The sequence below is a fragment of the Giraffa tippelskirchi genome, chromosome 4 (assembly GCF_054371585.1).
Source record: "Giraffa tippelskirchi isolate mGirTip1 chromosome 4, T2T-mGirTip1v1.2.pri, whole genome shotgun sequence".
NCBI lineage: Eukaryota > Metazoa > Chordata > Mammalia > Artiodactyla > Giraffidae > Giraffa > Giraffa tippelskirchi.
In genome coordinates, this window is record NC_137278.1 from 57,208,519 (window position 1) to 57,351,732 (window position 143,214).

A 143,214-nucleotide genomic window follows, 5' to 3' on the forward strand; every position below is an offset into this window, starting at 1 on the left:
AAATGTCAGTAAAATCCTCTTAGTTTTTCTAAAGTTATGGAGCTCCTGTTAAAATTTTTCCTATCTAAAAGTAATTCCATTCTGCTGCTAATAATAAAAAAATTTTTTTTTGAAGTTTGATCATTTTTCTATCTCAAAGGAAGCATGCTTCAAGTTTTAAAGTTCTGATCTGTGTGTTTATAACCACAGGAAGTATTCCTTGGCAAAACACACCCATTGATGGAGGAATGCATAAAGAAGATGTGGTACATATATACAAAGGAATACTTCTCAGTTATAAAAAATAACACTACTTACAGCAACATGGATGGACCTAGAGATCGTTATACAGAGTGAAGTCAGACAGAGAAGGACAAATATCATATGATATCACTTATCTGTAGAGTCTGATAAAATGATACAAATGAACTTGTGTATAAAACAGACATAGGATCATGGATGTAGAAAATAACCTTATGGTTACCAGGCAAGGAAAAGGGGAGGGATAAATTGGGACATTGGGTTTGACACACTACTATATATAAAACAGAAAACTAATAGGAACCTACTGTGTAGCACAAGTAACTCTACACAATGTTTTGTAATGACCTATATGGGGAAAGAATCTAAAAACAGTGGAGAAATATATATATATAACTGATTCACTTCACTGTACACCTGAAGTTAACACAACATTGTACATAAATTATAGTCAAAAAAAAAAAAAAGATCACACAGCACACTAAGTTTCCTCTGATTTATTTTAACCCTAAATTGCAGTCGACTTTATGGTGTTGTTTTATCTGTTTTTCTTTAAACAATTATATAATGCATATCTGTTTCCTGAAGTCCTGATCATTATTCAAAGCTAGAAGCAGGGGAATTATACTGATCAGATAGGGAATATAGCTTATTTATTCAGTTTGTATGAAATTGATGCTGTATTTGTGTGTGTGTGTGTTTTTAAAGCTTAATCCTGTCTGTCCCTAAGAGATGGATTTCATGGGTTTCCAGCCAATCCTTTCTCGAATCTGAAGAGGTAATGGAGATGTACTTGGGAGTTTTGGTGAGAAATAGACAGAATGTGGATAAAATGAAGCACTGAAATCTGCAAGTCCATCAGCATTTATTTTGAAACTCCTTTTTTTTTTTAAAGATTTTTTTTTTTTGACCTGGACCATTTAAAAAAACCTCTTTATTGAATTTGTTACAATGTTGCTTCTGCTCTGGTTTATTGCCAGGAGGCATGTGGGACCTTAGCTCTTCAACCAGGGAGGACCAGGGATTGAACTCACACTCCCTGCATTGGAAGGCAAGTCTTAACCACCAGATGACCAGGGAAGTTCCTGAAATTCTGATAGTGAGTTCATCCAGTTCAGTTCAGTCGCTCAGTCGTGTCCAACTCTTTGTGACCCCATGAACCACAGCACGCCAGGCCTCCCTGTCCACCACCAACCCCCGGAGTTTACCCAAACCCATGTCCATTGAGTCAGTGATGCCATCCAACCATCTCATCCTCTGTCATCCCCTTCTCCTGCCCTCAATCCTTCCCAGCATCAGGGTCTTTTCAAATGAGTCAGCTCTTTGCATCAGGTGGCCAAAGTATCGGAGTTTCAGCTTCAACATCAGTCCTTCCAGTGAACACCCAGGACTGATCTCCTTTAGGATGGACTGGTTGGATCTCCTTGCAGTCCAAGGGACTCTCAAGAGTCTTCTCCAACACCACAGTTCAAAAGCATCAATTCTTCGGCGCTCAGCTTTCTTTATAGTCCAACTCTCACATTCATACACGACCACTGGAAAAACCATAGCTTGACTAGATGGACCTTTGTTGACAAAGTAATGTCTCTGCTTTTTAATATGCTGTCATAACTTCCTTCCAAGTAGTAGGTCATAACTTTCCTTCCAAGGAGTAAGCGTCTTTTAATTTCATGGCTGCAGTCACCATCTGCAGTGATTTTGGAGCCCCCCAAAATGAAGTCAGCCACTGTTCCCACAGTTTCCCCATCTATGTGCCACGAAGTGATGGGACAGGTCAGTTTTCATTTCAATCCCAAAGAAAGGCAATGCCAAAGAATGCTCAAACTACCGCACAATTGTACTCATCTCATACGGTAGTAAAGTAATGCTCAAAATTCTCCAAGCCAGGCTTCAGCACTACGTGAACCATGAACTTCCAGATGTTCAAGATGGTTTTAGAAAAGACAGAGGAACCAAGGATCAAATTGCCAACATTCGCTGGATCATCCAAAAAGCAAGAGAGTTCCAGAAAAACATCTATTTCTGCTTTATTGACTATGCCAAAGCCTTTGACTGTGTGGATTACAACAAACTGTGGAAAATTCTGAAAGAGATGGGAATACCAGACCACCTGACCTGCCTCTTGAGAAATCTGTATGCAGGTCAGGAAGCAACAGTTAGAACTGGACATGGAACAACAGGCTGGTTCCAAATAGGAAAAAGGCTGTATATTGTCACCCTGCTTATTTAACTTCTATGCAGAGTACATCATGAAAAATGCTGGGCTGGAGGAAGCACAAGCTGGAATCAAGATTGCTGGGAGAAATATCAATAATCTCAGATATGCAAATTACACCACCCTTATGGCAGAAAGTGAAGAAGAACTAAAGAGCCTCTTGATGAAAGTGAAAGAGGAGAGTGAAAAAGTTGGCTTAAAGTTCAACGTTCAGAAAACTAAGATCATGGCATCTGGTCCCATCACTTCATGGCAAATAGATGGGGAAACAGTGGAAACAGTGGCTGACTTTATTTTTCTGGACTCCAAAATCACTGCAGATGGTGACTGCAGCCATGAAATTAAAAGACACTTACTCCTTGGAAGGAAAGTTATGACCAACCTAGACAGCATATTAAAAAGCAGAGACATTGCTTTGTCAACAAAGGTCCATCTAGTCAAGGCATGGTTTTTCCAGCAGTCATGTATGGATGTGAGAGTTGGATGGTGAAGAAAGCTGAGCATCGAAGAATTGATGCTTTTGAACTGTGGTGTTGAAGAAGACTCTTGAGAGTCCCTTGGACTGCAAGGAGATCCAACCAGTCCGTCCTAAAGGAGATCAGTCCTGGGTGTTCACTGGAAGGACTGATGTTGAAGTTGAAACTCCAGTACTTTGGCCATCTGATGCAAAGAGCTGACTCATTTGAAAAGACCCTGATGCTGGGAAGGATTGAGGGCAGGAGGCGAAGGGGAAGACAGAGGATGAGATGGTTAGATGGCATCACCGACTCAATGGACATGAGTTTGCGTAGACTCCGGGAGTTGGTGATGGACAGGGAGGCCTGGTGTGCTGCGGTTCATGGGGTCGCAAAGAGTCGGACATGACTGAGGGACTGAACTGAACTGACGGGACTGGATGCCATGTACTTAGTTTTCTGAATGTTGAGCTTTAAGCCAACTTTTTCACTCTCCTCTTTCACTTTCATCAAGAGGCTCTTCAGTTCTTCTTCATTTTCTGCTATAAAGGTGGTATCATCTGCATATCTGAGGTTATTGATATAAAGGCCTCTTTGCTAACACTCACAGCCCTCTGTGCTCCTTGGCAAACTCATAAAGGTTTGGAGTTTCCATCCATCATTAAACATGTATTAAGTGTCTGCCTTGTCCTGGGTCCACGGGAAAAGGTGCTGGAGCCACGGAAGAGAATCTGACATGGTCCTGCCCTCAGGCTGTTTACATCTGAGCCAAGATGGATGACAGAATGCAAGGGCAATAAAGCTCATTATAGGGTGGAAGACCCACAGCACTAATGCTAGTTGTATAGCCAAAAGTCACTTGAGGGCAAATACTGACTTGCTCATTTCTGGCTTCCTGTGGAGCACTCTCCCATTTAGTAAGTCGGCAATAAATATTAATTAAATGTAACTGAATGACCAAAAATAGAACTGTTTATCCCACACAAACCAATTTACCCAACTTTTCTGTTTCTGATATGGGCACTTTTTCTTTGCCAATACCCACATTTAAACCCCTCGGTGACACTGTAAACCTGTTCTTTTCTGCCCCCACATCCAGTACTGTCCGTTCCTTTTGAGCTTCTCCTCTCAACTTTCCTAGACCTGTTCCCATCCAGTCATACCATCCCAGTTTGAGTTATTACCTTTCTAAGTGTTCTAAACTTCTATTTTTATTTTAAATTTTTAAAAAAGTGTTGTAAACTTCTGACATCTCAGCATTTTTTGGCACAGGCACCAAATGAGTTATTCCGCCACCACGATGATGCCCACACTTAATTCCTGCTGCTCTGGAGCTTAGAACCCTGAGGACAGAGCCCAAGCTGGGTCCTGCCAAGACCAAACTTGGGGAGAGGGAGGAAGAAGTCAAATTGCAACAAGGTTTCTCTTTGGAGCTCAGATGTCTGATGGCCAAGATCTTTGCCCTGCCTGTGATCACTGGAATCAGGCCAAGATATTTGCCCTGCCTGTGATCACTGGAGGAGGAGTTCCGTTGGCAAGTTTCATTCTGAACCTGATGAAACTCAAGAGATGATGCATCACCTAGAGGGGTGGCAAATGAGCTGGGAGCTCCCTAAGGCTGCAGGTTTGAGAGTTAATCCCTGAACATCAGACTGGAAATATACAAAAAAATGATCGAGCCTCTCTAAAAAGAAAGGTACATATTAATGAAAACAAACAGCCAAGGTTTGTTTTCGGTATATGACTGTTGGAGGTTGGGAGAACATACCAGATAAGGACAGACGTGGGCAGGTCAGAAAGGTAGTGATGTTAGATAAATGAACAGATAGATGACTGCATTTCAGGAAACAGCAGAAATGCCATGTGCACAGAAAACTGTGGGAGATAAAGACTGAAAAAGACATGTGAAACCTTGGTGAGTTTACAAAGACCCAGAGAAGGAAGAGGAGTTCAACTCTTGATTCAATGAAGGTTACAAAGCAGAGGAGTAGCAATGTTACAAAGCAAGGAGTAGCAACTGGGTCAATGTTGTTATGCCTATTTTGAGTAAACTAATTTAAAACTGGGCCAGACCATTTACTATAAACTCGGCTTTCCTTCTTAGGAAGACAAAGTTTTCACAAAACAACGGACTGAGAGAGCTTCTTTCTCAAGGATGTAGAACAGGTGGCTGTCTGACACCCTGACCTTGGGCTGATGGTGGCTCAGGGACCTGATCCCCTCCAGCCACTGACCATTGAGTGCTTCCTACTGCCTGGAAGTATGCCAGGGACTTCCAGAGAGGAGCTGGGCAAATATTATCTCCATGTTGGATAGATTTTAGATAGGTTAAGAAACCCTTGTTCCACAGTTGAAGAAGCAGACAGTCAAACACTCAACTGGGACTTCAAAGCTATACTGGCTCCAGGGACCCTCCTTGGGTACTTGTGTTGGGGAAGAGGCATTCATTCAGTGACATCACCTTGTCACCTGGGGTAAACTATGATTGCCTTAATATAATGAGAGGCCAGGAGCCTAAGGAAGACCCTCATTAACATGGATCCGGGCTATTCCACCAGAATATCAGAATCATTTGAATAGTAGGATTTCCTTTTGGGAAGCCACATGGGGGAGATTGATGACAGAGATCTGGATACATGTGTCTGTTTAAGGAACGCTGTGTCTTGCCCTTCCTCTTGGGTTTCAATCTTCCAAGTGTGTTTACAAGTAAGCATGTGGCCAGGCGGCCGGCTGGTCCCACCACCAGTGACAACTCCTGGGACCTACATTCCTGCAGTTCCATCCAGGATTTCGCCCCGTGGGCGAGTTCGAGCTGGACACAGAGGCAGGCACCAACACCGTGGTTTCCTCTTCTGCTTTGAAGAACTGCTTCCAACGATAATGAGGGAGTCAAAAAGTGTCTGGTTGGGAAAGTAAATAGATACGAGGCAAATAAATAAAAATGCCCAGAAGCAACTACACAGAGGAAGTGACATTTTTCTGTAAGTCACTTTTCTGATGCACCGCAGGCCTGCTCCGCCAAGGGTGCCGTGGGAAGGCTTCCGGGAGAGGGGTCGGTGGCCAAGCCCCAGGGCGTCCTGATAAGAAAATCAAACAAAAAGGGAATGGACAGACCACCCGCCGGTCCTTCGAGGCCGGATTGCTGCCGTTCTCGCCTCTCCCGTCTTCCTTTTCGCTCCCGGGCGCGCAGGGTCGGAGCCGGGCCTCCCCTCCCCTCGGCGCCCGGCACGGCACGGCCCGGCCCGGCCCCGTGCAGGGTCCTCCGGGCCGGGCGGCGCCCGCGTTCGAGCCTCGAGCCCGTCCCGGCACCGCCCGAGCCGGGCCGCCGTGCGCGCCCAGGTGGGTCCCGGGCGGCGGGCGCGCGGGCCTGGGCGGCCCCGGCGGCGTCACGGGGCGGAGCAGAGGAGGACGAGGAGGAGGAGGAAGGGCGCGCGGCGGGCGCAGCCGGGAGGGGCGGGGGCGCGGGGGCGCCGCGGCGGGAGCGAGGCCGGACCCGAGCGGGCCGGCGGGCGCGGGGCTCGGCGGCGGGGGTCGGCCGGGCCCGCGGGGTCCGCCCGGGCCGGAGTGTCGGCCGAGCGGCAGGAGGAGCGAGCGGCGCAGACAAAGAGCAGCGCCTGGGCGGGCGCAGGGCGGCCGCCGCCCGGCACCCGCGCCGCTGCTCCGGCCTCGGCGGGCGGCGCGCGAGGTAAGCGGGGGCCGGGGACTGGAGTCCGGGGGTCGGGGCCCGGGGGCTGGGGCCGGGGCGGAGGCCGCCAACTTGGGCGGCTCGCGGAGTTGCGGGGCAGCCGGGGCGGGGCGCGCCGGGGCCGGAGCCGGGGTTGGGGGCCGGGTCCCTTGCGCGGCCTGGCCTCGCGGCTGCCGGCACCTCCGGCTAGCCCCCCTCCCCAGGTCGGGCGGGCGGGCGGGGCAGGCCTGCGCGGTGGTCCCGGAGCAAGGACCGGGGAGGCCGGGCGCGCCGCCGGTAAGGACCGCGTGGATCGCCGGCCCCGCGCAAGCAGGACCGGGAGGCGAGCGCGGCCCGCACAACTTCTGGGATCGGGACGGTTGGCGACCCCGCGCGGAGCTGCTGTCACTTGGCGTCCGGGAGGCTTCCCGTGGCCCGGGGCTCTTCGTGCCGGGCTCCGCGTCCGGCCGGGGATCGCCGGCCCCGGAAACAAAGTTTCTCACGATCGCGCTGCCCTGGTAGCTTATTCTGGGCGATCGAACCACCCAGCGGTTCTGGAAGAATTCGGTGTGTGATTGTAGGCGTAGACGGTAACTCCCTCTTGAGCGCATTCGGCGTGGAGCGAGTGGGGGGCGTGATTGCAAAGCGCTTTCGTGTGTGGATCGTGGCGGTCGCCCTGAAAGGGCTGCGCGCTTGCCGGGGCTCCGGGCTCACTGGCAGCTCGTCCGCGTGGGGACAAAGCTGGAGCCGGCGCGGGGCCGCCTCTGGCACTCAGGCCAGGTCGGGTCCCCTGTGTTTGCCTTTGTTTATTTTGCCAACAGGTTTGGGGCTGAGCCTGGCAAGTTTGGGTCTGCGCAGGGGATGAGCAGGCCTCAGCGCTGGGCCCGCGCAGGCCCACTCTTGCCCTTGACCCCAAAGAAAGTGAACCCCCGAGAGCCTACGGGGTGTGGCCTGGGGGTGGGGAACCCAAATGTAGGGGAGTCCCCGCCTGGTCCCGGCCCGGCTTCCTCTTCGGCTTCGCCGAAGGGATTTGGCAGGAATGAGAGTAATTTGGGGCGTGTTTTGTCCCTCTGTATCAGGTATGGTTAGCAACAGGGCTTTTCAAGGCTAAAAGCGACTGAAAATGAAATCAATCTGGGTGCTTTGAGTTATCACAGCAGACCTAAACTTTGTTTCCAAACACTGCCCTTAATTCACTTACCCGGTGTCCCCAGATATTAATAAACGGGTAAATTAATAACAGGAATGGAGCCTGGACCAAGGTTTAGTAAATAGGAGGGCAGTCGTGAACAGGAGGAGATGAAGTGGGTTCAATTGGGAGACTGAGCTGTCCATGTAGGTTTTTAGATGGTCGGAACAGGGATTTCCCCAGACTTGGGTGTTAACCACGATTCTGAAGCAGTGACTGGGAGGGAAAATCCTATATTAATGTTTCTCCTCTCCAGGTTGATTAGATGTAGTATTGATTGAAGAAAGTGGCCAGATCTTAGTGGTCCTCTGGCTACAGCTAGCTGAGGCTGAAATTGGAAACTTAAAGCAGTGGTAAGCTGGTGATGACAAAGAGGCCTCATCTGGGCACCAAGCTTCTCAGCTGCTCCCTAGACAAGCTGCGGGATTGGTCCTGGAACATGGGATGAAGTTGGGTGATGAACTGCGGCCAGAGAACAGGCTGACCCAGCAACTTCTCTCCCCACTTAAGGTGGGGCCTGATTAAGGTGATTTCAAGTAGCTGTGCTCACTTGTCAGGCTTGGAGGTTTTCTTTATCACATGCCCTGCACCTCAGGTCTCTCCATCCCTCATCTCTTTGAAGCTGTGATGTTTCCCAGCCTCTGTTGTTTGCATTGGGCAATGACTGAGATTTTCCAGCAAATGCATCATGTACACGGTATTTGAGAAGTGCACTATTATCCATATTAAACATACCCAAAATCTTTCTTGTGTGTATACAAACTGAATAACTTTTTTTTTAGAATTTATTTTTCATTGCTCTGGGTCTTTGTTGCCACCCACTGCTTCCTCTTGTTGCGGAGCATGGGCTCTAGGCACACAGGCTTCAGTAGTTACTGTATGTGGGCTCAGTAGTTGCCGCTCCTGGGCTGTAGAGCACAGGCTCAGTAGTTGTGGCACGTGGGCTTAGTTGCTCCACGGCACGTAGAATCTTCCCGAACCAGGATCAAACTCGTGTCTCCAACATTGGCAGTCAGACTCTTCACCTCTGAGCCACCAGGGAAGCCCTGGATAACCTTTTACAATATCTTAAAGTCTTCTTGATTGTCTGGAATGACCAGACCCTCTTCCTTGGTCACTTCAGTTGCCCCAACTGGTCGAGGCTGTGTTACACAATTCTCCAGGATATGCATGCTTGTAACTACCCGGCATGGCCAATAGTGTGAGCCGAGGGCGAGGGCCACACATGTTTGTCCCACACGAAGAATGGAACTGAAGGCTGCTCCCTAGAACTGCATGGCAGGGCAGTGGACCATGTTTGGAAATCTAGTAAGCTAACTTTTCAAAAATGGACAGGAAACTCCCCACAGCTCAACCCCAAGGCTTACAAAATTAATTTTCCCATCCAGATGAGTGGCAAATGGGACTTCCAAGTGGTTTCTCTTTCCTCAAATGAGTAATGGAAACCCCATGTTTTCAGAGGCTCAAAGCGATACTGTGATGATATTGTTAAATGCTTGAGTTAAGGCAGCTTAGAAGGAGATCAGGACAGCTTTTTAACAGTTTTGAAAGTATGTAGCCAAAGTAAAAATAGTTTATTTCTTTAGGCCATTTTAGTGGCACTGTTTTGAAAATTAGACTGTTTTCTTCTCCTGCATTTCGCTTTGAATGGATCCCAAAGTATGTCAATTTCTGAAGGTGTAATCGACATTCGTCGGTTATAACTGCCTCCCTCTCCCTGCCCTAACAACACACACACAGACATTTGTCACAGTCAGCCCTGTGGATTCTTTGTGTTCTTTCCAGAAAATACTGATTGAGCTCCTGAATGTTGAATTCTGAGTTTGTCAGTCATTAAGGCTCTAGGTTCATAAGGTTTAGTTTCCAGTGCATCCAGGTCCAGACAATGGGAGGATTTGGTCTCGTGGCCTGTCTATTTGAGAAGTTCTCTGTCCAATGAATCATTTATAGTCCTGAACCTAAAACTAAAAAAAAGAGAAAAGGCAAGATGAAAAACAAACCCAACTGCATAACCCCCTGGTGGGATGACTGAATATTTAACTTTTCAATAGAGTGTCTGTGCATGTTAACCTGAACTGGAAACTCTGGGCAGAGCATTTATTATCCTGACCAGGGAAGCTGGTCATTTAGTGTCCTTTTACTTTTTTTTATACCGTTTGTTTTTAAATGTTTTTAAGAAAAGAAGCCTCAAGTGCACTCAGAAGGGAAATACTGCAGTTTCTCTTTTTGAGACAGTTTTGGAAAGTGGGATGTTTTCGTGGGTCGGTGGTTAATGTAGATCTGAAATGCCAAAGTCAGATAAAAATAATAGATGCTCATGTTCCAATGGTAGATTACAGTTTGCCAATTACTTTCCCATTCACCACCATATTTAGTACTAAAAGAACGTGGTGACCTGGGCTCTGGCCTTGATGTCAGTGTGAGGACCCTGGAGCCCAGGGACAGTGGCAGGGTGACAGAGCGCCCTGCTCAGGAGGAGGAGGTGACCCCATAAGGTGCTGGGTGAGGTGGTCCTGGGGAGGCTGTGGATCTGCCGGCAGGTCCCAGCAGGGCCAAGCGTGTGGCCCCTGCCTGGCTGCTGGTGGGACCAGGGTCAGTAGGTGACCTCATGTCCTGGTTTCAGTGTCTGAGCCTCGTCAGCCTGGATGGTCTCCGTGGGTTGAAGGGTACTTGTCCTGGTTTAGCATATGCACATCCACTCAGACTGTCCTCACAGATCCACAGACTGAGCGTCAAAAGAAAGCTGATTTCTTGCCGTTCTGGAGGCTGCAAAGTGGTCATCAAGGTGCAGGCAGACTAGGTTCTCAGTGAGGCTCTCTTCCAGGCTCCATTGGCTGCCTTCACTTTGTGACCTCAGGTGCCCTGTGTGTGTGTCTCTTCCTAGGAGGTCACTGGTCCTCTTGGGTTAGGGCCCCACCCTTCTGACCTTGTTGAACTTCAGTTGCTGCAGAGGTTCTGTCTCCAGATGAGTCACTTGGGTGGTGAGGGCTTCAACATTTGAGTACGGAGACAGTTCTGTCCATGACACCCTTCAAAACCAGGCTGATGATTTTAGGGCATCTCATGGCTTCTGTCTCCCAAGTGCTTGAAGACACCACTGGGCAGGAGGGGAGGGGTGACAGCTCAGTTTCCCTCACAGAGCCTCATACTGCTGTGGTAGGCGGGCACCGGGACCAGATGCTTCAGGTCTTGAGGAGAGAGGACAGCCCTGACCAATGCCCTTTGTGGACATTTCCCCTTAGCCCATGTTGGCTGAGCTGCAGCATGGTTTGGGGACCAGGATCAGCATCAAATAGGAGCTATATGCACGTGCTGAATTTTGTGTGGAGACGAAGGCATTTCCTGTGGATGGAACCCACAGCTGGGAGCATCACTGGGACTGCCCTGTGACTGTGGGTGCACTGGGAGCCAGGCAGGTGCAGGCGGGTTTGGTAATGTCCATCCCGATCACATGTGTGTTTCTGGCCTGGGCCAGCATGAGCTGTTCTAGGTGGTCACCTGTGTGACCACAACTGCAAACCTGTCCATTCATGACTCACTTGGTCATTCAAGTGAATCATGCGACTTTTCCTCGCTCATTTCCACCGGAAACTCTGAACATCTTGGCTGTGAGTACTATCTCCTGACCTTCCTGCCTTTGGGTTAATGTCCCCAGCATTGCCTCACTGTGTCATCCTGGATTCTCCCTCACCTCCCAGGTCCCACATCTTATCAGTTTTTCCTCCAAAGATCTCTTCCATCTGAACCTGAGGTACTTGCTCCTCTCTCACTGTGCTGGCAGACCCGTCTGTTACCACATTCGTCTGCTCACTGTGCTGGCAGACCCGTCTGTTACCACATTCGCCTGCTCACTGTGCCCTGGTACCCAAACCTGGCCGTGGTCCCAACACTGACTCTCCACTGCCCTCAGGTCAGTGTCGCCAGTGCTCAGCATGGGCCTGCACCATGGGCTCCTCCCTGCTCCCCCAGCCTCTACATACATCTCCCACCCCTGTACACACTGAGTGAAAGCCTGCTAGTTGTGATAACAGAATACCAGCGTTTATCGTCAGCTTATTTTTAAAGACTTGTGTACTTCAGGGCTGATTCATTGCTACCCTTGTAATAACAGCCTCGTGACACATAGCAGCTTTGTACCCCAAAACTGTGCTGGACCCTTAAGGAGGGAGGAGAAGCTGGTGCCAAAAATGCCATGTCTTTTTTAACATGGGGTATTTCCTGCAAACACGCCTTGAAGAAATCAATTGTTAAGAGCAGTGCTGTCCCCTTCAAATATACACACGTGAGTCACAGATGGGATTTTAAATGTCTGGTAGCCACATTAGACTCTCCAGGTGGCTCAGTGGGAAAGAACCCGCCTGCCAGTACAGGATCCCTGGGTTGGAAAGATCCCCTGGAGAAAGAAATGGCAACCCATTCCAGTATTCTTGCCTGGAAAATCCCATGGACAGAGGCACATGGCGGGCTACAGTCCACGGAATCACAAAGAGTGGGACATGAATGAGTGAATAAACAACAACAGCAGTAACACATTAAAGATGTAAGAAGAAACAAGCAAAATTAATTTTCACAATGTACTCTTTTACCCAGTAGAGCCACAGTACTCTTATTCCCAGTGTTCAACGTAAAACCCTCTTAATGAGATGATGTACATTCTTCTGTTCGTGTGCAGCCTGTGAAAGCCTGTGTGCATTCTTCATCCATGGCGTGCCTCTTCCCTCCCCACATTGGGGTGTTCATTGGCCCCTTGAGGCCGGTGACTCTGTGTGGGAGAGCACAGGTCTGTATACTTTCATGATTCAAGCTTCATTTAGTCTGTGTTTTCCTAAGTTGAGATAGCTAAGAAGACGTAGTGAGAGCAACCTGGAATCATAATCATGGTAATTATTATTCTTTAGCAGAAAGGTATAATCTCTGTCATGCTAAGGAAGACTGTAATATTCCATGTACTCACGCAAGTTTAGAATACTAGAACCTGATTTGCTTACCTATAATCAGAATGCTTGTATATTTTACAAACTTTTTAAAATGTATTTTGAATTCTAGAGGTTAAATTACCAATGTGAAATAACTGTTTTGGGGTGTTAGTTTTCAGTGTACTTCTGATATATGTCAAGTACTTAATTTCTAAGTACAGAATCTAAAGTCATAGTTTTTTAAAATATTTATTTATGTATTTATTTTTGGCTGTCCTGGGTTTTTGTTGCTTCTCCAGCTTTCTCTATCTTTGGTGCAAGGGTTTCTCATTGCGGCAGCTTCTCTTGTTGCAAAGCACAGGCTCTAGGGCTCTCGGACTTAGTAGCTGCAGCACATGGGCTCAGTAATTGCAGTTCCTGGGCTTTAGAGCACAGGCTCAGTAGTTGTGGCACATGGGCTTAGTTGTTCCAAGGCATGTGGGATCTTCCTGGGCCAGAGATTGAACCCATGTCTCCTGCACTGGCAGGTGGACTCTTCACCACTGAGCCATCAAGGACATCCTAAAATCATAGTACTTTAGGGACCATTGTCTTCTTCCCTAACACACACACATCACACACATTGTAGTGATGGTACTAACCATGTTACACACAATATTAGCTCATTCAGTGCTCACAGAAGTTGAATGTGGTTGCTTGCTGTGTTTCTCTTCAAAGATGAGAGTAGAGAGACCTAGCAGGTTAGGCTGCATCAGGTTCCAGAGCTGGTCAGCAGATCTGGAATTCAAACGCACCCTGTGTGACTGCTGAGGCTCTGTCTTTTATCCCCTAAGCCAGGCCACCATCTCTTCATTAAAAGAAAAGACACAAACAGAGCTGTAAACTTTTATGATGGTGTTGGATTGGAGAAACATAATGGAGAATCACAACAGTGGGTGGAGCTTGGGTGTCGCTCATTCTGGACCTCTTATCAGCCCTGGACTCTGGAAGGACATATGAGCAACCTCGGCTGCTCCAGTGGTCCTGGCGGGTGTACTCTGGAGGTGATGCAGTGGTGAGCATCCCCGGCCTTCCTAATCCTCCCCTAGCCTGCCTCCTGAGCACCACAGGCCAGGGAGCCCCAGACAGACCCAGCTCAGGGCTGGGTCTCAGCAATTCCGCTACCCCTCCACCCCGCCCCAGAATGCTTCCAACTCAGATGGCTGGACCCACCTCCCCCACCCCCCACCCCCCAGAGTGTCTTCAGGGGCACCTGAGAATTTGCTTTTCTCATGAGTTCTCAGGTGCTCTGGAGTTTTGGAAGACTGCTGTTCCAAGGTCTTGGTAGGAACCTTGACATTGACTGCCATCTTAGGCGAGGCTTGTAGTACCAGATCATCCTAAACTTCCCTTTCTGTTGTCGGAGGACCCTTGTGGCCCTCTGTGCTGGGCAGCCTCCCCTCGGGGCAGATGGAACTGAGGCATAACTGAGAGTCTGGTTCTTTGTGTGTTCGCAGGTCGGAAAGACCGTGGTCTCCAATGGGCTGTAAGGCAGGCAGGCGCTCTTAATTCACAGGCTTAGATTTGCAGTCCAGCTGCTGCTCCTGTGGCATGTTCCAGGAGGAGGAGCAGCAAAGATTTATTTACTTAAACAAACTTAATAATTCTCCCAGCTGTGGTGGGGGCGGCCAGCTGGGGAGGAACCTTCCAAGAGGGAGAGATGGGTGTGAGATGCTTAGTAAGGCGCCAGTGGCTGACTCCTTGGACAAGCCCTTCGCATCTGCATCCATCTTCCTTAAAGGATGTGCCTTAGTTTTGTAGCCTGTGAGTTTTGGCTGAGCATTTAAGGATGTCTGCAAGTCAACAGGTATTTTAATGATGTTACTTGTGAGCCTGGCTAAAGAAGAAAAGAACAGTTCTCCATCCCTCTTTCCAGCTGGGTTTGTTTTGTTGTTGTTGGACTTTTTTTTTTTTTTTTAAGAATTAATACAAGAGTTTAACAAGGTCACTGGGTACAGACTTAAGTTATACAAATCAATAGCCTACCAGTTATGTAACTAATTATAAAATATGAGAGATGAAAAGTATTCATTTTCATTAGAAACATGTTTCTAATAAAATATATATTATGCTTCATTAGGACACCAGCTGTATTCATTTTAAAGACAGTCCCTTTAAAAGCTCATGTCCCTGTTTTCAAATCTGTGTGTGTTGGGGGCGGGGACACGCCGGATTGGTGATGAAGAGCTCTCTTGTTGCTCTGAGTGACGGGAATCAGCTTGGAGACATGGGTGTTAAAAACCACAAGCTGCTTGAGTATTTTTAAGAGACCAAGAAATACCAAGGGATTCAGGGAGTTACTTTAGAAACAGTTTCTGGACATTGGATCTAGGTGAATAGTGAGTTTTCATCAAAATGCTTTTTTTTTAAGGAATGTATTTAGGAACAGAGTCTAGCAAGACAGATATAAAAAAAGACTTTTCCTTTCTTTTGATTCTTCTCTGTGTATTTCATGTTTGTTCATGTGTGACTTCCCCACCCTGACAGTGCGACTTAATTCACCTGACTTCCTTACCTGCACTCAGATAGTTTTTCTTTAGCAGTACAGTTACTGCCTTCCATGAACCAGCCTGGCTTGTATGTACAAGCTCTCCTCCCTTTATTAAGCCATCTCTGCTGCTTCATTTCCTTTCTTAAGAGTCTCCTTCATAGGTCTGTTTCATGTGGTTCAAGAGATAAGACTCAGAAGTGACTATAAAGAAATTATCCTCTTTAAAAAAAAAGTAGGGAAGGACAGCAGACCCTCTGCTGTTGTCATTGTCATGCTGAAGGGGGCCTGTGTGGAACTGAGGCTCTGTTGAGGATCCCAGGTGAGGGCTCTGGTGTTTAATTGTTGCTGCTTGAACTTGACTGTGCCTTACACCCCACAAGCTCAGGGCTGAGTAGGGGGAGGGGAGGGAAGGGTGCCCTGCTTTCTGGAGGAAGGAGATCCTCTTTTTCTTCACGTCTCAGATCAGAGAGGGTTGTTATTATCAAGGGCAGTAAATGTTTTCAACATAGCGCATCTTCCCATAGTGCAACATAGTGCAAATTCCCATCTGTGTTTGGATTTTCCTAGCTGTTAGGTTTGGATTGAGAAATAAATGATTCACTTTTGCAAATACAAAAAAAAAACAAACCACCTTTTCAAATGTTGATATTAAAAAAGAAACTTGAGACTTGAGCCACTACTCTTGGATATAAATTAGTGGTTCTCAGCTGGGGGTGGTTCTGCCCTTCTGGACAACTGGCAGTGTCTGGGGACATTTTCCAGTTGTCCAGACTGGAGAGTGGTCCTGGTGTCCGGTGGGTCAAGGCCAGGGATATTGGCCCATCTTGCAGTGCACATTACAGTGCCGACTTCAAAGGGTTAACTGCCCAAAGATGTCAATATTTCAGCAGCCTTATTTTAAGTGACTGCTGCTCCACTTGGCTTAAACCTTTCAGTTAATGGCCCATGCATTCTTTCATACAGTTGCCCTCTTGGAGATCATCCCCACCCTACCATCCCCGGAATTTTTATAAACATGAAAAATAATGCCTATTTAGAAAGCCGAAGGCAAAAGGAGAAGGGGGCGGCAGGAGAAGAGATGGATAGATAGCATCATTGACTCAATAGACATGAGTTTGAGCAAACGCTGGGAGATAATGAAGGACAGAGAAGCCTGGCGTGCTGCAGTTTATGAGGTCGCAAAGCATCAGACACGACTTAGCAATTGAACAACAACAGAAAGCTGAAAAGTATTTATGTATCTCTGCAGTTAAATATAAAAAGGAGAAACTTTAATTGACATATCATGGTTTATCTGTTAGTGGAAAAGTAGGGCATGCATTGTTTTTAAAATTTTCTACTTCCATTTGGACCATAGAAATATGAAATGCTGATTTTGTAGGACGCATTAGGAAATCTAGCTGAACTGTGGTGACAACACATTCTCCTTAGAATATCCACTAACAGGAAAGTAATGGAGTCCCTTATCAATTGCTTGTAGTAAGTAATTGATTTTCAGAGTTTGGTTTGGTGAAATACATCTATTTACTTAGGCTCAGCATCCTTACAATTGGTGATGGTCTATAGAAAAAAATTCTTTTGTTATTACTACAGTTTATTAGGTTCTAGGTTCAGCCTACTCTTTAAGCGAGTCACATCTGTTAGCTTTTGAATGCTTTATTTCCTTTTATGTAAGGTCTAAAATAAACTCTTCAGGGGAGAGAGAATGAAAATGTCACAAATTAGACGTTATCCAGGGAAAAGGAAGGGGAAAATGATAATTTGGCTGTTAGTTTCTGAGTCTCAGGGTCTGGCTCAGGGCAGAGCTGCTTGTTAGCTGCCTGGTCTGGACTGTGATGTTCTGTGTACGTTTTCTTTTTTTCCCTTATGAGCAGGTCCTGACTTGAGAAAGTCAGAGAAGCCTAGATATCCAGAGGGCAGCCAGTTAGAAGTTTTCTTGGCTTAATCTTGATCTGTCTTCTGTAAATCATTTCCTGTTGCCTTGCTCTTCTTTTTTGCTTGGTCGCCTCTTATCTGCTCTCTTCCTGTTCTGTTACCAGGATAAACACAGAATCAGCACTCAGAGCATTTTTGAACTTTTCTTGGTGGAGGTGGTTAAAAGTACAATTGGTCTTTTCTTTCCTTAACCTCCCATCCTTGAGGGCACCGAGAAAGACCTATGGGAGAGTCGTAGTAACTCTTTGGAAAGACCTCTTAGACAGTCATAGTAATAAGTCTTTGGACAAGCTTGGAAATTTTGCAGTGGTGTGCTGGCTGGCTGGGTAACATTGTGTGTATCTAATTGTTGTGTGTCATTGTATCATTCACTTCTGACACTGGTGGAGGGAGCAAGTGTTGTTACTTGGCCACTGTGGAGAGGGGAAGGTGAGGGTCGCAGGGCACAGGGATTGGCCACAGGAGTCCTGCTGTCAGGTGATGCCCCAGCTCTGGAACTACAGATGCAGGACTTTTGTAGGGCTTTGCATTTACAGTATTGAAATCCCCCTCCTTCCTCAAAATAAACCATTTGCCTGAATGCAATAACTGCTTGACTTTTAATTATAACAGTGTGTGCCAAGTCGCTTTAGTGGTATCCAACTCTATGGACTGTAGCCCACCAGGCTTCTCTGTCCTTGGGATTCTCCAGACAAGAATACTGGAGTGGGTTGCCATGGCCTCCTCCAGGGGATTTTCCCGACCCAGGGATCAAACCTGTGTCTCCTAGGTCTCCTGCTTTGGCAGGCACGTTCTTTACCACTAGCGCCACTGGGAAGCCCAATTATAACAGGGGCTGGATTAAAACAGCCTCATCCGGAACTTCATAAATAGCTGGTCTAAATGTGAACATGAAAGGTCTGGCTTCCTGTGAGCAGTAGAGGTATGCGTGCTCTTTTCCACTTGCTAGTAGTTTTTTGTTTTTTTTTTTAATTTATTTGGCTGCATCGGGTCTCAACTGTGGGACTCAGGATCTTTCGTTGTGGTGCACAGACCCTAGTTGTGGTGCTGCATGGGCTTAGGTACCCCTTGGCATGTGGGATCTTAGTTCCTCCACCAGGGATTGAACCCCTGTCCCCTCGAATACTCAAATACTTAACCACTGGACCATCAGGGAAGGGCCCCCCCCGCCCCCCCCCCCCCCCCCCCAGCTAGTTTGTCCAAGGTGCACAGCTCATTTCTAACTCCTTTCTACCTCTGTTTTGTGTTCTGGAAAGCAGAGGCTTAGTTCTGATTTGTGTGTGTGTGTGTGCCTCTGCATACCCTGTTTAGGAATTGCAACTGTGCAGTTCCTTTTTCAAGAAGGATCTTCAGAGCAGCCAACCTGCGTGGTAAACTGAAGATGGCTGTTCCCTTTTTGTGAATCTGGCTGGAGGACCGTGTGTGTTGAGGACAAAGCTTCCTTCTCCATCCTGAGCTGACTCAAACAGATCAGATTACCCCCTAGTTTGTTGTCACTAAGTTGTTGAGTGGCGGCTGTTAGGAGCTGTGGCAGGAGCTACAGAAACACACAGGGGGACCAGACAGACCTGTCCTCAGGGAGCCTGTCAGCCAGCCCGGGTAACTTTACACGTTCATGATTGACTCTCATCTCGGTTAACACGTGTCCAAGATGAGTGTCGTGCCTCTGTGTGGGGTTCTGTGGGAGGTGCAAGGAAGACCCATGCAAAATCCCCAGGCCAGTTAGAATTCATTTCAGATACCCCAGGGAGGGACTTCCCTGGTCGTCCAGTGGTTAAGGCTCCATGCTTCCACTGCAAGGATTGCGAGTTCAATCAACGGTGGGGGAACTAAGACCTCACATGTCTCAAAGTGCAGCAGAAAAATTTAAAAAAAAAAAAAAATTTTTGTTTTTAAATAAAAAATCAAATATTTCAGGGGGAGTGAGACAGCCCTGAGACCATAGTGTGTCTGCTGAGCAGGGATTGTTTCACTTGCCGGTGGTAAAGCTCTGTCTGTGGTTGCTGTAGCTGGTCAGCACCCCGTTCTCCACCGACCACCCCCTTCCATCCACTCTTCTCAGGATAGTGCTGCTATCCAGAGTCTGCATGAGGCCATACTGTTGGTTTACTTAGGATAAACAGATGGTTTTGGAGTCAACTAGTCCATAATTTGCAGATTATATAAACTCTGCTTACATGTGATTTATTTACTGAAGACTTATCTAAAAAAAAATAGCAAAACTACTTATTGCTGCTTTTAGTGGAATGCTAGGGTCAGGAAGCCCACTGATACTTCTAATTTCCTTTTTTAAGTTGATAATGTTGTAAATGCAGTATGCCATTACATTTTAACCTAGGAAAGATTTATTTAGTCACATAACTCCTTTGCCTGGATTAGTAATGAATACTGTAAGTCAGCCCGGATCAGGCATTTTGCAGGTTTGTTTTTTATCCTGATAGTCTGTTCAAAGTGTTTCTTTAGTTTGTTTCTTTTGAAATGTAAACTGTATTTTACTTCCTTATAGATGTTGTTTTTTTTAATCTTTTTCAAGTGCAGTGTTTCTATTTGTTGACCTCTGCTGCATCTAGTATCAGATTGTTGTGCCCTGTTGACAGTAAGGTTGTGGACCAGTTTCTGTGTGTCTGTTTAGCATCCGGAAATAATCGAATCCTTAGCATTCAAAACAATTCAAGTCATAATTAGTGATTTGTCCTTTTGTTTCACAGTGAACCCGTTTATAGTTCCTTTCATTTTTGATGAGGTGGATTAGTGTAAAATAGTTTTTGTGATATACTGTAATTAATTTGTGATACACTGTAATTAATGCTTAGTGTTTAAATAAATGTAATTTGAGAATAAAGAGAATTTAATTTGCAATACACATTTTATGTTGCAATTTTAAAAATTGATTGGAATATATTGATTCCTGGCTCTCAGAGACCTTAATAGGAGAGAATTTAATGCATGCCAAATAAGTTTTTTTGGGTCTTGTTCAAGGGAGCAAGATCTTTTGTTTATCAGTTCGTGTATTTATTATTTTACACTTCGTAGTACATTTATTGTTTTATTTATGGAAGTACACACCAGGTATTCTCTGAAGAGCAACAAGAGTTGTACAAAAATTCAACCATATAATTATTCTATTGTGTTAAGCTAATCAGTAAATGTGTTTATCTCCTTCTGTTGAGTACAATTTTTATTAACTTTTCCAAAGTACACTTTGTAATTGTTAAAAGGTATTCATGTTATGCTTTGCATATATGGATTTATATATAGTATGTATAGTTGTTGTTTAGTCACTCAGTCATGTCTGACTCTTTACAACTCCATGGACTGTAGCCCACCAGGCTCCTCTGTCCAGGGGATTTTCCAGACAAGAATACTGGAGTGGGATGCCATTTCCTTCTCCAATAATATGTACAGTACATATATATTTAAAAATAAACCTTTAATTTTAGAAAAGACTTGCTGCTAAGTTGCTTCAGTCGTGTCTGACTCTGCGCGACCCCATAGACGGCAGCCCACCAGGCTCCCCCGTCCCCGGGATTCTCCAGGCAAGCATACTGGAGTGGGTTGCCATTTCCTTCTCCAGTGCATGAAAGTGAAAAGTAAAAGTGAAGTCGCTCAGTCGTGTCCGACTCCTAGCGACCCCATGGACTGCAGCCTACCAGGCTCCTCCGTCCATGGGATTCTCCAGGCAAGAGTATTGGAGTGGGTTGCCATTGCCTTCTCCTAGAAAAGACTGAGATTTATACAAAAATTCCAAAGAGAGTACAGAGTTTCCACAATTACCATCCTGTCCCCACTGTAAATAGCATCTTCCATTACTCTGGTACATTGGTTATAACGCATGAACTGAGATTGGTACTTTGTTGTTAACCAAAATCCATACTTTTTTGGATTTTCTTAATTTTTCCTTAATGTTCTCTTGTGCCCCAGAATCCCATCCTGGAAACCACACTGCTTTTACTTGTGGTGTGTCCTGAGGCTCCCTTGGCTGTGACAGTTTCTAGGTTTTACTTGTTCTGATGGCCTTTCCAGTGTTGAGGAGGACCAGTCAGGTGTTTTGTGGAATCCTCCTCGGTTGGGGTCTGTCCAGTGTTTTTCTCATGATTGGACTGGGCTATGGGCTATTGCATCCTGTCAGGGTGCATGGTATCATCGAGGCTTATCCCCACTGATGCTGAACCCTGAGCTGAGGTTGTGTCTGCCAGGCTGTCTACTGTGGGTCCTCTGAGGGGTGACTGGGTACTCCCCTGCCTATATTGAAGTCTTGGGAAGGAAGCCTGATGTCCTCGGAGGGCCGGTGGAAGGAAGTGGGGTCACATCCATGAACCCTGCCCTGGACATGTCAGTCAGGACCAGAGAAGGGAGGTCCTTGGGGCCAGGTTCATCTGAAATGTTTTTTTTTTCCATGTTATTGTAATAGATATTTTCTTTTTTTATTATTAGAGGAAAATTGCTTTACAATGTTGTAGTGGTTTCTGCCATATGACAGTATGAACCAGCCATAATTAAACATATATCTCCTCCCTCTTGAGCACCCTCCCTTCCCCATCCCACCCCTCTAGGTCGCCACAGAGCACCAGGCTGGGCTCCCTGCACATGTGTAGGAGCAAGTGAGAGTGTGTGTGATAGAATGTCTGTGGACTTTGTCCAATCTGGGCAAATAAAAACCAGCAGATCTTCCTGGTTTCGGCACACGCCCTATCCTTGGTGCTCTGAGACGGACTCTTGGGTCCTTTGGCTCTATCCTGTGCTCACGTGGACCCCTGGTGGGATGGGGGCCTGAGATCATTCTTCCGAGGGAGGAAGTGCTCTGTGGTGATGGAGCTCCCGCCGAGATCTCAGCCCAGGGAAGATGTGCTCCCTCTGTAGACTCAGCCTCTTGGGTGGCCCCTACCACCTGCCCAGTTGCCCTGACACAGCTCCAAGTGTGCGTGCCACTAGGTGTGGGCCTGAGAGCTGGCTTGGGGAGGGCTGATCAGGGGAATAACCTTTCTCTTGGGTACAGAAAAGGTCAGGGTTAAAGGCAGCAGCCTATTTCACTTTCCTGTTTGCCTCTCCCCTGTCCCCTAGTGATGGTATGATTCTGGGGAGGGGTGGTGGAAGGCCCCTTGTGGGGACTCTACTTAGCATTTTGCCCTCCCTAAAGCTACTCTGATTAGAGAATCACTTACATTTATTCACATAAATATAACCTGTATTGGTGCATTTTGTTCATTAAAATTGACTGCAAATAAGAATCTACAGTGACCTTTTTGGGCGTTATTTTCTTTAAGCCCAGCCTCTGTGTTAAAGTATAATTTACAATTTCCATTTTGACCTGTGGGTTTCTGAAAAATTTTTAAACCCTTTTTCTGAGTTTTTGCTTTGACCGGCGTTGTTTCTGTGAGTGTCAGCGTCTGTGCACAGAAGAATCATGACCATGAGCGCTCCCACTTTGTTGGAAACATTTAAGGAACTGGCTGGTCTTGGTTTTTTTCCTGGCAAGTCTGCTGGAAGCATCCTTCCTGTGTAAGAGCAGGGGTGCACAAGGTGATCTCTTCTGCTTGGTGGAAGAAGCCTTGCCAGAGGAAGCAGGCAGCAGGCTGGTGGCAGAGCGTCAGCCCCAGGGGGCTGGTCCAGCTGCCTCTGCACATCCTGTTACAGCAGCACAGGGGCCTCTGCTCTGATGGCTCCCCCTGCAGACCCACCTGAGTCTGAAATCTAGGAATTTGTTGAATCTGACGGCCCCAGTTCATGACATCCTGTGACATTCTGAGTGGTTCTCCAAACTCGTTCTTAACCCAGGGGCCCTGCCCAGAGAGGATGGACTTCAGGAAGCCTATGACCTTGGGGTGAAAAACTCACATTTCTATCTTCATTGGCTATTAGCTGAAATTGTGTTTCCTTCCATTGGGATTGTACACAGCACAACCTCAGTTCACCGCCTTCTGAGAAAGAACTGGGGCTTTTCTATCACCCTGTGGTGGGTGCAGACAGGTTGGGATTCAGGCTGCTCTCATCGCCCTTTATTACACCTGCCAGAACCTCTGGGTCAGTGTATTAATAAAGGAGCTCATGTTGCTATAAGGGCTTCCCCAATGACTCATTGGTAAAGAATCTGCAATGCAGGAGATGCAGGTTCACTCCTGGGCTGGGAAGATCTCCTGGAGAAGGGAATGACAACCCACTCCAGTATTCTTGCCTGGAGAATCCCATGAACAGAGGAGCCTGGTGGGCTATGGTCCATGGGATTGCAAAGAGTCAGATGTGACTAAGCCCACACGTATGTGTTTCTATGTCTGCAGTTCTTTTAAATAATACTTCAGTAACTGTCTTTTAATACAGTTGCATAAAATGAAAACCATTTCAAAGCATCCTGAGCAGGAGGGCCTGAGCCTCCCCTCCTGATGTGGGACAGGATGTGTGGCAAGGGGAGGGGTCAGGCCTCATGGGTCTTGGGTGCTGTCCTGTCTGATGTTGAAACTGCTAGGACCCAGGCCTTGAGCCAGAGACAGTCCACACGGGCATCGCAGAATGTAATTTAATTTTACTGCCTCATGGAACTCCCTCTAGTCATGCAGTGCATATCTAGAATCTGCCTGCAATGCAGGAGATGCAAGTTCAGTCTCCCCACCAGTGCGTGTTATAAAATCCGTTGCCTATAAGAAAAATCCAAAAATAATTTTAAATTCAATAAAAAGCCTAATTGTTGCTTTTGTAAATTTATTTAAATTGTTATGGTGGGAAGGTATATATCAGTTTATTATCTAAAAAAGCTAAAGTAACTAGTGTTGTGAGATTTGTGTTGATTTACTATTCTAGTATTTGGTTTGGATTGTGGATTTGGGACTTAGGGATTTGTAGTAACTTCTGGTATCAGGAAAATGTCAGTGACTTTTAAAAATCTCTTGCATGAAAGAGTTGGACTTTCTGGTTCTCAGGGGTTACAGCAAAATGGTCCTTGGAGTTTTTGACCTCTTATTTAGAAGAAATATGTTATAAAATTAGAAATAGTTTGGGAAAAGTTTGGGCTTCCCAGACAGGAAAGAATCTGCCTGCAATGCAGGAGACCCGGGTTCAATCCTGGGTTGGGAAGATCCTCTGAAGAAGAGAATGACTACTTACTCCAGTATTCTTGCCTGAAGAATTCCATGGACAGAGAAGTGTGTAGGCTACAGCCCATCGAGTGTGCAATGAACACTTTAACTTTCATGTTACAAAATTAGAAATAGTTGGGGAAAAGAGTTGGAGCATGGAGCTGTAAATGCCAGCTGCTGGGTGGTGTGGAGGAACCTTCCTCAAGCCTGAACAAGGCAGTGACAACCGCTGATATTTACCTAACGTTCCATCTGCTGCATCTGATCTGATCTTCTCTGTGCCCCTGGAGGCTGCCTCATCCCTGTGTAAACAGGGAATTTATCCGAGCGCAGTCCTGGCAAACTCTCTGGAGCATTTTCCTTTGTGGGTGTGTTATACTTGAACGCGTGTGTGGTGACCCTTGGTGGTGACTGGCTGGGTGTCTTCACTGGGCAGGTGAGTGGGGGACAGACATCCGCATCCGTAATGCACCCTCAGGGCTTGGCGGGCTGTGGGCTGCCAGGACCGCATCCCCAAGGGCACCACTCTGCTGTGCCTCCAGCTCCTGGCTGCCCCCTTCCTGGGAGCTGGATGATCATGGTCAGTTGCTCTGGTCTCCCCAGGGGGATTTGTGACACTGACAGGTAACAATCTGAAAATGCAGGCTGAACACACACATGCTGAGTAAGACCTGACATTCGGAGACTTATCTTTTCTGGTACCGCTCTTTTTGTGGGATTTCTTTCATTAATCAAGGCAACGTACAACTCTTTTTTAAAGAGATTGTTTTCATTTATTTATTTGGCTGTGCCAGGTCTTAGTTGTGGCACATGGGCTCTTTAGTTGCAGTATATGGGATCTAGTTCCCTGACCAGGAATTGAACCCAGGCCCCCTGCATTTCTTGGGCTCCAAAATCACTGCAGGTGGTGACTGCAGCCATGAAATTAAAAGACACTTGCTCCTTGGAAGGAAAGCTATGGCAAACCTAGGTGGTGTATTAAAAATCAGACACATCACTTTGCTGACAAAGGTCCGTTTAGTCGTGTACGAATGTACAAATGTAAGAGTTGGACCATAAAGAAAGCTGAGTGCTGAAGAATTGATGGTTTCAAACTGTGGTGCTGGAGTAGACTCTTGGGAGTCCCTTGGACTGGAAGAAGATCAAACCAGTCAACCCTAAAGGAAATCAACCCTGAATATTCGTTGGAAGGACAGAAGCTGAAGCCCCAGTACTTGGGCCACCAGATGTGAAGAGCCGACTCATTGGAAAAGACCCTGTTGCTGGGAAAGACTGAAGGTAGGAGAATAGGGTGACAGAGGATGAGATGGTTGGATGATGGCATCATCTACACAATTGACATGAGTTTGAACAAACTTTGGGAGATAGTGAAGGACAGGGGAGTCTGGCGTGTGTCAGTCCATGGAGTCGCAAGGAACTGAACACGATGAACAACAGCAGCAAGTGTTAATGATCCTATTGGCTTTATTCATTGATTCATGTGTCAGGCAGCTTTCCATCAGCAGACAGAGAGAAGTCCTGGGGAGCTGGACAGAATGAAGGACTTTATGGGCAGAAGGGAGCAGAGACCAGGAGTTCAATTTGGACAGAGCGGGTTGGTTATTAAGGTCACTTTCCTGTGGGGGAGGGACAGCAGGAGTCTGCCAGGCAGGTGACCTCACCAGTGCTGGTCACATGATCCCTGATGGACTGAGTTCAGATTCTGTTTCTGGGAGAGTGGAAACTGTAGTAAGTCTCTGCTTGGTGATGTGGGGCTTACACTAGGTGATTCCACCTCAGGGCCATGGTCTTGTTTTTAACAGCATAGAGCAGGGGTTGGCAAACTCTGGCCCTGGTGCCAAACCCACTCCCCACCTGGTCTTGTGAGTGGTCATATTAGGACCTGGCCGGGCTTGGCCATTTACATGTGGTCTGTGGTTGTCTTCCTGATTCCAGACAGGGCTGAATCATTGCCTTAGAAACTAGCTCCCAAAGCCTGAGGTATTTATCTGGTCCTTTTCCAGAAAAAGTCCACCCACCCTGTGTACAGGGAGACGGGGAAGTGAGGTGAGAACGGAGGTCTTCCTCTGTCACTTTGCTGGTAGGAGCCCAGCACTTTTTCCTGTGATAAGAGACAGGGATGCTTGTCAGTGGGGGTTGGGAGGGTAGGGGGGTGGAGGGGTGGGGTGGTTGGGGTGAAACTGCCCCACAAGCCTGGGTGGTTCCAGCATATCACCCACAAATACTGGGTCCGTATCAGCTCCTCCTTCGTGTGTTACCCAGAGCCTCCCATCCTGGTAGCCACTTGCTTTCTACATGTGAAGATTGGAGATGCCCAGAGGATTCCAGGCCCTGAATTTTCAGAAATGAAGGCATTTAAAAATAGCGCCCCCCCCCCCCCCCAGAACTGAGCTGCAAACACGAGCTAAATACCTGTGCTCAGTCATGTCTGACTCTTTGTGACCCCATGGACTGTAGCCTACCAGGCTCCTCTGTCCATGGGATTTTCCAGGCAAGAATACTGGAGTGGGTTGCCATTTCCTCCTCCAGGGGATCTTCCCAACTCAGGAATGGAACTGCATTGGAAAGTGGGTTCTTTACCACTGTGCCACCTGGGAACTTTAAGTTTTTAGTAATCCCATTAAGAAAGCAGAAAGAGATTAATTTTTATAATGTATTAATTTAGCTAGCACGATATCATTTCGGCTTATAAAAATGACTAGTGGGATTGGTGATTTTTACATTTGTGTGTTGTGTGTGTATTTTTTGTCTCTCTTTCAGTCTTGTCTCTGGGACCTGGTGAGTCCCTAGAACAGGACACTGCAGACTGACTGCATCTTAGCGTTCAGTAGCCATGTGGCCAGAGGCTAGAGTATGGATGAGTCTCAGGTTTTCTGACACCAGCTATGTGTCCTGTAATTTAGTTGAATTCTGATACCAGCTAATAGAGGTTGGTGCTATCAGTTCAGTTCAGTTACTCAGTTGTGTCCGATTCTTTGCGATCCCATAAACTATAGCATGCCAGGCTTCCCTGTCCATCACCAACTCCTGGAGTTGCTCAAACTCATGTCCATCATGTTGGTGATGCCATCCAACCATCTCATCCTCTATCGTCCCCTTCTCCTCCTGCCTTCAATCTTTCCCACCATCAGGGTCTTTTCCAGTGAATCAGTTCTTCCCATCAGGTGGCCAGAGTATTGAAGCTTCAGCTTCAACATCAATCCTCCCAGTGAATATTCAGGACTGATTTCCTTTAGGATGGACTGGTTGGATTTCCTTGCAGTCCAAGGGACTCTCAAGAGTCTTCTCCAACACCACAGTTCAAAAACATCAATTCTTTGGCACTCAGCTTTCCTTATGGTCCATTTCTCACATCCATACAAAACTACTGGAAAAACCATAGCTTTGATAATACAGACCTTTGCTGGCAAAGCAATGTTTCTGCTCTTTAATATGCTGTCTAGGTTGGTCATAGCTTTTCTTCCAAGAAGCAAGCGTCTTTTAATTTCATGGCCGCACTCACCATCTGCAGTGATTTTGGAGCCCAAGAAAATAAAGTGTTGTCACTGTTTCCATTGTTTCCCCATCTATTTGCCATGAAGTAATGGAGATGGATGCCATGATCTTAGTTTTTGAATGTTGAGTTTTAAGCCAGCTTTTTCATTCTCCTTTTTCACTTTCATCAAGAGGCTCTTTCTTCTTTGCTTTGAGCCATAAGGGTGGTGGTCATCTGCATATCTGAGGCTATTGATATTTCTCCCGGCAATCTTGATTCCAGCTTGTGCTTCATCCAGCCTGGCATTTCTCATCATGTACTCTGCATATAAGTTAAATAAGCAGCGTGACACTATACAGCCTTGACGTACTCCTTTGCCAATTTGAAACCAGTCCACTGTTCCATGTCTCTTTTTCCATATTCAGTTCTAACTGTTGCTTCTTGACCTGCATGCAGATTTCTCAGGAGGCAGGTCAGGTGGTCTGGTATTCCCATCTCTTGAAGAATTTTCCACAGTTTGTGGTGATCCACACAGTCAAAGGCCTTAGTGTAGTCAATGAAGGAGAAGTAGATGTTTTTCTGGAATTTTCTTGCTTTTTCTATGATCCAGTGGATGTTGGCAATTTGGTCTCTGGTTATTCTGCCTTTTCTAAATCCAGCTTGAACATCTGGAAGTTCTTGGTTCATGTTCTGTTGAAAGCTAACTTGGAGAATTTTGAGCATTGCCTTGCTAGCGTGTGAGATGAGTGCAGCTGTGTGGTAGTTTGAACATTCTTTGACATTGCTTTTCTTTGGGATTGGAATGAAAATTGACCTTTTCCAGTCCTGTGGCCACTTCTAAATTTTCCAAATTTGCTGGCATATCGAGTGCAGCACTTTCACAGCATCATCTTTTAGGATTTGAAATCGTTCAACTGTAATTCCATCACCTCCACTAGCTTTGTTCGTAATGGTGCTTCCTAAGGCCTACTTGACCTCACACTCCAGGATGTATGCCTTAGGTGAGTGATTGCACCATCATGGTTGTCTGGGTCAGTAATCTTTTTTGTATAGTTCTGTGTATTTTTGCCACCTCTTCTTAATCTCTTCTGCTTCTGTTAGGTCCATACCGTTTCTGTCCTTTATTGTGCCCATCTTTGCATGAAATATTCCCTTGGTGTCTCTAATATTTTTGAAGAGATCACTAGTCTTTTCCATTCTATTGTTTTCCTCTATTTCTTTGCACTGATCGTTGAGGAAGGCTTTCTTCTCTCGTCTTGTTATTCTTTGGAACTCTGCATTCAGATGGGTATTTCTTTCCTTTTCTTCTTTGCCTTTAGCTTATCTTCTTTTCTCAGCTATTTGTAAGGCCTCCTCAGACAATCATTTTGCATTTCTTTATCTTGGGGATGGTTTTGATCTTGGCCTCTTGTACAAACCTCCTTCCATAATTCTTCAGGCACTCTATCAGATCTAATCCCTTGAATCTATTTGTCATTTCCACTGTATAATTGTAAGGGATTTGATTTAGGTCATTCCTGAATGATCTAGTGGTTTTCCCTACTTTCTTCAATTTATAGGTCGACCCTATAGATGAAGGGCTTAGTAGATGCCAGGTGTTGAGTCTGGACCCTCCTATGCTTCTGACCCATTGGCTATAATTTTGGGGTTCCTGTGACCCTCCTCTTTAGGTTTGAGAATTTACTATAATGATGCAGGATCAGGGAGGCCCTTTATTATCAATGGTTTATTGCAAAAATGCATCTCAGTAGCAGCCGGAGGGAAGAGGGGCACAGAGCCAGGTGTTGTGGTTCTTTCTGGTTGGGGGTGGGCAGCGATGGTGGGGCAGAGTGTAGGCACCCTCTCTGGGCACACAGCCCTCCCAGCACATCAGGGTGTTGGCCAACCGATGGGCATCTAAATCTGGTTCTGGAGTATTTGTAGCCCAGTCTCCAGCCCCCTCCTCACCCTGGTGTCCCACCTTCCAATCTCAAGGTTGGTTTTTCCTGGCCAGGCCCCATGCTCAACTGTGGGTGGTGGGAGCGGGCAGGTCTGGGCCACTTCATTAGAACCAGCTTGGGTGTGGCATAGGGGCTGGTTACCAGTAACCAGAGGCACCCCCATAACTGAGGACATGCCCACCTTCAGGGGCTCTGTGCCAGGACCAGGCCACGTGTGTGTTTGAGAGACGTGAGGATGCCCCGCACTGCTTCCCGTCCCTCCTCGCCAGGGCCGTGCCCCCTTGGAGAATACCCCTCCTCTTTGGAACAGCTGGCGTGGCTTATGTCACATTCCTCACCACCCTCTGAACTAACTGTGCCTCTCGCTCCCCCTGTTCTTGGTTCTCAGGAAGCAGACGCAAGAAAAAATATAGTAACATTTCTAGGGAAGCTCAGAGAGAAGTGCAGCGCAGGAGTTGTGACTCTGCTTCTAATAACTTGAAGAAGAATCATTAAACTGTGGAAGGGCTGTGGCTGCAGGTTTTCTGAGACACGGGAGGTATGGAGAAGCTGCCGCGCCATCCGCTGTGTGTGGAACACTGGGGTCGATTAGATCTCGGTCTGGGCAGCTCCCGTCCCAGGAGCCGGGCAGTCAGGCTCCTCCCTGGGTAGGAGGACCATGTGCACAGAGGCACTGCTAGGAAAACTGGTTTAGGAGGAAAAGCAGAGAAAAGCTGGGATTTTTATTCCTCACGTAGGCTTCGGTCTGTCTTCCTTGTGTGACGTGTCTGCATTCTTAATGTTTACTTTTAGCTCTTCCTTATGGTTTTTAAATCCAGGATTCGGGGAACAGTTCATAGCTTGGTCTCCCAGGAGGACCATGTCTCAGGCCTGTGGTCTTGCCTCTTGAGGCCTCTGTTGCCTGCACTGGAAAATGGGTTGTTGTGGAGACGAAAATGAGGCAAAATGAGTAAAAGCAGAAGTCCAGGAGCTGTGTGAGTTGAACACAATTGCTAAAGAAATTTCTAAGAATCAGCATTAAAAAAAATGTAATATTTTACATGTGACTTGGGTGAAATTCCTTAAGCCTTAAGGGCCTGATTAAAATTTCTGTTATTGGAGCTTGAGTTAGAAGTGGACCTAGTACTAAGCTCTAATGTTGAAGGTCTTTAAAGAATGGTATTTGTATCTGGCTTTTGTTTTTCTGAGAATTACAGCTACATCAGTGATCAAATACAGTGCTTTTTCCGTAGCTAAGAAGTACTGAAACTAACTGTAAAATGTATGTGTGTGATCAAAATCACATCTAAAATAATTTCCTTGTTGATAGAAGGCTACAGAATGTCTTATTATTTCCAAAGAGTCTGCTCCAGAAACAAGGGCCGCTGATTGGTAAAATGGGGAGGACCTGCTTTAGTGTTTGAATCGCCTGTCACATCACAGAGGGCTGCCTGCCTAGGATATAGATGTTGATATTTAGGAGTCTGAATTCATTAATTTACATTCAGACATCTTAATTTTAACAGGTCAAGAAAAATATGTTTGAAGAACATGCTAGTCTTTTATTTGTTCAGATATTCAAGAAAGTCATTTTGGGGAAGTAAGCTGTAGTACTTGTCACTCAATCATGTCTGACCCTTTGCCACCCCACAGCCCAGCAGGCTCCTTTGTCCATGGGCTTCTCCAGGCAAGAATACTGGAGTGCGTTGCCATTTGCTTCTCCAGGGGATCTTCCCAACCCAGGGATTGAACGTGCCTCCTGCATTGCAGGCTGATTCTTTACTGTCTGAAGCACCAGATGGTTGGATGGCAACACTGACTCATCGCACTTGAATTTCAGCAAACTCTGGGAGGTAGTGAAGGACAGGGAAGCCTGGCGTGCAGCAATCCATGGGGTCACAAAGAATCAGACATGACTTAGGGACTGGGCAACAACAGCAAAACTGTAGTGCCTTAAGTAGATTTTTAGATGGCTGATAATTTCGGTTTTCTGTGTTGACAGTCCTGCTGTTAATATCACTGTCTTTATCCTCCTCCACAGTTTTCGTTCTGACTCTATAGGAAGAAACACAAAACTGAGTTATATTTCGGGCAGATATTTTAAGAGCAGTTTCCCATTCTTTCTCATCACATGGCTTCGGTGATTTATTTTAAATGTTATTTTCTTGTGAAGCAAGGATAATTTTTTAAAAGCTAGTGTTTCTTAAATAGAGGCTGTCTTATCTGGAACAGCTATTACAAAATACCACAGATTAGGGGAGGAGAGGACGCTTAAGCAGCAGACCTTTTTTTCTCGCGCTTTTGGAAGGAGACTGCGAACCACAGTCAAGGGAACAGCTGATTTAACTCCTGGTGGGACCCACTTCCTGGTCTGTGAAAAGTGAAAGTGTTCATTGCTAAGTTCTGTTCGACTGTTTGCAACCCAATGGACTGTAGCCTGCCAGGCTCCTCTGTCCATGGGGATTCTCCCGGCAAGAACACTGGAGTGGGTTGCCATTTCCTCCTCTAGCGGATCTTCCCGACACAGTTCAGTTCAGTCGCTCAGTCATGTTGGACTCTTTGCAACCCCATGGACTGCAGCACACCAGTCTTCCCTGTCCATCACCCACTCCCCGAGCGTGCTCAAACTCACGTCCATCGAGTCGGTGATGCCATCCAATCATCTCATCCTCTGTCACCCCCTTCTCCTCCTGCCTTCAATCTTTCCCAGCATCAGGGTATTTTCAAATGAGTCAGTACTTTATATCAGGTGGCTAGAGTATTGGAGCTTCAGCATTAGTCCTCCCAGTGAATATTCAGGACTGATTTCCTTTAGGATTGACTGGTTGGATCTCCTTGTAGTCCAAGGGACTCTCAAGAGTCTTCTCCAACACCACAGTTCAAAAGCATCAGTTCTTCGGCACTCAGCTTTCTTTATGGCCCAGCTCTCACATCCATACATGACTATTGGAAAAACCATAGCTTTGACTATACGGACCTTTGCTGACAGAGTAGTATTTCTGCTTTTTAATAAGCTGTCTATGTTGTTCATAGCTTATTTTCCAAGGAGCAAGAGGCTTAATTTCATGGCTGCAATCACCATCTGAAGTGATTTTAGAGCCCAAAAAATAGTCTGTCACTGTTTCCATTGTTTCCCCATCTATTTGCCATGAAGCAGTGGGGCTGGTTGCCATGATCTTAGTTGTTAAATGTTGAGTTTTAAGCCAGCTTTTTCACTATCCTCTTTCACTTTCATCACGAGGCTCTTTATTTAGTTCTTCACTTTCTGCCATAAGGGTGGTGTCATCTGCATATTTGAGGTTATTGATATTATTGATATTTCTCCCGGCAATCTTGATTCCAGCTTGTGCTTCATCCAGCCCGGCATTTCACATCATGTACTCTGAATATAAGTTAAATAAGCAGGGTGACAATATAGCCTTGATGTACTCCTTTCCCAATTTGGAACCAGTCTATTGTTCCACATCTGGTTCTGACTGTTGCTTCTTGACCTGCGTACAGATTTATCAGGAGGCAGGCAAGGTGGTCTGGTATTTCCATCTCTTTCAGAATTTTCCACAGTTTGTTGTCATCCACACAGTCAAAGACTTTGGTGTAGTCAATAAAGCAGAAGTAGATATTTTTCTGGAATTTTCTTGTTTTTTCTATGATCCAGTGGATGTTGGCAACTTGAGCTTTGGTTCCTCTGCCTTTTCTAAATCCAGCTTGAACATCTGGAAGTCCTTGGTTCACTCTTGAAGCCTGGCTTGGAGAATTTTAACCGTTACCTTGCTAGCGTGTGAGATGAGTGCAATTGTGAGGTAGTTTGAGCATTCTTTGGCATTGCCTTTCTTTGGGATTGGAATGAAAACTAACCTTTTCCAGTCCTGTGGCCACTTCTGAGTTTTCCAAATTTGCTGGCATATTGAGTGCAGTACTTTCACAGCATCATCTTTTAGGATTTGAAATAGCTCAGCTGGAATTCCATCACCTCCACCAGCTGGGATCAAACCCACATCTCCTGCATTGCAGACAAATACTTTACTGTCTGAGCCACCAGGGTAGTCACTTTCTTCTTGCTGTGTCCTCCTGAGGTGGAGGGAGGGCTTTGGCCTTGTCCCCTTCCTCTGAGAACGTTTATCCCATCAGGGGCCTCCCCCTCATGACCTCCTCTAGACCTGGAGTCACCTCCACACGCCATCACCCTGGTGCTTAGGTCTTTGGTGTTTGCATTTTGGGGAGACACAAACATTCAGTCTTAACAAGAGCTACTGAGACTCGCTGTGACTTCATAACCCTTTCTAGAAAAAGCATGGGCCTTGGTTTAACAAAAGCCAGTCATGGCTCAGATGGTAAAGAATCTGCCTGCAATGTGAGAGACTCAGCTTCGATCCCTGGGTCAGGAAGATCCCCTGGAGAAGGAAATGGCCACCCCCTCCATTATTCTTGCCTGGCGAATTCCATGGACAGAGGAGCCTGGTGGGTGGCCACCCACTCCAGTATTCTTGTCTGGCGAATTCCATGGACAGAGGAGCCTGGTGGGCTACAGTCCATGAGGTCACAAAGAGTCAGACATGACTGAGTGACTAACACTTTACACACTTGGTTTAACACAGTTTCCCACTGCTCCTAATGTTACTTTCTTCCATCTCAAGTGAAAGCCCTGCTGTCAGAGACTCCCTTCTCCTGTGAGGCCCACCCACCCTCTCAACTCTGTGCCTCTCCTGCAGCTGTTGCCAGGGTTTCTGGCAGACTTGCTCCCTCCTGGGGCAGCTGGAGGGCCTAATTTTCCATCCCCTCCCTGCCACCCTCCAGACACCCGCTGCTGCGGAGGTGTCTAGGACTTCAACTTGAAGCCTTGGGGAGATCAAGCAGGTGCACCATCCCCCATCCCCTGTTTGAAGCCCTGCACACCTGCAGCAGGTGTCTCATGGGGAGATGTCCTGCTGGGAATGCTGCTGCTGTTGCTGCTAAGTCATGTCAGTTGTGTCCGACTCTGCCACCCCATAGACGGCAGCCCACCAGGCTCCTCTATCCCTGGGATTCTCCAGGCAAGAACACTGGAATGCGTTGCCATTTCCTTCTCCAATGCATGAAAGTGAAAAGTGAAATTGAAGTCGCTCAGTCGTGTCCGACTCTTAGTGACCCCATGGGCTGCAGCCTACCAGGCTCCTCCATCCATGGGATTTTCCAGGCAAGAGTACTGGAGTGGGTCGCCAGTGCCTTCTCCCTCTGGGAATGCTAATGGGGCTTATAGAGCAGCTTCTCCTCAGTCTGTTGGAGATGCTTGTCTTTTCTGGCCCTAAGTTGGAGAACCTTGAGTGAGACTGTTGATTTTAATGTTCTGAAGGCCCAACAAACACTCTACTTAGTCCCCAGAGAGAACCTTTGGTCTGTTGACACAAACACAACTGTGTCCCACCCATCTGTCCGTGGTCGGTGAGCATGACGCCTAGAAACAGGAGAGTGTCCTGCTCTCTCCCTTGAGTGTGGGCAGTGTCGTGGTTCTCAGTTGTATCCGTCATGCAGTCAGCCATCCATCCCAGACTTTCCATAGTCCCTTATCTCCAGGCGTGGACCACCCACCCCTGCTCAGGGCCAGCCTCATGTTTGGATGCCCGGCCACCCTGAGCCTGGATGTGTCGCTGGGGGCTCCACTTGAGGCCCTCCCTGCAGAGGACATGGCAGGAGGCGGCACAGCTGTGGGGCCTCTGAGTTCTGTTGTCTGAGTCCTCCTTTCTGGAGTCAGCTCCTCGTCCCCTCCCGTGGTCGCAGAGAGGTCATCTTGAGGGCGCAGCCTCCCTTCTCTGCACCTCCATCTCTGGGCCCCCAAACCCCTTGAAACAGGTTTCATTCTGGCATGTCCTTCTCCTGGGATGCACTCGGTCCTTGCATCCCCCACGTCTGGGGAACGGCCAGGGCCCATCCTGCCTCACTCACCCCACCCCTCCTTGGACTGCTGCCCCTCATTCTGGTGCTCTGCTCATGACCCCCCGTGATGTGTGTGCAGCCTGCAGAGCAGGCGTGTGCAGCCAGGTTCAGTGGAATGGTCTGTGCTCTGTCACACCTACAGCTTCCCCTGCCTCCCGTTCCTATAATAGCGCCCCAACCACAGCGTCTGGCTCAGCTCATGCAGGTATCATGAGATGCCACACATTGTGTGCTTATAAACACGGGCGTTTATACTTCTCACAGTCCTGGGGGCTGCACATCTGAGATCCCAGGGACAGCTGGTCAGCAAGGGCCTCACCCTGTGTCCACTTGGTGGCAGGTGCTGGCAACACTTGGGGCCTCCTTTTAAGGCACTAAACCCCTTCATGAGGCTCCATGCTCACCACCTGATTGCCTCCCAGAGCCCGCCCCCCCCCAAGTCCTGTCACCTTGAGGGTCAGGAGTTCCACACAGAAATTTGGGGGGCACATTAGGGTTCATGAATCATATACTGTGGCTTCTGAGCGTGTGGTTATCTTTGCCTTGAAAGATTTCGTGCTTCAGTCTCCTGTTTGACACGTATGTGAGCATCTGCTCTCTGCTGAGAGCTGTCCTGTAAGGGGAGGAGATGCTGTGCTCCCCAGGCCTGTGCCCGGCTCCTCTGAGAGTGAGTGGTGGTGTGGACTTTCTGGGTAGTTCGATGATCATTTGTTTAACTGGTTCAGTTTGTTTAGGAAAAAGAACCCTGATTTGTATCATAAGAAAAGTACCGGAGACCTGAAATGAACCCCATATCCAGGAACCCTAACTGACAGGTGTCTGTGTGAAGGAGGCTTCAGGTGTGGGGTCCTCCCCACAGCAGCCCTCCGTCTGCCCTGTGTGGTGATGTTCTGACCGACGCTCAATCTTTTCTGTTTGAGCAAAAATAAGGCTGAGGAATCAGAATCTGGTGGCCTGTCTGGTAGGATGTATTTAAAGTGAAAGTGAAGTTTCTCGGTCGTGTCCCACTGTTTGCGACCCCATGGACTGGGGCTTACTACGCTCCTCTGTCCGTGGGATTTTCCAGGCAAGGGTACTGGAGTAAGTTGCCATTTCCTTCTCCAGGGGATCTTCCCAACCCAGGGATTGAACCTGGGTTTCCCGCGTTGCAGGCAGATGCTTTACCCTCTGAGCCACCAGGGAATCCCTAGGATGTATTGAGTGCTTGCTAAATGCCGGGTACAAGCCAAGCACTTTACTTATTTGATCCTCTGTGTGTGTGTTTAGTTGCTCAGTTGTGTCCAACTCTTTGTGACCCCCATGGACAGCAGCCTGCCAGGCTCCTCTGTCCATGGAATTCTCCAAGCAGGAATACTGGAGTGGGTGGCCATTTCCTTCTCTGGGAGATCTTTCCGACCCAGGGATCGATCCCAAATCTCCAGCATTGCAGGTGGATTCTTTATGGCTGAGCCAGCCTGGAAACCCTATGATTGATACATAGTATAGCATCAGTAAAGCACCTTTTCTTTGGAATTTTGTGATTATCTAATGTAACATGGTTATTACAAAGTTTTATATGATGTGTAACTGAAAAAAGCACTTTCTAAAATTGCTACCAGATGAAACTGTTTAGAAATTAAGTAATGTTCCACTGTCCCAATACCCTGTGGTCTGATTTTGACTTAACTATATTTCATGAAAATACTAATCAGTGATGTTCAGGTACAGGGTAGGAGTGTGTATGTACCATCCTGCACTAAGTGATTTGCACTGTGTGTAGTGCAGGGGTAAACAGTTGATGAGAATTTGGTTGGTTTTTAGATTCCTAAGAGATATTTTTGAACTACAGAGTGTGGTTAAACCCCAGCAATCACTCAGCCCCAGTGCTCATCTTCTGGGGACCAGTCTTGTCCCATCTTTGCCACCTCCTGCCCCTCCCCACCGTCATGTTCCTATTACTTTATTGTAAAGTGGATTCCAGGCACATATCATTTCTTGATACATTTTTAACCAGACTGTACTTTTTAATTTCAAATTGATTTGTTTGAAATTAATTCTGTTTCCTTCCCCTTGTTTATTTTTCTCACATGTCAGGATGGTCCCTTTATATTATGTTCTTCATTGTCTCCTTTGGGTTTTAAACATTATTTATGGGTTTACGGCTTAATTTAAATAGCTTCTCTTGTAGACAGAGGAGCTGTCTATCTCAGGCTACCTTTCAACTGAAGAATAATCAGTTAATTATACCCTGTTGAAAATTAGTTCTTTTCTCTCTGTGACCCACATCCTGGTTGGCCTAACCAGAGCACCACCCCCTCCGCATATATGAGTTCATGTGCTGCACTGATTCACTGGGACTCTTCTAATGCGAATATTTTTTCTTTGTACGCTTGTCATGCTCATAATCTCCTCATCTGTGAATGAGGTGGGCTAGCTGGTTGTCAAAGTTCCCATTTGGTTTTGTGGTTACAACAACAAAAACCAGTCTGAGGCATGATTCCCCCCCCCCACCTACCACCGCCCCACGTTGCTTAGGGAGTTGATGACACCCACCCAGGACATAGTTTGAGGAGAGTGGGCCCACGGGGTTTTGCTTTGGCCTGTTTGGCACAGCACTGCGGGTGTCCCTGACCCTGGGGAAGGTGGGTGTGGGGGACGAGGCCACATGTGGCCCACCTCCCCTGGGAGTCCAGGGTCTGCACTGTTGTCTGCTGTCACCCGTAGCTCTCACTTCCCCTTCTTGTCCTGGGTGGGAGTGGGAGACGCCCTGCTTCTGTTCCAGCGATAAGGGCCACATCTCCAGGATTTTCTGTAACAAACTCCCTTCCTACTGTTTTCCCTTCTTTCTGTAAGCATTCCAAATATCTTGCAATTTCAGCGTCCTCTGGAAGCAGCCAGAGAAATTTTGGGGGCGGGTCAGGATCTTCTGTCCCTGGGCATTTGGCCGGTGGGCCATTCGTACGGCTGGGGCTGGGCCACCCAGCTGTGGTCGCCGCCGGGTGCTTCCTGCACCTCCTCTCCCCACCCACAGAGCGTGTGGGTGTCCTTGCTGTCCTCTGGCCCAGAGAGGGAACTTTGATACTTGGAACTTGACTAAGGAAGGGAACTTGTAAATTTTCTCCAGGTTTGGCCACTGAGTGACTGATGCAGTTTGGCTGCCTCCCTCCCATGGCCCCCTCCTGCAGGCCTCCTCTGCCGCCCAAGCTGGTTCTGGCACCCCTGTCCTGCAGGGCGACATCAGCTTTTCCTAGTTTCCAGGGATCTTAGCCAGCAGATCACAGGTGACAGGTGCCGAGTGACACACCTTCCTGGTCTCTTTCTGTTTCAACTCCACTGGGAGTCACCACTGCTGTCTCCCTTTTCCAGGTGACCTCTGCTCTACCCAGGCCATGGGGTTCTTCCTTGGGGGTTCTCCTAGGAAGTGGGAATCTCTTGGGTATTTTGGACGGGGGATGTGTATGAAATATGTAAAGGACCGCAGCAGCCATGGGGCAGGAAGAGTCACCCAGAGATGGAAACCAGAAGCTGCTGCTGTCCCTGGTCTGGGAGCAAGTCCAGGACCCCTGCCCTGGGTCACCAAGCAGGAAGCAGAGCTGTGGGCCACCCAGCCCCCATGCCCCCAGCCCCCACACCCCCAGCCCCGGAAGCAGCTGGGGCCTCCCTAAGTGGCAGCGGGGGTGGGGACGGCAAATGTGCCCTTCCTCTGGCCGTGTTGCATGAGGGCTGCTGTCCCACAGGACTAACCAGAATCCGGCTGGCAGGGACCTGGGGAACACAGCTTTCTGGTTTTCTGCCCTGGCAACACAGAATGTGGCCGATGCCTGTGTCCTGACGGCCAGCAGGCCACACATGGCTGGGGGGACACTCGAGGTGTGGGTGGAGCGAGTGGGTGGCAGCTGCTGTGTGTCTCCCCCATGGGGTCAGCAGAGATGGTGGAGGGTTCACTCATCCTCAGACCCTGCTCACCGGCTGGTGTGGCCTCGTGAGCCAAAGCAGGGCTGGCACAGCCGGCCTGGGCTGACAGATGACTACACGCTACTTCAGTGTGGCTGGGCTTGGGGAGCTGGTCCTGGGAGCTGGTGTGCATATTTCTCATCTGGGTGCCAAGTGTGAGGACTCGGGGGCCTGTGGTTCCCCTGGCTTGTCACATGATGGGTGGCGGAACAAGCTTGTCTTTGAAGCCCTGGTACAGACAGTTCACCAGCGGCAGACAGGAAACAGCTTCAGGTGCCCAGAGGATGCTGAGTCCCCGGTTCTCAGTGAAGGGAAGGGGTTGGGGTGAGGGGTCATGAGGGTCAAACCAGGGCAGGGGGCTTTCCTCATCCATCCACATCTGGGTCCCCTCTGACCTTAGGAGCTGGCTCATTTCAGGCCAGACTCTGTGAGGCTCCCAGCTCATGGGCACCTGTACCTCTATCTTCCCCAGCAAGCTCAGGGAGGTGACAGCCGCCTTCTCCAGCTCCCTGAGCAAGACAGGAAGTTGTCAGGGGGGCAGGTGTCTTGTGAAGGGATGTTGGCAGGGGTCCCGGTGCAGGGCAGGGCTTGTAGGGGCGAGGTAAGCCCCTGCCTTGGTCCCCCTCCCAGTGTGCATGGTGGGAAGTGGCCTCCGCTGGCCACGACGGGTGTGTGTCTGGCGTTGACCCTGCTCTGAAGCCCGCCTCTCAGGCAGGGCAGTCAGCAGATCATCCCCCTCAGGGTAGAGAGTGCAGTCGGACCGGATGGTTGCCCGGGTTGTAACCATGTGCAGGGGACGGGGAGAAGAGCAGCCCAGGGCAGGAGGCAGCGTGGGCTTGGGCAGCCTCCTGGTGGAGCCTGCATGCCCGGCTGGAGTCCTTGTACCCTGCTGCTGGATGGGAGGGAAGGATGCCCTTGTAACTGGTTGTGCACATAAACTGAGATAAAGATTATTTTTAAAAGCGCTTTACGAATATGCTCTAAGAATATAGCCTTCTAAATGTGGAAGTCTGGTTTTAGAATATTTGAATTGAGCAATTTTTGAGAATAATGTTATTAGGAACAGTTAGTGTTTATCAGAATACCTCCTGAAGAGACAAAAATGCCAGCATTCAGAACTTTTTCATCTTTTCTAGTGCTAAGCTGCTTCAGTCATGTCCGACTTTTTGTGACCATATGGACCATAGCCTGCCAGGCTCCTCTGTCCAAGGGATTCTCCAGGCAAGAAGGTTGCCATTTCCTTCTCCAGGGGTCTTCTCAACCCAGGGATTGAACCGTCCTTTCCTGCATTGGCAGCTGGATTCTCTACTGCTGAGCCACCAGAGAAGCCTGCTTTAGGATAGTTTTCTTCTAATCACTGTATCGCCCTTTGTCAGAGTGTGGCAGAGTCCCCTCTATACCTCCTACCAGGGGAGGGTGCAGCGTCACAGCCCAACTGGGTGTCCTGGACAGAGTTCCATCACAGAGTCCAGACACCTTGGAGGACACACTGCGAGCTGTCACCCAGCTCATAATGGAGGAGGTGGGGGTGGGGTGGGGGTGGGAGAGGGAGGGGAGAATCTTACCCCTATCCCAGGGGAGGGGGGATGCAGGAGAAAGAAGGTGGAGAACTCTGATTTATCTTACTAACCAGCTTTGATGGGCTTCCCTGCTGGCTCAGCAGTAGAGAACCCGCCTGCCAGTGCAGCAGACTTGGGTTCAATCCCTGGATTGAAAAGGTCCCCCGGAGAAGGAAATGGCCACCATTCTAGTATTCTTGCCTGGGAAATCCTATGGACAGAGGAGCCTGGAGGGCTGTAGTCCGTGGGGTCACAGAGTCGGACACGACTGAGGGAGCATGAGCATAAACCAGCTTTGGCTACAGATCTCTTGATGAGTACATGAAGTAAAACACACTCTCACACACACACATCCTGGGCAGAATGTTTATTTCAGGGAGCTCGTAAATCTGTATGATGGGGTTAATTTTCTTTGCTGTGGAAAATGAGGAACTGATGTGAGAAAAACAGCACATGAGGACTACCGTCCAGGGGACCGTGTGTGATCAGACCCCCCCTTGCCTCCTCATATCACACGTGTACCCACACACTTGGTGCTTGAGAACTCTCTGGGCTTTGTGTGTTTACTATCCTGAAATGATTTAATTCAGTTCTACTCTGACTTTCATAAACGACTCCTCCTTTTGTTTATTTACTTTTGCCTTTCCCATATGACATGACGTTATTTTAACCAAGCATGTTTTGAATGCACGAGAAATGAGGTGTACTTTTTTTTTTGAGGCATATGTTTTTTAATAGAAAAAATGTTCTGATTGCATGATTAATCAAGAAGAATGAGTTTTACTGTAGAATATTTGGTAAGTTTCAGAAGTGAAATTTTCAGTATTTAAACCTTTGCTTCTCAGCCTCTAGGATAAGTTGGGGCCTGATGTCATAAACATGTAGATATCCATCACTGTGGTTTTGTACTTTGGCTTCATATGTGTGAATTTATGTAAAGGATGGTGCACACATACACATGCATGCACACACACCCTTATTTTCATTTGGTCCCTGGCTTTAAATTCCTATGTCCATCCACATATCCTGCTTCCCCCATGCCCCTCAACCTGTCCAAATGGGATGGATAAAATGACCATATTTCTGTCTACATGGGGACCCCTTTGAGAGTGGAAGGGTGCTGAGCCTGCAGCCACAGAGCAGAGGTGGCTGAGGTCACCAGAGTCTTGAAAAGCTGGGCCTTTCCTTCCCATCATCCACACGGGGCCTTTGTCTCTTGCCAGCTGTGTCCTTGTGTCTTCTTGCTCCAGACCTTTCTCCCTCTCATCAGCCTCTTCACTGGGGTCGACCTTCTGATACATACACTTATTTCACTGTTCCATTTCTCTCCTGGAAGCCCTTGGGTGCCCAAGTCAAGGGGCTCCTTACACATCTGATTCTGCCTCATCGTCCACCGGGTAGCACCTGTATGGTGGGATTCCACAGTGGTCGTTCCCAGCCAGGAAGCGTCTGCCCACCCCTGACCTCTGCAGGTGCAGTTCCCAATGCCTTGCCCACCTCCACTGCTTCCTTGTGGGCCTAAAATGGCATCTCCCCTTCGAAGGCTCTGCATGACCCCCGGGCCTTCCTTCTCCAGTTAATACACGTCGTTTCCTAATGCCCCCACTCCGTCTCCTGGGAAGTGGGCACTGGTGTGCTGAGAGTCTGGTCCCTGACCTGGATCCTGGCCCTCCTCTTGGCACTGACTTTGGGCTGGTAAGGCTCTTAGTGCCTCAGTTTTCTCATCTGAGAAAGGGGGACAATAGTAGTAGTTAGTTCCTGGGATAGTTGTGAGGTTTATACAGAGCAGGGCGTCAGAGAGCCTGCTGCTCGGCAGGCAGTAACCCTGCAGTTGGTGCTGTTCGTGGCCAGCGGTGGCCGTGCCCTCTCTGCAGTGCTCGTCCTACATATGTGTGTTTCTCCAGCTGCTATCTGTGTGAGTGTAGGGACTCTGGGAGCATCATCAGGCTCGAAGGCTTTGCTGAGTCACTTTGTGAATGTGCGTGTATGTGTGTGTGTGTGTGTGTGTGTGTGTGTGTGTGTGTGTGTGTGTGTGTGTGTGTGTAGTTTCATCACTCAGTCATGTCTGTTTTGAGACACCATGGACTGTAGCCCACCAGGCTCCTCTGTCCGTGGGATTTCCCAGGCAAGAACACTGGAGTGGGTTGCCGTTTCCTTCTCCAGGGGATCTTTTCGACCCAGGAATCAAACCCTTATCTCCTGCACTGCCAGGCGGGTTCTTTACCACTGTGCCACCTGGGAAGCCCCATATATATACATACATGTATATTATTCCCTGTTTATTTCTTACTGCAAATACCTTGAGTTGAGATTGCACACGTGCAGCTATGGATGTGAGCATATCTGAGTGACCTGAAGACTTGAGACCACCTGATCCCTTGAGCGGAGGGAGGGTTTCTGATGAGACAGAGAGCTGCTCTCCCAGGTTGGACGTCTGTCCCCTTCTCCTTGTGTCCTATGTCCTGGAAGCTAGGGGCAGGAGTGGGAGGGGCAGGGAAGGATGACCACATGCTAGCCAGTGACACAACTGGCTTGTAAGGAAGAGCCTCATCCGATGTAGAGAGTGAGCTGTGAGCTGGGGACAGTCTGCTGTGGGGGTCTCACTTGATGGTCTCTTCCTCTGCCTCCCTCATCAACATTTCTTAAAAATTTGATTTAAAAAATTGGAGTATAGTTGGTTTACAGTGTTGGGTAGTTTCAGGTGTACAGCACAGGGATCCAGTGACACATCACTGGTTTGGGATAGTTTGAGTGGAAAGGTTGCCTTCCCGCACTGGTCGTAGACAGGCAGGCTGGACGCGCCTGGGTGCTTGTGCTGGGCCCTCCTGCTCGGCTCCCCAGGCACAGCCAGGAGGGGCCAGTCCCTCTGCCACCCGGGTTTCCGGTGCCACGTCTCCCACTCAGGTGATGGTTGGAAAGAAGGCTTCTTGAGGACTCAGGAAGAAAAAAGCAGTCTTTTCCTAACTATTGAACTTAATGCAAATCCTACTCGAAATCTTCCTTGGGAGTGCCTGCTGCATGTAACATGCCATGTTCCTGTCTGCCCACTCCTGAATTTGTTAGTAGGTAGTGTCTGCTTTCCATACTTCTCTTTCTTTTTACTTCCTTAGAATAGTTTGATTTTCACGGCCAATTTAGCTCAACTCATATGATGTCTAATGTTAAAACTTGGTAACTTCATAGCGTTGGAGGATCCTGCCCATTGAAATTGTCTGACTGCAGCTGTCCTGTCTATGGAGAAGCAGCAACCAGGGCTTGGGGTTGGTGGGGGTTGGGGGTGTACAAGTTATGCCTCTTTTCAGCACTAGTGGGCACAGAGTAGGTGTCCCCAGAGCTGACCTCAGGTCACCTGGGCTGACACAGCATCCCTGACGTTCCTGATTGGAAGGCTGTTTTCCGTGGGAGATGGTGCAGTAATGCTGACCGCTGTGCTGCATCCGTGGGTGGGGTATAAGCTGCCCCTTTATATCAAGGCATAACAAGCCCCACTTGCAACTGATCTGTGAGCACAGGCAGCGAGCTGCTCCAGGGCAGGCCCTGTGGTGGGTGCCTCTGATCCATGGATGGGAAGCTGCCTTCCTGAGTCTTCTTGGCCAGTGAGGGTCAGTGGAAGGCAGAACCCTGAGAGGTGGTTGTCACCCTTCTCGGATCTTCCCCAACGCACCCTAGGAAGGGTAAGCCTGGGTCTCGGTGGCTGCTGAACTTGGACCCAAAAGACAGCAGCAAGTCTTCACATTGGGCTCTCTTTGTTCTTTAAATTTTTTTATAATTTTTATTTATTTTTGGTTGCACTAGGTTTCCGTTGCTGGGCACTGGCTTTCTCTAGTTACAATGAGCGGGGACTACTTTCCAGCTGTGGTGTGCAGGCTTCTCATTGTGGTGGCTTCTCTTGTTGGGCGAGCACAGGCTCAGCAGTTGTGCATGGGCTTAGTCGCTCCATGGCACGTGGGATCTTCCAAGACCAGAAATCCAACACGTGTCTCCTGCACTGACTGGCATGTGGATTCTAATCCACTGCACCGCCAGGGAAGTCCTGGGCTCTCTTTCAACTATGTTCTTTGAACAAGCAGCATGGTGAGAGTGTGTCGAGAGCTGTTTAGAAGCCTCCAGGGTTCTCTGTCAGCTGCCTGAGCCTGGCTGCTGGCCCCCCAACCCTGGGAGCCTGTGCTTTGTCACTCACTGGAGGAGGCTTCCCTAAGTCCCTTCTTGCAGGTGGGTTTGTTGTGAACGAACAAGGGTGTCCCAGGTCCAGGGGCATGGATGGCATGGCATACAGCATCTCCAGCTCCTGGTCAGCCCTTGTTCCAGGGAGGCTGTGCTCAGAAATGCCCATGGTCACTTCAGGGATCCACCTGAAGTGATCCCGGGGACTCAGATCCTTTCTAAATTGAGTGCCTGAGTTTGTGTTTTATGGGAACATCTTGTTACTGTTTAATGAGTAGGCACGTGCGGGTACGTTTCTGTCTGCCACGGATGGAGGCAGAGGGAGATGGTAAAATAAGATCCGCATCATCCTGGGATGTCTCCTTCCCCATGGGCATCTCTTCTCCCACAGGTGGGTGGAGATGGCTCGGGCAGGAAGGGGAAGAACATGGCGTCCCCTTTGAGGCTGTTTGCTGAGGGTAGTTCAGGACTGCTGGGGCATGGGGTTTGCCTGAACCCTGATCACTTCTGAAGGATGCTTGATAATCCGTGAAGTGCTTTGTTTTCTGTCTGCTGTGTGTATAAGAAGATGCAGGTTAGTAACTGCTGGTCCTGGCAACGTTACTGTTTGGTCAGTGTTGATATCTGGTTTTTGTTGCGTACCCCCTGGAGGTGCTTTTCTGGACTCGCTCCTATTAAAGCTTTTATTTTGTGGCAGTGAATGATCAAACATTTCTTTTGGTGTTGCCTCAGAGCATTATAAATTCCAAAGAGCTTTGTTTTGTGGTCACTGAATTGAGTGGTTATTGCAGTACTTTTCTTTCCTTGGATATTTGAGATCGTTGTCTGGTCGTTGTCTGGTCCCAGGTGTTTTTAATTTCTTTGATCCATCTCTAAAAGAGAATGCTTCATGTTTTATCTATGGCTTTACAGCCATTTTTTTTTTTACACTATTTATTTATTTGGCTGCTTCCAGTCTTAGTTCTGTCACTTGGGATATTTCCTTGCAGCACAGACTTAGTTGCTCCGAGGCATGGGGGATCTTAGTTTCCCAACCAGGGATCAAACCCATGTCATCTGCATTGTAAAGCAGATTCTTAAACCACTGGACCACCAGGGAAGTCCCTTACAGCCATTTTCAGAGCCCTCAAGTTATTAAACTTGAAGAGAAAATCATTTGGTTCTTGATCGAATTTGGCTCCTTGGTGCCACTTAGTTGTCACTGGACTGGGGGGTGTCAGCCATTGAGACTGGAATTCCAAAATTTATTTATTTAAAATAAAATGTATTAAAATTTATTTTATTTAAAGTAAATATATAAAAGATTCCAGCTAAGCTATTTTAAATCCTAAAAGATGATGCTGTGAAAGTGCTGTACTCAATAGGCCAGCAGATTTGGAAAACTCAGCAGTGGCCACAGGACTGGAAAAGGTCAGTTTTCATTCCAATCTCAAAGAAAGGCAATGCCAAAGAATGTTCAAACTACCACACAACTGTACTCATCTCACATGCTAGCAAAGTAATACTCAAATATTCTCCAAGCCAGGCTTCAACGGTATGTGAACCAGGAACTTCCAGATGTTAAAACTGGACTTAGAAAAGCCAGAGGAACCAGAGATCAAGTTGCCAACATCAAATGGATCATAGAAAAAGCAAGAGAGTTGCAGAAAAACATCTGCCTCATTGACTACGCTAAAGCCTTTGATTGTGTGGATCACAACAAACTGTGGAAAATTCTGAAAGAGATGGGAATACCAGACCACCTGACCTGCCTCCTGAGAAATCTGTGTACATGTCAAGAAGCAACAGTTATAACCAGACATGGAACAATGGACTGCTTCCAAATTGGGAAAGGAGTATGTCAAGGCTGTATATTGTCACCCAGCTTATTTAACTTATATGCAGAGTACATCATGAGAAATGCTGGGCTGGATGAAGCACAAGCTGGAATCAAGATTGCCAGGAGAAATATCAATAACCTCAGATATGCAGATGGCACCACCCTAATAGCAGAAAGCGAAGAAGAACTAAAGTGTCTCTTGATGAAAGTGAAAGAGGAGAGTGGAAAAGCTGGCTTAAAACTTGCATTCAAAAAACTAAGATCATGGCAATCTGGTCCCATCACTTCATGGCAAATAGGTGGGGGAATAATGGAAACAGTGAGAGACTTTATTTTCTTGGGCTCCAATATCACTGAAGATGGTGACTGCAGCCATGATATTAAAAGACGCTTGCTCCTTGGAGGAAAAGCTGTGACAAACCCAGACAGCATATTGAAAAGCAGAGACATTACTTTGCTGACAAAGGTCCGTCTAGTCAAAGCTATGGTTTTTCCAGTAGTCCTCTATGTATGTGCGAGTTGGACCGTAAAGAAAGCTGAGTGCCAAAGAACTGATGCTTTGGAACTGTGGTGTTGGAGAAGACTCTTGAGAGTCCCTTGGACTGCAAGGAGATCAAGCCAGTCAATCCTAAAGGAAATTAGTCCTGAATATTCATTGGAAGGACTGAAGCTGAAGCTGCAATACTTTGGTCACCTGATGTGAAGTACTGACTTACTGGAGAAGACCCTGATGTTGGGAAAGATTGAAGGCAGAAGGAGAAGGGGGTGACAGAGGCTGAGATGGTTGGATGAAATCACTGGCTCAATGGACATGAGCTTGAGTAAGCTCCAGGAGTTGGTGATGGACAGGGAGGCCTGGTGTGTTGCAGTCCATGGGGTTGCAAAGAGTTGGACATGACTAAGCGACTGAACTGAACTGAAGGTTGTTTTGTTTTTTTTTAACGTGGACCAGTTTTAAAGTCTTTTTGAATTTGTTACAGTATCGTTTCTGTTTTATGTTTTTTGGCCATGAGACGTGTGGGATTTAGCTCCCCAACCCGGGATCAAGCCCATATGCCCTACGTTGGAAGGTGGAGTCTTAACCACTGGACTGCCAGGGAAGTCTCAAGGCTGGAGCCTTTCAGAAGGATGGCCACAGTCTGGTCTTGGAGGTATCCCTGAGTTCCCAGATGCTAACTGTATTATTTTCCTAGGACCTTGGAAACAAAGTAGCATACACTAGCTGTCTGACAACAAGGGAAACTGTGCTAGCACTCCCTCTGTGACCTGTTGGGCCATCGATCCCTCCTGGCCCCTTCCAGCTTCTGTTTCCCAGATGGTGGGCTTCCCTGATGAAAAAGTTTTTTCTCCTGAGATGTCCTGGGAGAAAGCAGTCATGGTGTGGTCATGGGGAGAGACATAGGGGGTGTAATTCTTATTATCCCAAAAGATGGAAGGGACTCAAGTCAAAAGGCATCTGGTAGAGAGTTGGGCTTTAGTTTTTCTCATGCTCTGCACAGACCCAAGTGGCTTTTCCTGCCCAGTGCAGGGGAGTGGTCAAAGTGGCCACAGCGCTGGTGATGTGGAAGCCACCGGAGCTTCTCTGACTGCAGGCCATTCCTGCCCCTCTCTGGACATGAGGTTCTCGGGGGTTCCTCTTGCTGAAGTACGTTTAGTGAAAGTTCATTAAACCTTGCAGAGCACCTGGCACCTGCCTGCTGCCCTGTGTGTGCTGTCTCCCTGGATTAACTTTTCTTCTTAACAGGGATGAAACTACCCTTAAAAGGATGAAACTACTGTTGCTCATCCTCATCTCTTGTCAAGTAAGAGCAGGAACATACTGTTTCACATTTCTATGTATTTAAATAGCTGCAGCATATATCACAGTTTGTGTAGCTTGTGTCAGACTCTTCTGTTGACCAATGCAGAACCTACTAACCTCCCCCAAAGTGTCTTCTCCTACGGCTTTCTTTTTTTTGTTGTCTTTCAATGTTCTTTTTTTTTTTTTAAGATATTTTTTGATGTGGGTCATTTTTTGAGTCTTTACTGAATTGTTACAATATTAATTCTGTTTTATTTTTGGGATTTTTTGGGCCCCGAGGCATGTGGGATCTTAGCTCCCCAACCAGGGATCGAACCCATACCCCTGCAAAAGAAGGCAAAGTCTTAACCACTGGACCACCAGGGAAGTTCGTCTTTCAATATTCTTTTCCCATAAAATGCATACTTTCCCCCCACTAGTTTCCCATTTCCTCTTCTTTATTCTAAAGTAGCTTACATCAGTCATAAACCATTGCCATTCAGTGCTCTGTGCTTTGAGACAAAAGCCATCTGTACTAATTCTGTGTGTGTTTGATGGAGGAGGACTGGGGGTGGGGGGTGGCATGGATCTCTTGGTTACTGGTTTGCGTTCTTAAAAGTGTGTTCAAGTTGCATTTCATCATTTCAGAATTTTCAATGGATAGAGACAAAATTCCCACTTAGTATACGATGAACGTGAGCTATTTAATGCATGTTCTCTGGCCATCTGCCCCTCCTCCAGACCTCCAGGCTCCTATGCTGGGCTGGTCCAAGGACTGAAATTGTCCCTCTTCATCAGCTGATTGACCGGGACCCCCCCCCCAAACCCTCTATGGGGTGATGACCAAGCCAAGGGTGCACTTGATCCCAGGTATTCAATAACTTCTTTCATTAAAAAAATTAACCTATTAATATTTCTTTCGATTCAGATAAGAGAGTTCTTTTCCACTGAAGAAGTTTCCCAGGGTCAGGCTGATAAAGATGATTCTCCTGCCAAAATTTGTTAATACCATCCTATTAATATGGCCAGTAGATAGGTCTGAGAAACAACGGGTAAAGCATTATTGCCCATCAGTCTCTTCTGAGGATCAGGCTCTGAGGTTCTTGAATTTGTCCCAATTTAACCAGAGAGCTTTTTAAGACAGAAAGCCACCCCCCCACTCCCACCCCACTTGGTTTCTGTCTCAGGAGTCCAGAGTGGCCCCAGTTATTTGCATTTCTAAGAAGCTCCCAGGTGATACTGCTGCTGCTGGTGGTGGTCAGGGCGTGGGTGGAGCCCCTAGATAAGGAGGACGAGCCAGCTTTGCACAGGTGGCTGTCGGCTCTGCCTTCTCCCTGCTCTGATGGGGGGAGTGTCTGTTCGGAGTCTAAATCATAACGTCCTCAGGCATCCCTTGAATGCACAGAAACAGAACTGGCTGGCCTTCAGACACCTCGGCATGTATTGCTTTTGCTGCGTGAAGTGTTATCTCCTGTTGGTGCAGTGGGAGGAGTTAAGAGTTGATTTGTGAGCTAAATACATGACACCCAGTTCTCCTTCCTTGGAGGCCACAGGAGGGTCTGCATGGATTGATAAAAGTAGCCATTAGGAAACTGTGCTCTGTCATGAAAACTGGTTGATCCTATGACAGTGACAGGCTCTCGTCTCCTCACTTCCTGCAGCTTGTATAATCACTTACCTCCTATTTTTAGTAGCACTGCTGACTCAAAATGGGAACCGATGCCAGGCTCTGCCTCTCAGTGCCCTGTCTGCAGGGGGCTGGGCTCTTAGGCGGGTGAGGCCAGGGCCTGGCGTGGGCGAGGTGGCCTGCTGGAAAGTGGATCCCTGGGCAGGGGGCCTGGGAGCCCCATCACTTACGCTGTCCCCTTATTGCTCCCCCCAACCTAGGCCACCACCCAGAGGAGCCCTCTGGGGCCCCTGTTTTAGGGTAAGGCTGCACGGAGTGTCTCACCATTGATAGGTGTCTCGCTGCCCCCCCAGCCTGTCTTTGCTCTTAGGGGACAGCTCAGCACCAGGTGGGCTGCAGGCGCCTTTGGCCTCTGTTCTGGGTGCAGCTGATGGAGGTGCAACCAGGTGGAGTTTGTCTTCAGCTGCTTGGCCCCTTTCTCTAAGTCCAGGTGGCTTGTGCTGCCAGCTGGTATGCAGACAGGGTGTGGGTGGAGGATTGGCCCTTCAGCTTTGGCCTCTTGAGTTGTGCCCCAGGAGGGGTCTAGCCAGCTAGCTCATGCCCGTGTGCCCACAGGGGTTCACAAAGAATCAGCTAGAACCCAATGATCCTGCTTTTGCATCAACACAGATATGAACCTGAGGATGGTTCTCTTGTCACTGGAGCTTGGCAGGAGGTGGAGGACTCTGCCTTGGTGCTGCCCCTCCAGCTCAGGACACCCTGGGGCTCTGGAAATATACTGGACCAAAGTGACCATAACTGGAACGCGCTTGATACCCTGTGAGCCACCCTGAAACCCTGTAGCCTGGGGCTCACCTGTCCTGCACCTACCTTTTCTCCTGGGTTAAAAGAAGGGCTTAGAGCAGAAGAGTTTTCATCCTTTCCTTTAGAATTTAAATCTAGTAATTTGTAAGAGTGATGGCTTAGTGGTAAAGAATTCACCTGTCAATGCACGGCATGCAAGAGACACTGGTTCTATCCTTGGGTCAGGAAGATCCTGGGAGGAAGAAATGGCAACCTACTCCAGTATTCTTGCCTGGGAAATCCCATGAACAGAGGAGCCTGGTGGGCTACAGTCCATGGGGTCACAAAGAGTCAGACACGACTGAGTGACTGAGCAGACACACACATGCACAATTTGTAAGAGAACGTTGATTTCATCTGGAGGAGCCTGGGGAAGTAATGTCAGTTACAGCCACACTGTAAGGAATTGGCCATTTTTCCTCTCCTCCCTGTAACCTCGTCTGCCTTCACATCCCGGAGTAGTAGCAAGCTATGTGGACTTCAGGATGCCTGTCCTGAGGGTCTGGCAGGAGCTGAGGGTGTGTGGGGTGTGGGCTTAGAGAATGCACTTTATCTTTCTCATGTCCTCACCAGCCAGCGCTTCCAGCAGTGGTATCTTGAGTCCCTGGGATGTCCTTACACTTCACTTGTACGATCATGTGTGTTGTTTATTGTATGTTTATATCGCTTTGTTTTATAAGGTGAACGTCTCCAGAGTAAGGAGTGTGTCTGATTGGTTCACTTAATGTTTGAGCTGATCACAGTGACGTCTATGAGGAAGGGCTTCATGTATGTTTTCATGTTTATAATTTTATGATTCAGAGAAATCAGTGTCTAGCATCCTTTCTGCAGCCTGTGACTGGGAAGAGCTTGCAGAGTGTGATTGGTGTGAACGTGACACAGCTGCTGTTAGTCATTGTTTTCATAGGACACTAAATGTTTTTAAAAAATTGTTTTTAATTGGAGGGTAATTGCTTTACAGTGTTGTGTTGGTTTCTGCCATACATCAACATGAATCAGCCATAGGTACACATATGTCCCCTCCTTCTTGAACCTCCTTCCCACTTCCTATCCCACCCCACCCCCTCTAGGTTGTCATAGAACACCAGATTGAGTTCCCTGTGTCACATAGCCAATCACCACTAGCTATCTAATTTACATATGATAGTGTATATGTTTCAGTGCTACTCCCTTAATTTGTCCACCCTCTCCTTCCCCTGGGCTTCCCTGGTGGCTCAGTGGTAAAGAATCTGTCTGCAATGCAGGAGATGGGGGTTTGATCCCTGGGTTGGGAAGATCCCTTGGAGAAGGGAATGGCAACCCACTCCAGTATTCTTGCCTACAGAATTCATAGACAGAATCCATAGACAGAAGAGCCTGGCGGGCTACAGTCCATGGGGTCACAAAGAGTCAGACACAACTGAGCGACTAACACATACACACTCCTTCCCTTACTGTGTCGACACATCTGTTCTCTGTCTGTGTCTCTGTTGCTGCTCTGCAGATGGGTTCATCTGTATCATTTTTCTAGATTCCACATACATGTGTTAACATATGATATTTGTTTTTCTCTTTTTGACTTACTTCACTCTGTATAACAGACTCAAGGTTCATGCACCTCACTAGAACTAACTCAAATTTATTCTTTTTATGGCTAAGTACTATTCCATTGTATATATGTACCACGACTTCTTTATCCATTCCTCTGTCGATGGACATCTATGTTGTTTCCATGTCCTGTTAACTAGATGTTTTAATATCTGTTGTATATTCAGCCTTTGAGTAAATTCTTAAGGCTGTTGAATGAACTAATTTCACTTTGGGCGGGGGTTCAACCTGTTAAAAAGACATTTTTTTTTGGAAGTGTGTTCAGCAGCAGACAGAAAGGCCTTAGTGTCTTAGCAGTTGACTGTAAACAGCAAGCTTCTGAGTGTGTGCAAGGCTCTGAGATTCCTCTGCAGCCTCCCCAGCCTCTTCCTCTACCCAGTGAGGCCTTGACATCTGGAGGGAGAGGAGGTTCCCCTCGTGGCCCCACCAGCAGCACGTTCTGTGTCCCTGAGCTTTGAGGGCCTTCGTGTATAGAGAGTGGCCTGGAAGTTTCTGAAGGCCCTTCAAGCTCCCGCATTTTCAGATTCTCTTCATTCTCTCATTGCAGCATGGGATTTCTTAGTTAATAGGATAATCAATTCAGTGTCGTTTTCTTAAGGTAGAATCAAAGAGGGAATCATGAATATGTCAGCTTCAGGAATCATCAGTTAATGGCTAGTCTCCTTTCATCTAAACTGCCACCCTCTCCAGCGACTTTTATTTAAAGCAGACCCCAGACACCCTTTCATCCGAAAATATAGCAAATATTCCACTAGCAAAAATTCCTTAATCATACCAAGTAGACAGTTGGTGTTCACATTTTCTAGCTATCTCAAATATTTTATTGAAAATTTGCTTGCTCAAACCAAGATCCAAATAAGGTCTATACATTATTCATTGTTGTTCAGTCACTAAGTTGTGTCCAACTCTTTGCAACCCCATGGACTGCAGCACACCAGGCCTCTTGTCCCTCACTATCTTCTGGAGTTTGCCGAAGTTCATGTCCATTGAATTGGTGATGCCATCCAGCCATCTTATCCTCTGCTGCCCTCTTCTTTTGCCTTCCATCTTTCCCAGCATCAGGTCTTTTCCAATGAGTCGGCTCTTCTTGTGGAGCTTCAGCTTCAGCGTCAGTCCTTCCAGTGAGTATTCAGAGTTGATTTCCTTTAGGATTGACTGGTCTGCTCTCCTTGCTGTCCAAAGGATTCTCAAGAGTCTTCTCCAGCACCACAATTAAAAAGCACCAATGCTTCGGCGTTCATGTCCATACATTACAGTGGAATTATTTATTGATTTGTCTGCCCTCTCATTTTTTTTTTTTTATTGTGGTTTGATTGGTTGGGGAAAATGGGTCTTTTGTCCCCACTTTGGGTTTCCTACCTGTGGTTTGGCATAGAGGCCCTGGTGAGTGTTCTCCTGTGCGCCCTTGTGTCCTGGAAGCTGCTGGCCACATGGAGAGCCGATTTTGGCAAGATGACTCTGTGATGTCCTGTGTGCTCCTTCTGGAGTGAAGCTGAATCCAGCCTCTGTACCCTGATACCGAGTTAAATCTTGGAGACAGAGTTTTGGGTGAAGTAGAAAAAAATAGCTTTATTGCTTTACCAGGCAAAGAGGGCCACAGCGGGCTAAAGTCCGCAAAACTGTGTGTCCTGCCCTGGAGCAGGTAGTGAGGAGTGTTGTAATCCTGGTTCAAAGAGGGCATGGTCAGCTCTGGACATTCTTCTGATTGGCGGGTGGTGAGGTAAGTGGGAGTCAGCATCGGCAGCCTTGTGGTTCCAACAGGTCTGGGATCTCCTTGCTTGTGGGCAGCACACAGTTAACCTCTCCCAGCTGGTGGGGGTTTCAGTGTCTGCAGAGCAGCTCTAAGGTATTGTTGTGTGTGTCCCTTGAGGGGAACCAGGACCTGCCCCAAGGCTACACTATTGTTTCTTGACTGCTCCTCCCTTGTCTCTGCATCCCCTCCCTTCCCTGATTAGCAACTGTTTGAGCCTGCCCATTGGAACTCAGGGAGACCTGGAGGCTGAATGAAGCCTATTTCCTGTAATCAAGAATCAAGAAACTGGAGGACACAGAAGGCTTTCCTACCCAGGAGTCCCGCAGGTCCTGCTGGGTATCAGGGGTCCATGGGAGAGGGCAGGTGTGGCTGTCTGGGCTCAATCCATGGTTCATCATTCCCATGGGATGCTGGCGCTCAGCCCAGACTCCCATGCATGCACACCAGCCCGTCTGGACAGCACAAAGCTGTGTCTAGGGGCCTGTTATGCAGGGAGGTTGGCCCTTTATTTGGCAGTGTTCACAAGTAGTGTTGCTTCCCCAGTATTGTCATGAGCGAGGTTTCTGTTTGGTTTTAGAGAAATCAGGAGCTGTGATTTCAGGAGCTGACCTCCTTGCTACTATGGGAACACCCAGCCGTGGCCAGTGCCCACTGCCCAGGGTTGGTGGGGGAGGAGTTGAGGGGCTCTAGACCCCTTCCACTAGTGCCTCCCCTCCTAGCTGGGCTCCCTTCAGCAGAAGATGGAATTTGGGTACCCTAGTCTAGGAGTCATGGATGCTCAGTGCTCCTGAATTGGGCATTTTATCTGGGCCTTTTCAGTGGCTAAAGGTGTAGACTTAAAAAATAGTCACAACCTAAAAGTTGAGAGTTATGTTTTATTTGGGGGGGAATTTTTAGGACTTCAGGAGACAGCACCTCAAGTGACCCCAACAGAACTGCTCCAAGGAGGTGGGCTAGGAGTCAGATTATATAGAAGTTTGCAACAAAGGCAGGTAGTCTGAACATCAAAACTATTTTTGTGAATTAAAGAAAACCAGGTATCTCATGTTAAGGAATTTAGTGCTTTTCTGTGTATGGGAGGGTGTAAGATTCTGGGCTCACTGAAATCTTTCCTTTCATATTCATCTCAGCTATCTGGGGCCAGCATCCTTCATTTTTCACAACCTGAGTTCTTCAGAGCTCCTCCTGGAGAGTGGCTGCAGTGTGGTAGCTGCTGGATAGCAGGTATTGTCCTCCTTCCTGGGCACCCTCCAGGCTCAGGAATTCGCATTTGAGGGGCTGGAATCGCTGGTGGCTGTGACATCCTGGTTTACTGATATGGCAGGAAGTACTTAAATTTCTCAAAGGTGGTTTCATTTACTTGTTTGTTTTGATTTTTTTAAAAACATAATCTATTGTAAATTCACACTATTTCTAATTCAAAATTAGAATTACAAGGTATTTTAGTTCTTTGATTTTATATTTATATCTCTTTTCTCTTAGGCTGAAAATTTTTGTCCCTGGGAACATGAACATAATTACCTATTCTCTTGATTATCCCACTTTATTTATACACAACCCATAGAAATGTTTAGAATAGCTCCACCAATATTTTTACCCACACTGTGAGTAGTGAAAACAGCTGAAGATGTTTTTGTCCTCAGAGCTTATCCCACTAGGAAACTGCAGCCAAATGACTGTGTTTCAGAGTCTTCCGGAACAATTCCCCTGTGTGTTCATGCCACCACTTCAGTATATAATTTGGTTAATTTGTTTCCATTTTGCTTTTGATTTTTAGAACTTAAAAAATTAATATCAGTTTATGATTATGTAAACCATTTTCATGGTTCCAGAGCCAAGAGAGGTGTCTGCAGAGGTGTCTGCAGAGAGGTCTGCTTTGTGTTTCTGTCTTCTCTTCTTCTTCCTTCCATCACTATTTTTAAAAGGGTTATTTTTCTTTCCCTCCTTTTATTTATAGCCTTGTAATGCGAAGTACATACATGTCTTCATAAGTTAGATATTTGTTTTTAAATTTTTATTGGTGTTTATTTGCTTTACAATGTTCTGTTAGTTTCTACTGTACAGCAAAGTGAATCAGCTGTAGGTATACGTATATCCCCTCTGTTTTGGATTTCCTTCCCATTGAGATCACCACAGAGCAGAGTTGATTGCTCTGTGCTCTATAGTAGGTTCTTATTAGTTATTTATTTTATACATAGTATCAATAGTGTTTATTTTTAATACTCAATGTCTTCTTAGATAAACAATAGCATAGTCTACACACTTACCCCAAACTAGAATTGGAAGATTGCTTTCTAATGATGAGGCAAGTTGTAGCTTAGTTAATCATGACCTTGAGTTAAACCGAGTATGCCTGTCGATTCAGTTATTTTGGACTGAGTAATTATAGCAACTAGGGCTTCCCAGGTGGCTCAGTGGTAAAGAATCTGCCTACCAACGCAGGAGACACTAGAGATGCAGGTTGGATCCCTGAGTGAGAAAGATCCCCTGGAGAATGAAATGGTAACCCCCTCCGGTGTTCTTGCCTGGAGAATCCAATGGACAGAGGAGCCTGGTGGGCTGCAGTACATGGGGCCACAAAAAGAGTTGGACACGACTAACCGATTGAGCATACACAATTACAGCAACTGCCACCTGAACATTCTAATCATATTCCAAAATATTAATAGTTAGAAAATACATGAATATTTCTGTCTTGTTTTTGCTGTTGAAAAAAAAAGGAAACTTGGTCTGTTTAATTTACATATATTCTAGTTCAGTGGGTCTCGGCCCAGTGATTTCATCCCCAGGGGACGTGTGGCAGCATCTCAGATGTCTGGGGATGTTTTTGATCATTGCAACTTCAGGCGGGGGGAGCCCTCAGCTCCTGCAGTGAATGGGGAGCCCCCCCAGCCAAGAAGTATCAGCCCTGTGTCTGCCTCTGGTCAGAGCCCTGCACAATGGAAGGGGCCTGGAGACCTTGGGTCCCCCCTTCCCTCCCTCCCTCTCTCTGTCCCTTGTCCCTCTACCCTTTCCTCCTTCCTTCCCCCTTCCCTCCCCTCTTCCTGCCTTGCTCTCTCTTCCTTTTCCTCCCCTTTCTCCCTTCTTTCCCAGTAAAAGTAGATTTTTGCATCTAGGGGTATAGGAAAACCGTTTACAAAGAAAAGCCAGAAGAACACCAACAACTGTGCTTTACTGCCTCGTGTACAGAGAGTCCAGCATAGGAAGCCCTGTTCCATTCAGTCTGGTGTAAATCCCGTGTGCGACTACATGCTTTGAGGGAAGCTGATTCTGCTTCAGGATGGGCCTCAGGAAGATGGGCTGGCTTGTTTGGTGCAGGCACATGGACCACCACCTGTAGGACAGTAGTGCTTGAAGTTGAGGTTGTGATGTGCTGACAGCACTGTGACTTCATGGTGGATCCTGACGTGCTGCCCGCTTAGAAAGATGACCATTGAGAGGCACATGTGGGTGTGGGCGGCAGTGGGCAGTTGGCAGTTCTGTGCCTCTTAGGACATTCTCTTGTCATTGACAACATTCCGCATTCCTCTGGGGGTTGCTTTCCCATCTCGGGACTTTCCATGCCAGTGTCCTATGAGATGCTCATTTTCAACTAACAAAGAGGGTGAGTGGTCCTATCTCTGTGCGGTTTAACGTGATGTGGATGGAGGGCTCACTCCTTTTCTCATATCTGAGACCATGAGGAGTATCAACAAGATGCCTGGTTTCCCCCAGTCATTACCAGAAGGGGTCACCTGGAGTGTGATCACAGGGCGTTGGAAGCAGGTCCCCCAGTCATTACCAGAAGGGGTCACCTGGAGTGTGATCACAGGGCGTTGGAAGCAGGTGTTAGAGGCAGTCGTGTCTGTTCCAGTGATGGGCTCACTGGCGTCGGATCTCAACATCCCTTCTGCTTGTGGTGATGGCGGAGGCAGGTGGGTGGCGCCCTTCCTCTAGTTTCTACATCACTGCTCTTCCCCGGGTGCCACCCACGCTCCAGCAGATCAGTTTACCCAGCTGCACAAGTCACTGGCCAGCATATATCTGTCATAAGAGAGCACAGTACATGTTGATTCTGTGGAAAGAAAAAGGTGTCTTTAGGAAAGTTAGACACTAAGGTGACAGCTCACAGGTTTTTAGCCCTTGGGAGCTGGGTTTATCCGATCATTTTGTTAAACGTTTGCCTGTGAACTTCAACTCTTGTGACTGCTTTGAGGGGACCCATGGGGGTGAGAGCACCCTGTGATGGTTATGGGGTGGTCCTGCAGAAATGGCCCAAGTCACCAAAATTCCTTTTGATTTTAACTTCATGGCCCAAAGACAATATTTATTGTCCTTTTTAGGCCCTTGACTGGAGTCTTATACCACCTCCCCTCCTTGTTCAGCATTTCCCCTGCCTCCCAAGCAGAGGTGGCACTGATTTACAAGCCTTGGACTCTGAGAACCTGAAGGGCTCACTTCTATTTCAGTGTTTATACTAGCTCTGGGGGAGGCCCTTAAATATTGACAGGGGTCTGAAGCCTTGGTTGATTTTTTTAATTTTTTTGGCACAGAAATAAATGGTTTGTGCTCTTTTTGAGTGGTGGATATTGAACTCGGGTTGTAGGACAGAGTGGTTTCCATGTCTTTCTAGAGAGGAGAAGCAGGCACCTCTAGCGGCAGGTGGCCTTCTGATGGGGACAGGTGGGAGGCAGTTCTTAACCATTCCTGGGTAGGTGTGGGCGGCTACGCTCCGGACAGCCAGCCTCTCGGGCTTCAGGATTGACAGGGGTGGTGATCCTGGCCTTGCAGGATTCCTGCCCAGTGGTGGGGGAGGCGTCTACTAGCAGTGAAGGAAGATGTCATGGATTCACCATCAGCCTCCTGTGATCAGATTTAGGGGCAAATGCCAAGCCTTTTGTAACTGTGATCAGTTAAAGCAAAGGGCCTTAAACTGCAGAATCCTGTCGGCATCTGCCTTCCCGTAGAAACAAGATGCTTCTGGGACTTCCCTGGTGTTGCAGTGGATAAGAATCTGCCTGCCAATGCAGGGGACTCCGGGAAGATCCCTGGTCTGGAAGGATCCCACATGCCGTGGAGCAACTAAGCCTGTACAACCACCGAGTGTGCCCTAGAGCCCATGCTCCACAACAAGAGAAGCCACCGCAATGAGAAGCCTGAGCACTGCCGTGAAGAGCAGCTCCCCCCACCAAAACGAAACAACGTGACGAAAAACAAACAGGATGCTCCTAGAAAAAGAAAACCAGTTCAGAAATCTGGCACTGAAAACCTTTCAGTGTTGTAGTGTGGACTCATTAGTTTATGATTTTATAACTGGCTAAGGGTTCTGGCATTAACTGCAGGTTTCCGAGTGGTTTCATCGCCTTCAGTCAGGGCTGACTGCAGGGTGACTAGTTGTGTTCATCTGATTCAGTTCATTTCCTGGGAGAACCAATTAGAACTCCATTTTCACTAATTTACTGTTGTAATCCATCTATTTCAGAGCCAGGATTAAATCATTGCCTACCTCCAGAAGATGTATGTTTGAACTTAAGTATCTGTGGGATTTGCATATTCTGTGAAAGACAAAGGGGTGAGAGCACGTTGTTAAATTTTGTTTTCTTCTGTTTTCTTCTATTTACTTTATTATGTGTTGGAAAATTTTACTACATGTATTTTTTTAGAAAGACAACTGAAACCTAACATCAAGGGAAAACTTCCTCCTGTCTCAGGCACCCACATGACCTCATTGGAGCAAGACCACTGCTTCTTGTGTGTACCTCCAATGTTCTGGAAATAGCTAACTCCCAGCTTAACTTCAGCTCCTCTGTCCATGGGATTTTCCAGGCACGAATACAGCAGTGGGTTGCCATTCCCTTCTCCAGGGGATCTTCTAGACCCAGGGATCAAACCAAGGTCTCCTGCATTGCAGGCAGATTCTTCACCATCTGAGCCACTAGGGATACCCAACTACCAGCTTTACTCAGGTCATTTCCCTTTCTTCTTGTTTTTTCCCTCCCTTGTTCTTCTTGGAATACAAAGACATCTCTCCTTTACTTACTTTTAAAAAATAAAGTCATTGAATTGTACACTTTAGTTGGTGAATTTTTGTGGTCTGTGAATTGCATTTCAATTTAATAAAAAGTAACCTTAGAGTCTGGGGACTGATTTGGAGAGAAGAGATGAAGAGTGGAATACTTTCATCTTTATGTCTTCAGAGGTGACTAGAGAGGTTCCCCAAAGATCTTTGCAGCTTGGGTTAAAAACATATTTTTATGGAGTATTTAGAAGGAGGAGCCTTTGGTGAGCCTGCCAAGGTTCCTGCTACATAGTGAAGTTCACTGGGGTGATGAATCTCAGCATGAGGAGGGTGAACAGCGGGTCGGTAATTGCAGGCAGCTTAACCAGGCAGCAAAATGGTAGTTAAGTTTCTTCATAGATAAATACATGTGTGGAATAGACTCTGAAATGTTCTTAGCTTACTTTTCTGAGTTGAGAATGTAAGTTTGAAGTCCTGTCTATTTAGAACCTAGAGACATCTGTGTTGTTTTACAAGTGGATAGTTTTCAGTGTGTGTTCACTCAGTCTTGTCTGACTCTTTGTGACCCCATTGACTGTAACCCACCAGGCTCCTCAGTCCATGGGATTCTCCAGGCAAGAATACTGGAGTGGGTTGCCATTCTCTTCTCCAGGGGATCTTCATGACCCAGGGATTGAACCTGTGTCTCTTGGTATCTAATGCATTGGCAGGCAGATTCTTTACCGTTGAGCCACCTGGGACTTCCCTGTCATTCAGTGTCTGGTGCTGTTTAATCAAGCTGTTCCTCTCTGACAGCATCTCAGCCATGTCCTTTCTGTCCATGTTGACATGTCCTGCCTGCATTCCCGGTGGAGCCGTGCCCGTCCCCTTGGGTGGAGGACCATTGTGGGGAGTGATCGCTGGGAGTACGGGTGTCCCCAGAGTGTGGGCTGTTAGTTTGATTCTCCCCGAGGAAGGTGTCAGGTGCGTCCTGCCCTTGGCCGTGGTCTGTACCACAGCATGGATGGTGGCCTGGAGACAGGTGTGTGGGGTTTGCAGGTGAGGAGTGGATGGGGGCGGGGGAGGGGGGTTGTCCAGGCCTGAAGCAGAATGAGAACTCTTGAGAACCTGCAGTGCTGGACTGCAGGTGGCGTGGAGGAGTGGACCAGGAGGGTCACCAGGGGCACGTGTCCTCTGCTTCCTCTCAGAAGGCACCTGCCAAGTGTAGTGTGAGGGGCCAGATGGGCTGTGCAGGTGTGAGGCTGCCTGTGGGGGACACAGTCTCAGCCAGTGTTCTCATGCCCAGAGCATCATCGGCATGTCCACTCTCTGCAGTAGACATCCCTGCTGAGGCCACATGTCATGTGTGGAGACGATGGAGGGTGACCCACAGGGGCCTGAGGTCCCCCCTTGGGCCCCTAGCATCCACTCCTCTGTCTCTCTGCTTTGTGGGGGTGAAGGCTATGTCTGTCTTGTCTGTTGTATGTTCAGCACCCCACATAGTGCTCAGAGGGCTTCAGAAATACTTGCAGAGTGATTTGTCTTGAAGTCTGTCCAGAAGAGAGAACTTTTAGGAAACTTGTCATTTTTTGACTTAGGAAGGATTTGCTTGCTGAAGAGGCCCTAAAGGACCTTGCAGCTCCTCTCACTGTTGGGAGGTTAGTCTCAGGAAGCAGAGATGAGACCTGCTTTCTAGTCCATCATAAACCACCTTTATGTAAAACTTATGTTCATATAAGACACTGCTCACTTGTCTCCTTTAGAGATTTTAAAATTCTGTGGCAGATACTAATGGGTACTTTGGATGGGACACATCTATTTTAGAAGTTATCTAGAAAAGTTGAACTGAATTTTTTTTAGGCGAGTTTTCTTGCAGCAGATAAAGCAACACTGCCATGTCACCTCACATCTGACCTCGGTCCCTCCCTGGACCGAATCCCCTAAGAAAGATGGCATCTGTGTTGTGCCTTATTTACATACAGCGCACAGAGCAGATATGTGTCACATTTCCATTGAATAAGTGTGACTTCCATTTATTTATATCAACTGGGTGACTGATACTCTCTCCAAGGAAACCCGGTGTCTGAGGCTAAATGTCAGTCTCTACATTGCTCAGCTGCTAAGATGTACACTGGGCTGTGCGTCCCCTGGAAGAGAGTCCTTGTGTCCTTTGTCACATGTGAAGGCGTGGCCGGCCTCACCACCTGGGTACCCCTTCTTTCAGACAGGCCTGGTGTTCAGATGCTGAGGGTTTGGAGATAAGTGTTCTTGACTCTGTCCTTCTCACTTTTTCTTCTTCCCTTTGCATCCCTTTGTTCTTACCTGGGGCTGATGTCATAACCAGCTGCAGGTGGTCTGATTCAGCGGGTCTCAGTGGGTTCTGTGTGCAATGAACAGGCAGTAGGGAAGGGGAACCCTTCTATTTCTGAAATGTGTGGTTAGAACCCTCCTATTTCAGCTCTTCCACGTCATCTGAAGATAATTTTTGTCTTCTTGTTCAGTCATTAGGTCATGTCTGACTTTTTGTGACCCCATATACTGTCGCACATCAGGCTTCCCTCTCTTCCACTCTTTCCCAGGGTTGGCTCAGATTCATGGCCCATTGAGTTGGTGATGCCATCCTGCCCTCAATCTTTCCCAGCATCAGGGTCTTTTCCAGTGAGTCAGCTCTTGGCATCAAGTGGCCAAAGTATTGGAGCTTCAAGATCAGTCCTTCTGTTGACTATTCAGGGTTGATTTCCTTTAGGATTGACTGGTTTGATCTCCTTGCAGTCCAAAGGACTCTCAAGAGTCTTCTCCAGCACCACAGATCAAAAGCATCAATTCTTTGGTGCTTAGCCTTCTTTATGATTCTCACGTCTGTACATGACTACTGGAAAAACCATAGCTTTGACTGTACTGACTTGTGTCAGCAAAGTGATGTCTCTGCTTTTTACTACACTGTCTTTTGCTGAACTGTAAATTTGAATAATGAATCACAAGGTACAGTGGAGCTTTAACTCATTCCCTAACTTTGTTCTATCTTTGTGTCCACGTTTTCACGGAGCAAGTTACATGCATGGAGACAGTGGTGAATTTCAGGATTTACTGATTTCAAAGCATCCTCCTTAAGGAGTAGGCCAGGGAAACGGTGAATTCTGAGAGGGCTTGAAATCATGTTCTGTGTGTTTCCTCTGCACAGAATGGCATCGTGGAGCTCAGTTCGTTGTTTCTCTGTGCATGTAAGTGAATGGATCTCAGCTTTTCTTTGATGTGTACAGTGGATGAGGGTTGTTGGAGGAAACCTGCCTGCACGAGGAAGTGGGTTTTCTTTTTTCCAGGTGGCTGTTGAAATGTGTTTCCTCTGTGCCCAGTTGAAAGGCCGGGGGCATGCAGATTTTCATGCTCTTGTTGAGTTTTAGCTCTGAAAGTGCTTACACAGCTAATCTGGCTTTTATGTTCATTTCCACTTGGAGCTCAGCGGGAGGCTCTTTGGAGATATTCGGACAGAAATGACTTAATTGGATTTCAGCCCAGACACACATTTGAATGGCTTTGTGGATGGCATTAATTGGGCCGTTGCCATGGGAAGTCATCTATACATTTTTGAGCTTGAGAGTTTAGAAGTCCTCTTTGATTCATTCAGTCTCTCTCATTGGCTTCTTGCTAATTTATTTGATCAATGACATACTCAAGAAAAATAAATTTATAGCAGTAAAATGAAGACATATGGTTCGTTAGCAGAACCATCATTCGGTTTTGGCATGGGTGCACTGATTTTTGTGTTGAAGGCTCCTTGTTGACACTCAAGAGCTGGATCAGGCTGTCTATAAGGAATTCAGGGTCTTTTGGTTTGAAATTCGGGAGAAGAGGATTCTAAACCCTGGAGCACTGAATAGTGCCATTGTTGTTCAGTTGCTAAGTCATGTCTGACTGCAACCCCATGCACTGCAGCATGCCAGGCTTTGCTATCTCCCGGAGTTTGCTCAAATTCATGTCCATTGAGTCAGTGACGCCATCCAGCAATCTCATCCTCTGCTGCCCCCTTCTCCTTTTGTCTTCAATATTTCCCAGAATCAGAGTCTTTTCCAATGAGTTGGCTCTTGGCTCTTCTCATCAGGTGACCAAAGTATTGGAGCTTCAGCGTCAGTCCTTCCAATGAATATCCAGGGTTGATTTCCTTTAGGTTTGACAGGTTTGATTTCCTTGCAGTCCAAGGGACTCTCAAGAGTCTTCTCCAGCACCACAGTTTGAAAACATCAATTTTTTGGTACGCAGCCTCCTTGTACAGCTTCATCTGTACATGACTACTGGAAAAACCGTAGCTTTGACTGTACAGACCTTTGAGGGCCAAGTCATGTCTCTGCTTTTTAATACACTGTCTAGGTTTGTCATAACTTTCTTCCCAAGGAGCAAGTGTCTTCATGGCTGCAGAGATTTTGGAGCCCAAGAAAGTAAAGTCTGTCATTGTTTCCACTTTATCCCCATCTATTTGCCATGAAGTAATGAGACTGGATGCCATGATCTTAGGTTTTTGCACCATTGTGACAGATTCTATAGAAATCACTGAGGAAGTGTAAGTTTATTAGATGATGGATGTCTGATAAGAGACATTCTGTCGAGAGCCTGCCATGTGGCTGAGCCATGTGGATGGCAGCATGTGGAGGTCCCTTCCTGGAGGCACTTGTGTTGCCTTTGAATGGGGGCAGTTTGGTTGTAAAAGAGCAATCACTGCAGGAATGGAGTTCGTTCCCGTAGAATGTTCCAGAAGAGGGGACATATGGGTTCATTCCTCCTGGACGATGAATTGGTTTTGGCTGGACAGTGGTTTTGGAAAACTGAGGTGTGAATCTCTTCCTGGATGGTGGAGTAAATAGACATAAAGGCACAAAAGTGGGAAAGTATCTGGCATTTGGGGAAAATATGGGTGAGTCATGTTGACCATTTTCAGAATATTCAAAAGCAGCTAAATATACTTTAAAAACACAATGATATTAAAATTCATATTCAATTGGCATGATCATGAGTTTGTTTTCTGAAAGTATTTTTTTTAACCATTAGCCACATACAGTTAGAAATGTCGTTTAGATCACCGGTGTGTCTAGTTATCTCAGATGAGAATTCAGTGTCTGTGTCTTCCTTCTTTCCTTTCTGTCTTTCCTTCTTCTGTCTTTTTCAACTAAAGAGGTTTTATTCAATAGTGCATTTTCGTGTTTAAGGTTTATCTTGGTCAGCATGCTTTTTATTTGTGGTGTAATGACCTGGACAACAATGAAATCCTGTGGACACTTTGTAAAGAATGCAGATGACCCTTTGCAAAATATTTTGTGTAAGTGGACTATCCAGTTACGACATTGAGATGTGTATATATACGCAGGTATGTGTATATAGGGTTGTATACACACACCTACATGTATGCTGATTCTGAAAACTGTGGTTTGGGTCTATGGAAATAGCTTCAGAGAAACACCTATGATGCCTTTTGGAGGATGTGGACTGTTGTATTAAGAGGCTAGCATCAAATATATACACAGAATCTTACAAAGCGTTAAACTGGTGTTACTAATGTCATTCCTATCTGCTAGAATTCTGAGGCAGCGACCATAAAATTTAAGTCCATATTAAGATTTGCCTTATGACTTCCTTGTCATGGTATTTTAGATAAATGTATTAACACAGTTTTGGTCCCACATCATCAATTTTGGGTAACTCTCACATCCACTCCCATGTGCTGAGCTCACGGCTACAGATTAGGGGCATCGAGACCTCGTCACAACTGAGGAACAGGACCAAGGTGGGAGGGACGTGTGGGGGCTGAGCAGGTCTGGGGCCCACGGCTCCTGCCACTTTTTTTGGTCACGGCGTGTGTGATTGACCCACTGCCGGCAGTTTTGTTCTCTTCTCAGTTCTAGAAGACTTGAAGGCAGATGTCTGCATTATTTCAGAATACAGAATCCTCAGAGCTTGGCATCTGACCAGTGACCCTGCTCCCCACACCTCCACAGCCTCTCCTTGAGGCTGTTTAGAGTTAGAAACTCATGCTCTTTCTGTGCCATTTTCAGTAATCAACTTCTGATCCTCACACAGATGCAGTCCACTGATAATCAGTATTATCATTTAAATTGATTCCAGCCTGTGGCAGAAAAATCTGGTGGTTTCCTTTTCAGGACAGTTTTATCTTGAGTAAAAGTCCAAATTCGGTGGGACTTTCTGAAATGTGGACCCCGCATCTGGCTGTCAGCACTGAGCACTGGCAGGGCCACTGTGCGTCTGACTCTTTGCAACCCAATAAACTGCAGCACTCCAGGCTCCTCCACTGTCTCTCAGAGTTGGCTCAAATTCATGTCCATTGAGTCAGTGATGCCATCCAACCATCTCATTCTCTGCTACTCCCTTCTCCTCCTGCTCTCAATCTTCCTCATGGAGGCTCTGGATGAAACCCCTTAGTTGGCTCAGATCCTGGGCATCCCCCTGGATGGTCACAGTGAGTGTCAGAGGACAAGATTTCCAGACCCAGGCCGTGGTGCTGATGAACTGGGAGGGAAGATAAATTCTCTGGCACTAGGCTTGCTGCTGGTGTGGTAGGTTCAGCTTTGGAGGCCTGCGTTCCTCACTCCTGGCCTGCTAAGGAGAATCTCTGCCTCTCTGAGAACATTAAGTCCTGTGGCAAAGTGAATATTAGTATCTATCCCAGGAGGTTATTGGGAGGATTAAATCACACACACATATACACACACCATGAGAGCGCCGTGCACACGGGGCAACTCAGACAGCAGGGGCCTTGGCTTGAGGTCTGACTCCAGGCACATTCACTTTTCAATGAAAATTTTAAAGCTACAACTTATGTCCAGAAGAAGCCCTGAAAATACTAATACAGAGGTGGTGTTTGCAGTCACAGCTGTGTTTAGCCGGTGGGTTTCTCCAGTAAGTGGCATGTGTCAGGCCCACAGTGAGAAATCGGAATCTTCGGTCAGGTCTTGAGTCCAGATAGCAAAGCATGTGTTTTCTGTAGAACCTGTCTTGCTTCTGAAAACACTCGTCAGAGAGAAGGCCGCCATCCTGGTGCGCGTCTAAGATCTCGTCCAGGTCTCAGATCCCCAGTGTGTCTGCCCAGCACCTTTTCCTTGCGTTAAATCATACATTAAAACAAAACAAAATCATGCAAGCCCTTAAAGTAATACCAGAGAATGCATAAGAGGAATTCCTTTTTTAATCAACATTTATGAACTTGCCTTATAACATTTTTATGAAAGCCCTCCCTGAATTATCCTTTTCTATTTGACTAAACTAGAACTCGACTCTTCTGTGGGGTGTTTAATAATGTTGTGAGTTATCATCATGGTTTGATGAATTAATAGATCTAGTCCAAGTGAATGGTCAGGACAGATCCCTTCTGGGTTCGAAGCATAATTTAAGATGCCTGTGAACCCCCTTGGAGTCCACAGCGCCTCAGGGTCCCCTCAAAGGACAGATCAGGACTGAAAATAGGTACCCAGGTGTGGGGGCCACGAGGCCACAGCCAAGTCCCACAGCCGGTAGGGAGGGAGCCGGGGGTCCCCTCTGTCGGCTCTTCCTCTGTAGTTTCAGGATGCTGTCTTCAGATTCCTGTAGCGATATTTTCTTTTTAAAAATTTTTATTGGAGTCTAGCTGATGTACAATGTAGTGTTAGTTTCCGTTGTACAGCAAAGTGACTCAGTCATACATACGACATATACATACAGTATAGCCTCTCTTTTTCAGATTCTTTTCCCATATATGTCATTAGAGTATTCAGTAGAGTTCCTTGTGCTATACAGTAGGTCCTTGTTAGCTGACTATTTTATATATAGTAGTATATATATAGAGAGAGAGTGTGTGTGTGTGTGAGTGTTCATCCTGACAAGGACGAAGCTGTGGGTCTGGCGGGGCCTTTCTCAGTGAATGGTCCACACAGGAGATGAAATCTCTATGTGATATCCATGCTCTGCAATTCTTCTCCCTAATTAAGTTCCCAGACGGGTTTTTTTAAATTTCCACTTGGCAGCTGCTCTTTTGTTTTCAGCAGGCTGGGAGGGCGTGGGCAGCGGTGTTGTGGGGAGGGGGCTGGAAGAGATCTGGGAGCTTGGGTCCCTCGGTTATCCCCAAAGGGGTTCCCACCTGCCCTCTGCCTCCACGTTGACCCAGGGTCTGGAAGATGGAGCAGGGCAAAGGAGTTTTTGTTTGGGTCGAGGTCAGTAAATATAAAGCACATTGTTTTCCTCGGGTCTATTAAAAATATTTGGAGAAGGAAATGGCAACCCACTCCAGTATTCTTGCCTGAGAAATCCCATGGACAGAGGAGTCTAGCAGGCTACAGTCCATGGGGTCACAAGGCGTTGGACACAACTGAGTGACTAAACAACAACAAGTAAAAGTATTGGTTTCAGGCAAGCAAATAATCAGTTATTTCTCAAGCAGTAACTTAAAATCCAACAAGCAAGCTGCCCTGATAAACGGTGTTTTCTGTCTCTTTTCAGATTTCCTGTGTTCCTTTTCTTCGAGCGACTTCCTGGATCGTCACTCTCTGCTGAGATTTGAGTTATATAGGAGAATTTGGAGAACTCCAGCAGCTTGGTGACTTCAGGTGCAGTCAGCTGAAGAACTCACCCTTTGAGGAGCTCTGCGTTGTGTGTTGCCTCTCGTAACTGGGTGCTGAAGGTGAGTGTGGCTTTCCGCCTGAGACAGGCAGGAGGAGTGACTGCTTTCGCCTTAGATGTTCATGTTGCACTGGGAGTATGCCTTATGTTAATGGAAATAAATGTAGCTCTGATTTGTTGAGCCTTGTAAAATGTAAGTTGCCAAGGGATGTGGTTCAGAAATTAGACTCACTGTTCCTGCTTTGGTGCATGGTGGCAGCAGGTAAGCTAGGAGGCAGGACTGTGGATGCCTCTAACCTGTGAGATGCCCGGTGCCTGAGCTCCTGGCTGGACAGGTAGTCTTGTGTCTGTAGGAGATGGGCCCTCTCTGTGTCTCGTGGGATGGGGGTCCAGGATACATAGGAGCTGTCTTCAGGGTGAGCTGCATCTCATGAGGCTTCATCCTAGCTTGGATGCTGGGAAGATAAGGTTGCATCAAAACATCAAATGGATAAGGATTCCGAGAGAGGGTTTATGTGTTCCTATGAGAAATCTCATGTGTTAAAATCGTACTTGTGACACAGCATGTGGCTTGAGATTCAGGGCTCCTGGAATAACAGGTACTGGACAAAAGAATGTCTCTACAATAGGCGTTTCTCAGCCCTAACATGATTTTGGACCATTTGATTTAGATGATACAAAATGCTAGTCTAGTTCCTCTGGGGTCCCGGCTCTGACTGGGCAATAAAATGCTTTATGAGAAGGTCCAGTTCACCTTCAGAGTGTTGCCTCCTAAGTGGAGGTTTGTCGTTGTTCATTCACTCAGTCGTGTCCAACTCTGTGCAACCCCGTGGATTGCAGCACACCAGGCTTCCCTGTCTTTCATCACCTCCTGGAATTTGCTTAAACTCATGTTCATTGAGTTCGTGATAGCATCCAGCCATCTCATCCTTTGTCACCCTCTTCTTCTTTTGCTTTCATCTTTCCCAGCATCAGAGTCTTTTCCAGTGAGTTGGCTTTTCTCATCAGGTGGCCAAAATGTTGGAGTTTAAGCTTCAGCATCAGTCCTTCCAGTAAATATTCGGAATTGATTTCCTTTAGGCTTGACTGGGCTTCCCTGGTGGCTGAGATCTGCCTGCAATGTGGGAGACCTAGGTTCAATCCCTGGGTTGGGAAGATCCCCTGGAAGAGGGCGTGGCAACCCATTCCAGTATTCTTCCCTGGAGAACCCCATGGACAGAGGAGTCCATGCGGTCGCAAAGAGTTGGACATAACTGAAGTGACTAAGCACAGCACAGGATTGACTGTTTTGATCTCCTTGCTATCCTAGGGGCTCTCAAGAGTCTTCTCCAGCACCGCAATTTGAAAGCATCAGTTCTGCAGTGCTCAGCTTTCTCTGTGGTCCAATGCTCACATCCATACATGACTACTGGGAAAACCATAGCTTCGATAATACAGACCTTTGTCAGCAAACTGATATCTCTGCTTTTTAACAGACTGTTTAGGTTTGTGGAGTAATAACACCCAATTTATGAGCTTTCCTTCCAAGTCTTATTTTGCTTCTGTTATTCACAAATTCCTTTATACTATTCTCTTTTAAAAAAATTTTTGTTTTACATTAGAGAGTATAGTTGATTTGCAATGTTATGTCTCAGGTGTACAGCAAAGTGATTCAGTCTTATATAAGTACACACATACACTTTTTCAAATTCTTTTCCTTTTTAGGTTATTACAGAATATTGAGTAAAATTCCCTGTGCTATACAGTAGGTCCTTGTTAATTATCTATTTTTATATTAAGTAGTGTATACATGTCAACCCCAAACTCCTAATTTATTTCTCCCCCCGGCCTCTCGTCTTTGGTAACCATAGATTTGGCTTTAAACTATTCTTGAACCTGTGACTTTGGACTACAAAGTCTCTTGGTTTGAGTGTTGTAGATTTCTTACTTTAATATAAATTAGAATTTTCTTTCATTTGGTCTAAAACTGCTACTATTTGTAAATCAGGTTTTTTTGCTTAACTCTCTTTTTGTTTTTGAACCACCTGGATTTCAGTTAGGTTCCCCTTTGATGTGTGGCCAGCAGAAGGGCATGGAGTCAATATGTCGTGTCTCTTAAAGTAAGATGGTGAATTCTGCTTTACTATTTCCTTGGAGCAAGCGACACTCTCCCACCTGTTTGGGGAAGAGGTGGGGCATCCATTGTGGTTTCCAGGTCAGGTCCTGATTTGGAATTGAGAACCTGGAGCTCATCTCAGCAGCTGATGCATGCCCTCCTCCTTTCTGTGTCCCCATAAGTGACCCCGAGACTCCCTTTTCCCTACTGGACTGGACATGAAACAACCAATGCCGTCCACTCACATAAGGTCTGGAAGAGAAACCTGAGAGTGGCTGTTCACTGCCCAGGGGGACATAAAGCCAGAGAGAGCCAGCAATGTCCCTGGGAGGTTTCCTTTACATAAAAAAAAAATCTTAGCTATGACCACTCAATTTTTTAAATAGTCATTGAAGGGAAACCTATTAAAACTTGTTCATTTATACGTATAGTCATGAATCAATCGGTTTGTTAGATTTCATGCGAATATAAGCTAGAAATTAGTGTAAATCCTTGAATCTGGTCAACAGAATTCATTAGTGATTCATCAGTAATGGAGTCTTAACATGACTTCTTTAGAAGCTCGGTCATGGGTGACATTAGCAGACTCTAGTGACTGTCAGGGTCCTCTTCCAGAAGGTCATAAGTCGGGGGGAAATCACCGCTTAATTGAGGAAGTGTTGATGTGTTCTGCATAAGTGCCCAGTGAGAGTCTGTTACCATCACGCAAACGAGGTGATGCCCAGTGGACAGTTACATGTAGATTATCATGCAAAGATACTTACAAAAATATTTCTATGCATGTAATTTTAAATAGACTTTTAAGTTTATGAGAGGCACAGCAAAACCCTGATTTTCTTATTAAGAATTGCTTTTCTGGTTTTGAAAACTGTCCAGTGGGAAAATCAGTAGATCTGTCCTTTCACGTAATAAATATTGACTGTGAGCAGAGCTGGATTCTAGGCTACTCTTCCTGCAGTGACTGTTTTAGCAGCTACAAAAATGGATGAAATACAGTTGTTCCAGACTCTCTTTCTCGTGGCCTTGTGGGATGGGGTGCGACCCTGACAGCTCTGGGGTTGGGATGACCGCTATGTCAGGTTCTTACAGCAAGTCTCGTGTGCCCGAGGGAGGGAAACTGAGTGAATTTTAAAGAAGTGGACTTGAAGCAGGGACATCATGGGTCTTAAGGCACAGGGCTGCTGCTGATTAGTTGCTAAGTCACGTTGGACTCTTTGCAACCCCATGGACTATAGCCTGCCAGACTCCTCTGTCCATGGGATTCTCCAGGCAAGAATATTGGAGTAGGTTGCCATTTCCTACTCCTGGGGGTCTTCTGACTTAGGGATCAAGCCCACTTGTATGGCAGGCAAGTTCTTTACCATTGAGCCACCTAGGAAGCCCATGGTAATCAGTCTGCACATCATTTAAGCAGTGACAGGTGGGGACTGGCATATGCTATTGGGTCAGTGGTCTTTGATGTGCCCACGGGAAAGGTTATGGCTTGGTCAGCCTGTCACTTGCCTAGTCCTGGAGAAAAAGAAAACAGTGCCAACCTGGTAAGGTGCTAAGTGAGAAGTCAGCCTCAGAAACATTTCCACATTACTGGGTACCCCAAGTTGGTGCCGTCTCAGCTAGCCTTCCCTGGGACTGGACCGAGGGGAGCAGTCTTGAGGAGGGATGTCAGCTGCATCTCTGGGTGACCTGAGGGGGCCCCTGAGTCCCCTGTATCCAGGGCCTATAGTCACTGTGCTGTATTCTTTTCTCCCCTGGACCACCCCTCCGATGTTGAAATTAAGGAGCCAGGTCCTGAGAACTCCTTGGCCTTGACTTTGCCTGATTTGAGGGGAGTGGAGATCACGGGAGGAGCGTGGAGACAAACCCCTTCCATTTCCACTGGAGTGAACTTAACAATGTAGAGTCTGCCCTTAATTATTCCCTGGATAACTCAGCATCGACAGTGACTCACTATTGTTGGAGGCTGGCTGGTATTTCCTGGAGACGGAGGATGTGAACAGTTCATATGTTGTGCTAAAGATTGTTTGAAAATCTACTTGAGGACTTTTTCAGGAGAGCAGTCTAATGGGTGGAAGGATGTGGGTGTTATGCAGGAAGACGGTGCATAGATGACAAGACGTATGGGTACAGAAAGATAATCCAGACTGGATTTCACACTGTGGCAGTTGCTGATGTGAATACCCAAGGTGTAAATGTTAGCATAGGCATCATTGTACTGACCTTTTCTGTTATCTTTTTAGTCTTTATTTCATTTATTTTTTCTCTGATTACTATCCTTCCTTCTACTAACTATGGGCTTCATTTGGTCTTCTTTTTCTGGTTCCTTGAGGTGTAAAGTTTTCTTTATTTGGATCTTGGTTTTTTTTAATGTGGATTTTTATCATTCTGAACTTCCCTGCTGGAACTACTTTTAATGCATCCCATTAGTTTTGGTCTATTGTGTTTCCATTTTAATTTGTGTCAAGATATTTTTTTATTGAAATAGAGTTGATTTACAATGTTATATTAGTTTCACATGTACAGCATAGTGATCAATGTTTTTTATGCATTGTGAAAGTGAAAGTGAAAGTCACTCAGTCGGTCCAACTCTTTGTGACCCCATGGACTATACAGTCCATGGAATTCCCCAGGCCAGAATACTGGAGTGGGTAGCCATTCGCTTCTCCAGGGGAATCTTCCCAACCTAGGGATCCAACCCAGGTCTCCCGCATTGCAGGAAGATTCTTTACCAGCTGAGCCACAAGGGAAGCCCAAGAATACTGGAGTGGGTAGCCTATCCTTCTCCAGTGGATCTTTCCAACCCAGGAATTGAACCAGGGTCCCCTGCATTGCAGATGGATTCTTTACCAACTGAGCTATCAGTGAAGCCCTTCATACATTGTACTCCATTTAAAATTATTACAAAATAATGGCTATATTTTCTTGTGCTATAGAGTACATCCTTGTTGCTTATTCATGGTAGTTTGTGTCTCTTAATGTCTCATGGTATTTTTTTATTTCTTGTTTGAACCATTGGTTGTTCAGTTCAGTTCATGCTATTTAATTTTCATATATTTATGAATTTTCCAATTTTCTTCTTATAACTGATTTCTAGTTTCACACTATTGTGATGAGAAGAGATGTAATTTCATTCTTAATTTTATTAATACGTGTTTCTGGCCTAACATATGATACTGTATATCCTGGAGAATGTTCCATGTGTGCTTCATAAAAATATGTATTCTGCTTGCCCCTATTGGATGAAATGCTTTGTCAATGTCAAGTCCATCTGGCCTAGTGTGTAGTTTAAGTACAAATTTTCTTATTGATTTTCTGTCTGCATGATCTATCCATTGTTGAAAGTGGTATATTGAAGTGCCCTACTATTACTATATTGTTGTCTATTTCTCTCTTTAAGTCTGCTAATATTTGCTTGAAATATTTGTTGTTGTTCAGTCACTAAGTCATGTCCAACTCTTTGTGACCCCATGGACTGTAGCACTCCAAGCTTCTCTGTCCCTTCACTATCTCCCAGAGTCTGCTCAAATTCATGTCCATTGAGTCAGTGATGCCATCTAACCATCTCATTCTCCATTGCCTCCTTCTCCTGTTGCCCTCAATCTTTCCCAGCATCAGAGTCTTTTGCAAAGAGTTGGCTCTTGGAATCAGGGGCTGAAGTATTGGAGCTTCAGCTTCAGCATCAGTCCTTTCAATGAATATTCAAGGTTGATTTCCTTTAGGACTGACTGGTTTGATCTCCTCGCAGTCCAAGGGACTCTCAAGAATCTTCTCCAGCACCACAATTTGAAAGCATCGGGGATTACTCAGTGTTTAGGGTTGGCTATAGCCTTTGATGTTCTAGTAGATGTAGTGGCTAGAGCTGCAATAATTGGTTTAAATAATTGCCCAGTAAGTACTGAATGTTGCTTAAAAAAAAATTATTGTAGTGTTGATTCTACCACAGTTAACCTGCTTGTGAATCAGAGGAGGCAGATGTAAAGTACCAGGCACTTACCAGGGGCTTGACTCAGGCTTGGCCCCTCCAGGACACTATCTGTGGCTGAAATATAGGTCTTATTACCTCCTGTTGCATAGGCAGAGACACTGAGCGAAGATGGTTCCCAGGGTCGCAGAGTGGAACTCACACAGCAGCATTCTGCCCTGCCCATGGTCCACTGCTTCCAAGCTGGTATTCCTTCTGCTTCCTGTCTCTGACATCCCACAGAAGTCACATGGTGGAGACTGGTATCGGATTGCCTTCCTTAAACCAGGGACCACTCACCCCTCTGAGAGATGAAACAACTTGGCCACAACCCAGTGCTCATAGGACAAAGTGGGCTGTGCACCCACATCTTTCTAACCCAAAGCCTTTCATTCTTGCTGGACAGTGAATTTTATTTATTTTCCCTCACAAAATCTCCAGCAACAAAGGTTGGTTTGGAAGCCAGTCCCTTTGGAATCTCAAGGAATGCATGAAGGAAGCCTTTGGAAGGGGTTGAGGGTGGGAGACAAGACCCGAATCCCCTAGAGGCTCCGTTTCTCCTGAAGACCCCAGGGCCAGCTCGGCAGTACTTGGCCCTGCACTTGTGTCCATCCCAGGTGTCGCTGGTGTTTGTGGCTCCCAGTTGACCATCTGACCTCTGAGAGAAGTCATTTGTGGAGGCAGAGGGACCTACTCTTCCTATGTGCGTGATCATCCCAGGTGTCCCCTGCGTTTCCCATAGCACCTGTGTCAAGAGCAAAGCCACAGAAAATCAAGATCGATCATTTCTTTGTGCAGCCATGAAATCATCCTTTTCTGCTGGTTGAGGTGACGGTCAAAGCTTAGGCAAGCAGTTCTCTTTTCTGTCACAGCCAACATGCCCCAGCAGTGTGACTTGCTCAAAGTCTGGACACAAATTGTTGTTGTTTAGTCACTAAATCATATCTGACTCTTTGCAACTCCATGGACTGCATCTTGCCAGGCTTCTCTGTCTTCTACCGTCTCCCAGAGTTTGCTCAAACTCACATCCATTGAGTCAGTGATGCCATCCAACCATCTCATCCTCTGCTGCCCGCTTCTCCTCCTCCCCTCCATCTTTCTCAGCATCAAGGTCTTTTCCAGTGAGTCAGCTCTTCACATCAAAGGTGGCCAAATTAAAAAGACAAAAAGCAAACCCTTACCCCTGCCACCCCCATTCTTTTCCTTAGGAAAGATTATAGAAATGAATTCACAGCTTTGCAGTCATGTCTTCACTACTCTCTGAATTGTACCTTATAGTTTGCAAATGAATTTTCATATAAATTCTAAGATCAGGTGATGTGGCTATCTCCCCCCATTTTATAAAAGGTGGAAAAGAGCCTGAAGAGTTCACTTACTTGCCAGGACAGCCCAGCAGATAGTGACCCCTGACTCAGGGCTGCATGGGGACTATGGGGGTGCTGACCACACACACGCTGTCTTGGTCTCAGCGTCCCTGGACCACATGTGTACAATTCTAAGAAACAGGCCACTCCAGCCACTTGGAGCTTTAAATAGAGTGCTGCTGCACTTGAGGTTCCAAAATTAGGAGAGGTGAAGAGTTTTTCTTGGCATCCTTCCTCCAGAAAAGCAAAACATATTCGTCCTGTGTCTGTGTGTGTTGCCGGGTAGGGGTATCAGCTTTTCAAAAGCAAACTAGACCTCGAATGGGTAAATCTTTTGAAGGTAATGGGTGTATTTATTACACCCATTGTTTGTGGGATCAAGGATGTATGCATATGTCCAAACTCATCCACCTATACACGTTTAATACATGTCACTTCTAAGGGTACGTCAGTAAAGCTGAGAAACGCTGAACTGCCATGGCAGGATGAGAATTCCTGTATGGACCCACTGCAACGTGTGCCAGTCTGGAGGTTTTTTTTTTTTATTTTCCTACACTTTTTCTGAAGTGTAGAAAACCGTGATGAGCAGCCTGGTGGTCCAGGAACACAGTTGGAGGGTCACTGGTGGCTCCGGGGATCCTACCTTCTCCTGTTGCTGGCCTGTCTCAGTGCAGAGAGTGGAAAAGCACCTTGAGTTTTAGGTTTCTGCTGATCAGAATCGACTTTGCTGTTGGCTGTTGGCTGTTTGGTTCCAAAATGTTGAGATGGTTATAAAATCATATTGAGTGGTATGGTATGAATCGATTGAGTAACTGGTATGAAAGGTATGAATAACAGGGTATGAATAATGGAGACCGTGAAAGATCAGTTTAAGGGGAGCGGTTTTTGGTGCTGTGTTAACAAGCAAGACAGTAGCAGAAGCAGTTTTGAATGGAGGCCAGTAGCCCTCAGTGGTTGTTGAGGGGGGTGACCATGTCTACCTGCTGGTTCCCAACTGGGGGCCAACCCTACATCTCACTGTGAAATGACATCTGCCTTCTGAGCCTCTCAGAGTCAACTTTGACTGACAGTCACATTGACACGTGAATTGATGGAGTTGGTGGAGGCTCTCTGGCCTGCCCTGGCTCTCCCACCTAACTGTGTGCAGACCCCCCCAGGCACAAGTGGGCAGGCCATGGTCAGGGGCAGCCCAGGGCAGCCCCCAGCTCACCAGGGGAAGTGGAATGCTTCATCCACAGGGGGCTGTTTCTGTAGAATGCTGCTTTCTTTCTGGCGCCCCCACCCCCATCCCCCCTGCCCCCAGGACTCGGGGAATGAGTGGGAAATGCAGGGAATCTGAGGACCACCCCCCTCCCTCCCCCAGTCAGCCTCCCTTTGGTTGGATGGATTGGGCATGAAGAGCCTGTGCTCTTAACCTGAGTTCTTACAGTAGATTTTGTGATGCCTACAGAGATAACAATTTGCCAACAAAGGTCTGGATAGTCAAAGCTAATGTTTTTTCCAGGGTTCATGTACAGATGTGAGGGTTGAGCCGTAGAGAAAGCTGAGTGCTGAATAACTGACACTTTTGAACTGTGGTTCTGGAGAAGACTCTTGAGAGTCCCTTGGTCAGCAAGGAGATCAAACCAATCAATCCTACAGGAAATCAACCCTGAATATTCATTGGAAGGACTGATGCTAAACTCCAATCCTTTGGTCAACTGACAGGAGGAGCTGATTCATTGGAAAAGACCCTGATGCTGGGAAAGATTGAATGCAAGAGGAGAAAGGGACAACAGAGGATGAGATGGTTGGATGGCATCACCGACTCAGTGGACATAAGTGACTAAAGTCATGTCTGACTCTTTGCGACCCCATGGACTTAATTACTAAACAACAAGCAACAAGCAACTCAGTGTCAAAAATACATATAACCCAAGAAAAACAGGGACCAAAGATCAAAGTGGATATTTGGCACCCACCCCCAGGTGTGGTGGGCTTCCCTGGTGGCTCAGACAGTAAAGAATCCATCTGCCAGTGCGAGAGACTCGGGTTCAATCCCTGGATCAGGAAGATCCCCTGGAGAAGGGAATGACTGCCCACTCCTGTTTTCTTGCCTGGAAAATGCTATGGACAGAGGAGCCTGGCTAGCTTCAGTCCATGGAGTTGCAAAGAGACAGACACGACAGAGCGACTGACACTTGCACTTTTTCAAAGCCCCTCTGACTGTCAGAAGCAGGGTTGCTCTGGACCGAGCGCAATTTCTGCGCTGCAGATGAGGCGTGGAGATTCCTCCTGGTACTGTGTCAGCATCCAGCTTTCCAGCCAACCCCACATCATCTTCCCAGGCAGAACTGCCTTCCTCCTGTCCTGGCACAATAGGAGGATCTCCACTGCCTCCCAGCCTCCCTGATGCTCACATCATCGACCTGGCCCATTTCTATCCATCTAGTGTTAAAAGGCATCCCCATGTGGTCTCAGATCATGGATGCAGTGAGCTTTTCTGAGTTGATTCATCATCTGTGCTGTCCTTCTGGACAATGAATGACTGTCTCCACTTGCTTTCAATTGAGTTGTTGTTCTGTTTCTTCTTGAATTGCAGGACTCTTTATATATTCTGGGAACCAGTCCTTTGTCATTATATGTACTGGTTTCTTTACAAGTATCCTATTTTTTAAATATTTTTTTGATGTGGACCATTTTTTGAAGTCTTTATTGAATTTGCTACAATATTGCTTCTGTTTTATGTTTTGGTTTTTTGGCCTCGAGGCATGTAGGATCTTAGTTCCCCAACCAGGGATCAAACCTGTACCCCCTGCATTGGAAAGTGAAATCTTAACCACTGGACCATCAAGGAAGTCCCAATTTCATCATATTTTTTCTATTTCTTTTTTATATTTTTTTAATTGGATAATTGCTTTACAACATTGTGTTGGTTTCTGCCACACATCAAAGTGAATCAGCCATAGGAATACATTTATCCCTCTTGAACCTCTGTGTGACCTCCCTCCCCATCCCACCCCTCTAGATTGTCTCAGAACACTGGATTGAGCTCCCTGTTTCACACAGCAAAATTCCCACTGGCTATCTGTTTTACATATGGTAGTGTATGTTTCAGTGCTACTCTTTCAGTTTGTCCCACACTATTCTTCCCCCACTGTGTCCACAGGTCTGTTCTCTATGTCTGTGTCTCCATTGCTGCCCTGTAAATAGGTTCATCAGTACCATCTTCTAGAGTCCATATATATATGGGTTAATATACGATAGTTTTTTTTATCTTTCTGACTTATTTTACTCTGTATAATAGGCTTTTGGTTCATCTACTTGACTAAAATTGACTCAAATGTGTTCCTTTTTATAGCTAATACTCCATTGTATATGTGTATACCACTACTTCTTTATCCATTCATCTGTTGATGGCCATCAGGTTGCTTCCTTGTCCTAGCTATTGTAAATAGTGCTTCAGTGAACATTGAGGTACTTGTGTCTTTTTCAATTATGGTTTCCTCAGGGTATGTGCCCAGTAGTAGGATTGCTGGGTCATATGGTAGTTTTATTCCTAGTTTTTTAGGGAATCTCCTCCAATCTACATCCATAGTGGCTGTATCAATTTGCATTCCCACCAACAGTGCAAGAGGGGTTCCCTTTTCTCCACACCCTCTCCAGCGTTTATTGTTCGCAGATTTTTTGATGATGGCCATTCTGACCGGAACAAAGTGATAACCTCATTGTAGTTTTGATTTGCTTTTCTCTAATAATGAATGATGTTGAGCATCTTTTCATGTGTTCATTTGCCATTTGTATGTCTTCTTTGGAGAAATGTCTGTTTAGATCATCTGCCTACTTTTTGATTGGGTTGTTTGTTTTTCTGGCATTGAGCTGCATGAGCTGCTTATATATTTTGGAGACTAATTCTTGGTCAGTTGTTTCATTTGCTATCATTTTCTCCCATTCTGAGGGTTGCCTTTTCGCCTTGTTTATAGTTTCTTTTGCTGTGCAAAAGCTTTTAAGTTCAATTAGGTCCCATTTGTTTATTTTTGTTATAGTTTTCATTACTCTAGGAGGTGGGTCATAGAGGATATTGCTGTGATTTATGTCAGAGAGTGTTCTATGTTTTCCTCTAAGAGTCTTATAGTTTCTGGTCTTACATTTAGGTCTTTAATCCATTTTGAGTTTATCTTTGTGTATGGTGTCAGGAAGTGTTCTAATTTCATTCTTTTACACATAGCTGTCCAGTTTTCCCAGCACCACTTATTGAAGAGGACATCTTTGCCCCTTGTACATTCTTGCCTCCTTTTTCAAAGAGAAGATGGTGTCCATAGGTGTGTGGGTTTATCCCTGGGCTTTCTGTCTTGTTCCGTTGGTCTATATTTCTGTTTTTGTGCCAGTACCATACTGTCTCGATGACTGTAACTTTGTAGTATAGTCTGAAGTCAGGAAGGGGGATTCCTCCAGCTCCGTTCTTCTTTCTCAAGATTGCTTTGGCTGTTAGGGGTCTTTTGTGTTTCCATACAAATTGCCAGTTTCATCATATTTTGATCTGGGAGGACTGGTAATTCCCATTAGAGAATTGAGATTTATTTGAACTAGAATAATCTTTTACTGTGCCAGCTACGCATACCACTATTTATACACTTTAATGCTTTCCTATAAAAGGGAGTCTTACATTCTTACAGCTCTGCTGGAATGATTATGTGTATGCTTTGTGTTGCTTCAGTGTTCAACATCCTGTTTTTAAATTTGAGGACTGATAAAGATAAACGCAAAGTTTTCAAATGCTATCATTTTATTGACAGGTATATCTCCAGGTCTGAGACAGTGCCTCCTCAGTAGTTTCATGAGCTTTGCTGAACTTTCATCTTTCCTTTTCTGTTGCTGCTCTCATCAGTTGTCAGAGAAAGCTGGAATTTTGCCCTTCATTATTGATCTGTATTTCATGAATATTTATGTATATTCTGTGTACTTTTCCCCTTTTACTCAAAGTAGCTGAATGACACAAAATTTTAAATTTTAATTGAAATTATTCCATGGCTTCCCTCATGAATGAAGAGCCCTTATTATGTAGAATAACAATGATGGTGTCAAAGGTGAGTGTGAAAGTATGTGTTAGTCATTCAGGTGTGTCTGACTCTCTGCGACCTCATGGACTGCAGTCCACCAGACTCCTCTCTCCATGGGATTTCCCAGGCAAGAATACTGAAGTGGGTTGCCATCCCCTTCTCCAGGGGATCTTCCCTACTCAGGAATCAGAGCTGGGTCTCCTGCATTGCAGGCAGATTCTTAACCACCAAGCCACCAGGGAAGCCCCTATCTAAGGTGAGATTGTTTTAAATAAAGTTCCTTAAGTGTGAATCCAGCTGCACATCAGGACTTGAGCACAGGAAGCAGCATCTCATTGTCTTGTGTCCGTGAGAGGTCTGGTGGTGGAGGCCACACGGCTGCTGGCAAAGAGCATCCATGCTGCTGTACACATGCTCGCTGGGTACAGGGGCTCAGGCCCTTCTAAGTGCTTGGTTTATGAGGAGACACAATCCTTGTCTGCGAGGAATCTTATTCAGCGAGAAAACACAATAAAAATATATGTGAGGTCCCAGTATGTGCCAGGGAGAGAGAAAGCAGAGCAGGGAAATGGGGGTGGGGGTGGTGGTGAGGAGTAGTTGTGGATGCAGCAGTTCTTTCAGATGAGCTGGGTGGAGACTTGGTTTCATCAGGGTGGGCTGTGAATTTGGGAACAGGGGAGAGTGGGCAGGAGAGGCATGAGGAGCAAGGAGTGTGAGCTTGGAGAAAGAGCTGGCCTCAGATTGTGTTCTCCTGTGATGGGAAGGGCGCGAGGCTTGAACGGAGGAGACACAGCCTACCTTCCATTTAGGAGCATCACAGGCTGCTGCCAGGGAGGCAGACTGCAAGGGTGGAGACTGACCAGCAGGGGGAAAAGACTGTGTGGTCAGGGCCCAGGTGGGGCTGGCTTGGAGCTGGGCAGTGGAGGATCCGATGGGGGTAAAATTTGAGAAGTATTTTGAAGGCGAACCGATGGGTTTGCTGATGAAATGAGTGGGGCGCGTGTATTCTGTGAGACGTGCCAAGATTTTTGCCTTGTGGGCACATGGATGTGCATCTTATGCTCATGGACTCAGAGGGGGCCTGGGGAGACGGAGGGGGTGGATTTTGTGGTCACTCTTTGATTAGTTTTCTTTTGCTGTGGTTTGGTGTAAATGGTGAAGAGTTCTATTTGGGTGAGTTTGGAGCACATTTGGAAGTGGGGGAGGAGTCACATCTGGGGGAGCACGTGGGGCATTCAGGTGGAGATGTCTCAGAAGTGGGGGAGGAGTCCACGTCTGGGGGAGCAGGGCTGGAGGCTGCACTTGGGAGCAGCTTGTTTAGAGACGGGGCAAAAGGATGGAGTCGAGGCCCCCAGACAGCCTAGGTCAGAAGCACAAGGAGGGGCCTGTAAAAGAGGAGGGGAGGAAGTGAAGCAGGGCTGGGTGCTCCAGGGAGCAGAGGGCGGCCCTTCAATGACTAATGAACAATGTCTGCTGTCAGCATGCAGGAAAGACAATCCAGGAGAGAGGAATGACCCAGCCAAGAGCAGGGGGAGTGACCACAGGACGGGTTCCTTCATGAAGAGCAGGGTGGGCCCTGTTCAGCACAGACGAGGCTTTCCTTCCCCAGGATCACTTGCATCACGTGAGGTTACCTGTTCACCTGTTCACTGTGTGGGAGAGCCCGTTATGTGCTGACAGCAGCTGCTGAGGCTGCAGCCGCCCAGCCTAATGGGAAGGTCAAGGAAAGGCATGATGATTCAAGGTTAATATGCACCTGCCTCATCACCCTTCTACAGAATGACTGATCTAGCCAGCCTCAGAGAAGACCAGGGTCATAAGCAGCTTTAAAATGTTGCCAGTCTCATTGTGGAATATAAACCTTACATGGATGGAATATGATTTATTGAATTCAATTCAAAACAGAGACAGAAGGATCAACAAAACAAGTGTAATATTTTACCTCTAGGATATTAACCTGTAATTTCAGAAAAATACCTGTGTGCACACATAGATATAGACATATCCAAATATAGAGCTATGAGCAGATAATTGGTTTAGAGAGCAACCGGTAAGAAAAGAGACTGACTACATGGGGGAAAAAAGTCGTCCTTACCTTGATTTTCAACATACATTCTGAATTAGTCCAATAAGGTAATCTACTTCAATATGGGTCTTAAGGCTTTTTCTTTATAAGAGCTCATGCCTTCAATGTGGTCAACCAATTATTATAGAAATTCACTCAAATGGAGGTTTTCAGTATGGCAACCCACTCCAGTATACTTTCCTGGAGAATCCCTTGGACAGAGGAGCCTGAAGGGCTGCAGTCCATGAGGTCGCAAAGTCAGACACGACTTAGCAACGATTAGCCTGGCCCCCAAAGATGTCCACATCCTCCTTGGAAACCTGTGAATATGTCAGGGTACGTGCGGAAACGCGGAGGAAAGGAGGTTACTGATCAGCTCATCTTGAGGGAATACCCTTGCAGGCCTTTGTGACCACAGAGGCCCTGTGAGCGGGAGAGGGGGCAGAAGAAAAAGAGAGGAGTCTGCCTGGACCAGGGCAGTGCCCAGAAGCTGGAAGATGTAAGGACCATTCTTCCGTGAACCCTCTGGAAGGGACATGGCCCTGCCCATACCTGGACTCAGCCCCAGTGAAACCCAGGTGAGACTTCTGCCCCACAGAACTGTAAGGGAATGAACTTGGGCTGTTTCAAGCCACTAAGTCTGTGCAAGTGCCTACAGCAGCCCACGGAAAAAGAATGCCACGAGTAACCATGCCAAGGTCAGTCCAAACAAAAATAACACTTTCATTGTTTTCTCTCATTTATCACATGGTTTTCCTCCCTTTGTTTATTTTGCAAATACTTTAAAATAGTACACTTGCTTTAAGGAGACCCACTCAGAGAAATGATGTCAGAAGCAACTTTAAAAGACCTTATAAATTCTTTATTAAAGTTTCAGGTTGTGTGGTAGATAAGACTTGCCAGATGCCAACTCATCTGACAGGAGTTGGCAGGAGCCTGTGATGTCCTGGGAGGAGCAGAAAGGCCAGTTGGTGGCTTTCTGCAAGCGTATCACTAACTACAGCTGCTAGACTTCAACTTCAAGTAGGACATGATATGGAATCTCATGCTATTCCAGCTCTCAGCAAGTTAATTAAGCCATGACGAGAGTCAAGGTATTACCGCTTCCCTAAGGCATAAAAATACACTACGTGTAAAAGAGAAAATAAACAACAGAACGGGCTTGGCACGCCTTCCTCCTTGGGGAGGGGCACACGGTCAAAGATTGTTGTTTTTAGTTGCTAAGTTGTGTCCAACTCTGCGACCCCATGCACTGTAGCCTGACATGGACAAAATCCTCTGTCCATGGGCTTCTCCAGGCAAGAATAGTGGAGTAGGTTGCTATTTCCTCCTCCAAGGGATCTTCCTGACCCAGGGATCGGAACCTATGTCTCCTGCATTGACAGGTGAATTCTTTACTGCCAAGTCACCAGGGAAGCCCAGCTGTAGGAGGAGCTGCTAGCATCCCCCTGGTTCCCATGGGGCTGTTTCCTAACTGTGAGCTTATCCCAGGTCTGCAGTCACCCTGTGAACCAGAGACGGTGAATCTACAGAGACACTGAATAAATGATGAAACTGGGGCTTAGAGATGTAAGATAACCTGTCCACATCCACAGGCTGGAAAGTGCCTGAGCCAGGATTCAAACCCACGAGAAGGGTCTCATCCCAAAGCCTGAGCATCCCCCACTGTCCTCTCTTATATGCTAGAGTACTGGGCAGGAGGTTTTGGCAGCCTGGCCCCGGACACTAACCATCAGTGCTATAGCATGCACAGTGCTTTCATGCTGACTGTGATTCCTTTTCTGAGTCTGTGTGTGGGCAGGGGGCTCAGAGCTGTTTTCACAAACTCCTGGAAGAGGTGTTCTTGCCCCACACGACAGAAGGGCAGCTGGGCTGAGGTGCACAGCCGACTACAACCCAGGCCTGTATGACATGAAACCTCGCCCCTTAATCACGACATCACTGGGCTGCTTCCAGGGGTCTGGGTACCTCCTGAAGCGAGGCAGGTACTGCTGTCCCGTCCTACAGGATGAGAGGAAGGCCAGGGGGATGCACAGAAGGCCCAGCTAAGCATTGACCCCAGATTATTGTTTTTTATGTTTGTTTTTATTTGCTTGGCTGCACTGGGTCTTAGTTGTGGGGTCTTTAATCTTCATTGTGGCAGGTGGGGTCTTTAGTTGCAGCATGTGAATTCAGGGTTGCTGCATATGGGATCTAGCTCCCCATCCAGGGATCCAACACAGACTCCCTGCACAGTGGGCAAGAAATCTTAGCCACTGGACCACCTGGGAAATCCCGAACCCCAGACTGTTTATTCAGGTTTTCTGTTTGCAGTTATGACCGAGTGGTTCAGCTTGGCCCCTGAGACCCCTTTGGGAGTGTCCGTGAGCATTTTGGGGTGTTGGTTGTTCTGAGAATTATGTAACCCAGCCCTAAAGCAGCAAGCCGCAGTTAACAGGCTCCTTTTTAGAGAGTCCCAGAATAGGATTGATATTATTTTAGGAGTTAGTGACAACTGCCGGGCCAAGAAAGTTTTATAACTATTCCAGTCTGTTTGGGATTTTTTTTTTTTTTTTAATCTTCTTCTACCCAAGACTTGAAAAAGCAGCTTAGCATGTTAGATTTTCTGAGTTTCTTTAATTCAGTATAAAATAGAGTTTTTCTTGCTAATCTCTATCACTAACTCTTAAAATTGTATGACTGGTTGCATGACATGAAACATGATCTGGCTGCAAAATATTAACTTTGTGGCTCTTTTTTCTGTTGGTTGTAGGTGGGTGAACACTAGCATAGTGAATGAAGGCAAAAATTTGATTTTCTTGACCTGCCCAAGCTGGAGGGGTAAATGTACACTATGCTTTGTATCTGACCTCGCTAAGTCCTAGACCACATCAGAGTCCCATTTCTGACTTAAAATTTCTGTAGTCAATTAGAAGGTACTTCCTCAGACTTTCTTCTGTTACGGCTTTTCCGTATTAGGAATTTAAGTCAATTTGTACATCTGGTTTATATTGGGGAATAATCTTAATTCAGCGCCAGCCTCTTCTTCCTACACAGTTCATCCTACACTCATAGCAGACTTCTCATCACTGGAAGGACTGGCTCCTCCTGGCCTCCTAGAGCAGTTTTCTAGGACCTCGGGTGGAACTCCCACTCTCGCCCCCCTACCCTTACCAACAGCTCCCTCCAGGATGGCCGTCCAGCCAGCGGCCTCTACAGCCCGAATGGCCAAGAGAAGGCAGAGTAGGGTCTGTGGGCTGGGTGCTGGTGGGAGGGGTGGGTAGACCTGTGCACTGACTGTGGTTGGTTGTTGATGGGGGCTGTGGTTATTGTTGTGGTTGTTGATGGGGGAGTGTGGTCATTGGGGTGAGGTGGTTGTTGATGGCGAGCTGTGATTGCTAGGGTGAGGTGGTTGTTGATGGTGGGCTATGATCACTCACCCAAGAAGTGAGCACAGGAGCACAACCCTGGGCTCAAGTCCTGGCTCTGTTGTTCAGCAAGTCACTGATCTCTGATCTTCTCTCTCCTTAAAGTTCCCACTTCCCCAAGAGGGGGGTGTTTGGAGATTGAGTGAGCACCCTGTGCACGCCAATGTCCTCCCCTAGACTGGGCACTCACTTCCAACAGTCCCTGCTCTGGACCCAGGAGGAGCACCTTCGAGGAGGGCTGTCGGAGTCACCTGAGGCCTGTGATACGCTAGGGATGTTCAGCCCCTGCTCCTAGGGGGTCCCAGGTGACCGATGGGGGTGGAGCCAGGCACAGCATGTTCTAGGCTCCTCTCCCTGTGATTATCAACCTGCACTGAAACCTACCAAGCCAGCCAGAGCCTAATTTACCAGCTTTTTCAGGCAGTTAAATTGTGCAGAAAATTTATAGATTGCTTTGATTGGTCTTAAGTGATGTGCTGTTCTTGTTAAAATCTCTCGTTAAAACAACTGTAATTAAGACACAAACCTGGAATCCCAATAAAATACTCTGAACCCCATTCCTTTTACTGCTCGGGCCCCTCCCCTCATGACTGAAAAAAGAGAAATGACCTCCATGACTTTCAAAAATCAAACCTGACAGTGAGTTCAGTACATATGGAGACACCCATGGACTTGAGATTTTCTGAAAGTAGATAACAGTATTGCCTACAGTTTAGAAATGAGCTTTGTGTAAACTGTCTTCCTGGATATTATGTACATTATACATAAGGTTTATTAATCATCTCCTCCTTCCCCAAAGGTTTGTTATCTGTAAGTTTGGAAGTTAATTCATGAAGGAGGAGAACATGTATTATTTATAAGTGTCTTTGGCATCTAGCAGCAGAGAGTGTCATGTTATTTAAAAATGGGATTCATTCTTCTGTGGAGTCAGTGCGCTAGGTCCCCTCTGTCATCCTGAAGTCGCCCCTGTAAATAATGAGAACTGTTCCTGTCAGAAAAGGAGAGGGTTTGAGTCAAGAGTCTTTCCATTATTCATGTCTTCCTGGTTATAGTCATTTAAAGGACTAAGTGTTGAATTTTTCTGTTGCAAACATACTGGCCCATCTTCTACCTGAGAAGTTATGAAATAGCTCATAACTATAGTCATTGTTGAGCTTCCCCAGTGGCTGAGTGGTAAAGAATCTGCCTGCCAATGCAGGAGATGTGGGTTTGATCCTTGGGTTGGGAAGATCCCCTGGAGGAGGAAATGGCAACCCACTCCAGTATTCTTGCCTGGAGAATTACATGGAAAGAGGAGCCTGGTGGGTTCATGGGGGTCACAAAGAGTTGGATATGACTGAAGAACTAAATATAATAAATATATACAATAAATAAAGTAAATACAATAGTTATTGTATTCATTCAGATATATTTTTACTATTTGTTAGTTCCAGAACTGACTTACTGAGGTATGTAATATACTGAATTCTTTGTTGTTTTAATAAACTTCTAATTTTGGAGTAATTTTGTATTATGGTTCACTCTTGGTATTGCACATTTTGTGGTTCTTGACATGTGTCGTGACATGTGTCCACTATTGCTAGATTGTGCAGAATTGTCGGACTGCTCTAAAAATCCCTGTGTTCCACTCAGTCATCTCTCCCTCTGTCTCTGATCTTTGCAATGTCTCCATATTTTGCCATTTCCGGAATGGTATGTTCTTGGAATTATTGAAGAAAACTTGACGCTTCTTAAAGCATGGTTTAGCTGATTTTACTCAGGGAAGTACTTTGAGGGACTTTTGCCATAGTAGGGAGAGACTGGGCTCACATCCACTTACAGGAGGGAAGGGGGGGAGCTTGTAGTCCAGGAGTGAGGGGGTGGGGAGCAGATGAGAGGAAGCATCAGAGGTAAGGGGGCATTCTGGCTGCATTGACCTCACAGGATGCCTCCTGAGAACAGGCGTCATCTCAGTAAGGGTCCAGCAACTCAGCAGGATTCTTGCTAGAATGCAGAGAGAGACACGGAAGTACACAAGTTGATGTCTAGTCTGCGCAGAGGAGTCTGACTCAAGTTTGGTCAAGGAGAGAGTCTTTGTGAGAATCATAAAGTAGGCAGCCTTCTCAGATGGGCTTCTTCCACATAGTCTTATGCATCTGAAGTTCCTCCATGTCTTTTCATGGCTTCACAGCTCATTTCTTTTTATCACTGAGTAATATTTCACTGGGGCTTCCCTGGTGGCTCAGTTGTAAAGAAACTGCCTGCCAGTGCAAGAGACACAGGTTGAATCCTTGGATTGGGAAGATCCCTTGAAGAAGGAAATAGCAACCCATTCCAGTATTCTTGTCTGGGAAAATCTCATGGACAGAGTAGCCTGGCAGGTCTCAGAGAGTCAGACACAACTCAGGGACTAAACAACAACAACAATAATATTCCATTATTTGGATGGACCACAGTTGATTTACCCATCACCTACTGATGGACAGCTAGATGGCTCCCAAATCTTGGCAGTTGTGCATGAAGCCACTATAAACATCTGTGTTTCAGGTTCCAAGAATGATTTTATATTTATGGAAAAGCTGCAAAGATAATGCAAAGCATTCCAAATATCCCTCACTCAGTTTTCCTAAGTGCTAACATCTTACCTGACCAGGGACATTTGTCAAAAGTAAGACTTGGCTAGTGGAAAACTGTTGACTAACTTCACTTTGTTGCTGTTGTTATTTAGTCACTCAGTCATGTCCGACTCTTTGTGACCCTATGGACTGTAGCCCACCAGGCTCCTCTGTCCATAGAATTTCCCAGGCGAGAATACTGGAGTGGTTTGCCATTTCCTCCTCCAGGGGATCTTTTCAACCCAGGGATCGAACCCATATCTCTTGCATTGGCAGGCAGATTTTTTACCTCTGAGCCACCAGGAAAGCCCCAGACTTCACTTGGATTTCACTAGTTTTCATATTTGAGGATTCAGTCCAGGATACCACACTTCAGTTTGGGTGTGTCACAGTCATTAAATATGTTCAGAAAATTCAGCTCATCTTGAGAAAATGGATGTAACGATGTCAGCCGTGAATCTGGTGTTACTTAACCAATGAACTAGAGATCTCTTCAAGAAAATTAGAGATACCAAGGGAACATTTCATGCAAAGATGGGCTAAATAAAGGACAGAAATGGTAGGGACCTAACTGAAGCAGAAGATATTAAGAAAAGGTGGCAAGAATACACAGAAGAAATGTACAAAAAAGATCTTCACGACCCAGATAATCACGATGGTGTGATTACTCACCTAGAGCCAGACATCCTGGAATGTGAAGTCAAGTGGGCCTTAGAAAGCATCACTACGAACAAAGCTAGTGGAGGTGATGGAATTCCAGTTGAGCTATTTCAAATCCTGAAAGATGATGCTGTGAAAGTGCTGCACTCGATATGCCAGCAAATTTGGAAAACTCAGCAGTGGCCACAGGACTGGAAAAGGTCAGTTTTCATTCTAATCCCAAAGAAAGGCAATGCCGAAGAATGCTCAAACTACTGCACAATTGCACTCATCTCACGTGCTAGTAAAGTAATGCTTAAAATTCTCCAAGCCAGGCTTCAGTAATACGTGAACCGTGAACTTCCAGATGTTCAAGCTGGTTTTAGAAAAGTCAGAGGAACCAGAGATCAAATTGCCAACATCTGCTGGATCATCGAAAAAGCAAGAGAGTTCCAGAAAAACATCTATTTCTGCTTTATTGACTATGCCAAAGCCTTTGACTGTGTGGATCACAATAAACTGTGGAAAATTCTGAATGAGATGGGAATACCAGACCACCTGACCTGCCTCTTGAGAAACCTGTATGCAGGTCAGGAAGCAACAGTTAGAACTGGACATGAAACAACAGACTGGTTCCAAATAGGAAAAGGAGTACGTCAAGGCTGTATATTGTCACCCTGCTTATTTAACTTCTATGCAGAGTACATCATGAAAAATCCTGGGCTGGAGGAAGCACAAGCTGGAATCAAGATTGCCGGGAGAAATATCAATAACCTCAGATATGCAGATGACACCACCCTTAAGGCAGAAAGTGAAGAAGAACTAAAGAGCCTCTTGATGAAAGTGAAAGATGAGAGTGAAAAAGTTGGCTTAAAGCTCAACATTCAGAAAACTAAGATCATGGCATCTGGTCCCATCACTTCATGGCAAATAGATGGGGAAACAGTGGAAACAGTGGCTGACTTTATTTTTCTGGGCTCCAAAATCACTGCAGATGGTGACTGCAGCCATGAAATTAAAAGACGCTTACTCCTTGCAAGGAAGGGTATGGCCAACCTAGACAGTATATTGAAAAGCAGAGACATTACCTTGTCAACAAAGGTCTGTCTAGTCAAGGCTATGGTTTTTCCAGTGGTCATGTATGGATGTGAGAGTTGGACGGTGAAGAAAGCTGAGCATTGAAGAATTGATGCTTTTGAACTGTGATGTTGGAGAAGACTCTTGAGAGTCCCTTGGACTGCAAGGAGATCCAACCAGTCCATCCTAAAGGAAATCAGTCCTGAATATTCATTGAAAGGACTGAGGCTAAGGCTGAAACTGCAATACTTTGGCCACCTGATGTGAAGAGCTGACTCATTTGAAAAGACCCTGATGGTGGGAAAGATTGAGGGTAGGAGGCGAAGGGGATGACAGAGGATGAGATGGTTAGATGGCATCACCAACTCAATGGACATGGGTTTGGGTGGACTTCGGGAGTTAGTGATGGACAGGGAAGCCTGGTGTGCTGCGGTTCGTGGGGTTGCAAAGAGTCGGACATGACTGAGCAACTGAACTGAACTGAATCAATGAACAGAGGATAAGATGGTTGGATGGCATCACCGACTCAATGGACATGAGTTTGAATAAACTCCGGGAGTTGGCGATGAACTGGGGGGCATGGCGTGCTGCAGTCCATGGGGTCACAAAGAGTCAGACACGACTGAGCGACTGAACATATTTAATTATGATACGGTTATTTTATGTAGAAGGTTTTGGAAAGTTTTTGTGGTTGTTTTAGGCAAAGCATACAGAGTTCCCACTGTGCAAAATTAAGATTTGCTTGATAAGGTCACCATTTGTAAACAAAATACTAAAGCTTGTTGAAGGAAGGGCATCTTAAGGTTTTTTCAAGACCCCAGAGACAGCCAGTTGCCGACTTGTTTTTTAAACCTTTTATTTTGTATTGGAGTATAGCTGCTTAACAGTGTTGTGATAGTTTCAGGTGAACAGCAAAGGGATTCAGCCATACATATACATGTATCCATTCTCCCCCAAACTCCCCTCATCCAGGCTGCCACGTGATACTGAGCAGAGTTCCCAGTGCTCTACAGTAAGTGCTTGTTGGTTATCCATTTTAAATATAGCAGTGTGTACATGTCCATCCTACGCTCCCTAACTATATCCCTTCCCCCAGCCTTCCCCCTGGCCACCATAAGTTTGTTCTCTAAGTCTGAGTCTGTTTCTGTTTTGTAAGTAAGATTCATTTGTATCATGCCCTTTTAGATTCCACATATAAGGGATGTCATACAATATTTCCCCTTCTCTGTCTGACTTCCCTCACTCAGTATGATAATCTCTAGGTCCATCCCTGTTGCTGCAAATGGCATCACTTCATTCTTTTTGATGGTTGCCAAGTTGTAATAAAAGCTGTCAGGGCGTAGTTTTCCAAGTGGATGCAGTGGTGTTTGGCCAGGGCTCTAATGACTCTCTTCAAATGTTTTGCTGGCAGAAGGACTTCATGAAAGATGACAGAGGAGGTCATCGTCATAGCCAAGTGGGACTACACGGCCCAGCAGGATCAGGAGCTGGACATCAAGAAGAACGAGCGCCTGTGGCTACTGGACGACTCCAAGACGTGGTGGCGGGTGCGCAACGCAGCCAACCGGACAGGCTATGTGCCGTCCAACTATGTGGAGAGGAAAAACAGCCTGAAGAAAGGCTCCCTGGTGAAGAACATCAAGGACACGCTCGGTGAGTGATGGGCGTGGCGGGACCCTGGGCTGGACCCCAGCCCTTCCCATCCCGGAGGGTGGGCACTCTCAGGGCCGGGGGGGTGGGAGGGGTTGTCATTTTCATTTGTGTTTGAGGAAAAAAGGCATCTTTCTACTTGTCTTTTTTAAAAGTCTCTGGACTTTGAGAGATGCAGTGCAGAAATAGCCTGTTTGTCATTTCCTCGAGATGTTCAAGTTTGGAGGTTTGTGTAAGCTGACCCTTCTGTGTGTTTTGAACCTCCACCTCCCCACTCTGCACATCTCAGTCTCCTGGCATCAATGTTCTGGAGGGGCCTGAGATGGGAATTAGCCCCTCCAGGCATGTCCACAGCTCCACCCGGGTCATTCCATCCAGTCTTTGCCTGGGTCATTCCATCCAGGCTTTTCTCCCACAAAATCCTGTGCATGGGACCTTTGCGAGTAGAAGAGGAGATGGTGAAAAGCACCTGGAACCTGGTGAATTGTTTCCCCCTGTTGAATTGGCGGCATTTCATGCCACATTTGCGCACGGTGGCAGCTAAGGTGGGGACTCGGAGAAGGCCGTATGATGCCAAGGCTTCTGGGGTGACTCACAGGGGGCCAGCTGGGCACCTGGCTTTCTTCCCATGCGTCTGTCCCCTTCCCTGGTGTCTGGACATGAGAGAGGCCACCTGGGTCCACTGGAGTTGATGGTGTCTGGTCTCACCTTTGTGTGGACATCAGGCTTCCTTGCAGTAGTCATGGCTGCAGAGGGAGTAAGAGTTACTTCCTGAAGGTCAGGTTCATGGTGTCTCCTTCCAAGAGCACCATACAGTAGCCCCTGAGACCACTGGCTGTCACGGGAGAGTTTGCTCTTGAAATAGGTCAGTGTTATCACCCACGTTACATATCTTGAAGTTTTCCTTTTTATTTCTAACCTGAGAATTAGTTTCATTTGAGGGAGGGGAACAGGTAGGGAAACTGAAAGGAAAATTAAGCTCTGAGTGTGATGAGTGTTGCAAAGTATTCATCTTTCATTTTCTGCAATCTTGAAGAGTCCACTGACTTTCTTTGAAACCATACGAAGCCTTCACCTGCTGGGGAGTAATTTTGTGTCATGGGTTAGGTTATTTCTGTGACTCTGAAAGAGAAATGAGACACTGGCCTGCATATGGATCACATCAGCTACTGTAGACTCTGCCTGATGGAGAATTCACGCTTTTCATGAGCAATCTGATTCTTTTCCATGAAAGTGACACCTGTTTGTCTTTTTTTTCCAAGTTTGTCACTTGAAAGAAACACCGTTGTCCAGTGCTTATAATTCTGCATTAACTGTGATCTAGAATTTCAGAAAGCATGACTAGGTAAATACTTTAGGAGTGCCCTGAACTTAGTTTTATTTCTTCTTTTCCTTTCATCCACTCAAGTCCCTTTATTTTGGAGATGCTCAACATTGTTGATTTGTTTTGTCTTCTTTCTTATCCTTTTTTAAAAATATATTCTCAAGATTCTGGTAAAGAATGATGTATAGTCACTAAGTCATGTTTGACTCTTTGTGACCCCATGGACTGTAGCCTGCTGGGCTCCTCTGTCCATGGGATTTTTCAGGCAAGAATACTGGAGTGGGTTGCCTTTTTCTCCTCCAGGGAATCTTCCTGACCCAGGGATCAAATTTGCATCTCCTGCACTCGCAGGTAGATTCTTTACCGCTGAGCCATCGAGGAAGTCCAATAAAGAATGAAACACCCAGAAATGGGATGGATTGCTGGGGAGCGAAATAAGGTGAAGGTAGCCCTCCAAGTTACCCACAAATCCCCTTAAACAGCTTGTCCTTCCTCCCTTCAGCTTTCAGAACGAGAAGACAGCTGAGCTGTGAAGCACATCTATGCTCGGGTTCAATTTTCCACAAGCCGTGGTCAGTCTCTGGGACTCCCAGGGCTCAGGGGTCATCACTCAGCCAGCTTGTCCTCATGTGGAGTGCCAGGCTTTCTCCTCCGCCCCGACAGATGGCCACGCAGCTCTGCAGGCTCACGTCTCCTTCCACGGAGCCAGCCAGTTCCATTTTGGGAGAACACAGATTGCTAGAAAGCTCTTCCTTAAATAGAATGAACATTCGCTCCTCTGAAACTCTCTGTGTCGCTCTCCTTGGCACTTGAGAGCTATGCTGGGGAACCCTGCTCCTTTTCTGGGGACTGACCACCCTTCTCCACCCTTCCTCCCCCGTCAGGCCTTGGAAACGTTTGCGCCAACCGTTATTTACTGTAAAAACACCAACAAAGTTATGTTCTGAACATCCGTATCTATCCACAGCAGTTAATATTTATAGTCTAAGCAGTGGTTCTCAACCTTTTTGGCACCAGGGACTGTTTTCGTGGAAGACAGTTTTTCCACAGACTGGAGGGGAGAGGGTGGTTCTAGGATGATTCAAACATGTTACATTTATTGTGCACTTTATTTCTATCATTCTTACATCATCTCCACCTCAGATCATTAGGCGTTAGATCCCAGAGGTTGAGGACCTGCTCTAAAGGCTCATGGGGGTCAGTATTCCCATCGCCAGGGAGAAACGCCCCCCTTCGTGGTTGGTCTTTTTTGCTTTGATGTGTTTATTGTGCTCACCCAAAGCCTTGCTTTTCTTGGACAAAGAGACCTTGTTGTCTTGGCTTGAGTCCTCCATCAACCCCTCAAGCAGTGTCACTGAAAAGGGAGGTGCCCGACAAGAGGTCACCGTGGTGGAGTGACTTATCTCTCTATCATCAGACCTGACCTGGCATCAATGTCGAGAAGGAAGGTGCGAAGACTTTCCCCATCCTCTCCTGCCTCTCGCTGGTCTTTGGAGTAAGCCTTCTGAGGCTTCCTGTTTAAATCGCTGTGACCTGTGTGCTGTCGGAATTCCAGCATGATCCTGGATGGATTACGGAGCCAGTGGATTTTCTCTCCACCATGCGTCAGAAATAGTGAAAACAGGATCAGAAACCACACCACAGGTGTCAGCCTTCTAATAGCTACTCGTGACATCATCCATGTTTGTGATTCTACTGCTATGGTTAAAGCCAGATTAAGATTTCCCCGGCAGACACCTGGCTTGGGACAAAATAGCACAGACTTCCCAGCAAAGTCCTTGTGTACCACATGCGTGTTGACATCTTTAGTTGCAGACAACTGTGATCCACAGAGCCTCTCTTGCTTTTTTACATTCCCGCACTGTGTTGAGGTTGGTCGCCAATTTAATTCAATCACTTTGCATCCTTTGTCAGACAGAAAGCAGTGCATGTAGGCATGCTCAGTCGTGTCCGAGTCTTTGTGACCCCATGGACTGTAGCCCGCCAGGCTCCTCTGTCCATGGCATTTTCCAAGCAAGAGTACTAGGTTGCCATACGCCCCTTCAGGGGATCTTCCTGACCCAAGGATCAAACCTGAGTCTCTTCTATCTCGTTCATTGGCAGGCAGACTCTTTACCATTAGTGCCACTTGAGAAGCCTCTAGACAAAAAGCAGTGCTTTCCCCCCGAAGAGCTCTCTGTTAGGAAACAAGTAACATTCTTTCTTTTCTTTTAATAATTTATAATTAAGTAAAACAACATGAGCACTTCTTTGCATACAGGCAGTGCATTGATGCATGCATGCAACCATAGATCTCTCATATTCAGCTCATGATCATGAACAGTCAAAGAGAACTTTTCCACTGATAACAAGGAGCCGTCCTTATGAATTGCTCCTCCTGGCAGAGTGCAGGCAGTGTTTTGAAGGCTCAGCACATCCCTGGGCTCCGATCTGGCCTTGGTATTTCCATGACCTGACTCATAAAACCATGCAAGTGAGGTATTGTCAAGCCATGTGCTAAATCTTCTGAGCTGGGGAGGTATTTTATCGAAGAGCCATCTTTGTTGCTACTTCTCAACAGCAGCTGGAACCTGCTGCAGCCCCAGAGGTTAGCTGTCTTCTCAGTGGTCACCTTGGGCCCGGTACTGACCAGGCTGCCTAGAGAACCACGGGTCCATTATAACCTGTTAGTAAACACCAGTGGAGGGTTGGCTCCAAGGCCCACATGTCCACTGCCGACCGCCTCCCATGGTATCTGGAGCCAGCACTGGACTGCTACCAGGGCTGTTCCTTAGCCTTGGCCTCTATGTGACCTGACCTGAGGCCAGTTAGTCACCTGCCAGTGGTTAGCACCAAGACTCCACCTCTCCAGACCCGGGAGCACTCCAGACCCGGGAGCAGAGAGAAGCTGCTGAAGGACCAGTGCTCACTCACTGAAGTACACCTCGTGCTGTCTGGGTTGAGGCTTGTGGTTGGGGAGGGGCTGGTCCTGGGAGTGAAATTCCCCAGCTTCCTCAAAGCGTATCCATGTGGGGTTGACTGAGCGACTTATTTCTGCAAGAAGAGGCACAGACGGGACTTTAACTACAACTTGGGATTTTTTTTTTTAACTTTTTTTAATTTTATATTGGAGTATAACAGATTAACAATGTTGTGGTAGTTTCAGGTGAACAGCAATGGGACTCAGCCGTATATATATATACATGTATCCATTCTCCTCCTAACTCCCCTCCCATCCAGGCTGCCACATAACATTGAGTAGAGTTCCCTGTGCTGTATGTAGGTAAACTGGGTTGATTGTGTTTTTTAAACCAACTCGACTATCAGGATTTAACTGGGTAGGCATTTGTCAGGACATTATGGCAAAGATAAGCTGCTAGGGTGTTAAAGGGAATTCTAGTGGTACGAGGTTCTCTATTTTAGAGATGAAAAACCAGGGTCTTATTCGTAAAGCTTGAGTGGTGTGTGAGTGTGACAACAAACATGTGTCAGTGTTAATGCCCTGGTTTTGATGGCAGGGTTGTGTTGAGAAGGAGGCTGTCTTTGTGTGTGGAAATGCACACCAGGTACTGAGGTAATGACAGGACACCGGCAGCTTGCTCTCAAGAGAGCTCAGGGAAACAGACATCCTTTGTGCTGTTCCTACAACTTTACCAAACATTAAACCAAATGGGCAGATGTCAAGTGGCCTAGATTCGATTCCTGGGCCCAGAAGATCCCCTGGAGAAGGAAATGGCAACTCACTCCAGTATTCTTGCCTGGAAAATCCCATGGACAGAGGAGCCTGGGAGGCTACAGTCCATGGGGGTCGCAAGAGTCAGACGTGACTTAGCAACTAAACCACCACCACCATTCAGAGATCAGAGGATCACCGAGCACCTGCTGAGATTGGACCTGAAAACGAGGCTGTCACTGGGCGTGAACCTGCCGACTGAGTCTTCCCAGAACGTCCCAGGGCCATGGCTCAGAACTTTCTGTAATCATCCAGCAGTCTTTTCTGGGTCCATGGCAGGCAGGGGAGGGAATCTTGCTTCTTGCTGAACCAGTCCAGGCTGCTTCAGCCAGTTCAATAAGCACGTTTTTGTTACAACAGAGACGGAAGAGAAAGATGGTCAGAAAGCACCTTGGGGCCCCACCTCTGTGATGCTGTGGCCTTGGGGTGCCCTTTCAGGCCCCACAGGTCTGTGGGTCTCTGCTGTGATCACAAGCATCCTCGGCGGGTCTGAGCAAGGCAGGCGGCAGGCGATCTGTCCAGATGAGCCCAGGGCGAGGAATGCCACGGTCCGTGATTGTCTCAGGCTGAGCTGGAGTTGTCCCTCCCTCTCTCTGTCCCTTGGAAGTCCCTCTAAGCTCCTAGGTTCCTGCTGAGTCACCTCTGGGAACAATAGCCAAAGGCTTTGAGATGGGTATAGACGTGCTGTGGGACCAGCCCTGTGTCCTTGGCTGTGTGCGCGTCAGGAGTGGAGCCCGGCGGGATGGAAGAAAGGGTAGTGCTCAGCCCCTGGGTCTCAAGTGTGGGTGGACTGGAGGAGCAATCCTGGCCTGGATGCGTGGGGCTCGTTGGAACAGTGGTGCTGTCCCCTGTGGGCCATTGGAAACGACTGGACAGTGCCCCTCAGCTCCTCTTTTATCCTTCTGGGAGCATTGGTGCATCCAATCACTCCTGGCCCCACCTGCAAGGCTGTGTTGGTTTTCTCCCACCCATGCTGTCCCCTGGGATTGTAGGGGACTAGCTGCTTTGTGAGCATCATTTACTCTTGGCCCCCAGTGACTCACTTATCAATAACTCGGCCGGGTTCCTTTAATGTTGAAGGAAGCAGGAGCTATTAATGAAAATGATTAAGGGGCCAAATGTCCCAGGAGTACGCCTCCTTCTCTTCTGTAAATTGATTTCCATTTTGGCGGCAGTCTCATTGGCAGCAAGCACATTCTCTTGTCTTTGCCATTCACAGGCTTTTGGTATGACACAATTTCTGCACTCAGGTAGCCCTCAGAATTGTCATCTCTTTGAAACGCCTGTCTTTTATCAAACTGTTCATTGAAGGAAGGCATACTTATTTTAAAAATTTTTGGAAAAAAGGATAAAACAGAAATCACCTGTGATCTTATCACCCAGAAATAATGACTGTTAGCATTTGCATCTGTTTGCTCAGTACACACATAGAATCAAAATAAGATTGCGGAGGGGACTTCCTGCTGGAGTCAGTACTGGCTGTCACCAGGCAGTTGGTGCTCAAGTATCTGCCCTTTCTGCCGAAGCCTGATTTCAACACATGCTGAAAAGGAGGTTTACTGTATGAGTTTGGTCCATGCCTCCTTGGTTGGTCAATGGTCAGATGCTCAGTGTTTTTGTATTTTCTATAAACAACCTAAGAGGAGAAGCTGATTCTTTACATTTGTCTTATAAGTAGTTTGGTTTTCTAGGTTGAATGTCCATAAAGGATAAGAAAATTACTGATAGTCTTTCTACATGTCACTTAAACATAACTTCCTAAATGAAGTCACCATCTAAGGAACCAGTACAAAAAAGTACTTTTTTTTTTCATTTCAAAAAAGTACAAAACCAAACCACTCCCCTGATGCTAAAGCTCCACTACTTTGGCCACCTGATGCAAAGAGCTGACTCATTGGAAAAGACCCTGATGCTGGGAAAGATTGAAGGCAAAAGGAGAAGAGGGTGACAGAGGATGAAATGGTTGGGTGGCATCACAGACTCAATGCACATGAGTTTGAGCAAGCTCTGGGAGATAGTGAAGGACAGGGGAGCCTGGCATACTGCAGTTTATAGGGTCACAAAGAGTCAGACATGACTGAGGGACTGAACAACAACAAATCACCCCCTAAGTTTGTATGTAGCGCATGCAAAGAATATTGAGAGATCTCAGTTTGATTTTAAACATCCAGCTTCTCCAATTATCATCTCTTTACCATGTTATAGCAAGGACTCTGGGTTTTCAGAGCCATTTTTAACACTTGGGGTTTACCTCTTCAGTCTCTGCTGTATAATCTATACAGTTGTGCGGACCTGAATTACATATAATGTGCCATAATTTAGAACTCTCTAGATTTCTGTCTCACAAGATCCTTCACAGTACAGACAACCTGCCAAATTCAGTGCCCACAGACAGTGGAGACGTCTACAGAAACTGTGGTGCCAGCACCCAAAATAAACTTGGTCTTGTTTCCATATATCATGAGCGTCCAAGTATTTAGAACAAAAAATGTAAAACAACTCACAACAGATCAGTGGGTGGATAATTAGAGAGAAAATAGAGACAGATTGTTCAGGAGAATGCTAATGGGAGAAAAGCCAGGAGGGGCCATGGGAAGGAGGAGGGGCTGCCCCCTCGAGAAGCCGGGGAGAAGCAGGTGTGCGGCGACACGGTGGTTGTGAAGCCAGGTGCATCATCCCCTGGCCCCTTGTGCCCCAAGGAAGGACGAGGACAGCAGGTAAGGTATTTCCCAGTTTCTTTCCCAGCAACTGGCACCTAAGTTGCTTCTTATTAAAATAATCATTTTTCTAAAGAACACCCTTTCTTGACTCAAGTTACTCAAGTGGGAGCCTTCAGTTTTAGAAGAAACGTGGACTAAAAATGCTGAGAGTTTAAGTAAAGCCTTCTTTCCGTGTTTCTAACTGTGCTTCCCCATATGGCCTGGCTCATTTTTAGACCCTATGCATATGTCGCAAACGTTCCTTTTCCCAATTACACATTCACGCCTGTCCCTGGGGGCCAGTGTGGGTGCAGGGGACATTGTTCAGCGTGGGTGCCATGGAGCTGACTGCAGAGCCCCTTAGGCTGCTGGCCAAGCAGGCCCCTTCTCTTTGCCCTGTGCCCACCACTGCACTAGGTACGGGAGGGCAGGTGGGCATCTGGAAGGCTCCTGATGACCTGAGCTGGCCAGGGTCTGATTGTAGAGCATCGGTGATTTGGGGCAGGCTGGATGTTCCTTTGCTCCTCACCAAGCACTTGTTCTTGTCATCTTTGTCTCCAAGTCATTCCCTGATCTCTCCAGATTGCTATCACTTTCTCTCAACTCTCAGCTTCCTTTCTCTGCTTCTGAACTCATGGATTCTGTGAGCATCTGGATTGTCCCAGTGGTTCTCACAGCTGGGAAGCCTCTGGAGGTCAGGTCTTGGGGAGTGTTCAGGCTGGGGCTGTGCCTGCGTTTCCTCCTAGAAGCTGTCCTGGGGTGACTGTTCGCAGGGAACCTTCGTCGATTTTGTATTTTTTATTTTTCAGGAGCAAAACAGAAGCAAAACAGTTGAGTGTCTGACTTGGGAAATTTAAAAGTGGGCATTTATAGTAGAGCGTGAATTGGTGGTGAAGTGGTCGGGGTGTCCTTCTGCACTGATGTGAGGTAATGGTCCTGTCATATTAGCCCACGTGCTCAGCTAAACTCTAGTGACAAGAGTTGGCTGTAGGAGCCAGGTGGACCACTTACAGTTCTTCTGTGGTTGTTTCTTGTAGCCTAGTGTGTACAGTTGAGTTTGAAAAGTGAGGTTCATTTGACAGCTTGGTGTCTCTGTAGAGTCCTGGCAAGACGCTGGAGATGACCTGGCCCAGAGGTCTTCTGTGACAATCAGGCAGGTTGACATACTTGTCCAGGGTAACAGAGTGCTTTGCGGCACAGCTGGGAGCAGCCCCAGGCCACGGTGGGCGGCCGGAATTGGGGCCTAGAGCCCAGCCCCTTAGGACCCCTCTTGGAGCCTGCATGTGCCTCGTCAGCAGCGTGTGCCTCATCCAGAGCGGCATGTGGTCCCAGAGCCTTGGGAGATGAGGCGTCTCTTTTACTCCCTCCCTGAAGGCCTGCTTTGCACTGAGGAGCATCTTCTGGGACCCTTCAGAGGGGCCCTTGTGTCTCAGCTGCTCCCAACCCAGCAGGCAGGACTGGTCAGCTGTGCACCCCCCACCCACCCAGCCCCACAGGAGCATTTTAGGGAAAAAACAGACACATGCACGTCTCTGGAGAAAGCACCATCTGTTGTTTTCTCCACTGGACCTTTGTCCTCACCCAGAAAGGAAAACAACGTATGGACTGATAATAGCAGTAAACACCATGACCACAGTTGTACAGCTCCTGCTGTGCGCTGGACACTGCACTCGTCCTTTCCTCAGGCTTCGGACCCTCGTGACTGCCCCACCCACCCCCCCAGAGCCACTGACATCCTCATGTTACGGATGCAGAAACCCAGTAGATAGGGTGCAGAACTGCCAGGCCACAAGCCAGTGGGGCAGGAGCCAAAGCTTGGAGCCTGGTCAGAACTGGGGTTCAGTTGTCTGCCAGCCATTCACCCCACAAATGTGTTGACCCTGTGTGCACTTTGTTCTTCATTATTTATTGTATTTCATTTTACTGAGCGGCGTGGGCTCAAAAAGTTGCTCTTGTGAGCTTCTGCCAGTGATAGACGCTAAGTGATGCTTTAGAAGGTCATGGTGAATGCTTTCCACCTCCCAATCACAGCCCTGCTCCTCCAGGCACATCACATTCAGAGATGCTTGTGCTGATGGATCCGATATATGTGTTGAGAGGTACTAAATATGTATTTTTAATTATAATTTATAATGAAAACCTTTCAAAAATTCTTTTCCCTGGCATCTGTGCTACCATTTGACTTTCACATTTGGTAGAAAATCCTATGCTTCTGAACCAGTTTTTTTTTTTTTCAGGCTTACACATTTAGTTATGTTATTTGCCTGCCTGCTTATGGGGGAATGGGCTCTCTTAGGAGCAGGAATGGAAGTTCTGCTTCTGGACTCGTGGACCCATGTGATGGTGTGCTTTGCCCCGACACGTCTCCCTCTGCGCCAGCTCCTGGCACGTCTGCCCAGGGGGACCGTCTGGGCACACGGATGGTGACTCGCTCCTTTGTCCCGTCAGCCCGACCCAGGCCATGTGGGTTTGCCACAGGGATGGAAGGTCCCATCCATCCGACAGCCATCCATTTCTCCTTCCTCCCTCCAGTCCTGGACAACACCTCCCTGAACTTGGGGCTCCGTATGGCATATTATAGCATGTTTCATTGCAGGATAAGGAGTGAGCCTAAGGTGCACGTGCCTAGGAATAAAAAAAAGTAAAACCTCCTGGGTTTACTGCAGTTTGGGGGAGTGGGGGCACAGAAAGGTGGGTCAGGAAATGGTGCTTTCAGGTTCTGGGGACATAGCCCGGCTAGACTAGGGCCTCCCGCCCTGGCCGTGGAGTTGCTGGCTTACAGATGTGTGGTGCCTGGACAGGGGAGGATCTTGAGGCATGTTGACAGGTCAGCAGCGCGTACTTGGGGGTGGGGGGCAGGGGTGGGTATCAGGCTGCTCCTAATTAACCTGAGCCCTCCTGGCAGCCCAGGTGTGTATCCCTGGAGAGATCAGTCTGGAGAGAGCAGGACTGATGAGGCAGACGAACTTGTGATGGAGAGATAAAAAGTGGAGCTTGTTAACCAGGCAAACGTTAGTTGAATGCCTGCCTTGAGCCAGGCCCCGGGCCCCAGGGAGATGAGTGCAGCAAACGGAGAGGGCGCTGGGCAGGTGAATGTGTGCTCCACAGGCCTGGGGGCCCCAGTCACCCATGAGGAGGACCTCACAGTGCTTCGGGTGTTGTTGATGGGCCTAGTGCTGAGCACATCCAGGGATCAATCCCCGTTTTCCTCTGGAGGGAAGGCACCTAGGAAGTGAGTGACGGTGGTGCTGAGCTGAGTACGTGTCTGGGGCAGAGAATGCCAGCCTGGGCGGGGTCCACTCTGGAAGCCAGTGCCCAGCTCCCCATGGTCCAGGCCATCATGACACCTCCTTTTATCTTCTGATCTCCCTACCCGGCAGGGGAGTAGAAGCAAAGGGAATTCTCAGGACCAAGCTGTCTTTTTGCTGTTTAGTCCCTCAGTCATGTCTGACTCTGTGCGACTCCATGGACTATAGCCTGCTAGGCTCCTCTGTCCGTGGGATTTCCCAGGCAAGAATACTGGGTCGGTTGCCATTTCCTCCTCCAGGGGATCTTCCCAACCCAGGGATCTAACCCTGAGTCTCTTGCATTGGCAGGTGGGTTCTCTACCACTGAGCCACTGGGGAAGCCCAAACTGTCTTTACTGCAGGAAATTAAGGGAGAAAGAAGTACAAGCTGTCCATAGAAGTGCATTAGTGTCCTTTTGGGGAAAAAACAAAGATCTGCCAGTGGCCACATTTTCCCTACTGTGGAAGCTCCCATGCTGATGTGGCTCGGAGGCATGGTGGGCAAGCGGCTACCTCTCAGGAAATCCCAAGAAGCACAGCTAGCGCTGCAGTCCAGGGGCACGTCTCCAACTCTGGGGCAATCGTGCCTTCCTCCCTAGGCTCGCTTCTACAAGGTTTCAGAATTCTGTGCATTTTAAGCAGGTTAAATCATTTTTACCCTAGGGCTTTTCAAGCTGTATTCCTCATGTGCAGGAAGTGATGTTTCAGGTGACAGCTTGGCCCTGACTCACATATGTAACTGAAGCGGTGGTTTCTGTTTGATGCACTCTGACATCTTCTGTTTTGTTTCCTTTTAAAAAGAAGACAGTGCATACATTACAGGCTGCTCAGACCCCCTTGAACTGATTTTCTGATCCACTTGTGGGTTTGCCACCAGAATATGAAAAATTCTGCCTTAAATTTACTGTATGCGCTGTTTTTCCTAAATCACTCATCACTATTTGTGCGAAATCTGTACAGTTTTGAAAGAAAAGAAGGGAAGGAAGGAGAAGGGTACAGGTTTCTCCCCAGTGTTGCTGCTCTGTTGCCACCCTGGGAGGGTGCCGAGTGTCCCCAGAGTGGAGGACAGGTGGTGGCCGGCAGAGCAGGGCAGGCTTGAGGGGCCTAAGAGCTGGGGAGGGTCTTCAAGGTCATTTGGTCCAATTTCCCGCCCACAACACAGAAGATACCTCTGTCCTGATGCAGAAGATATTTCTGTCCCCATGCCTTTTTGTTTGCTTTGTTTTCCTCCTAGTGGCATATGGCTGCTCTCAGCATTTTCAGACTTCACACTGTTTTATCCTCTTGGTTTGCTGGTGCTCTGGCTTTTTTTTTTTTTTTTAGAGGAAAGCAGAGATCAGATATGGTAATTCCCAGTTTTTAGGCATTTGGCCAATGTTACCTCTGTTGGTGACTGGCTGGTGACCAGCCAGGGGGCCAAGTCCCTTGGCTGGGACCCTGCGTGGAGCCCTTACAGGCTGTCCTCCCCCCCCACCCCCCAAGCCTGGTCCCTACGCTGAGCGTTGCCGTTTCTCCACAGGCCTCGGAAGGACCCGCCGGAAGACGAGCGCGCGCGATGCATCCCCCACGCCCAGCACGGACGCGGAGTTCCCCGCCAACGGGGGAGGCGCCGACCGCATCTACGACCTCAGCATCCCCGCCGTGGTCAAGTTCGCGTATGCAGCGGAGCGCGAGGACGAGCTGTCGCTGGTGAAGGGCTCTCGCGTCACCGTCATGGAGAAGTGCAGCGACGGCTGGTGGCGGGGCAGCTACAACGGCCAGGTGGGCTGGTTCCCGTCCAACTACGTGCTGGAGGAGCTGGACGAGGCAGCCGGCGACGCGCCCGGGGGCTCGAGCCTGCGGCCCGGCGCCACGCTCAGCAACGGGCAGGGCGCGCGAGCGCTGCAGGTGGTGCAGACACTGTACCCTTTCAGCTCGGTCACCGAGGAGGAGCTCAACTTCGACAAGGGCGAGACCATGGAGGTGATCGAGAAGCCCGAGAACGACCCCGAGTGGTGGCGCTGCCGCAACGCTCGTGGCCAGGTCGGCCTGGTGCCCAAGAACTACGTGGTGGTGCTGAGCGAGGGCCCGGCCCCGCACGCTGGCTCCGGACCCGCGGGGCCTGCTCGAGCCGGCCGGTTCGCAGGCCGCGAGTGGTACTACGGGAACGTGACTCGCCATCAGGCCGAGTGCGCACTCAATGCGCGGGGTGTTCAGGGCGACTTCCTTGTGCGCGACAGCGAGTCCTCGGTGAGTGCAAGATGGGGTGGGTGGGCAGAGGGGTGTACGTGTGTATGTGTCTGGGTGTGCACATATGTGGGCATCTCTGTGTGTGTACCAGGCGTACAGGGTGACTTCCTCGTGCCTAACAGCAAGTCCTCAGTGAGTACAGGGTTGGGTGGTTAGAGGCGTGTGCATGTGTGTGTGCATCTCTGTATGTGTGTACCAGGTGTGCAGGGCGACTTTCTCATCAAGACAGAGTCATTGATGAATGTGGGGCAGGGTGGGTGAAGGGGTGTGTACACGTGTCTGGGTGTGCACAGGTGTGCCTCTTGGTGTGTGTGCATGTGTGCACCGGGCATGCAGGGCAACTTCCTTGTCAGGGCAGAGAGTGCTCAGTGAGTGTGGGGTGGGGGTGGAGAGGTGTGCGTGTATGTGCACGTGCGTGTGCACATCTGGGTGTGCATGTGTATGCACATCTTAGGTGTGTACACATGTGTGGGTATGCACTGGCCGTGCAGGACGGCTTCCTCCTCAGGACGGAGAACCCTTGGTGGGTGCGTGGCGCACAGGAAGGAAGCAGAGAGCATGAAAGTGTGTGGAGGTGTGCCACTCCCTTCTCAAGTGTGTGAATGGCCTCAGACAGCAGGGGTATGTGGGGCTCATGTTAAGCAAGATGAACACAGATGCTCTAGGCAGCCTGTGTCCTGAGGCCCCAGCCCCACCTTATGCTGACATCCACTTGGACTGCCCAGTCTCGGCTGTACCTCTGTTCCGCAAGGTGCGTTCTTGTAGGTGAGATGGCAGGTACAGAGTGTCTCAGCTTCTGGAGATGTTGCTGCCTCTTGAGTGAGGTCCTGCAGACCTAAACGTCATTTTCTTCCCCTGGTTTCCCTGTGTTGATGACCCAACCTTGTTTCCTCTCTGGGTCTGAGATGCATCAGATGTTCTCAGCAAGGCGGACGCCCTGTTTCTGACACAATCTTTTGTTGGTTGATGTGTTTTTCTTTTTAAAGTGTGTAATCCTCAGTACATCTCTGCCACAGGCACCACTGAGTTTATCTCTGAAAAGCTTTTAAAGCACTCAGGAACAGAACTGAAAAGGAAAAGGACAATTGTTAAAAGAGGGGTATGTGTGTACAAGTTGAGTCAGCGGTATGAGGCCTCTCGACTTGGAGCATACCTGTTTCCAGCACAGATTTGGGGTCTGTGTTTCAGGTGTGTGGCCAAGTCTGTCTGGGAGAACTGGGCCGTCATTCCAGGTACCTTTTTGTGTTTTCATTGTGGAGGTACTAAGCTGGTTTTGTCAGTCCTTGCAAATACACCTACCAGAGTGAAGCAAAAGTTTTGAGGATGGAGTCCAGTGTGAGTTTTGAGGATAGAGTCCAAAGTGATTATTTTCTATTGGTTCCTGTAGACTTCAGTTTAATTGTTTAAATGCAACCTGTAAGACTAGTCAGCCCATGCTATGTACTGTAACTGTCCCCTGAAAAGGTTGATACTACGATTACTAAGTGCACAGTCAAGATTCCCATTGACTGATCTAGAGGGAGTTCAAGCCCACGGAAGTGGTTTCTCTTCAGACAGAGAGGGGTAGCTGTGATGGGGGTGGAAACCAGCCCCCGAGTGGTGGCAGCAGCTCGTGGTGGCAAGCACACAGGACCTAGACAGTAGCTGCATCTGAAATCTGGGCAGTGAGCTTTTCTCATCCAGAGTTAATAGTTTCTGGCAGGACATCACATTAAGTTGTTCTCACATGAGGTCCACTCTGTGCACAGATCAGGAGGTTTCAGAGAATCGGTTCCAGAGCGCTTGCAACCCCCTCCTGAGCAGAAACTCAAAGAAAGCACCAGAAACCCTGTCACAGTAGGAGGTGATCGAGGGACAAGGATGATTCAGAGTCAAGGAGTCTCTTCCTGATTTAGGAACATTGGGTTTGAAGAGGTAAAAGCAGCCCCCCAGAGTGGAGACAGTACCCCCAGGTTCTTCTCTAGGAGGCCGGGGAAGCAGAAAGTCTTTAGCAGGAGGCAGAGAGTATCACTGACTTAGAGAAAACCTGTGACTTGTCCATGAGACAAGCACATACAGGCTGTGGTCACTGTCAGACCTTGGGACCAGGTCCTTTTAGAGGTAGAGGAGGGTACTTTTCTTATCTGCACTCCAACCCCAGGACTTGAAGAAGCAGCAATGTTACATTTGTCTTGGGTTATGAGAGGAGAAAGCCTTTTCTAAGTAACTAAAGTATTGCTTGTTTATTTGAACCGTTTTTTGGGGAGGGGAGCCTTTGCACATTTTGTTCCTTCTGTTTTAATTTAGAAAACTGAGCTATGACAGCTCATCGTGTGCTGGGCCACTGGCTCCCGGGGTAGGGAAGAGGCCCTCTGGGACTTGCTTAGCTCTGCCCCTGCCATGGCCCCAGCTCGGCCTGAAGGCTGCCATGTGGCCCAAGGGTGTGCAGGGCTGCTTGTCTGGCTGGAACCTGCTGTTACCCATGGTGCTGTCTGCTGTGTGTGCGCCTGTCTCGTGCCAAAGAGATGCTCAGGGACTCTCAGGCGTGCTGCTGCTCTTCTCCTGATGGCAGGGCGAGCCGGCTGCGCTGTCTTCATGCTGGTAACCAGGTCTTTGCCCACCTGTCATCTGCAGCTGTGAGGAGCCGTTCAGATGGACAAGTCCATCGCTTATCCGTTTCCTGCCTCCACTGCCTCTGCTTCCTGCCAGCACCTTCCCGTTTTCTTTCTGCTCGTCTGTTATCTTTTTCCTCTTCACTCTGGCATCTCTAAGGTGAGAGCCTACCGTTCAAAGCTGCATGAGCCCGGAGCTCCACCCTGACCCGGCTCCAGGGTCCCGTTTCTGCAGGACCCACAGGCATCCCCGTTCAGTTTCCTTTTCCTTCCTCTAGGTCTCTGTGCTCAGGGCTCACCTTTGGTCACTGTAGGACCTGTGATTCCTCAGTAAGCATAGCCGCTTTTTTAGAGTGCCTCTTCAAGATGCGTTTCATTTTTTTAAATATCCCGAGCGATTTCAGTATAAATGAGCAAGATTCTTGCTTGATACTTTACATTTAAAAATATTCTGTATTTTTCTATATTGAAAAGTAAAAAGATCTGAGTTCTGGGAAATCTGTGCTTGGGTGGGGGTGGGGGTGGACATATTTCAGAACAATAAGCAAAGCATTGGCATATCCTACGATATCCGAAGTCAGTGATGTGTGGGTATTTCAGAGGCATGTGTTAGACATGGTTTATCAGCCAGTGAATGAACCAGATGACCCTGCTTCGGCCCTTTTCTATCTTGCATCTCAATATCGAGTTTTCTCTCTCCCCCTCTCTTCCTCTTATCCCTTGCCTCTTAATTGTCATTTACCTTTAGCAGCTAAAGATGAAACAGTGTCAGTTCTTCGTATTTAATCATTATATTCCATCCATATCTCATTAAATCTAGAAAATTCAAAATTCCTACCTGCCTTCTCATCTAATGCTCGTCGTAAATCCTTATGTATTTGTTCAGACTTATTCTGTGGATAAGGCTAGGAAACTGTATCACAGTGAAGAATAACCAGTAACTAAATTTCTGTGTACTCTGTAAGCTGTCAGTGTTTTATTTTTTCAATTGCTGTAGAAAGTGTCAGCTTACACTAGGTTGAGGTCTGCAAAGCATCAGCCGGTGGTGTAGGAAGCCATTTTTCTCTGTAAGATGTTAAAGATCCCAGAGAGATCATCTGTTTCCCCATATTTTGTGTCCCTCTGTTTTTGTGTCATTTATTACAAAGGGCTTTGGATGGAGTTTTATCTCTGCTGTATTATGTGTAGAAGAAGGTGAAGAGTGCTGAATCCCCTTTTTTGGAGGGAGATGCTGTAGAAAGTGGAACAGAGAGCTGCTTGTTACCTGAAACCTGATTTGTGGGGAGAGCAGAAGGAGGCGGTGCAGGCTGTGTCACTGGGTGCCCTGGGGGAATCCCAGTCACGCAGCCGAGGGCGCCTCAGTGGCTCCTCCTGGTCCATGGAGGAGACCTCCCATTGCCCTCTCCTGAATGCTGCCCAGACTCTGCTCTCTCCTCCTGTGGACCTTCGCACACATCTGGAAAACAGTAAAGTAAAGCTGCCCCCATCCCCCCAACACCCCCCCTCCCTGCCCAGTCTAGGCACACATGCTGTTCACACCTCACTCCTCCTCCTTTCCATCTGGGAAGCCTACATGAGCTGTGTTCCTGGGTCCCACGACGGGGCCTGTGCTCACAGGTGTGACCGCCTTCATACGTGGCTGTGCTGCCCCCACGGCAGCCAGGTCGGCACTGGAGTGCATGGTGTGTCATCCTGTCGGCCATTGAATCCCAGCACTGCGTGAGACCCTAGAAAATATTCTCCACATTCACTGATGATGCAGTTGTCCAGCATGTGTGTGTAGATTCACAGTGACCGGGAGCCAGCAGCAGCCAGAGGAGGTGCCAGCATGCCCAGCCCTTCCTCTGTGCCTATTGATCCCTGGGCTTGTGAACTCAGGTCAGACTTTGTGGCCTCTGGCTCAGGATTGCTGACAGCAGGGGTCCAGACAACCTCCCTTCAGGCTGCAGGTGTAACATGGAGAGAGATGAGTGTCCAGTAAATCAGTGGGAACTGAAAAACAGCTCTTTCAAACTAGAGTACAAGTGTGAGTGTGTGCATGCTCAGTTGCTCAGTCCTGTTCAACTCTGCAACCTCATGGACTGTAGCCCACCAGGCTTCTCTGGTGAAACTTCCCAGGCAAGAATGCTGGAGTGAGTTGCTGTTTCCTCCTCCAGGGGATCTTCCCAACCCAGGGATTGAACCTGCATCTCATCTCCTGCGTTGGCACGCTGATTCTTTACCACTGAGCCACCTGAAAACTCTGTCAAATAATTCATCTGTAACAGTATTCAGAAACATTTTCATAAAAACCCCAGATCATTAGCTCTCTTGATGTAAATGTTTATTGATATACTTGCTGTTGTTGTTCAGTCACTCAGTTGTGTCTGACCCTTTGTGACCCCATGGACTGCAGCATGCCAGGCTTCCCTATCCTTTACCATCTCCCGGAGCATGCTCAAACTCATGTCTGTTGAGTTGATGATGCCATCCAACCATCTCATCCTCTGTCACCTTCCTCTTCTCCTGCTCTCAGTCTTTCCCAGCATCAGGGTCTTTTCCAATGAGTCAGCTCTTTACTTCAGGGTCCCAAAGTATTAGAGCTTCAGCATCAGTCCTTCTAATGAATATTCAGGGTTGGTTTCCTTTAAGATGGACTGGTTGGATCTCCTTGTAGTCCAAGAGATTCTCAAGAGTCTTCTCCAGCACCACTGTTCGAAAGCATCAATTCTTTGATGCTCGGCCTTCTTTATGGTTATTCTGCTCTCATGTAAATTCACAAGTACCTGTTAGAAATGTTTCCCCCAAGAATTAAAAGCTGTAGTGGAAATTTTTAAAAAACTGTATCTTGGGACTTCCCTCGTACTCTAGTGTCTAAAACTCCAAGCTCACAATGTGGGGGACCCAGGTTCAATCCCTGGTCAGGGGACTAGATCCTGCATACTGCAACTAAGACCCAGAGCAGCAAAATCAATCAATCAATACTGAAAAAAAAAAAAAAAATAAGAAATGGGTCTAATAAATTTTAATATATGAGAAAGGTGTGTAGAGCTGGCACATGTATCAATAGCACCAGTGTAAACCTTTCCGTCTTCCTACTCCATTTCTTGTTAGCCGTAACTGCAGAAGGACTGTGAACAGGCTTGTCTTCTAGGCTGAAGGGCTCCGTTTTCATTTACAAAAGAGAGGTAATTCAGGCTTTGCTCCCAGTAATCTGCTGATCACTGCAGTCAGTTAGCAAGGAGAAAAGATCATAGAAATTGCTAGAGTTTCTTTGAACTGTATCCCTTGTTTTTAACAGGACACAGGCACAGGCAGACCCAGAGCGAGGGGTGGGGGCCCCGCAGTCTCAGTAGGCACACTCCAGCCCTCCCAGCGAATGTTTTCTGCCTTGATTGTGGTTTCTCGGGGGTTTCCCTGGTGGCTCAGATGGTAAAGAGTCTGCCTGCAGTGTGAGAGACGTGGGTTCAATCCCTGGGTTGGGAAGATCCCCTGGAGAAGGAAATGGCAACCCACTCCAGTATTCTTACCTGGAAAATCCCATGGACTGAGGAACCTGGCAGGCTACAGTCCACGGGGTCGCAAAGAATCGGACATGACTTCACTTTTCTGTGGTTTCTCAGCCAGTGAAGGGGAAACACCTTGTCCGATGAGATGAGCTGAGGAGCCCAGATGGAGGGAGGAAGGTTTGCATCTGCTTTGCTCAACTCTCGGTAAACATTTCTTTCTTGGAGGCCAGCAAGTCCACCTCTTCTCTCCACTGCCAGAGGTCTTTACTGCCTGTCCTTTGAAAACAGTTCCTTCTCAACTTGCAGGAGAAATTCTGCAAGAAGTGTTTACATTTTGGTCTCAAGATGCGGGCGAGGAAAGTACTTGCCCGCCGGACATGTCCGATGTCTAAGGCATCTCACTGACCTCTAGGGGCCTGTGACTGCAAGTCAGTCCCACCCCAGATGCTGGGCTCATGGGTTTCAGTCCTCTTCTCAGTGCAGTTGAGCCAGCAGACACCCGTCAAGTTTCTGTGACATGCTTAGCTTCAGAGTGTCGCTGAGTCTTCCTACCCAGCGCCCACGGCCAGTGCAGACCTGTGTGGCTCCATCCTTCACACAACTTCCCCAAGGCTTTGGGGAAAGACGAGCCTGTAAGGACCAAGACTGGTGGCGCCAACTTCTTGGGGATCTGCTCCCCCCACCCCTCACCTCTGAAGCAGCCCCTTTTCTTGTTAGATCCAGGAGGCTGACTTCTTGAGAAGGGAAGAGAATCCTGGCTGTGCCACCCAGGGGGTCCCCTGCAGGGAGTATCTAGAGCAAGGTCTGACCCCTCAGGACAGAGTCAGACAGGCTTCCCCAGCCTGGGGGTGGGCTTTGTCATGGAGCCACCTCCTCCAAGGTGCATCTTAGCACATGAATCACATTCCTGTCTTGTTCTCATGGCCCTGAACACTTGAAAGCACTGTGGGTGGTTCACTCAGACCTCATCTCAAACTGCATCTGAAGCCCCTGGACGGCCCTGCCCCGGAGCTGCTCATTCAGGGGGTCTGTGGTGGGGCCTGAGAATTTGCTTTTTCTGACAAGTGCCCTGGTGATGCTGCTGAACTTGGGAGCACAAATTGAGACACCCTGTCCCAGTTCATCCTCAGGCTTCCTTTAGAACTTGGTGACACGTAACAGTGCATTTTAGCACATAGATCAGAAGCACAGAGATGCTGGAATGAGAGTTTCCGAAGGTTCGGCACCCCCTGCTTGGTGTAAACTTAATTCCTCCCGTGTCCTTAACTTCAAGGTTTCTGCTCAGGAGCCCACAAAATTAAAAATTACTGTCTCTGCTACAGCGACCAGTTTTACTGCCGTAATGCATATGTACAGGAGACACATCAGGAGGCTAAATTAAGGCACTTAAATTAAAAGCAAATTCAGAAAGTCATCTGCTGATTGTGGGGCATAAGTAAAATTGAGTCTGTCACGTAGTGACGCCATCTCACGCACTCCCTCCGTACGATGCCGCTTTGTCTATGAACTGATTAAAGAGTCTCTAAAACTAGCTCAGCGCCCGGCTGGTCCTAAACGTAAAACTGAAGTCGCTATCTATCTTTATCAGAAAGTACGGGCTTTTGGCACAGAACGTATATGCTTCTAAAAATGAACAGATCTTGAAACTACACATTGCTTCTTGAAAACCGGAAGCCCCAAGAGAGAGCTGAGTGGTCCCTAACATGTATGTACTGCTGGACACAGGGCATGGTGACTGCTTGAGTCTTCACCCACCAGAACTGACCACCACGTGACAGGGGCCAAGGGGCTGATGCTCAGGCCATCCTGTGCAGAGCACCTGTCAGGCGGTACCTGTTTACTTTGTTCTGTTTTCAGAACCATACACAGCATCCAGCTTGGGTGGGAATACTGATAACACTGAGGCCAGCTCACATTCATCTTGATCAGTCTTGTGTAAATGTGAAAATAGCAGTGATTTGAGAATTGTGCAGTTGATTACTTTAAATGTCCTTCTCAGCCGTTTAGACTATTTTAACTTTTTGGATTAAAGTATGGCCAATTAATGAGGCTTTCCCGGTGGCTCAGCGGTAAAGAATCTGCCTGCCAATTCAGGAGATTCAGGAGACTCAGGTTCGATCCCTGGGTCAAGAAGACCCCCTGGAGGAGGATATGGCAACCCATTTCAGTATTCTTGCCTGGAAAATCCCATGGACAGAGGAGGCTGGCAGGCTACAGTCCCTGGGGTCACAAAGAGTCCGACACGACTTAGCAACTAAACAACAGTGGCCAATTAACAATGTTGTGATAGTTTCAGGTGCATGGCAGAGGGACTCAGCCATACATATATGTGTATCCATGTATCCATTTTCCTCCAAACTCCCCTCCCTTCCAGACTGCCACATAACACTGAGCAGAGTTTCTTGTTTTATACAGTATGTCCTTGTTGGTTATCTGTTTTAACTATAGTGATGGCTGGTTGATCCGATGAATCATTCATGATGACTCATTTCTTTCTTGGGGGAAGGGGCATAAGAGATCAAGTTGGGGAAATAATTTTCAAGTTTTGTATCCCCCTCTCCACCCTCTGTAGGCCCCTAATCCTCTAATGGCTGTTATTCTGGAAATAACACACAACCCAAAGCCTGATTGAATCTAGATCTTCCCATCTCTCCCTGAAATTTTATCCCCCCAGTGTTTCCTGGGCTTCCCCCAAGGCATTGGGCCCTGGGTTTAGTATAGAGATAAGATGAGGTTTTCCCCTCAGAGATTTATTTGGTCTGTTTTGGGCAAAGGGACACACAATTACTAACTAACTAGCTGAATATGTCTATCTCTGTGATACTTTTTTAAAACTTATTTATTTTAATTGGAGGATAATTACTTTACAATACTGTGATGCTGACAGTTGTGACTGTCGGGGGCCAGCAGCCCACCCCAGATCTGAGTTCTCCCAGACCCCCCTTTCCCTGAGTTGTCATTGGTTTATATGGAGTTGTCTCATTTTGCAAGATCTGTTCACTTTTGATCAAACATTTGCAGAGTTAGTGTAAAAACCAATGATGGGATGCTTGTTGGTTTTGTCCTGGTGGGACATGTGAGCAGGGACTGGGTTGGTGGGTTGTCACCAGCAGTGAGTTCCTGGTTTGGGGAGGGGTGGAAGTCTGGGCTCAGAATTCACTTTAGACCTAGATCATACAGCTCCCACCATCTGTAGGGCTCTGTGTGGACACAGCCGTGGATTAGACGCAGCCCTGACCAGCAGATGTGTCAGAATGTCTTCTACTAGTCAAATAGCCAAGGAGGTGTTTCAGTGATAAAGAATCCATGTGCCACTGCAGGAGATGTGGATTTGATCCCTGGGTTGGGACGATTCCCTAGAGAAGGAAATGACAACCCACTCCAGTGTTCTTGCCTGGAGAATCCCATGGACGGAGGAGCCTGGTGGGCTGTAGTCCATGGGGTCGCAAAGAGTCAGACACAACTGAGCAACAATAACAACAAAGCCAAGGAGAGTGGAGGTTATCCAGTCTGGGGATGTGGAGGCATCTCCACGTGGCCATTCTGCACTCTGAGACCCTCAGGAATGGTTGAGCAGGGAGAGGGACAAAGGGTGACTCAGAAACGGCAAGAACAGGAGTGACAGTGAGACGGGGGCAGGGTGGGACATCCTTCCATCTCACTGATTGGGTCTGTGTCACCCATCATGTTCCAATCTCGTTCCTTACTTGTAGCTATCCACCTTTCCTAGCACTGCTTATTGAAGGGACCATCTTTTTTCTGTTGTATATTCTTGCCTCCTTTGTCACAGATTAATTGACCCTGAGAGTGTGGATTTATTTCTGGGCTCTCTATTCTGTTCCATTGACTTTTTTTTTTATCAAAGATTATAATTGTGCAATATACAGAAGTATAGAACAAAATACAATTATTGGAGGATAACTACCCTACAATATTGTGTTGTCCTCTGCCACACATCAACATGAATCACCCACAGGTATACATATGTCCCCTCCCTTCTGAAGCCTTGTCCTGTTTCTCTCCACATCCCACCCCCCTAGGTTGTCACAGAGCACTGGGTTGAGCTCCCTGTGTCATACAGGAAATTCCCCCTGGCTACCGTACACATACGGTAATGTGTATGTTTCTGTGCTATTCTCTCAGTTCGTCCCACTCTCTCCTTCCCACACTGTGCCCAAAGGTCTGTTCTCTGTCTGTGTCTCTACTGCTGCCCTGCAAATAGGTTCATGAGTACCATCTTCCTAGATTCCATACACATGTGCTAATACACAATGTTTGTCTTTCTCTTTCTAACTTACTTCGCTTTGTATAATAGGCTCTAGGTTCATCCACCTCATTAGGACTCATTCGCATGCATTCTTTTTGTTATAGCTGAGTAACATTCCAATTGCATATATATATACTACAGTTTCTGTATTCATTCATCTGTCTGTTCCATTGACCTTGGTGTCTATATTTGGGCCAGCACCATACTGTTGGCTGAGCTCCTAATAGTGGTAGAAGCCAGAGGAAGTGTATTTCTAGCTGCTGCCTGTGTACAGACCACTTTCTACAAATCCCAGAACTAGCTAGGGAAATTAAAAATGGGCATTGGTTAGCATCGGTGCTGTACATTTCAGAACAAGTCTCCAGTTTTCAAGTAGCAAAAGTACATTTTGCACCAAAAGTACTAAGTACAGTGTCACTTTTCTTCGATCCAGAACACAACCATCTCACCAGCCTCCAGGTGGTTCTAAAGATCAGGAGGTGGCTGCCCTGGGTGCGGACCGGAGCCCAGGCCCGGTGCACGGAGCCCAGTGGTAACCCTTGTGTATTCTCTTTCCCCCACAGCCCAGTGACTTCTCCGTGTCTCTCAAAGCATCAGGGAAGAACAAGCATTTCAAGGTTCAGCTGGTGGACAACGTCTACTGCATTGGGCAGCGGCGCTTCCACACCATGGACGAGCTGGTGGAGCACTACAAGAAGGCCCCCATCTTCACCAGCGAGCACGGGGAGAAGCTCTACCTCGTCCGGGCACTGCAGTGATGCCCCAGGAAGGCGCCCTGGCCGGGCTTTCCTGCAGGCCCCGTTCTTTCCACCTGGTCCCCTCTTTGTCCAGGTCGGTTATTTGCCACCCGCCCCACCCTTTGCCATCCGGGCCCTCCCGGCTGGTTTTCGTGATGGGAGGTGGACAGAGCGAGTCGGTTCACTTTATTCCTCCTCCGTGGGAGACAGCCTTAGTCCATTCACACCGCTCGCGCCAGCAGACCCCCTTACAGACCTTGGGCGCCGTGTGGATGCACCAGAGCTGCCCTTATGTCCATGAGCCACAGAGCAGGCGGCACCTGCCTGGGGACCCCCAGTCCTGACCCCAGCAGCCCTCCATCCATGTCGTTTGCGCTCCCATGGCTCCCAGGCTCTCCGGGGACAACCCCGGGTGCTCTTAGCAATACTGGAACCATCGAGCAAGACGGGAGGGAAGATGCTGTCCAGTGCCTTTGGGGCTGCGCTTGCAATAAAGAGAAGAGGTCCTGGAATGCTAGTTTGCAGAAGAGGGGCCAGAGACTGGGGGAGACGGTGGTTTCGGAAATTTCCCCCCGACGTGCCATCAGCAGAGTGCTCTTCCCTCTTGCCCTTCGGCTCGTTTCAATCTCACAGTGATGTATTTAATTCTCAAAGTCATATGTACCTGTAGCCATTTGTTGACACTAATGCAGATGATTAAGGAAAACAGGTGATCTTTGGGGAGGGGAGCGACCCACACTTCACACACACACACACACACACACACACACACACGCACACGCACACACACAAAATATATATATATATATATAGTATTTGCTTTACAGGGAAATTTTTCAGGGTTTACAAAAGGATATGTGATTGGTAGTAAGAGACACAGAATGTTTATGAAGAAATTGCATTTTCTTTTCTCTTTACATCCGAACTCCTTTATAGTTCCAATATACAGTCTTGAGATGGCACATTCCTACAGTTGAGGAAGGGGTCTTGAGGCCTCCTAAACTGCATACTCAGTTTTTTGGATATTGTAATAAAAAAGTATTATGACGAGACCCCGTGTGTGTTCATCTTTTGCCTAGCATGGACTGAGCAATGGGGAAGGAGTTCCTATAAGCTTGAGCACTCAGTGCCCCCAGGGGAGTGTTTTGAGGGAGGACTTCTAACAAACTTATTACTTGTGTGTCTTCTTTTTCTACCACCGCATTTTTGTATCTTGAAATAGTAAGTTTTAATTAGCATGACTCCAAGAGAAAGAAGAATCTCAAATTTGGTCTTAAAATTACTCTTTGGAAATTATAGACGTCACCAGACTGTTATCAGCTAGCCTTCTCCCCTCTAGCTTTCCTCTGCCCTCTCCTGCCTGCCTTTCGTGTACTGGGGAAGCCGTTGTCCAGCCCCTCTGAGCGCTGGGCACTGGGAATACAGAGCCAGAGAGCACTGGCTTGCAGCAGACATGTGCTCATCTCTCCCTCTGTGCTGGACTCAGCATCCTCATCCCAGCTCCTTGAGGTGGTCCTGCGATCATACCCATCACACAGATGGAGAAGATGATTGCACGAGGGTGTGGCTGCTGCCTCCTGGAGCAGGTGGCAAGCCCAGGGTCTGGCTTCAGGACCACACACCGCCCGCCCCCCCCCACGCCAGCCTTGGGAGGCACCTCTCTGCGAGTTCATTGTATCTTTAGTTGTTGCCTTTGTTATACGTTTGATGATGAATTAGAAATTTGGTGTCTGGTACCTGAAACTGATGGGGCTTAGGTGACTCAGTGATAAAGAATCTGCCTGCCAATGCAGGAGATGTGGGTTCAATCCCTGGGTCAGGAAGATCCCTTCGAGAAGTAAGTGGCAACCCACTCCAGTATTCTTGCCTGGGAAATCCCACGGACAGAGCCTGGTGGGCTGCAGTCCATGGGGTCTCAAAAGAGTCAGACCGACTTAGGACCGAAACAAGAATCTGAGGTTGGGGGCACCCAGTTACATAAGAATGGGCCTCTAGGTGAGTGAGGCAGACCATCACCTTAGACAAAACAGGTAGATCCTGGGCCTTGTCATGGAAATCCCACTTCCTCCCAACTCTCAAGTTCCACCTTGACCTCATGCAGGAGTCCCCCTATACTGAGAGTGCCTGGACACCAAAATACTGATACACACAGCCATTTAGGAAGAAATAATTAAAGGACACACTACAAACACATGTTTTAGCTTAAGGAACCTCTTTAAGGCTTATGGTTGTAACTGACAATTATTTTTAATCTCAGACGACTGAGATGGGGGTCTCTAGCTCCCTGGGGTCGATCAGGATTGGCATCTATGAGGTTCCATGATGGGGGGTTTGGGGTGTCCAGCAGGGTCCCCGTATGGTGTGAAGTGCAGATCACCAGCAGTCTGTCCAGGTACACTTGTGCTGTCACCTTTCTGTACACCCAGAGGTTCCCTGGACAAGTCTTGCACAGACATTGGAGGACAGTAACACTTGGTGGTTTGTGGTCTGTGTGACTCTGCTCATATGTTTGCATTGAGTGCCTACATTTTCCAAGAAGAGCCTGTGACCTACAGTCTAGAGCCACCAGGCTCCCCACATGTGGCTTCTGCAGAATGTCACAGACTCATGTTTCTTGGGCTCTCAAGCAGTCCGTCTGCTCTCCCAAAGTGCCTCTCAAAGGAAACTCTTAACTGGACAAGTCTTGCAGTTCCCTTCCTTGATATCTCCTGAAGATCTGACGTTTCCAAAGCATCTGCGGTGCCGTACCGCTGTGTCTTTGGTTTCCATGTGCTGACTGGTTCATGATCTGATCTTTCACCATTCCTACCACCCAGCACCAGAATGCCAAAATAGTATGACCGAAATTCAGATGGAGAGTGTAACAAAGTTGGAAAATTTTCTTTTAAAATTCTACTTTTCAATAAATACGGGTCTGGTTACAGCCAACTGTTCTCTAGAATCCAGTGTTTTTCATCAGCAAGTATGTGACTCGTGTATTTAGTATTTCTGCTCTAACACCTGGCCCGGGTGCCATCTGCTGTCCTGGGAAGGGCCAGGCCATCCTTACTGGCCCCGTGACTTAAAGCACATTATCCAGCCATTCTTAGTGTCAGCTCACGAGTCAGGAGGGCTGCTTTCACCTCTGTAGTTCATGGGGTTGTGCGGGGTTGACTGGTTTGGCGCTCGGGATGGGATCGTCCCATGTGCTCAGGACCATGGGAGAGGCCAGTCGGGCCTCCTTGTGTCGAGTGGTCCACGTGACATCGTCCTTGTCCTCATCCCCGTCGGCTTCCTCAGGAGTCCCATCCAGAGCCCTGGCTCCAGGAGGCCCTCTGGAGCATAGTCCTCACTCCGTGGTCTCGGAGCCAGCCCACCCCGGCTTAGAACTCAGCCTCCTCCAGTGTTCAAGGAGGTTCCAGCTGATTCTGCATTCTGGAGCCACCACCCCTCCTGCCCAGGAGCCATGCTTGACCCTGATCTTACCCTGTGTCCTCACCTTGGCTGACTGGCGAGCCCACACCCCTGGAAGTCACCCTCTCCTGAGCAGAGACTCCTTTGTTCTCTCTGTGTTATGTGGGATGAAGCCCCCACCCTTCTCAGCCTGAGCTGATACCACCATAGCCATCAAGGGTCAGGCAAAAGTTGAAACCAACGTCCTGAAGACTTCTACTGAGTCTCAGCTCCTGTCACTGTGACAAAATACTGCAGCAGAATGGCTTAGAAATGTCGGATTTATTCCTGACAGTTCTGGAGGCTGGAGGTCTGAGATCGCCAGGTCTCGTGGTCGGGCTGTGGCCAGGGCCTGCCCATTTGCAGACATCCACCCTGAACCCTCCAATGGCAGAGAGAGCCGGCTTTTCCCAGGCTGTTCTGACAAGGGTGCTTGTGAGGGCTCCACCCTCCTGACACCGTCACATGGGGGTAGATGTTAACTTGAAAGTGGAAAGTGTTAGTTGCTCACTCATGTCTGAATCTTGGCGACCCCATGGAGTGTAGCCCCCAGAGGCTCCTCTGTCCATGGAATTCTCCAGGCAAGAATACAGGAGTGGGTTGCCATCTCCTTCTCCAGGATCTTCCTGACCTGGGATCAAACCTGGGTCTCCCACATTGCAGGCAGATTCTTTACCATCTGAGCCACCATAAAAGGGGAGGGAGTGATGCGCCCTCTCCCAGCAGACAGTACCCCTGGCCAGATATAGTGACTCAGACCTGGAGGGTGACAGCTCCAGCCAGGAGAACAGGTTCCTCAAGGGCTCAGGTTCTAGCCTAGAGGGCAGGGGTTCCCGGACCTTCCCGGGGTGGGGGGGGGGTGCCTTGCAGGGCAGGTACTGTCCTGACCCCCGACCCTGTGTGCACACCTGCTGCCTTACAGCCTGCCCTTTCTGTGGGTCGTCTAGAGAGAAACATCTGATCATCAGGACTAGAATGGGCTTTTTCTTTTAACTGTGTATATTTATTTACACATTTATATGTATTGTAGAATATTGAATAATACTGGTAAAAATAGCAAACAACACTAAATATTAGTACAACTAAGTTTTTCTTTTTGTGTAATTAAAAAATAGAAGTTCCGATATGCTTTTCCTACACACACCCTGGGATGGATGCCTAACCCCAACCCCACAAAGTAAATGGACAGATCAGTTCAGTGAGGACAGTTGACACAAGTCATGGCCCATGATTAGGCCAGTGAACTCGAGAATGAGCTTAAGAAAAAAAAAATCCTCTTTGCCTGCACCTCCACTTGCATTCCTCCAGTTCAGCTCTGAGCTTCACAAGTGAACTGGAGAGTCTGTGTTCCTTCCTTGGGGGATCCTGTGACTTGACCGTAAGTCACGGCTGAAGAGGGATGAGCCCCACAGTTATAAAAACTCACCGTGACAGCATCTTAAAATGCATGGCCTCCTTGGCCAGGGATGGGCATTTGAAAAGCCTGATGGGCTATAGTCCATGGAATCGCAAAGAGTCAGATACAACTGAGTGACTAAGCAATGTCACCTCAGCTTGGGGACTGGGCTGTACAATCGAAGTTGGGAACCAGAGTACCAGAGCCTTGTACTTGAGCTCCCATTGATGGTTGAGGACCTGGGGCTTTCCAAGAACAGGTCAGGACCTGTGGAAGCCTCAAGGCCAAGGAAGCAGTGGTCCTCTGTCCCTGCTCTTCAAACCCTGCGACCTTCGTGTCCACACTGGATGTAAGCCTGAGCCTGACCCAGATCATTCCAGCGGTGTGATCTTTGCCGAGTCCTGAAATCTTTGCACCTTCACGGCCTCAGATGCACACGTGCAGAGCTGCTGTCAGTCATTTAGGGACGATCTTATAACTGATAAACATCGTTCATGTAGAGACGGTGAGCTGCTTTGCACAATAATGTAAAATGCTTAGAACATTTGTATAACCTGCTAAATGGTCCTAATGAAAGAGGACATTGGTGGCTCAGTGGTAAAAATTGGACACGACTGAGTGACTGAGCACAACCCAGCCCTACCTCCATCTGCTCCCATCCTCCTCCTCCTCACTTGAATCACTTGCTCCTGCCTTTCTCAGGCAGTACGCGCGCCCCCCCCACTCCAGCCCGTACCACCTCTTTCTCCCCTACCCTTGGTACATGATGCTCTGCTCCCTGTTGCCCCTGTGCTCTGCTGCACTAAGTGGGAACTGCTAGCCTCTCTGACTTCCCTAATTCCTTCCCTCAACCGCCCATCCTTCCTGGACATCGGCTTCCATGTCCTCACTTCACTCCTGGGTCCATCCACTCCCTCCTCCCCGTGGAGCCGTGGCCATCCAGACTCGAGATCCAGGTGTGCTCCCACTGCCCTCGACTCTCTGCTCCTCAGCATCTCCTGATCCAAACTGCATTCTCACAATTCCACACACAGCCTGTACTTGGCACTCTGCCTCCCTCTGTGACCATTTTTTGTAACTCGAGTGACTCTGCCCATCAGATGCATGTCCCAACCTCACCTGGTTTCCGCGTCAAAAAGCCCCTCTTAGAAGACCTCAGGTTTGTCTGTGCAGGCTGCTAGCCAGCCTTTCTGTGTCTCTGTATCGGTTATCTCCCATCAGACTAATTTAGGTTGAACAATATGAAATTGCATTTCTTCCCCACAGGTCAAAATGGTTGAATGTTGGCAGTGTCTTAAGGTTCAACCTAAAAACTTTTCTCAAGGTTCTTAGCCCTGTGCTCCTTGTATGTCTTAGGTTCTTAGCAAATATCTGTTGATTGATTAACAACAGAAAAAGAGAACCTATAAAATACAATGGACATGAGTTTGAGCAAACTCTGGGAGATAGTAAAGGACAGGGAAGCCTGGCATGCTGCAGTCCATGGGATCTCAAAGAGTCAGACAGGACTTAGCTACTGAACAACAAAAATAAAATACAAAGGTCACGTCCTTCTCTCCGGTGTAATGAGAATTAAACCAAACACACCTTAAAAACACTCGAAGGGAGGCCTTGGCACAGTCACTTGCTGGCCAGAGAGTGTATTCTAGGTCCCAGGGGTACTTTGATTTCATGCAAACCTTGGATGGGACAGACCATCAGGCCCCTGTGTCTCCATCTCTGATAAGATCACATGTCATCTGGGAATGAGCATGGGTCTCGTTCAGTAGAGCTATTATTTCATATCTGTCTAATCTCCACAGAATCTCTGGAAAATTCTTTAAGTGTGTGTTAGTCACTCAGTCATGTCTGACTGTTTATGACCCCATGGACTGTCGCCCGCCAGGCTCTGTCTACTGAATTCTCCAGGTAAGAATACTGGAGTGGATTGTCATTCCCTTCTCCAGGGGATCTTCCCAACCCAGGGATGGAATCCGAGTCTCCTGCATTGTGGGCAGATTCTTTACCATCTGAGCCACCAGGGAAGCCCTGGAAAATCCTTCAAACTAGGCACTAAATATGACCTGTGACCATTGTGAGTTTTTAAAAAAATTGTGGTAAAATACTGATAACTTTACCAGCCTCACTATTTTTTTTTTTAAACATATATTTTATTTATTTAGGCTATTTTATTTATTTATTTAGGTTGAGCCAGCTGTCAATTGTGGCATGTGGGATCTAGTTCCCTAGTCAGGGATCGAACCTGTGCCCCCTGCATTATGAGCACAGAGTCTTATCCACTGGGCCACCAGGGAAGTCCCAAGCCTCACTATTTTTAAGTGTTTGGCTCAGTGACATTAAGTACACTCACACTGTTGTACAGCCATTCCCACCATCATCTCCAGACTTCTTTTTCATATAAAATTGAAACTCTCCCCAGCCCTGGCCCCCACATCTGCTTTCTGTCTCTTTGCATTTGATTCCCCTGGGGACCTCATAAGAATGAAATCATACTGTATTTGTCCTTTTGTGAGCTTATTTTGCTCAGCATAATATCTTCAAAATTCATCAATCTTGTAGTAAGTGTCAGAAATTCCTTCGTTTTTAAGGCTGCATAATAGCATCACCAACTGAATGGACATGAATTTGAGCAAACTCCAGGAGACAGTGAAGGACAGGGAAGCCTGGCGTGCTGCAGTCCATGGGGTCGCAAAGAGTCGGACACAACTGAGCACCTGAACAACAGCAACAATATTCCACTGTGTGTATATACTATATTTTATTTGTTTATCAGTTGATGGACACTTGGGTGGCTCCCAGCTTTGGGATATTGTGAATAATGCTGCTATGAACATGGGTGTGCAATAACCCACTTTTAATTCTCTGGGGCACATACCCAGATATGAAACTGTCAGATCATGTGATCAGATAGTTTTCTATTTTTAACTTGGCAGGAAACCTCCATACTATTTCCACAGTGGCTGTACCATTTTATATTCTCATCAGCAGGGCAGAAGTCTTTCTATTTCTCCACATTCTCGTCAATATTTATAGTTTTCTGTTTTCTTGATAGCAGCCATCCTAATCCATATGGCAGTTGTGACATTTTTATAAGGCTGGGAGAAAATGCCACACCATTAGAACTTGGTCTCACATCCACAACTGCCTGTGGAAGCTTACATTTCAGTGTCCACATATCCTCATTGGCAATTACAAGAACACTCAGCACTATACTATCTTGAAAGATTAATTTTTATATATCTTAATCCACGGGTGTAATGCATAGAATACAGTTTACCAATTATTGCATGCTGGCCCCTGTGCTGGCTTGTGTACAGATTAGCGCAGAGCTGGTGGTATGGGGAAGGTCCCCCCAGTGGAGAGAGGGTAAAGGGAGCAGGGGAGGGGGACTGCACCATGATGAGGGAATGAGACTCTGTTGGTACCTGGAAAGAGAAGGGAATGGTGGATACAGCTGGTACATAGATTTGGTGACCCAAATAGTGGTAGGATGTCTGCATGGTGGCTCCCGTCTCCCTAAGAAGTATGAGGCTCACAGTGGGAGATTTTTGTGTTCTTACGGCTTTTGAATATAGAAAAGAAAGATTATTCAAAAGGAAGTTGGTTCAGTTAAAAAAAATAGTTAACAAATCCTGATTCTTCCTTAAATTTTAAAATCCAGCTTACAAATCTTACTCTATTTTCAAACTCAACATTGAGCAATTCCTTTTAATTACTTCGATTAATGTCTATTTTCATTTAAAAAATGGAGTTCAATAAACTAAGCATTTTAAATTGCATTTATGTGTTTATTAATTCAATTTCCTTTTCTAAGTGCTTAAGTTATATAATTAGCAAACCTTTCCAAGTACTTAAGTACTCCTTGAAAATCTAATTATTTAAACTTATAAATATGGTTAAGCCCTCAGCTCTCTTAAATGCTCTGATGCTGTTTATATATTTACTGACTCCAACCTAAATTCAAAAGTCTAAAATCAATTATACATTTTAAATCAACAGGCCAAATTCTCAAATTTTGTAAATACATAAACTCAATATGTACAGATTTTATTTCAAAAGTAGTAGTGGTATAATTTAATTCAATTAAACAGCTATATATTTGGGCTTCTCTGGTGGTCTAGTGGTTGGGAGTCAGCCTGCCGATGCAGGAGACACAGGTTCGATCCCTGGTCCAGGAGGATCCCACATGCTGCAGAGCAACTAAGCCCAAGTCACAACACTGAGCCTGCTGACCTAGAGCCCATGCTCTGCAACAAAAGTAGCCACCGAAATGAGAACCCTGGGTACTGCAATGAAGAGTAGTCCCCACTCACCCAACTAGAGAAAGCCTGTGTGCAGCAATGAAGACTCAGCACAGCCAAAATAAGTAAAAATAAACAAATACACATATTTAATTCAAAAATCTTCCTAGGCTTAAGAAAAGAAATCGTTGTCATCCCCAAGCATGCTGCCATAACTTTCCTAAGAGGAATCTGGGTTCACTGTTTGGACTGGGGGATTTTTATGATGGGGGAAGTCCCGGCCCAGACATCCACCGACTAGGTTCCAGCTGAGACCCCCCCACCCAGGGTGGACGGGTTTAAGCTCTGCCTCTGCTGTGCCATTGTCCCTTTCCAGGCAGTGCTCCTAGGGACTCCAGGGGCCCAGTGGCTGTTTCTCTGCTCCTGGAGGCCTGTAGTGGCTTCCACCTTATTAGATGCTGCCAACCTCCAAGGTGGCCCGTTCTGCAGGGGCTTCTTCCCACACGTGTCCTGCCAGGGCCACACCCTTAAATGGGCATCTTGTACCTTGTGCTTGTGTTCAGTTGCTGAGTCATGTCCGACTCTTTTTGACCCTACAGAGCAAATATTCAAAATGGATAACTAACAAGGACCTACTTACAGTACAGGGAACTCTGGTCCATGTTATGTGGCAGCCTGAATGGGAGCCTGCATGGGAGAATGGATACATGTATATGTATGGTTGTGTCCCTTCGCTGTTCACCTGAAACTACCACAGCATTGTTAATCGGCTGTATCCCAAAACAAAATTAGAAGTTTAAAATAAATTTTAAAAATTGGAAAAAATTAAAACAGAGCAAGACCCTGCAGGCTTTCCCAGGGGCAGTCTCACGTAGGTCTTTGCATATGACAGTGAGGGAAAAAATGGGAAATACATTCAAATTATCCACTAGGTTAAAAATCATTGCAGTATCTTGGGACTTGCTAACCCCTTTTAGACTTCAAATTTCAAGGTCCTTTGTCTGAAAACCCAGTTAAAATGTACAGCCGATCCACACAGATTGGACGAGCTTTCCTGGTCACTTTGGACACCCACAGACCAGCCGTCAGACCCGCTTCTCTTCCTCCCGGCCTCCCTGCTCTCCATGACCCCGAGTCCTTCCTGAGGACAGATTTACACAAAGGCTTCTCTCACAGCCATCTCTCTGTCCCTCGAGGTTCCCGGGCTGAGTCCCTGGGTAGCAATGGAAGTTGCAGTTAAAGGCAGTGACACAATCGGTCTATTGTGTGAGCTGTAAGTCATCCAGAGGGCACTGGGGCCCAGGGCTGAGTCACCAGGCACACCTGCCTGGCCCCTCCCTCAGAGCTTGGGTGGGCGGGGCTTCCTGGATGCCTGGCCTGAGGCCACCTCTCCCGCCTCCTGCTCCCGCTTTCCTCCAGACTCTGCCTTCACTCCACCAGCACAGAGGGGCAGAGTGTACGCCCTGAACACAACAGCCTCCAGCCCACCCCAGTTCTTGAGCCAGTTATGACTGGAATTGGGAGGCCCCACACCAGAGTTAGAGGCTGGGCAGAAACTAGTCACCTGCCAGGTCCAGGCTCAGGATACTGGGGCTGAGCCCTGTCCGGCCTTTCTTGAAACCTGCAAGCCACAGCATTTCTAGCCAGACTGAGCTACTGGGCAGCTGTACAGCAGCCCAGGGTCTGGAGGCTGGGGCAGTGAGGCTGGGATGTACAGGGAACCCAAGGATGACAGTCAGAACTAGACCTGGTAAAGAGACCGACTGGGTGAGCCCTGGGGAACCAGCGCCTTCAAAGAGTTTAAACACGGAGCAAATGCACTGATACAGATGGTGTCCAAGGCAGGGCCGGCAGGCCCAATTGATAGGGCTCTGGGAAGGAGTGATAGTCCAGGAGGGTGGTCAGAGCTGGGGGTAAGTTCCACAAAGACAGAATGGCATTCTGCGGGAGCCAGGGAAGCTTTGAAGTGAGCCTGCAGCTGACCTGAGCTGCCCAGCCCAGCCCGCACTAGCCTTGTGCAGCTCCCGGGCACTGGAAATGTGATGAGTCTACACGGGCATAGTGAATGAACTTACGGTTCCCAAGGGGAATGATGGAGGGAAGGGATAGCCAGGAACTTTGGGATGGACATGCGCACACTGCTATATTTAAAATGGGTGACAAGGACCTACTGTATACCACAGGGAACTCTGCTCAATGTTATATTAGCAGCCTGGATGGGAGGAGGGTTTGGGGGAGAATGGATACATGTGTATGTATGGCTGAATCCCTTTGCTGTACACCTGAAACTATCACAACATTGTTAATCAGCTCCAGGCCAATATAAAATAAAAAAGTTTAAAACAAAAGAAATGTGGTGAGTCCAGGTGTGCTGAAGTATAAATTACACACCCAGTTGTGAAGATACACTGAGAAATGGGAAAAAGCTCATTAATATGTTTCTGTATCGATAATATATATTGAAATTCTGTCTAGGTAATACTATAATATGTTGAAATGAAATGTATTGGATATAGTGGGTTAAAGAAAATGCTGTATTGAAGTAAATTCCAACCTCTTCCTTTTCCCCTTTTAAACTGTATCTATGAGAGAATTTAAAATGACATAATTGGGTCGTATTGTATCTTATGGGACAGAGTTTCTCTGGGCTGTTTATCTGCCTGAATTCCCCAGGCAGATAAACCCTCAGCTGGGTCCCTCTGTCTCCTTCCAGCCCCTGCCTCGCTCTCACTCCTGGACAATTCTGTCCTCGGAGTGCAGTGTGGCCTTGACAGGGACAGGACGCTCCAGAGCAGGAATGGAGAGAGAAACAACAAAGCTCCTGGAAAGTTAAAAATGAGGCGCCTTATTAATAAATTTATCAGAGGAGTTGGGCAGTAGTTTGAGAAAATCTTCTAGAATGGAGATAAGAGATAAGAAAACTATAGGATGTACAAGAGGAACTAGCAGTAAACTATGAAAAGGGGGGAAAAAAGGCCCCAAGTTCAGGGAGATGGAGGAGAGGGTGCTGGTCTGTTGCCACAGGAAGTTGATAGAAAATGTCGAAAACTGAACCCCCAGAATAGAGCAGTCTTACCACATTATGCAGATATCAGGTCCAGAAGAGCTGCTAGGTTCTCGTCTCGAGAGAAGATGGAGCTGCTGCTGCTGCTGCTGCTAAGTCGCTTCAGTCGTGTCCGACTCTGTGCGACCCTATAGATGGCAGCCCACCAGACTCCCCTGTCCCTGGGATTCTCCAGGCAAGAACACTGGAGTGGGTTGCCATTTCCTTCTCCAATGCATGAAAGTGAAAAGTGAAAGTGAAGTCACTTGGTCGTGTCCAACTCTTAGCGACCCCATGGACTGCAGCCCACCAGGCTCCTCCATCCATGGGATTTTCCAGGCAACAGTACTGGAGTGGGGTGCCATTGCCTTCTCCGGTCGAGAGAAGATGGAGAGGGCACTGCAAATCCAAGAAGGAGACAGACCAGCCAGCCCACCACCCCAGACCCTTATCCCTTTCTTGTAACAGGAGATACGATCCCAGGCAAAATAAAGACTAAAATGTGAAAGGCAAAGCTTGTAGAGGATGCCTTAAACAATATTTTTGGAATCTGAACTGGAAAAAAATTTGTAAAATGTGGAAATCTTAAAGTAAATAGTAGACAAATGCAACTCCATTAAAAAGGAATTTCCATTTCTCAAAAGAAGTTTGTCAGCATTTTCCGAGCTGGGTTTTATAACCACATTAATGTAGGTTGTCTCTGCTCCTTTGTCGAGATTATTAATAAGGTGTCTATATATGGTGGGTCTATTCTGAACTCTATTCTGTTTGCTAATATTTATGCCAGTAACATACTGTCTCTATAATAATTAGTACAGTAATTAGCATGCTGTGCTGTGCTCTGTGCTCAGTCATGTCTGACTGTTTGTGACCCGGTGGACTAGAGTCCACCAGGCTCCTCCATCCATGGAATTCTCCAGGCTAGAATACTGGCGTGGGTTGCAGTTTCCTCCTCCAGCAGATCTAGTAGATCTGTAATAATTATTGACACCAAGTAGCATTAGTCTGGGGTTCCCTGGTAGCTCAGCTGGTAGAGAACCCACCTGCAATGCAGGAAACCCCGGTTCAATATCTGAGTTGGGAAGATCCCCTGGAGAAGGGATAGTCTACCCACTCCATTCTGGGCTTCCCTGGTGGCTCAGACAGTAAAGAATCTGCCTGCAATGCAGGAGACCTGGGTTCGATCTCTGGGTTGGGAAGACCTCCTGGAGAAGGGCATGACAATCCACTCCAGTATTCTCACCTGGAGAATCCGCTTGGACAGAGGAGCCTGGTGGGCTACAGACCATGGGGTCACAAAGAGTCGGACATGACTGAGTGACTAAGCACAACGCAGCGGCATTAATTCTCTAAGTTTGTTCTAAGCTGTTCTGCCTATTCTAGGTCCTTTGTGTTTCCATTCAAATTTTAGAAACACCTGGTTAACTTCTACAAAAATAAAAAAAGGTTTGTTTGGATTTTGATTGGGTCTGTTTTGAATATATAGATCAACTGAAAATAATCAAGCCTTCCAGCCTGTGAATAAGGTCTATATTTCCATTAATTTAAATCTTCTTTAATTTCCCTCAGCAAGGTTTTGCAGTTTTCAGGGCACAGATCTTTTGCATCTTCAGTCAGATGTATTGGTAAGTACTTAATATAGTTGACATGATATTAAATGAAATTGATTTTCATTTCAATTTCCAATCGTTTGTTCCTAGGATATAGGTACATGAGATTTTTTTGTGTCTGGATTTTGTATGCTGCACCTTCTCTAAACTCATCAATTCTGGCAGCTTTTTTGTGAATCCCATCAGGTTTTCTGGTGTGACAATTCCATTATCTGGGATCCAAGAGGACGAGGTGTTACAGAATGAGGGGGCTGCGCTCACCTGGCAGGCTTTTAGGAGGTGGTGAGAGAGCAGGTGAAGCCGCTGCTGGAGACAGGCCTGGGGCTCCCTCCTCTGCCTCCCCCAGTGCCTCCTGTTGGCCACATCTGGCCGGAAGCTGGCATCATTTTGGGTCCACCCTCTGATGTAGAGTGGGGAGATTTCATCTGGAACCAGTCATGTGGCCACAATGCCTGCGTGGCTGTGTGAGGAGAGTGGGTGGGTGGACTGGGAGCAACAGGTGCTGGCTGAACACTGGCCCTGTAGCCCCACCTGGTCACCATGGGTGCAGCTGGGTCTGCTGGGCGGCTCTGGAGGTCTGCTCCTCCTGGAGTCTGCTCCCGCTCTCCCTGGCATCCTGAAAGCCACCTCATAGCCTGTTATAACCCCCTTTTGCTTCAACCAGCTCATGTGGGCTCTGTCTCGCAGCAAACCCTGAGGAATATGGCTGCAGCGTGGGCATCGTCTCAGAAAGCAAAGACAGAAGCCGATGTCCAGATGCAGCTGAGTGGTGAGGCTAGACCAGAGGGGCAGTGGGATGCTGACCGCAGAGGTGTCCCACCTCAGGCCTGGCCTAACCTGGGGTCCTGGTAAACATGGGCCTGGAATTGACCAACCTTTGGGCAAAAAGCATGAATTAGGCCCCTCTGAGCTGCATGAGAGTGAATTCTAGGTGGTTAGGCCTGGCCAGAATCCAGCATCCCCACTTTGCAGCAGAAGAAAGTGGATGGTGCATATATACAATGGAATACTACTCAGCCATTAAAAAGAATGAAATAGTGCCATTTGTAGTGACATGGATGGACTCTCTCTCTAGAGAGAGAGTCATACTGAGTGAAGTAAGACAGAAGGAGAAATACCATATGACATCCTTTATATGGGGAATACAAAAAGAAATAATACAAATGAACTTATTTACAAAACAGATACAGACTCACAGAGAATGAATTTATAGTTGCCATGGGAGAATGATGTGGGGAAGGGATAGTTAGGGAGTTTGGGATGGACATGTACACTTTGCTGTATTTAAAACGGATAACCAACATGGTCCTGCTGTATAGCACGCAGAACTCTGCTCAGTGTTACGTGGAAGCCTGGATGGAAGGGGGCTTTAGGGGAGAATCAATACACATATATTTATGACTGAGTCCCTTTGCTGTCCACCTGAAACTATCACAACATTGTAAATCAGCTATGCATGCACGCGGGCTCAGTTGCTTCAGTAGTGTCTGACTCTTTGCGACCCTATAGACTGTAGCCCACCAGGCTCCTCTGTCCATGGGATTCTCCAGGCAAGAATACTGGGGTGGGTTGCCATGCCCTCCTCCAGGGGATCTTCTTGACCCAGGGATCAAACCCATGTTGCTTATGTTTCCTGCATTGGCAGACAGGTTCTTTACGACCAGTGCCACCTGGGAAGCCCCATCTGCTATACTCCAGTATAAAATAAAAAGTTAAAAAGAAAGAAGTAGATGATAGAAAACATATTTTGAATTACAGGAAGTCACATCTTAAACACTGGGACTAGCTTCTGATATATATGTGGCTCTTAGTCAATTGTGCCCAGGATGGTGTTACAGAAGAACAGAGTGGAATCTGCTATTTTATCCAAATTGGAGACTTGTCTTGATGCCCATGTGCACTGGGCCATCACTGAATGTGGCCATCACCTCAAAGCCAGCAAGAAGCAGCAGTTACTGAAACTTGGAGGCAGGAAGGAACAGGCACCAAGAAATCCAAACAAAGGCCCATGACCATTTTCTCTTGTGTCAAACTCACATAAAAGCAGCTTCCCAAGGACCCCGTATATACTGATCCATGAAGTACTTCTCCAATTAAAGCAGTGAGAGGCTGTTTAATTATAACAGGGCAGATAATACACAATACATTAAGCATTTGTTTTACATCCAAAAACCCTAGAAATGGAAATCAATAGCTTCACGCAGGAACTCACTTACTTGTGGGGGACCAGCCATGCCAAGCACACCCACAACAACTCATTTTCCTTCTAATTCATTTCTGGGATGGAAACATGAAAAGTGATTTCAAGAAGGAAAACCATTGGGTGGAAATCTGGCTGGTTTTTGCAAGAACTGAAGCACTCTTTTGTTTCCTGCCCCGCAGAGTGAGACTGTCAGCTGAAACTGGGTGTCTGCTGCATCCACACGGCCACAGGCCCGCTCAGAGGCAGAGGAAGCTGTGTATCTGGCCATGGCCCTGCTCTGGGACTGGACACTGAGGAGAAGGAAGGCCAGACCCTCCAAGGCCGGGCGCCGCCACCTCAGGACTGTGGGGGAAGATTCCAAAGCGATGTGGTGCTGGAGGCAGATGAGGTCCGGCATGAATTAGGACCGGACCTGCACTCAGTTTTCATGAAGATGAAAGAAACAAAAAGGAACAATGAATTCAATCAATGAGGGCTTTTATTAAAAATCCAAACCAACTAATTTTGTCCACATGTACAGACCCAGAAGAAGCTTGCCTTCCTGGCCCACACTTAGCTCTAAGCCTGGCACATGTACCTGCTCTTTTATTTTATTTATATATTTTTTTTAGGTGAGGAGTGGATTTATTTAGAGAGAAATAGTGTGGGCCATCTCAGAAGGTGAGTGCAGATCGTGTGTGCTAAGTTGTTTCAGTCGTTTCCAACTCTGTGTAACCCCGTGGACTGTAGCCCACCAGGCTCCTCTGTCCATGGGATTCTCCAGGCAAGGACACTGGAGTGGGTGCAGACTGTGCCTGCTCTTTTAATAAATGACTGTTAAGTGATGATGAAACCAAAGCTGAGAGTAACAAACTAAGAGTAACAAAATGCCTGGGGTGGTGGCAAGGCCAGCCCTATCGGTGACATTTGTTTTTTGAAAAAAAAATGGGCCAGATGTGGAATCCTGATGATAGAAGCTGGGAGCTTCTCTGAGCCCAAACAGAGCCTTTAGGAGGGATCTCAGAGTGGTAGGGGGTGCGGAGGGCAGGGACTCGGGTGGAACATCATAACAGCCACTGTTAGCAAAATGGAAGGAAGGAAATGAACTTATTGGCTCCCTTCCAGCCGAACAGCCCCAGTCAGCTGGCAGCCCCTTGCCACCAGCCACAGATCTTATTATCCTCCCCGCCCTCCAACTCTGGAAGGCCCAGAGCCTGGATATGACATAATACAGATGATTACTGAGTAAGATCCTCAATCCAACACTTTGCAAGTATTAAAGCTGCCGATTGGAAATTGATTTTATTTTCCCTGAGTTAAATGAATTAAGCATCTTGCTATAAGGCTCCCTCTCTTACTCTTGGTACACAAGTTACACACATTTTTTGAGATCTCCCATGATCATGTACATCAGGGCTGTATATTGTCACCTCGCTTATTCAACTTCATGCAGAGTACATCATGTGAAATGCCGGGCTGGATGAAGCTCAAGCTGGAATCAAGGCTGCCAGAAGAAACATTAACAACCTCAGATACGCAGATGACACCACCCTAGTGGCAGAAAGAGAAGAAGAACTAAAGAGCCTCTTGATGAAAGTGAAAGAGGAGAGTGAAAAAGTGGGCTTAAAACTCAACATTCAAAAAACACAGATCATGGCATCCGGTCCCATCACTACATGGCAAATAGATGGGGAAACAATGGAAACACTGACAGACTTTATTTTCTTAGGCTCCAAAATCGATGTGGACAGTGACTGTGGCCATGAAATTAAAGGACACTTGGAAGAAAAGCTATGACAAATCTGGGCAGCATTTTAAAAAGCAGAGACATTACTTTGTTAACAAAGGTGCGTATAGTCGAAGCTATGTTTTTCCAGTAGTCATAGACGGATGTGAGAGTTGGACCATAAAGAAGGGTGAGCACCGAAGAATTGATGCTTTCAAACTGTGGTGATGGAGAAGACTCTTGGGAGTCCCTCAGAGAGCAAGGAGATCAAACCAGTCAGTCCTAATGGAGATCAACCCTGGATATTCACTGGAAGAACTGATGCTGAAGCTGAAGCTCCAATACTTTGGCCACCTGATGCGAAGAGCTGACTCATTGGAAAAGACCCTGATTCTGGGAAAGATTGAGGACAGGAGAAGAAGGGAATGACAGAGGATGAGATAGTTGGATGGCATCACGGATTCAATGGACATGAGTTTGAGCAAACTCAGAGAAATAGTGAAGGACAGGGGAGCCTGGTGTGTTGCAGTCCATACGGTCACAAAGAGTTGGACACGACGGAAAGACTGAACAATAATAACAGTGGATGTACAAAAGCCCTGAGGCTTCCTGCACCAGGAAAAGCCCCCTCAGAGCTTGCTAGCGTGGTTTTGCAGGACACACCACAGAGCACAAGGAGAACCAGGCACCAGAAGGCAGGCTCAGGGCTTTGCAAGGGGTCCTTGTCCAAGGCCCTTCTGAGAGGGGCCCTTGTGGGAGGCACATTTTTGAGTCGAGGAGCACCTGCTTGGCTGTCTCTGACTCTGAACAACCAGGAGGACCTGACAGTTCCAGTGGAAACTCTGGAAGCCCCCCAGGGCCTTTCCTTGCTGGAGTCTTAGATTCAAAAAAGGTATGAATGGGGATCTTCAGTTTCTTTCTAGATCAGGGCCAGTTTAATAGACAACAGTGCAACTCACAGATGTCATTTTAAATTTCCCAGTAGCCATGTGCATTTGACATTAATTTTAACAATATATTTAACACAATAGACCAATATAATTTTATTTCAACACGTAGTCAAAAAATTATTACTGAAATATTTTCTTTTTTAAAACCTAGTTTCTTTTTTTTTAATTAATTAATTTATTTATTTTACTTTTTGGCGGCATGTGGAATCTTAGTTCTCTGACCAGGGATCAGACTCACAACCCCTGCACTGGAAGCAAAGAGTCTTAACCATTGGCCCACCAAGGAAATCCCCAATATTTTCTTTCTTTTGAAATTTTCTAAGCAAAAATTATCTTCGGAATCCAGGGTGTATTTGGCCCTCAAACACACCTCAGGTCAGACCAGATGCACTCCAAGAGCTCCATGGTCTTGGGTGGCGATGCTTCTGGATGAGACAGCCCAGCCCTGGATTGCCAGGCTCAGCCCCTGCAGGAGAAAGGAAGCCGGGCTCCAGACTTACCCTGCCCTGCAGAAATATTGAGTTCGATTCTGATTTACTCTCTGAGATGGTTAATTTTGTTTCAACTTGACTGGGTTAGGGGAAGCCTCTCTAGCTGGTCAAACATCATTTCTCAGTGTGACTGTGAGGGTGTTTCCAGAATATGTTAAAATCTGAATCTGTGAAGTCAAAACTACAGTGAGGTACCACCGCACTCTGGTCAGAATGGTCATCATCAAAAAAATCTACAGACAATAAATGCTGGAGAGGCTGTGAAGAAAAGGGAATCCTCTTATGCTGTTGGTGGGAATGTAAATTGGTGCAGCCACTATGGAGAACAGTAAGGAGGGTCCGTAAGAAACTGAAACCAGAGCGACCATGTGATCCAGCAGTCCTACTTCCGGGCACATATCTGGGAAAGACAAAAGCTCTAATTTAAAAAGACACATGCTCCTCAGTGTTTATAGCAACATTAGTTACAATAGTCAAGGATGGAAGCAGCATATCAACAGAAGAATGGACAAGAAAATGTGGTACATATATACAATGGAATACTACTCAGCCATAGAAAAGAATGAAATAATGCCATTTACAGCAACACAGATGGACCTAGAGATGATCATACTAAGTGAAGTAAATCAGACAGAGAAAGACAAATACCATATGATATCATATATATGTGGGATCTTAAAAAAAATGATACAAATGAACTTATTTACAAAAACAGAAACACAGAGAGTGAATTTATGGTTACTAAAGGGGATGGGGGAGGGATAAATTAGGTTGGGATTAACAGATACACACTACTATATATGAAATAACCAACAAGGACCTGCTGTACAGCACAGGGAACCATGCTCAATATCTTGTAATAACCTATAAGAGAAAAGAATCAGTTCTGCCCCTACCCCTCCTTCTGTATTTCTGCCTTCTTCCCACTCACTATCTCCTCCCGGGGGCTGGAGGTCTTACGAGCCAGGGGGTGGTCACCCAGCCACACTCCCCATTCCCCACCCACTGCTCTTTGTCATTTTCACTGGGACACCCCCTTCCCCAAGATCCTACAAGACCAAGCTGCTGATCAATTTATCCTGATTTCTTTTTGCAGCAGAAGGTCCCAACCTTCCAGGGCTGTCTGGAGAAAAACATGCGAAGATCCAGAAGAAATCACTTCAGGGCAGTATGGGATGGCAGATATCAGGCCGGACCTGATGGCAGGTATCATAGCCTGGGCAGTGAGGTCCCGGCTGCAAGACCTCCAAGCCCTTCCTGCTCTGTGTTCCAGAATGAAAGTGCCATGTGTACATGCTCAGTCGTGTCTGACTCTGTGACCCCCTGAACTATAGCCTGCCAGGCTCCTCTGTCCATGGGATTTTCCAAGCAAGAATACTGGAGTGGGTTACCATGTCCTCCTCCAGGGGATCTTTCCAACCCAAGAATCGAACCTGCGTTTCCTAGTTCTCCTGCATTGGCAGGTGGACTTTTTTTTTTTTACCACAGTGCCACCTTGGAAGCCCTAAAGTGCCATGGGATGGACTTAAAGGTGTTCCCTTTACAAAGCCAGCTGTCCAAGCAGCCGGAGAAGCCCAATCAGGTGGCTACAGTTCTGAGCTCCCACAGGCCTTAGCTTGACTTGCTGTGTGATCTGGTTCCCCACTGAGGCACCAGGATCCACCATAGTCTGGGGACTTCAAAGCACTGAGAACATTTGCAGCTCACAGGACGGGTCCCCAAAGCCCTGGGAGCCTGGTTCCCCTGCTCTGTCCCAGGCATGCCAGCCCCAGACTGCCCCCTCTGCTCACATCCTGCCTCATTTACCACTTTTCTCTTATTTTTGTTGGTTTTTTTTCGAGCCTTCTCAAAGGAGTCTGAGGAAAAGGAGGCAAAGGCAACCCAGCATAACGTCTACCATCTGACAGGCTTAAAGAGATTGCTGGGTGACGAGTCTCAAATTAACATCTGAAAAAAAAACTTTATTTCAGCGGAAGTCGACTTAGATGAGTCAAAGTTGTGGCTGGACCCCGGAAGGGGGCTCCGTGCCTTTTGGGGGGCAGCCCGCTGGTGACTGGTGAGAGGCTGAGTGGAGCAGGGAGATGGCAGCTGAGGCCCCCACCCTCTGCTATCTGTCTTATCTTCTCATCAAACACTCATACTTTCAATATGACATGTTGCTATTTCCATGGGGTTTTTTAAACACAATATCCAGCATTCTGTGACTTCCTGTCTTCTGAGAGCGTGGGGTCGAGGAGCTGCCCCCTCACCTTAATGAGCACCGACTCTGCCTGGTTGGGTCGAAGCCTGGATCCACGGCAGAGCTGCACAAACCTCGGATTGAGCAAGGATCCTCAGGCCCCCTCTCCACTCTCACTTCGAGGATTCACAGGGGCCCTTGTCTCTGCAAACAGAGCCTTGCTGGGTGCAGGGAGGGGGGCTCAGAGGGGAGACCCAGCCACCTGCTCACTGCAGGGAGGGAAAGCCTGTGACTCCCCACACGAGGGGCCAGACCGGCTCCTGCATCTTTCAGTCCTCATCCCAGAGCATCACCTCCCTTCTCTCCGCTGACTTTACATCCTGGAGGAGCACGTGGCCCGGAAAGCGGGTCTCATCCTCTCCCCTTCCTCCTGCTCCAAGCTGGTTGTGTCCATCTCTGCGCTCCTTCCTGCTGCCCGGGGCTGACATGGTGTCAGTGTGTCCCTGAGGTTCCCACAGACCCAGGCACCTGCTGTTGTCTCCAGAGGACCATGTGATCTGCAAGCTCCCATCTCTCAAGCTCAATGGGAATGTTGCTGGAAAGCAAGGGTAAGGTCAAGGCACTTAAACAAACAAACAAACAAAAACGGCAGGAATAAGGCTGTGTATTCTGGGAGACAGAATGGAAACACCCTGAGCAGGAAGTACAAGATGCCAAGGGCGACCAGCCCCTGGGGCTGGTGAGCAAGGCATAGGTTGGAGAGACTGCACGAGAACGAGAAGGTCTTTTCCAGACCCTGATTTGTCCCAAAGAAACTAGGAAACCTTGAGTTGTGGGCTTTGACTGGACCCAGCCTCAGGGGCTCCTGGGGGCTCACTTTCTAGAGTTGCCAGATGTGCCCATCCTCACCTTGAGGATAGAGGTGACTCAGATGAGGAGCAGAAGGACAGACGGATTTACCTGGTGACAATAGATATACGGAAGTTGTTCTTTATTTCTTGGACTTGGAGACATGTTAAGGAGACGTGAAAGATGCCTGGATGGAGCAGTAGTGGGGGAAGGGGTGGCAGGTCATTTGAACACTACTCTAGAACGTTGACTGAATGAACGCCTGGCCAGGCTGAGCACTGGGACTCAGAACACGACGTGGACAGGGCTAGACTCCAGACCTCCTTCCCTCTGACACTTATGCTCTGGGAAGGGAGGTGAGAAACAGCACCAACCTCCAGCTCTGGTCTTCAGGGAGCAGCCTGGGGACAGACGCTCCAGAACTTGTGAAGCTGGGAGAACAACAGGGGTCTCCATCACCCCACAAGGAGAAGATGCAGGACGTAGCGATTCTAGGCCGTGCGTGGCTGGTCCCTGGTTTTGGGTGAATACTCGGTGCGAGTGAGGAGCACAGGGGAACACAGAGCAGCCCCACCTCTCCGTCCACACCTGCTGGCCTGTCTATGAGGTGCAATGTGCTCACAGATTCATCTGCTTTAACAATTCTAGACAATTCTGGAGTGGTGGATCCAGAAGAAGGAACTAAGAAAATTAGAGATTCCAGGAGAGGCTTTTTTTCTTAAATTTTTTTGATGTGGACCGTTTTTCAAGTCTTTTTTGAATTTGTTATGATATTATTTCTGTTTTTTATGTTTTGGTTTTTCGGCCTTAAGGCACTCGGATCTTAGCTCCCCCATCAGGGATCAGACCTGCACCCCTTCCACTGGAAGGTGAAGTCTTAACTACTGGACCACCGGGAAGTCACAGGATAGTTTTTAAATTATCTAGTTTGTTGTTCAGTTCAGTTCAGTCACTCAGTCATGTCCGACTCTTTGCAACCCCATTTAACAATATTGGTCTTATATCCTGAGATGTGAAAAATGCCTAATCATTTGTCCAATAGTATAAGGATTATTTAGAGTCAGAAAGCTAGGAAAATGCTGTCTGCATATAACACTACCTATAGGACACCCTACCAGGCTCCTGCTACACCTCTGGGGTCCCTGAGTGGAAGCTGGTCTCTGCCTTTCAGGAAAGCACAGGTAGTTTCATCAGGCCCAAGAACATTTGTGGGTACTGGCGGGGCATCAGGATAGACCACACTCACCTCACATCGATGCTGGGGTGAAGGGCCCCCAAGGCACAGGGTCAAGCAGAGAGGCTGTGAAGGCGTCTGGCCTTCCCACCTCCTGGCTGGGTGGGTCTTGCACCTGGAGACTGGATTAGCTCCACTGGCTGGCTTTCCAAAGTGAGCTTTCAGAATCCAGAGGGTTTTCCCTGATGACCTTAGAGAAACGAAATCTGCCTGGAGGGGAAAAAAAACTAAAGATCTTTTTAAGATGATAAGAAAGAACAGAGTACCTTAAAAATACTATTGTTTCTTAAAATACAGGTAAGTCAGAAATGTGAGAAGCTACAAAGGCACTCAAAAACTTAGAAAGGCGGTAGAAAGTTGTTAAGTAGCGAGTGAGGCAAGTGTGGTGTTTAAAATGCCCTTGGAGTTATTCAGAATCAACTTAGACTGAATCTACCCTGAATCAGCATTTCCTCTTGAGGTCGATGATCTGCGCATCTCTAACCTATAAGCCGGAGAAGGCAATGGCACCCCACTCCACTACTCTTGCCTGGAAAATCCCATGGACGGAGGAGCCTAGTAGGCTACAGTCCATGGTGTTGCTAAGAGTTGGACACGACTGAGCGACTTCACTTTCACTTTTCCCTTTCATGCACTGAAGAAGGGAATGGCAACCCACTCCAGTATTCTTGTCTGGAGAATCCCAGGGACGCCGGAGCCTGGTGGGCTGCTGTCTATGGGGTCTCACAGAGTTGGACACGACTGAAGCGACTTAGCAGCAGCAGCAGCAGAGGCTTTAGGTGTTCTCAGGAAATGATGGCTAAGTGATTAACTGCAACTCTTAGTAATGTATCTGCTCCTCTCAACCAGTTTCTTGTATTTGATAAAAAAAAATTTTTTTCTCTCTCCACGCAAAATTCATGGCCAGCCTCTAGAAGCTTTCATTTGCGTTTGTCAAACCTTTCAAAAATTGCACCTAAGTCTTCTTTTGCCCATGTCGAGTGCGTGTGCACGTGTGTGCTCAGATGCTCTGTCATGTCCGACTCTTTGCAACCCCATGGACTATAGCCCGCCAGGCTCCTCTATCCATGGGATTTCCCAGGCAAGATCACTGGAGTGGGTTGTCATTTCCTTCTGCAGGGGATCTTCCTGACCCAAGTATTGAACCTGCGTCTCTTGCGTCTCCTGCATTGGCAGGCAGATGCTTTACCACTGCACCACCGAAGGCTTCTCTTGCCTGTGTCAAGGGCACCCTCCAAGACTTTGGCTGCCAGTTTCCTATCTTCTGAAATGGTGCGAATCATGCCCCCTATACCTCACCCTACCACGCTGTGTGCTCACCAGGACATCAGAGTTGGCAGAGAAATGGCCCCATTGTCCTCACAGCCTAGGACACAAGGTCTGAGTTAGTTTTACATTTCAAGAGTTTTGAGGCAGATTTTTCAGCATCTGTCTGTCCTCAGCAACGTACTCTGGTGAAAATGGAAAAGTCTGTCATGTCCACCTGGGGTTAGGAATGGAAATACTTAGTTTTATTGTCTCTTTTCTAGACCGATCCACAAAGAGGGCTCCCTCCTGTTATTCCCCGACATCTATTTTCATCACGTCACCTCCAACCTCGATCGTCTTTATGGCATAAACGCTGCCTCCCAGAGCCTTGGCTCCCCAGCCATCCTCTGAGTAAAGAGTCTCTCAGCTCCTGGTGACAGAGGAAGAGCTCTGGGGAGAGTGTTCAGGACTCGAGGAGTGCCTTCAGCTGGCCCTTCTGAAATGAGCAGCTGGGCAGAGGAGCCCTGGGCATCTATGCCTCCTGTGTCCCTGACTCTTCCTGTTGTGACCAGACCAGGACAGCAGGGGACCTGGGCCACCCAGACATACCCTGGCCACCTCGTTGATGTGTGGTCAGAGTGTTCATGAGAACTTGGCATCTGAAAGGAGCCCAGCCTGACTGGGACTCTGTTCCAGTGTGTCTGGTTTTGATGGGAGCTGCCTTGCCACAGGAGATGAACCACAGGAATGTTGCTCTAATTACCCGGCCCCACACCTGGATCCAGAACCGGTATCAGGAGGGGCCTTGCTGTTTGCTTTTGAGTTCATGCCAGGAGCTCACCTCCAGCTGCCAGAAACTGGAAAACAAAGCCATCTAAATAGCCTCTGACTTCAGCAGCCCTTGCATCATGGAAGAATCACATGCACAGAAGAAGTTACACCTTTTTTTTTCTCTTGGAGGAGAGAGTAGGGCTTACTGTTTGTTGTTGTTCAGTTGTTCAGTTTTGTCCAACTCTTTGCAACCCCATGGTCTGCAGCACGCCAGGCTTCCCTATCCTTTACCATCTCCTGGAGTTTGCTCAAACTCATGTCCATTGAGTCATTGATGCCGTCTAACCATCTCCTCCTCTGCTGCCCCCTTCTCCTTTTGCCTTCAACAGTTAGCAGCTGGTTTTGCCATGTAATGAAGGTTCTGAGGATGAGAATCTATGTAGAGAATCTGAGAGTTTGCACCTAAGTAGGAAAGGCACTCTTGGCTG

At 47.3% G+C, this 143,214-nt stretch overlaps 1 protein-coding gene, 1 long non-coding RNA gene and 1 other non-coding gene across 6 annotated transcripts; 1 reads left to right on the forward strand and 2 right to left on the reverse strand.

Annotated features, from left to right (window-relative positions):
• The first annotated feature begins 6,356 nt into the window (after positions 1-6,356).
• NCK2 (NCK adaptor protein 2) lies at positions 6,357-120,302 on the forward strand. 4 transcript variants are annotated; one of them, XM_081593558.1, is made up of 5 exons: positions 6,357-6,595; positions 69,033-69,213; positions 92,802-93,043; positions 105,582-106,291; positions 117,201-120,302. In XM_081593558.1, exons 3-5 carry the CDS (start codon positions 92,818-92,820, stop codon positions 117,393-117,395), a joined length of 1,131 nt encoding a protein of 376 aa, XP_081449684.1. In that variant the 5' UTR covers positions 6,357-6,595; positions 69,033-69,213; positions 92,802-92,817; the 3' UTR covers positions 117,396-120,302. The 4 variants fall into 4 exon arrangements, with proteins under 4 accessions (XP_081449684.1, XP_081449685.1, XP_081449686.1 ...); XM_081593559.1 differs by lacking the exon at positions 6,357-6,595 and adding an exon at positions 6,825-7,141; XM_081593560.1 differs by lacking the exon at positions 6,357-6,595 and adding an exon at positions 68,597-68,746.
• On the reverse strand, positions 104,400-105,915 carry LOC145546512 (uncharacterized). Its single transcript, XR_014082978.1, has 2 exons — positions 105,232-105,915; positions 104,400-104,852 (listed from the first exon to the last, which is right to left on the reverse strand). It is a non-coding gene; the product is annotated as an uncharacterized LOC145546512 (long non-coding RNA).
• A 4,121-nt stretch (positions 120,303-124,423) lies between the features above and the next one.
• Positions 124,424-124,496, reverse strand: TRNAM-CAU (transfer RNA methionine (anticodon CAU)). Its single transcript has one exon. It is a non-coding gene; the product is annotated as a tRNA-Met (tRNA).
• Positions 124,497-143,214: the final 18,718 nt, after the last annotated feature.

Coding starts and splice junctions, on each gene's coding strand:
- NCK2 (XM_081593558.1), top strand. CDS start 92,818: ATGACAGAGGAGGTCATCGTCATAGCCAAGTGGGACTACACGGCCCAG. Junction 93,044..105,581: donor GAACATCAAGGACACGCTCG/GTGAGTGATGGG, acceptor GTTTCTCCACAG/GCCTCGGAAGGACCCGCCGG. Junction 106,292..117,200: donor TGCGCGACAGCGAGTCCTCG/GTGAGTGCAAGA, acceptor TTTCCCCCACAG/CCCAGTGACTTCTCCGTGTC.